At 49.0% G+C, this 141835-nt stretch overlaps 3 protein-coding genes across 5 annotated transcripts in view; 2 read left to right on the top strand and 1 right to left on the bottom strand.

Annotated features, from left to right (window-relative positions):
* Positions 1 to 40577: 40577 nt before the first annotated feature.
* On the top strand, positions 40578 to 118203 carry USP7 (ubiquitin specific peptidase 7). Of its 3 annotated transcripts, none has more exons than XM_087449609.1 (31): positions 40578 to 40752; positions 83847 to 83951; positions 89463 to 89661; positions 91562 to 91700; positions 92635 to 92723; positions 94977 to 95085; positions 95986 to 96116; positions 96609 to 96663; positions 97686 to 97766; positions 97865 to 97955; positions 100714 to 100796; positions 102919 to 103028; positions 104635 to 104791; positions 105828 to 105972; positions 106294 to 106424; positions 108050 to 108184; positions 108635 to 108736; positions 108890 to 108995; positions 109828 to 109920; positions 110005 to 110072; positions 110420 to 110520; positions 111409 to 111562; positions 112406 to 112473; positions 112962 to 113070; positions 113163 to 113240; positions 114206 to 114306; positions 114937 to 115036; positions 115793 to 115912; positions 116108 to 116179; positions 116322 to 116412; positions 116870 to 118203. In XM_087449609.1, exons 1-31 carry the CDS (start codon positions 40599 to 40601, stop codon positions 116974 to 116976), a joined length of 3384 nt encoding a protein of 1127 aa, XP_087305735.1. In that variant the 5' UTR covers positions 40578 to 40598; the 3' UTR covers positions 116977 to 118203. The 3 variants fall into 3 exon arrangements, with proteins under 3 accessions (XP_087305735.1, XP_087305736.1, XP_014648941.1); XM_087449610.1 differs by lacking the exon at positions 40578 to 40752 and adding an exon at positions 53201 to 53449; XM_014793455.2 differs by lacking the exon at positions 40578 to 40752 and adding an exon at positions 84703 to 84877 and having other exon boundaries at positions 83846 to 83951.
* Positions 118204 to 124838: 6635 nt separating this feature from the next.
* LITAFD (LITAF domain containing) lies at positions 124839 to 126488 on the bottom strand. Its single transcript, XM_014793457.2, has 3 exons — positions 126417 to 126488; positions 125274 to 125418; positions 124839 to 124973 (listed from the first exon to the last, which is right to left on the bottom strand). Exons 2-3 carry the CDS (start codon positions 125393 to 125395, stop codon positions 124865 to 124867), a joined length of 231 nt encoding a protein of 76 aa, XP_014648943.1. The 5' UTR covers positions 125396 to 125418; positions 126417 to 126488; the 3' UTR covers positions 124839 to 124864.
* A 12402-nt stretch (positions 126489 to 138890) lies between these two features.
* The window catches only part of CARHSP1 (calcium regulated heat stable protein 1), an 11965-nt gene continuing 9020 nt past the window's right edge, over positions 138891 to 141835 (top strand). The window contains exon 1 of the mRNA XM_004438081.3: positions 138891 to 138964. The gene's annotated coding sequence lies outside the window, so the exon portion shown is untranslated. The remainder of the gene's footprint in view (positions 138965 to 141835) is intronic.

Below are 141835 nucleotides of genomic sequence, written 5' to 3'. Positions count from 1 at the left end.
AAACAGAGCAGAGGCCGGCTCCGTGGCTTAGCGGTTAAGTGCGCGCGCTCTGATGCTGGCGGCCCGGGTTCGGATCCCGGGCGCGCCCCAGGGCACCACTTCTCCGTCCAGCGCGAGGCCGAGTCCCATGTACAGCAACTAGAAGGATGTGAACTTATGACATACAACTATCTGCTGGGGCTTTGGGGGGAAAAAAATGAATAAATAAAATCTTTAAAAAAAAAAATAATAAACAGAGCAGAGTGTAGAGCAGCAGAGAATTCTAGAACCTTAGAGGCCACGTAAACCAAGATGGCGGGTGTCTCCATGGCAACCTGTGTGGATCAATGACAGAGGGACATGTTGGCACAATGCAAGACTCCAGGACCACAGCACAACCATGCAGAGAGATGGGTGGGAATCCTGGGAAGGACTGGGGTTTGGATGAATCTGAATTCTAGAAAACTAAGAAAGTGATTTTTTTGCACACCGGCATTTGTGGCCTATATATTGTAGTAATGGGCCTTGGAATCAGACTAGCCTAGGAGCCCATCTCTCTGTGGCTCCATTTCCTCGTCTGTAAAATAGGATTAATGTGGATCCACTTCCTAAGATTACTGAGAAAATTCAAAGATATATTGTACATAAAATATTTAGCACACTGTATGAAGGTGTGGGTATAAAGGGGAACCTATATTGGATAGGGCGATGTTAGAGAAGATTTTTTTGAGGAAGTGATATTTGTATTGACACTTCAAGAGTAAGTGGGTATTAGCCAGGGAATGAATGGTGTGTTAGTTAGGATACTGGTTTGGATGCTGTAACAAAGGTCAAACTAATGGGATAAAACAAGATAGACGTTTATTTTCCCTTATTTAAGTCATCTCAGTCCAGGGCTGATAGGGCAGCCCCTCAGTGTCGGGGATCCAGATTGTCACCTCATAGTCCAAAATGGCTGCTTAAACACCTACCATCACACTAACATGCTAGCCAGCAGGAAGGAAAAAGGGAGTGCCTGCTTCTTTCCTTTAAGCCTATGACCTAGAAGTTGGCCACATCACACGGCTCACATTCCATTAGCCAGAATTTAATCAAGTGAGAAATATAGTCTTCCTTTGAGTGGCTGTGTGCTCAGTTAACACACACAGATCTAGCACTAAAGGAAGAAGAGGAGAATGGGTACCAGGGGACAGTTAGTGGTCTCTGCCACCAGCAAGAGGAAGAACGTCTCAGGCAGAGGGAACTGCTTGTGCACACAACTGCCTGTGCCAGTGCACTTTCAGAGCAAATGATACTTGAGCTGGGTGGTAAAGACTGATTAGGAATGAGCCAGTCAGAGGGGCAGCCTGGGTGGAAGCATGGAGACCTGCGAGATGCCAGCCTCTGGGGACACGGAGTCCAGCGTGGCTGGAGAATCAAGAGGAGGGGTCTCTGGAGATGATACCGGGCCCCCACCCTCCCTGGGTTACAGGTAATAAAGATCAGGGAGGTTGAGACTTGCCCAGGGTCACAGTGCAGAGTCTGTGAACCCCAGGTGAAGTCAGGACTGAAACTCAGATTTACAGGATGCTCACAGGCTCAACGTTTCCATCCGCTCAGGACGATTTTTGTCTGTTCTTGTTTTCTTCTCTGTATTAAATCCACCCCCAGACCCCCAGCATGGAGCCCAGGCATCAGCATTTTTTTAAGCTCCCAGGTAATTCCAACGTGCAGTGGGATTGAGAACAACCGGGTGGGATGAGCCTCCTGTGTCCCAAAGCACGTTCTGGTGACCCAAAATTGCCTGTTCCTACTGTCCAGAGGGGTGCGATTTCCTCGTACCTGCTTAACGCAGAAGCCGAAGCAGAACAGCTCGGGCTCGTTCCTCAGCAGAAGGAGACCCGGGTGATGGATTCCCACGTCTGTGCAGCCCATATGCAAGAAAAGGAGCCGAGCCTGTCCTCCCCGCTCTGTTTTTTTTCACTGCGACTCCCACCAGGTGAGAAACAGGAGACCGGCTTGGCTGGGCGGGCAGGCGGGCAGCTGCGGGGGCGCCTTCTCCCCGGAGCCAGCTGGGAATCCTCACTCCCAAAGTGGTCCAGCCCCCTCCCACGCGCCCCCGGGGGGCGGCTGGCGCAGCGCACATGGAGCACCCCCGGCTCAGCTCCTCCGCCCGGTCGCCCCCGGCCCGCCCCGTGGGGGGGAGAGGCGAGGAGGAGAGGGGGCAGAGCCACGGAACCAGCTCTCCGGCCGCCGTGTGCGTGTGCGTGTGCGTGAAGCCCGCATCCAGGGGCTCTCCCCTTCTGGAGCGACCCTTTCCCTTCAACGTCCAGGGAAGGATGTCCCAGTCTCGGGCAGTATGGGCCTCCGACCTCCAATTGAAGGTTTAACAGAATGCAGCCTGCTTCCTCAGGAGCTGGTGGCTGCCGCGCCTGACGCCCCTTCTCACCTACCCCGGGACCCCTTCCCTCTTTCCTCATTCCTATATCACACCATAGACACAGGAAAATTGTGTGGAGCAGAGTGTTACCGCGGCTTTGAGAGTCATCAAAGAGAATGGCAACCGAGGGCAGGAAACTTGGTATTCAACGTTAGAGAGCACAACAGTCGGCAGTCACTCACTTTGCTGTTAGCTAGGAGTCTTTTGGCTACAAGTGAGTGAGACCAATCCGACATGGGCTTAAGATAAAAAGGAAAGCAATTGAGTCACATAATGGAAAATCCAAGGGGAGATTTCAGGTCTGGCTGGATCCAGCACCTGTGTAAGGCTTGGTGCCTTTTCTCTCCAGTCTCTTCTCACTTCTCTTGTTTCATTTTGTGTCTCTTCTCTTTTCTAACTACCCTCCTCCTCCTTCTCCTTCTCCCTCTTCCCCTCTGCTCCCTCGATGCCAGTAGCACACACCTACACCCCAGTTGTGACAACCCAAAATGTATCTAAACATTGCCAAAACGATGTGTGTGAGAATCACCCCTCCTTCCCGCCACCCCTATTTGAGAGCCACTGGCCTAAAGGCAGAGACCTTTAGCTGTGAGATAATTATGGGCTGGAGCAGCGGGGAAAGGAAGCCTATGGATCCTGAATCCAGATTCCTCTGAGGACCAGATTCCCACTGCCATGCCTTAGCTGATTTGGCGAGAGCAGCGTGAAATCACCCCTTATCAGTCCCTGAAACTTTCTGGGTCTTTGTTTGTTTGTTCATATTTTAATGCTGTGACAATAAAAGAGACATTTATTTGAAAATTTATAGCTTAGCAGAAAAATGACAAGATTTTTTTTAAGGTCAAGCAAACCAGTCATGGGAGCAGTATTTGACTGTCACCTCTGCATCAAATCAGTGGCTTTTAAAGATGCATTAAATTGTCCCTTTGATCTAACAATTGCCTTTTGCTGTGGTGGTGCCTCCGCTGGAACTGAAAGCCGCTGTTAACTCCTCCAGCTTCAAGAAAAACACGATTTTCTTGGAGCTGAAGTTTAGCAGATGACGACTCGCCCAGACTTGGATTCTAGCTTGCCTATTTTTTTCCTAGATTTGGGCTGAGGAAAACGTCGGGCTCCCTTCTGTACTCAGCTCCTTTATCTGACAGCAAAAGCCTGCACTCTCTGTCTTTCCCTTTTCACCCTGGATTCCTGGAAACAACTAAACTTAAGCGCAGTGACCGTCTAGTCCCGGGCTCCTGGTGCAATCGTCCTGTCTTCCTTTTAAGTGGTTAGAGGTGACTCTTTTTTCTTTATTTTTACCTTTGTGCTTGCTCTGGATCATAATATTTTAGGAAGGAATCTCTGTGGATCTTTTTGGGGAAGTGAATAAGTAAATATGTGAATTGCTAGATTTTCAGCTGAATCATGTGAAATTGACTTGTGGGTCAAAAATAGCTGAATACTGGCAATTTCATATGTTACAATCTAGTGTTTATGGGGGCCTGGAAAAGCTACGGAAAGAACAATGCTCCCGGGCCAGCTCCGTGGCTTAGCGGTTAAGTGTGCGCTCTGCTGCTGGCGGCCCCGGTTCGGATCCTGGGCGCGCACTGACACACCGCTTCTCCGGCCATGCTGAGGCCGCGTCCCACATACAGCAACTAGAAGGATGTGCAGCTATGACATACGACTATCTACTGGGGCTTTGGGGGAAAAAATAAATAAATAAAGAACAATGCTCCCAACTTATGGACACAGGCGGTCAGAAGTGTCATTGGGTTAGAAATGGTCCCCACACCCCAGCGGCCCCTGGAAGGGCGTGTGGTGGTGTAGACCGGCAGCCACCAGTAGCAACGAATTCAGGTGTGTTTCACTTTCTTCCTTACTGGACCTAGGTGTCAGTGGCTGCTTGGAGACAGGAAGTGAGGGGAGAGGAAAAGTGGGGGAGGGATGACAAAGGGACGTGAGAAAACGTTTGAGGGTGATGGAGATGTTCACATCTTGATTGTGGTGATGGTTTTATGGGTATATATATATGTCAAAACTCAAAATCAAAATGTATATTTAAACTATATTTGCCATTTATTATGTCAATTGTTCTTCAAAATTATGACACATTCTACACTGTTTCAATCAAAGAATATATATAATTTTTTTGAAATTATAAAATGATCTTGTCACACCCTCAGGATGGCCACTATCAAAAGAACAGAAAATAACAAGTGTTGGCTAGGATGCAGAGAAGTTGGAACTCTTGTGTGCTGTTGGTGGGAATGTAAAATGGTGCAGCCACTATGGAAAATAGTATGGAGGTTCCTTAAAAAATTAAAAATAGAACTACCACGGCCGGCCTGGTGGCGCAGCAGTTAAGTGTGCACGCTCCGATGCAGCGGCCCGGGGTTCAGAGGTTCAGATCCCGAGCACACACCAATGCACCGCTTGTCAAGCCACGCTGTGGAGGAAGATGGGCACGGATGTTAGCTCAGGGCCAGTCTTCCTCAGCAAAAAGAGGAGGATTAGCAGATGTTAGCACAGGGCTAATCTTCCTCACACACAAAAAAATAGAACTACCATAACATCCAGCAACCCCACTTCGGGGTACATACTCAAAAGAACTCAGAGCAGGAATTCGAAGAGATATTTGCACACTCATGTTCATCACAGCTTGATTCACAGTAGCGAAGAGATGGAAGCAGCACAAATGTTCATTGGCAGATGAATGGATAAAGAAAATGTGGTAAATTCGTACAATGCAATATTATGCAACCTTTAAAAAGAAGGAAATCTTGTCACATACTTGAGGACATTATGCTAAGCTAAATAAGCCAGTCACAAAAGGACAAATACTGCATGATTCCACTCATATGAAGTATCTAAAGTAGTCAAAATCATAGAAACAGAAAGTAGAAAGGTGGTTGCCAAGGGCTAAAGAAAGGGGAGAAGGGGAAATTAGTGTTTAGTGGGTATAGAGTCTCAGTGTTGGGAGGTGAAAAAGTTCTGAAGATCTGTTGCCCAACAATGTGAATATACTTAATACCACTGAAGTGTACACTTTTAAAAATGATTAAGATGGTAAATTTAATGTTATGTGTTTTTTACCACAATAAACAAAAATGATTTTTTAATAACCCCAAACTAGAAACAACCCAAATGTTCATCCTCAGGAGAATGGATAAATAAATTGTGGCCCATCCATACAGAGGTATACTACTCAGCCATAAAAAGGAATGAACCACAGTTATGTGTCACTTAACGACGGGGATACGTCCTGAGAAACGTTAGGTGATTTCACTGTTGTGCGAACATCATAGAGTGACTTACACAAACCTACACGGTACAGCCTACTACACACCTAGGCTACAGGGTACTAATCTTATGGGACCACCGTCATATATGTGGTCCATCATTGATGTAAATGTCGTTATGAGGTGCATGACTGTATTGAGACACGCAACTACAGTGATGAATCTCAGAGTCGTTATGCTGAGTGCAAGAAGCCAGACTTCCAAAAAATAGAGTACATACTGTATGATTCCTCTTGTAGAAAACTCTAGAAAATGCAAACTAATCTATAGTGACAGAAAGCAGATCAGTGGTTGCCTGGAGATGGGGGGGGAAGAAGGGAAGAGAGGGAGGGAGTGTCACGAAGGACACAAGGAAACGTTTGGAGCGTTGGGGACGTTCACGCTCTTGATCGTGGTGATGGAGTTACAGGTGTATGTGTACGTCAAACTCATCAAAATGGACACTTAAAATATGTGCCATTTATGAGATGTCAACTATCCTTCAAAAAGAGCTTTATCAAAGCAACTACCACATTTTGAATGCACACCAAGCACTGTTCTCATTGCCTTATATACGTTATCTCAATTAACTCGTACCCCAGGTCCACTTTACAGATAAAGAAACTGAGGCTCAGAAAAGTGAAGGGGCTGTCCTAGGCCACACAGTTGATAATAGATCCGTCTGATTGCCAAGCCCATTCTCTTCCTACTCTCAATCAAAGCAGCGTCCCCTGCCACACTCATTGCAGCTCATCTCCATTATCCCTGCCCAGGAGCTAAGTCCTTGGCGCACACCACCTCATTTACTCCTCACAGGATTGAGGCTTGGGGAGGTTGAAGTTGCCCAAGGCCACACAGCAAGTGGAGTTGGGATTTGAACCCAGGGAATCAGAGGCCAGAATCACATGCCGAAGGCAAGCACTACCCGCGGGACACCCTTACCAGTCTCTGCTGGGAGCCCTCCTTGAATAAAATACTTATCCATGAATCTTTGCGCAGGGTCTGCTTCCGGGGAACAGGACCTAAGACAGTGTGAGGCTAAGAGGCTTTCTCCTGAGCACAGGTATTCTAACCGGCAAGAGGAGGGGGTACCCCTTTAGGGCTCGGAGTCACTGGTCTAACAACAGAAATTAAAAATACAGCGTTTCGAGGCCAGAGGATGCTCCAAGACACGGGGAGTCCTGGGGCAGGAGGAGGGGCTGCAAAGCCCACCGTGGATCCCCAGAGGAGGGGCTTTGCCTAGTTCCTCTGAAGAGTATGCCTCCTCAAGAGGCTTGCTCTGCTGCTGACCAGTTTGGCAATTTCAAGTTGTCCCCCAACACAGTGTGGCTCAGCTGGGGGGCTGGGAGGGGGAACCTCAATTACAAAGGAAGAGAGATTCATCCCCTCATTCGCTCAACGCCATTCCCTGGGCTCCTGCTCTGGGCTGGGCATCGTGTTTGGCACTGGAGGGGTCCAACTGTCTCATGGAGCCAGGGAGACAGCCCCAGAAATGAGCCAGCTCCACAACACGGCAACATGATGGAGGGCAGCACAGGGCGCCGTGGAGATGAGATGAGAGGCAGCTACTCCAAGTGTGGTCCACGGACCTGCAGCATCGGCATCCTCTGGGAGCTTGTCAGAAATGCAGAATCCCAGGCCCCACCCCAAACCTGCTGAATCAGACTCTGCATTTTAACAAAGGCCCGTGGTGATGTGAATGCACATTAAGGTTTGAGGAGCATTAATCTAAGCGAACACGGGCAAGGCAGGTGGAGGCGTAGTGGGGGTCAGAGAAGGCTGCCCGGAGGAGAGGACACCTGAGCCGGACAAAGGAGTAGGAGTCAGCAGGTGTGCAGAGATTGGTTGACTGCTCTCCACACCTTCCTGTGGGGCTGGACCGCATTCCCAGCTTCCCTTACAGGCCCGTGTTCAGGCCACGTGACTGGGTTCAGGCTGCTGGAATGTGAAGGAAAGCCTTGGGCACCATTTGCAAGCCTGGCCCAGGAAAACCTCCAATGTTCGATCCTCTTTGCTCTTTTCCTGTTCGCCAACCAAAGGGAGAGGACACTGAGGGGGCCACAGCCGCAGGAAGGACGGAGCCTGTGTCCCTGACTGATCGTGCAGAAGCTGCCCGCTAACCAGGAGCACCCGCCTGGACAACGAGCTGAAATAAAGTTCTACTGCAGTAAGCCCCTGAGATGGGGGGCTGATTCACAGCAGTTGGCCTGTCCCCGCTAATCCAGCAGGCCACAAAGGAGGGTACCTTTCTGTTTGTTTGTTTGTTTGTTTGTGTTTTTATTTTTATTTTTGGAAGGTGACCAGAGGTAGGAATGGGCTAGATCATGAAGGCAGCAGTGGCCATGCTAAGAAACAAGGACTTTCAGTGATTCGTAAGCTTTTGGGGGGTTTGGAGTCAGAGACCCCCTTCTGGCAGCTGATGAAAGTTGTATACCCTCTTCGTCCCCAAATGCACGTACTCAAACAACTTAACATATACTTTCTGAAGATTCTCTCTCTGAAGCCCACGTGTGGAGACTCACGTGGTCCATGGGCTCCAGATTAAGAAGTGCTTTGGGTGATGGGGAACCTCTTTTAAAAGGGAAAGTCGGCCCAGTGGGGTAGTGGTTGGGTTCACACGCTCCACTTTGGCAGCCCGGGGTTCGCAGGTCAAGTCCCAGGTGCAAACCAGTGCACGGCTCATGGGGCCATGCTACAGCAGTGTCCCACATGCAAGGTGGAGGAGGATGGGCACAGATGTTAGCTCAGAGCCAATCTTCCTCAGCAAAAGGAGGAGGATTGGCAATAGATGTTGGCTCAGGGCCGATCTTCCTCACCAACCTCCCCCCACCAAAAAAAGGGAAAGTCATGTCAGATGTGTCTAGAGAAAGTTTTCCTAGCAGTCAACTAAGGGTATTTTTTTAACTCATGATAATCCATCTTCAATTATATAGTGAAAAACAATGAGAAAAAAAACAGTCACATACCACTACACACCTGTTAGAACGGTCAAAATCCAGAACACTGACAACACCAAATGCTGGTGAGGATGCGGAGCAACAGGAACTCTCACACACTGCTGATGGGGATGCACAATGGAACAGCCCCTTTGGAAGACAGTTTGGTGGTTTCTTACAAAACCAAACATACTCTCGCTATACCATTCAGCAATCTCGCTCCTTGGTATTTACCCAAATGAGTCGAAAATTTATGTCTGCACACAAACCTGCACACAGATGTTTATAGCAGCTTTATTCATAACTGTCAAAATTTGGAAGCAACCCAAATGTCCTCCAGTAGGTGAATGGATAAATAAACTGTGGTTCATCCAGACTATGGAATATTATTCAGCACTAAAAAGAAATGAGCTATCAAGCCATGAAAAGACATGGAGGAAACTTAAATGCATATTACTAAGTGAAAAAAGCCAGTCTGAAAAGGCTACAGACTGTATGATTCCAACTGTATGAAATTCTGGAAAAGGCACAACTATGGAGACAGTAAAAGGATGAGTGGTTGCCAGGGGTCGGAGGGGAGGAGGGATAAATAGAGGATTTTTAGGGCAGGGAAAATACTCTGTGTGATACCATAATGATGGATACATGTCATTATATATTTGTCCAAACCCATAGAATGTACAACACCAAGATGAACCCTACTGTAAACTATGGACTCTGGGTGATAATGACGTGTCAATGTAGGTTCATCGATTGTAACAAATGCACCACTCTGGTGGGGTGTTGATAACGGGGAGACTGTGCACATATGGGGGCAGGGGGTATATGGGAATTCTCTGTACCTTCTCTTGAATTTTGCTGTGAATCTAAAACTGCTCTAAAAAAATATAGAGTCCAAAAAAAACAACAATGAGAAAACAAGAGTCCTGTCACAGCTAACGTGACTGGCACGTCTATTTGATAAGACCGTGGACACCCGCATTTATTCAGTGCCACTGTTCTTTAGGAAAGAGATGTCTGGCTGGGACCGCCCCTTCTTCTTTGCTGTCTCTTCTCTCTAGCTGGTAGTGCAAAGGCGGGAGAGCCTGGCTCTTCAGTGCCAGCGGGACCCAGCTTCCAAATCTCCAGAGATGCTAAGTGGCTCTTTTCTCCCCGTGGCCGCTAGAGGGTGCAAGGACCCCGAGCAGCTGCTGAACCCTGCGCAGCCCAGGCCGCTGGGGTCGGGGCTGAGGCTGGTGATTCAGCACTGGAAGGCTCTCCGGGCCCTCCTGAAGAAGGAACAGCAGGCTCTCCAAAGCCCCAGGACCGCAGGTAAACACTCCGGCTCAGAGCATCTGTTGGCGTCTGATCCGGCCACGCTGAAGACGGCCTGGGGTGGCGGTTCCAGGCGGCCCGGAGGAACACCCTCTGGGGTCTTTACTCCTCCTCAGTTCTGTATTCCTGAGCCTTGACCCCACGGAGCAGCCACAGGGCAGCTTGAAACCCTCCCAGGCCCTCTCCAGACAGGCAGGCTGTGTCCAGGGCACACAGGTACATTACAGGCTAGAATAACCCTGTAACGGATCAGGCTGCGCTTCCTGTACAAGTCTTGGTTTTCATTTACTGTAAGTAATCCTGCTTCTCCACTGGGACTTGAGAGCAGGAGGAGGAAAAGGGTAGGAGCGTCGCTATGAGTTTCCTTAAACCAACATGGCAGCCAAAACTGTGACTGGGACCAACCTAGGCCTCTGAGTATAATCTAATGAGCCTTAAAGACAGGTGGTGCTGGGAAGTGCAAAGGGCCTGGGGCTCTGGAGTTGGACAGACTTGGGTTCAAACCCAGCTCCGCCATCCAACAGCAGCTCTAGTTACCTTCCCTCTCAGGGCCTCAGTTTCTTCGTCTTGAAAGTGGGGGTGATATTCAGGACAGGGATATGAGCACCCACCACAGTAGGGACCCAACTCACGGTAGCTAAAATTAGACTGTGGCTTGAAGCAGCCGTGTTAGTATCCCTCTGGTTCTGTGGGTGGACTGAGCTCACTGGGCTCTTCCTCGCTGGGCTAGTCTGTAGCTGATCTTGCATGGGGTCTCTCATGCTGTTGCACTTTGACGGGCTGGGGCTGTCTGGAAGCTAAACTGGGATGTTGGGAAGACTGGGCCCCTCTCCACGCCACACTGCCTCAGGGTCTCTCTTCTCCATGTGGCCCCCTCCAGCAGCACTGCCGGGCTTCATTTACCGCATCTTGGGACTCCCGAAAGTGGAGCTGCCCAGTCCTCCCGAAGCTTGGGTGTGGAGCTGACACAGCATCTCATCTGTCATCGTCCATTGGTAAGTCCCAGGCAGCACCGACTCCGTGTGGGAGGGAACTACCCCAGAGAGTGAATACCAGAAATGCAGCTCACGGGGGAGCACTGCTGGGGACTAGACACCAGAGATGGCGTATTAGTGTCCCATTGCTGCCGTAACAAACGGAATGGCAGAAAACAACGCACATGTGTTATCTGACAGTCTTGGAGGTCAGAAATCCAAATAGTCCTCCCTGGGCTAAACCCAGGCTGCGCCGAGGCTGCATTCCTTTCCGGTGGCTCTGGAAGAGGATCCTTTTTCTTGCCTTTTCCAGCTTCTAGACATTCCTTGGTTTGTGGCTCCTCCCACAGCTTCAAAGCACATTACTCCAGCCTCTGCTTCCGTCATCACATCGGTTTTCTTCTGTGATTCTCCTGCCTCCTCTTATAAGGACCCCTGTGATTACATTGGATCGACCTGGATAATCCGGCATAATCTCCCCACCTGATTAGCGACCCTAATTCCATCTGCCCCCAACTCCCCCTTGCTGTGTAACGTAACGTCTTCACAGGTTCCAGGCATTAGGACGTGGACCACTTTGGGGGACATTATTCCGCCTACCGCAGGTAGGAAGAAAGACACTTTATTGATTCTACTACCTCTCTTCCCAAAACATTTTTAGAGATTAGATTTATCACGAATCATATGTCAGGAAAAATGTTCCTCAAGCCCTTACAAAAACACTCCATTTGGTTTTTTTCGTTCAACAAACCTTGCCTGAGCTGCAAGCCCCTTGCTAGGGACTGGCCAAAACCAGATGTGCAAAACACCATCCCCGCCTTCTAGAAGTTCTCGACTGTGGCTCCCCCAGAAACCATTTCCCTTTCTTCCTCCTCCTAGAATCCCAATTTTGTGCAGACTGAAATGGGCCCAACTCCAGGCATGAGTCATGATTGGTTTGAGCTATGGTCTGAAAACTGTGGCCCACAGGCCAAACCCGGCCTGCCTCCTGTCTTTGTAAATAAAGTTTTATTGGAACACGGCCACGCCCATTCAGTTGCGTATTGTCTGTGGCTGCCTTTGCACTGCAGTGGCAATGTTGAGTAGTTGCAGGAAAGACTGTGGCCCACAAAGCCCAAAATACTTGCTATCTGGCCCTTTGTAGAAAAATTTGCTGAGCCCTGGTTTAAGTCAATGGCTCTTAACCCTGGCTGTATATTAGAATCATTTGGGGAAACTATCTTTTAAAAAATGACAAAACTCTGGGCCCCACTCCCAGAGCTTGTAATTTAATTGATCTGGTGGTGACCTTGGACGTCAGTATTTCTTAAAAGCTACCCAGGTGATTCTATCGGACAGTTAGGATCGAGAACCACTGGTCTAAGCCAGTCATGGCAATTTTGTTCCCCTTTAACAGGAATTGACTTGGGAGTCGGGTGGGGATGAGAACCAGCTCTGGCCAATGAACCATAATGGGAAGTTCACTGGGTGGGGGGGGATTCTAGGAAAGCTTTCTCATCCTGATATAAAGACAAGCATGAGGTGGAAGTGGCTCTATCTGCTGCCTTCTTTCCCTTTCTGCTCTGGACGGTGTTGTGTAAGATTTTGATGGTTGGAGCTGTGGCAGCCATCTTATGACCACGAGGGGATGAGCTCGAGTTTGAAAAGCCACAATACTGAGGATGGTGGAGAAGAAGCATAGCAAGAGCCTGGGTCTTTGATGACATCATTGAGCTGCCAAACCAACCCTGGAGGGCCTCCCTCTGCACTTCCTGTTAAGTAACAATAAACATTCTTATAGGGGCCGGCCCGGTGGCACAAGCGGTTAAGTGCGCGTGCTCTGCTGTGGTGGCCCGGGGTTTGCCAGTTCGGATCCCGGGCGCGCACCGACACGCCGTTTGGCAAGCCACGCTGTGGCGGCGTCCCATATAAAGCAGAGGAAGATGGGCATGGATGTTAGCCCAGGGCCAGTCTTCCTCAGCAAAAAGAGGAGGATTGGCAGATGTTAGCACAGGGCTGGTCTCCTCACAAAATAAATAAATAAATAAAATAAACATTCTTATGATTTGAGCCCTGCTGGGGGGGTTTTCTATGACTTGCAGCCAAATATATTCCTAAATGACACAACATTCTGGTGGGGAGACAAAGGAAGAGCAACAATTACAATAGAGTGGGTGTAGAGAGTTGAATGGTGGCCTCCCAACAGCTGTGTTCACATCCTAATGTCCAGAATCTGTGAATGTGGCTTTATTTTGAAACGCGGTCTTGGCAGATGTCATTAAGTTAAAGATCTTGAGAGGAGATCATCATGGATTATCCCAGTGGGCCCTAAATCCAATGACAAGTGTCCTTATAGGAGATGTAGAGAGACACACGGGAAGAGGCACAGGCCGTGTGAGGACAGAGGCAGAGGCAGAGATCACAGTGATGCAGCCACAAGTCACCAGATGCTGGAAGGGCAGGGAACAGACTCTCCCCTAGAGCACACAGCTCTGCTGGATCTCAGACTTCTGGCCCCCAGAACTCTAAGAGTATAAATTTCTATTGCTTTAAAACACGTGGTTTGTGGTTATTTGTTACAGCAGCCACAGGAAACTAATACAGTGGGTGAGGATTACAAGGAAGCTATGAAGGCGGCGAGGCATAGAACTCAACCAGGAAGCAATCAGGCTGCATTTTCATGAACAATTGACCCTTAAATTCATCCATTTCTCCAACAAATATTTAGTGGACCACTGCTCTGGCCTAACAATGGGATAGACACAGGGGATGTGACATTGAACAAGAGAGACCTCGTTCCTGAATTCACAGGGGAAGACAGAATGTTAAACAGCAGTCGTGACACCATGGTGAGTGCTGTGATAAGAGGCTGTGGGAGTACACAGGGATGTTCCGTTTTTGGTGGTCAGGGAAGGCCTCCTGGAGGAGGTGGCATCTGAGCTGAGAAATGGACAAGTAGAAGTCAATTAGTGAGTGGAAGGAAAGGGGCACAGAATAGGCCCTCAGATGGCAGCTCCTTTTCTTCCTTCGTATTGTGTCTATGTCCGGCCTCTGATATGTAGAAAAGAATGCAACAGGTGGACCAGACCGCAAACCCAAACCATACCAAGCACAGACTCCTCCCAAGGCACACAGCAAGCGCTGGGTGCATCCTGAGTGCTCAGGCTTCCCTGGGACCAGCCTGGGACTCAGGGAAACCTGAATTCAAGTCCCAGCCCTGCCTGACACTGCCAGCCGGGACGCTGGAAATGTCATTCACCTCTCTGAACCAAGTCCCTTCTTTGATTATTCCTTCTTGGGCCTACTGTGCCCCAAGGTCATGTCCTCCAGGGTCTAGATACAGACACTGGATTTCATTTGACCTGGACCAAGGTCACCAAGGCCAATGGCCTGGTTTTACAGGGGCGGAAACAGGGCTGGAGAGAGACGGCTTCCAGCTAGTGGTGAGGCTGGGAACGTCAGCATCCTGCCTTCTGGTCCTGGGCTCGTCCACTGCTAGTTGCTGCCTCCCCACCAACGGGCAGCCCAGCGGGCTCGGGATCTGATGGAGGGGAGGCACGTTGTCAGACGTTTCTAACAAGCTACCGAAGCTACCTCTCTGGACATACATCTGCCTACAAAGACACTGGCAAATATTGAGAACAGCAAAACGGTGGAACAGCCATACTGGGAACACCATGCAGTCATTTCAAAAACTGACGTGGCACAAGATGTCCCTAAGGTATTTTTTTAATAAAATTTATTTAGATATGCAGAACAATTGCGTACACCTGCACTCGGTTTCTTCTGTCATTATCTTGCATTTGTGCGCTACATTTGTTAGAATTCAGGAACCAATATTGAAACATTCTTATTAACTAAAATCCATACTCGATTCAGTTTTCTCAGTTTTTACCTAGTGTCTTCATTCTGTTCCAGAGTCCCATCCGGAATACCGCTTTACATCTATTCATCACGTCTCCTTAGGCTCCTCTTGGCTGTGACCCTTTCTCAGACTTGCCTGGTTTTTGATGACAGTTCTGAGGAGTACAGGACAGGTATTTCTAGAATGTCCTTCCATTGGGATTTGTCTGATGCTTCTCTCGTGATGAGCCTGGGGTGTGGGTTTGGGGAGGAAGACCACGCAGATGAAGTGCCCTTCTCATCACGTCAGATCGAGGATGTATGTTACCAGCGTGACTTCTCGCTGCTGATGTGACCTTGGTGATGTTGACCCGGATGATGACCTGGAGGAGGTCATGTCCCAGGTGTCTCTGCTGTCCAGGATTTTGGTTTTGTCCATGATAATTTCTTTGTCCAGTTTTATTGAGATATAATTATCCACGATATTTTGATGAATGAAAAACGCTAGTTTCAAAAAAGGGTCTGAAGTATAGGCGGTTAAAAAATATGTGTAGCAAACATGTCATTTTTACCTGCCCAGCACAGATTGTGCTTTCTTCTGATAACACCCGCCCAAATTTCCTTTGGGGAATGACTGTTCCCTCATTCTTAGCTCCTGCGGTTTATGTGGGGCTGATCCCATTCCTAGATTCCTGGGGTGGGCACATGACCCAGCTTAACCAATCAGAGAATCCCATCCTTCTGCTCATAACTGGTTCACGGGTGAACATGTGTCCCACGTGTGTCCAGTGAGCATCCACCCTGGAACTTCTTCTAGAGCTAGTGGGAAAGAAACACTGTCTATCTGCTGGCATTGCTAAGCTGGTAGGATATGAGCTTGGAAAACCAACTGGAGGAAAGCAGAGATGAGAGAGGGAGAGAGACAGATTCCTGAGACATTATTTGAGCAACTGGATCCAACCGTGCCTGAAGCTGGTGTTTTCCTTTTCAGTTGTCTACGCAATTATTTTGCTCCTATTTTTAAAAAATCATTTTTACTAAATTTTCTTTAGTTCTCTACCTATCACTATCTATCATCTATCTATTTGTCTATTATCTATGAGTGTGTATTCCTGAATCATATCATCTGAGAGTTACTTACTCTTATCAAACACTTCACCCCTAAATACTTCAGTATTTATCTCTTAAGACCGAGGACATTATCCTATATGACTGCACTTCAATCCTCATAGTTAAGAAATTTCACGTTAGCACCTATTTTGTGACACATAGTCCATGTGCAATTGGCCCCAGTTGTCCCAATAATGTCCTTCTTGGCTCCAGTTCAGGATCATGCACTGCCCTCAGCTGTTGGCTTTCTTCAGTATCCTTTAACCGAGAACTTTCTCCAACTTTTTTTGCCTTTCATGACATGGATGCTTCTGTCCAGACAGTTATTTTGCAGAGCATCTCAATCTGGATTTGTAAAGTTGCTTCCTCCTGATTAGATTCTGGTTTAATATTTTTGGTGAGAATACTTCCTATGAAGTGATGCTGTGTCCCTCTCCGTTCCTCACCAACAGAAGGCACTTGATGTTGATTTTTCTTATTGGAGATGTTAAATTTGGTCATTTATTTATATTATATTATTTATAGGTGGCATCTTCCAGATTTATCCATTGTAAAGGCACCTTCTATCACTTGTAATTAATAAGTAAGCTGTGGGGTGACACTTTGAGGCTGCGTACACCCCCACCCCTATACACACACACACACAGCTTTTTTAAAAAGCAAGTCTGAATTGGATATCTGTCACTTGCAACCAGAGGCATCCTAATCATTATAGTGTGTGCCAGTTGTCAACATTCACCCTCTTTACCTGCTCTGTGAAAATGGATCTGGGCCCTTTAAATGTTTTTCCTGTGCAGCTGGCACTGAAGCTTTGTCAGTAGAGGGCGCTGGGGAGACATTTCAGGAGGAAAGGGTTTTACTTCCTGGGTCCGTGTGCACCCTTGGCAGGCTCTTGGAGTGTGCCTGAACATTTCTCCAGGGGCTGGTTCCTCCAGTGTGTGGCGGCTAGCCAGCAGCTTTGCCCAGCACCCTCCTCGGGGGGTCTTGTAGTAAGGGGCCTCTAGCGCCTGCAGCACTTGTGGCCTCCCCAGTGCCCGGCTCCTGCACCGCTCCATGCCAGCAGCTCCCCTCAGCACCCCTCCCTGTGCAGTTGTGCAGCAGAATTGTCTCCAGCTCCTGCACTGCCCCCAGTTTCTCGGTGCCTCCTGAGCTCATGTGGCTTTCCCCGAGTCCAGCTCCTCTGGTGCGGGCCGTTTCTCCAGTACTAGGCCCCTGCCGTGCAGACCAGCGGCACCCAGTGGCCACACCTTCCCCCTGACACTCCCCTTGGATGGTTTTGTAGTGGGGAGCCTCCAGAGAGACACCTCCCTGTGAGCAGCCATCCCCAGCACCCTAGGGAGTGGATTTCCAGCAAGTTCCAGAAGGCAGATTTCCAGAAGGGTCTACCGCCTCACCAACAAGGTCTGGATCTCAGCCCTGGGGTCAGAGGGGCTCAGCCCTGGGTGTTCTATCTCATCCCTAGGGGCCAACCTCTCCTTACTCCAATCCCCTATTATAGTTAATAATTCTTTGTACTAAACTCTCCCTATTCTAATTGCCATATGCTTTCCCTCTCCTGGTTGGACCCAGACTTATACATCCTGCATATGTGTGTGTGTGTGTGTGTGTGTGTGTACACACACACATAAAGTGGCATAGGAGAGGGATTGTTTTTCACTTCTAATTTAAACACTCCTATAATGGTTGAGGTTTTCTCAAATCAATCATGTATCCCCTTTGTAATTTTAAAGGCAGTCAGGTAGTAAGGCCCAGTGGTTAAGAGAGCAGGCTCTGGAGCTGGATGCAATGTGGTTAATCCCAGCTCTGCCACTTACTACCTGTGTGATCAGGGACAAGTCACTTAACCTCTTGGTGTCACAGTTCCTTCTTCTGCAAAATGAGGGTAATAATAGTCCCCGTTTCCTTGGGGTGTTGTTTATGCATGCAAAGCCCTCAAAAAATGTTAGCTGCTGTTATATGTTTTAATGCAAATTGGGAGTGAGAGGGAGGAGGGAGACCAAACCAGAGAAAGAAGAAGGAAGGTGGTGCTGGTGGGGAGGGTTGTGGGGAGCATGGAGGTGCTAACAGCTCCAGGTGGGTGATGTGAATCACAAGTAACCAGTCCTGGGACAAGAGGAGAGCAGAGAAAGGGGGCCCTCTGTGGGCAGAGGGGGTTAGGAAAGGCAGCATGGAGGAGGGGGCGTTCAAGCTGGGCCTCAAGAAAGGAGTGGGGAGAACGGGAGATAGCTCACCAGGGTAGGGAGAAAGGTGTGAGCAAAGACTCAGAGAGCAGTGGCGACATGATGTGGCTGAGATCTTGAGCTCTGCAATCGAACAGTCCTGGGTAACTTCTGTAGTCCCGACTCTAAAATGGGTGTAACAATATAGTACAGTCATGCACTGCATAACAACATTTCGGTCAATGATGGACTGCATATACAACAGTGGTCTCATAAGATTAGTACCATAAAGCCTAGGTATGTAGCAGGCTGTACCATCTAGGTTTGTGTGAGTACACTCTATGATGTTCACACAATGATGAAATCACCTAATGACACATTTCCCAGGATGTGTTTCCATTGTTAAGTGACACATGGCTGTACCGTTTGATTTTTGTGACTTTGAAATAGCATGATAGACAAAATATTAGTGAAGCTTGCTTGGTGCACCCAACTTGCAATAATTTGGAACCCCTTCCCCCCAAATTTTAAATGCATCAGGAATCATAAAATTTCCAAAATTACTAGGAATGTGAGGCTTAGGATATTGAATATGATTTGATGGCTCCTGATACATGCATGTCTTTGAGAAATACAAACATTTGCCAATTTGGGTCAGGCCTGGTGGTGAATTATATAAATGTAAAATTATGCCAAGTCTTTAGGAACAAATCCTAGCTATAAAAGGTGCTCCATCCTGTCCCTGCTCCGTGGTGCTGTTGTGACAGTTAAAGGAGACTGTGTTTAGGACACTGTCCAGGGCTAAGTCCGCCGTTAAGGATAACAGGAAAAGGGCCTAGGTGCCCCGATACTTTTAGGGGCCCGTGTAAATATTTTATTTTAACCTCAGAAGAAAAAATTGAATTGTCTTTGTACCAATACACACATAAAATGTAATGTTTTCTTATGGAGGAAGGGCCCATGAAAGTCATAATGTGGCCTGGACAGTGCCTGGCACAGAATAAATGTGAGTTGTTATGTGGTCCTCATCTTTGTTGCTATTATTGACAAGGATGACCACTCCTCCTTAGGACATGGTCATCAGACCAGCCCTGTCAGATGGAAGGGTAAACACAGCCAAAAAAATAATATGGACTAACAGTGGTGAGTGCTGAAGGGTGCACGTTCACATCTTGCTTTGTGCTAAAAACACTTGTCTCGTCTTATCCTCCCAACATCCCTACGAGGTGGGCATATTATCCCCATTCTGCAGGTGAGAACCTGGAGGCCAGAGCAGTTAATTCATTTGCCCCAGATCACATAGCTGGTAAGAGGGGGAGGCAGGATTTGCTTCCAGGTCTCTGGGACACCCCTGCTGTGTCCTCTACGGGCTAAGAGAAGTGATGCTAATCAGAAAAGAGAAAAAGTCCCCGGTGACAGTGATGGGAATTTGGATTCCATAATACTGTTGACAACGCTGGGACGTTTGGGGCAAGGAGCTAAGTGGCATTTAGGGAGATGAATTTGGTAGCAGTGCTTGGAGTCTCAGTGAGTTGTCATAATAATTCCAGAACATTCCAAGAGGTGTCTAAGATTGTTGAAGAGCCCTAGCCGCACAAAGGTAGGATTCCTTCTCTCTGGAAACGGCTCATGTCGGGCACACTCTGGTTCAGTATTAAAGGGAAGTTAAAGGCACTGCCAGCCCACCTGCCCACCCCACCCCCGCCCCCCGCCCAGCGATCATCTGGAAAACTGTCTCTTGGAATACTCTGACTTTGTGGTGGGCAAAATTCTATAAACCCCACTTATTACTTGCATGATGGCTCAGCTGAAAATGATGTGGTTCTAACAAACATTGATCTATTCAACAAACATTTACTACATGCCTACTTTGTGCCGGGTCACGCATCGGGGCTAGGGATGCAGAATTGCAAAGACTGTCAAGTCTCTGCCTTCTCAGAACTTATGTTCGAAGAAGGGAGCGTGTTCCAAAGGAAACAGATAAGCAACTGAAATAATAGACTGTGACGGGTGCTGGGAAATAAAGAGGAGGCTGTTTATTGGAGATGGAACAGAGATGACTGGTTGTCCCCCCATATCTCTTCTTCCTTTTAAAGTCATAGATTCCCCCAATTTTTAGCTGGGCACATGGCCATGCAGCATTTCCCAGGCTCCCTTGCAGCAGGCATGGCCATGTGACCGAGTCCTGGCCAATGGGATGGAAGCTGAATTGTTGTGTGCACCTTACAGGAACTGTCCTGAAAGGGGGGTGGGTCCTTCCTTCTCTGGCTGGAAAGAGTGCTGGAGCACCCATCTTAACCACGAGGTGACCTAGGGACGAAGGCCATGCCTGGCACGGTAACAAGATAGAAGCAGCCTGGGTTCCAGACACCGTGAAGCCCCATCCCAGCCCCACACTGCCCACTTTCAGCCTTTTAGATGACAGAGAAATAAATACCTGTGACTGGAATCCATCTAAGGGGAGAAGGCTTACTCTAGGTGGGGTAGTCCAGGAAGGCTTCCTAGAAGAGGGGGCATCAGAACAGCACCATGCAATAGAACTATAATGCAAGTCATACATGTAATTTCTAGTAGCCGCATTTACAAAGTAAGAAGAAAGAGGGGAAAATAATTTTAGCAATATATTTTGTTTAACCCAATATGTGCAAAATATCATTCCAACTTGTAATCAATACAAAAACTATTGATGAGATATTTTCCTTTTTTTTTCCATGCTAAGTCTTCAAAATCTGGTGTGCATTTGATGCTCACGGCACATCTCAATTCAGACTAGCCACATGTGGCTGGTGGCTTCCGTGTTAGCACACCTTTAGAGATGACAGAGCCAAAGAGGAAGGCTGCAGAGAGCATTTTAAGCTGAGGAGGTCAGGCTGAGTGCAAAGGGTCAGGGTCGGGTCTGAGTACCATAAGTCCTCGCTTGATACAATCTTCAGCAAACACAGGATCCACCCAGCAGGAGACCGGCATGCTCTAACTAATATTTTGAAAGCTCTCTGAATATCATAAAGTTTCCTTTCTTCCCCTAGTAAGTGTAATGCCATGGTCCACCATAATGAGTTATGAGTCAGACTTTCTAGGTTCAAATCTTCACTCTGTTTTGTACTGCTCTGTGACCTTTGGCAAATTACTTAATCTCTCTGTGCCTCAGTTTCTTTTGAAGGGTGGATGATAATAATAGAACTTAGCAGGCTGGCCTGGTGGCATAGTGGTTAAATTGGTTCACAGGTTCACATCCCGGGCGTGGACCTACGCACCGCTTATCAAGCCGTGGTGCGACGGCATCCCACATATAAAGTAGAGGAAGATGGGCACAGATGTTAGCCCAGGGCTAATCTTCCTCAGCAAAATAATAATAATAATAATAATGATAGAACTTAGCTCAGAGGTTGTTGCAAGGAGTGTATGTTGAGCACTTAGAACAGTGCTGGGCCTGTAGTGAGCATCCTTTAGATGTTGGCTATAGACCTGGAATTGTCTTCAGCTCCCAAGTTAATGACGTGCAAGAAGAAACGAGTAGGAGATGAGCCTATTGCCAGCTGGGTTTACTGAGCTTCAGACAGGAGAGGGAAGAAGGGAGGTTAATGCTCCAAGAATATAATTCATTTAAAGTCATAACATAAGGAAGTGGGTGGTGGTGCAGATACAAAAGCAGACTGGAAAAACAGCCACCCAGAAAAATAAACCAGAAAATAAATGGACACAGAAAAATAATGGCCACTATTTTTTGCCTCCCTGCTATGCCCCAAGGTTTGGAAACTCTAACGCCTATAGGAGCGAGGCTGGTTTTGCAAATAAATGAAGCAGCCTGAGTGTAAGATGATAGAGTGTGGTGGGGTCTGTGGCAACAAGTTTCTGGGCTCAGCCTACTGAAGTCGGTACTAAAGTGCATTTCTCTGTTTAGCACAGTGAGTAAGAGTATTTCCTGTTAGAACCTCATTAGCTGTGTGACCTTGGACAAGTTGCTTAAACCTGTGCCTCAGTTTCCCCATGTGTTAAATGGAGATAACAGTAACTATTTAAAAGAATGAATGCAGGTGAACTACTTAGCACAGTACCTGACACACAGTAAACATTCAACAAGTATTAGTTACCATTATTGTTCTTGTTATTAGTTGCATTGCAGAAAGGGGGCTGTGGGACATGACGATCAAGCTGATCCTCGTACAGACGTGATTAAAAGCGTTAGCATGGAAGTCAGGCAGACCCAGATCTGCCACTTACTAGCTGAATGACTCATTTACATTACATAACATCCTTGCATTCAGTTTTCTCACAGGTAAAATGAAAGTAAACATCTACATGCATCAGCCAGACGTTTTTGGCTGTAAGGAGAAGAAATTTGTATCAAACGTAAAAAAATGTATCATCTAACATAGCAAACAGCCCAGAGGTAGGGTGGCCTTCAGGAATGGCTACTCCAGAAGCTGAATCTGGCCATCAAGGCCCCAGAAAGTTCCCATCTCTCTATCCAGGATTCACTTTCAAACTAAGGTTGAGTTTCTTTTGTGGTTATTAGAGGGCTTCTGGCTTCTCGAGGTAATTGAGGTCACATGCCTTGTTGTTCCTATCCAATGAGCAATAGGGAATCCTCTCCGATCGTGGAATACAATTCCTTCCTTTGAGTGTAATTGGTCCAATTTAAATCTCATACCCACAGGTGGACTGAGAACCCACTCACTTGAGAAGCTTGAAGCTGATTGGCTTAGGCCTGGACTCCTGAACCAATCACAGGCAGGGAAATGGGATTGTCACGTTTAGACCAATCAGAGCCCACACTGGGGCTGGGGTTGGCCTGCCCTCAGTCACGTGGGCTACATGCATTTCTGCATTTCAAGAAAATCCAGACTGAATGTGGAGGAGAGATCTACAGTGCCCCCACACTGCCTCCCAAGGTTATCAAGACGATGAAATAAGAAAATGTCTTTAAAGCACTTAGCACAGGGCCTCACACCTATTATTAAGCTTATCTGTGTTGTTAGTGGGAGCTGTATTGAGTGCACAAAACTGCTAAATTGGTTTCCAAAGGCGAGAACAGAGAGTACTAGCTGGATGGATTTTTTTTTTTTTTGGATACAGTTAAAAGAGAAAGAGTATCAATATTCTTAACCATTTGCCAGCTTTTGGGTGCCCTGCAGACTAGTACACTCATGCGGTAGTGTTTGAGGTTACTCTGATATAATATCCAGAAAAAAAGTAATAGATGCAAACAAATGAGATGACTGATCCGAAGTGGGTACAAACAGAGGTGCCTTAATGTGAGGGTCTTGAAGCTGGAATTGGGGGCCCTTATTTATCCCTTCCTAAGCCCTTGCAGGGGCCGTGGTAATTTTTCTGCTTTAGATGTTGTGTTTATAAGTCACAATGATGCATTAGGTCAGGGGTCAGCAAACTATCACTCTTGGGGCAAATCTGGCCAGCTGTTTGTTTCCTACTGATTTTATAATCACAATTAATTTTTTTTTCTTAAGAAGAGCTCTCCAAAATCACAGAAACTAGAGGCTCCATAAAATGTGACTTTCTCCTTTGAATGCAAACCCAAACCCGAAGAGCTTAGCCAGAGGTAATTGATGGGTAGAAGTCACTGGGAACTTCAGGGGTGAGTAAGAGCTGTCTCTCTCTTTCCGTTTCTCTCTCTCGTCCTCTGCTCTGCAAGTTGCTGCCTGGCTCTATTTGCATGGATAGTCTCTCTGTGGGGCAGAAACAATGACCTCTGGCGGCGTCAGATGCCTAGTTGAGCAGCCGCATTAGAATGAGAGCTTTTGCCTCCCAGTATCTATCTATGGATCCTAGAGAAGACTCTGATGGGCCCAGCATGGGTCATATGCCTATCTCATGAGCCAATCCATGGCCAGGCGGGTGGGCTACTCTGGCCAGCCTGAGCCACATGGAGAGAAGAAAGAGAGGACAGCCTGGGACCACAGGAAGTTCTCCCAAAGGAACTTGGAGAAGGGGAGGTGCAAAAATACAGTGGTTAACTACACAGTGTGTTCACCCAGGGAGCGCACCCACTTACTCCATCCCTGTCAGGTTATCACTGAGGATACTGTGACCCAGAGAGGGGACATTTCGATTTACACATTTACCCTGGATTTGCACAGTAGATCAATCAGTATTATGAAGTCACGGACCTGATATAAAATAATCGTATCCTCACATGCCTTGTGTTTTACGGGAGAGGGAGAAAGCCCCACATTTACCGTGACACTGGATCTGGACTCATCATCCCAGGCCTTGTGACCCAGAAAAACCGGAAAGGCCTGGAGTCAGGCTGTCTCCCAGGACTCTTTTAGGGCTCATCAAAGGGATTTCTTTTAATATCCCCACAGAGGTTTCTCCTTATGGAAGCTTCTCTCTTTGCTGCCAGAGCTGCTTTCCTAGAATAGCTACCGTTCAGGGGGGTGGAGGTGGGTATTTTCTCATCCATCAACCGCAGAGAATCCAGCGTCATTTTTCATCACTTACTCCGGGGACACTGGCACCACCACTCCCCTTTGTAAACTGCATATAATCCAAATCTCATCTCCCCAGGGTGTTTGGCAAAAGCATCTCCCACTCGACCGAGGAGAATGATAGCTGTAACCAAATGTTTCCTCCGTTGTTAGGAGTCGTTAGGAGTCTGCTGGGGCAGGAATGCGGCGAGCTTAAGCAAAAGGGAGGGCTTGCTGTAAGGATACAGAGCATCTCACAGAACCTCAAGGCCTCAGGAGGGTCAGAAATGGAAAGCAGTCAGAAACGCAGACCGGATTTGCATTTCAAGAGCCACTTGTCTCTGTTTCTCTCTTCAGGTGGATTCCTTCTCCTTTCTGTCTCTAGCCTGACTTCCTCTGATCCTGAACCACTCCAAGGACTGTGGCAGCTCCAGAGCTCAGTCCCAGCCACACGGTGTCTTTCTCTCAATCTCTGTCTGTGTGGCCTGGTAGAGGATATAGGGTGGTCATGGACGGTTAAGCACGTTGCACACTGTACAAGGGCCCTGAGCAAGGAGGCACCTGGAGGGTGAACCCCAGTTCCTCCTGTGCTCATCAAGCCATGCGCCCAGCTCAGGATCACATCCATGAGGAAGGTCTTCCTCTAATTCAACAAAGCTGTCGGATGGGTTAGTGGCGCCCAGGGTGAACTGTTATCTGGACACATCCTCCAACCACAGCCCCTGATTTCCCTTCAAGGAACTGCTCTTTCCCAGCGACTTGCAGCTTGGCTGGGGCTGTGGATCGAGGTGTCAAAGGGTAAGGTCGTGCTGGAGCTAGACCTGTCTCAGGATCTGAATCTTGAGCCTACCGGCCCAGCAGCGGTGCCTGGAGAGACTGTAGGATCCTGCCTCCGGGATCCCAAGGCTGCTCTCGTTCCTTGCTGAGGTCTGGGTTGTTCAGCTTTTCCTTTGATTCTCAGATCTATCTTCTCTCCTTCCAACAAATGCCTATTTTTTGCTTAAGGTGAGTAAAGTTGCATGTTGCTTATAACTAAAGAACCCTAAATTACAACAGCAACAACAACCACCTATACTGACCACTTACCACGTGCCAGGCACTGTTCAAAGCGCTTAACGTGTAAACTCACTGATTCCTTACAACAACCCTACAAGGGAGGTACTATTGTCATTATCTCCATTTCACAGATGTGAAAACTGAGGCCCAGGGAGGTGAAGTCACTTGCTCAGGATCACCCAGGTGTTGGAAGTGGAGCTGGGACTCGGATTCAGGCAGCCTGGCTGCAGAGTCCACATTCTTATTCAGTCCCAATTCCAAATTCCCAGGCAGAAGATTCCCCTTTGCCAAAAATGAGCCAGACGTACAACCCTAGTCCAATAAGTGGTGCGGGGGTGCGGGGGGCGCGTTCTGAACAGACATGGCTGCCAAGACTCTACGCTAAGAGTGAGGAGGGCAGCGTGATGGTCGTAGTGATGTTCTCCAAGTATTATTCCTGGTTCCCCTTCCTGACTGCCTGCCCCCTAGCGGATGTGTGGGGCTCTGCGATTAGTCCGGCCAGTGAGTCCGGAGTGGAAGTGACCGTGTACAACTTTTAGCAGCTCCCTTTCCCCCGGCACTGCATCCGGCCATGTTAGCCTGCGTCCCCGAGTCACCACTAGGAGCAGAGCCTTCACCACCTGGCAGTGGACGTGCAGCACGGGCAGGAAGTAAATCTCTGTCGTTTTAGGCCACTGGAGTCACTGGGCACCGGGGGTCATTTGTTACTGCAGCGGAACCCAACTCATCCTGACTGATACAGTTAGAGCAGTCACCTTCAAAAGGTGCTTACCTGCATGAGCCATCATGCCCAGCACCAATGCTCTGCACCACTGTTAGCTTCCTATGGCTGCTATAACAAATGACCAAGAGCTTAGTGGCTTCCACAACACACATGTATTCTCTTATAGCTCTGGGGGTCAGAAGTCTGACGTGGGTCTCACTGAGCTCAAATGAAGTTGTCAGCAGGGCTGTGTGCCTTTCTGCACGCTCTAGAGGAGAATGTTTTCTTGCCTTTTCCAGCTTCTCTAAGAGGCTGCCCACATTCCTTGGCTCATGGCCCCTTTCCATCTTCAAAGCCAGCCATGGCCAATCAAGTATTTCTCACCCTGTTATATCCCTGGTTCTGACTCTTCTGCCTCCCTCTTCCTTCTCTGAAGAACGGTGATTGCATTGGTCTCACCTGGATCATTCCAGGACACTAATCCCAATTTTAAAGTCAGCTGTTTAGCAACCTCAATGCCGCCTTGCTGTGTAAGGTAACACATTCACAGATTCCGGGGATTAGGATATGGACACCTTTGAGGGCTCATGAGGTGAGCCCCCCACAGCACCCCTCTGAGGAATTCACTAACCACGGCAGCCACACATCAGATCTCATTTCTGTCAGTTTCAGAGAGAGATCAGGCTCTGCTGACTGCCATGAGCCGCCCTGCCACACAGAGTGCAGGTGGCCGTCACAAACTGGAAGAGACAAAAATAAGTCTGATCTCTGAAACGTCTCTGACCTCTGCAGAGGAGAGAGAGGCACCAGGTCGCCATCCTGCTGCCCACATCATCTTTTCACTCAGGCCAACTGGATCCGTACATGTGAACATTTTTAGCAATAAAATCTACCCGCTCCTGGGGGACACCATGCTGAAAACAAACCTAGTACTTTTTGGATCCAGACTGTGGTCCTGCCCACCCCTGCCCCATGCATCAAATTCCCAACCAGTTCCCCTCACTACTGTCAACAGCATCCTTGGAATTGAAGGGACGTCTGATAGAGGTCTCTGTCACCGCTGGAGGAAAAGACAAATGTGGTCTCATCGCCAACTCTGTCCCCTGGGAAATGTCTCCCCCAGGGGGTGCCCGCACATCCTGTTTGTGGTGCGTACCGAACCTGCCACCTGTCCAGGATGTCTGGTGTGTGAAGGCAGCATGGTGTGGTGGTTAAACACTCAGATGGCCTTGAGTTCAAATCCCAGCTCTGCCTCTTACTAGCGGGGTCACTTTGGATGGGTTATTTTGTTTCCTTCTCTGAAAAATAGAGATGATAATTATAGTGCTGTCTCCTGGGAGTGTTGTGAGGGAAAAATGCAAATATCATGCAAATTTGCCTAGTAGGTCCTAAATAAATGTTTGCCCTTGCTTTCCTAGTATCCCAATAGGAGTGGCAGGAAATTAAGAGCTCATACATTTTCTAGACCCAGGCAATCCTATCAGCTGGTACAAGCATGAATAAAGAGAGAGAAAAAGTCACACCTAGTTGAGCTATTTAAGATAAAAATACCATATTGTATTCCCACGATTTGCCTAGGTGGTCCAAAAACCACCTCTATCAGAGTCATTGTGTGTCTGTGTGTGTGTGTGCGTGCGTGTGTGTGGCTGAGAGGGGGCTGGTGGAAACTGCAGGTACCCAGGCCCCAGCCCAGCCTGACTGAAGGTGTGAGCTAGGAATCTGCATTTATAAAAACTGCCTGGGGAGCCTTGTGCTTATTAATTTGAAAACTGCTCTCTTTGTAGAGAATCGCAGCAGGAGAAGAAATTACCATTGTTTCGGATGTCATGAGCATCTCGGCAGAAGGCAGGCCGGGGGCACCAGGCATGCTGGCTCTTTTTCCCTTCTTGGGACGCGGCTGCCTGGCGTCCCTCTGACGGCAGAGGTGTTGAGAGGAAGTTGCACGCTGGGTCTGAATCAGCTCCCGGCCTGCCCACCTCAGGAGTAAGTGGGTGCTTCGTGGTTTCTCCTCGGGCAGCTCAGCCCATCAAAGTCACAGCCGGTCCCCAGGCCCCCAGGGAAAAGGCGACCCAGAGGCTCTGTGACCTGTTGCCAGCCTAACAAAGTGACGGCTATGGTAGAAGAGGCCAGGCATCAAAGAGAAGGCGGGCAGAAGGAGCAGCAGGCTTGTGTCACCTACAGGTGGCTCCTGGAGTGAGCAGAAACCCTGCCCCAGGTTTTCCTTGGGAAACTTGAATTCCTTGCCCTGCCCCTCTTCTGGGAAAACACCCACTACTCTGGCTTCCCCGGAGCTTGGCACTGCACAGACGTCAACAGTGTAGATTCTGGAGCCAGATTCCATCCCTGGCTCTGCTGTGTGACGTTAGGCAAGTTACTGAACCGCTCTGTTGCCTCAGTTTCCTTATCTGTAAAATGGGGATCATAGAGCCTACACCTCAGTGGGCCGGGATGAGGACTGAATGAGTCAATATTTATCAGGGGCCCAGGGCATGCGCTGCCTGTGATACAGCAAGTGCGACCTAAGTGTTTCTTGGTACCATTGTCGATACTACTATTAATTAAAAATGTATCTCCAAGTGCTTCTCCAACCCCTGAGCCTGTGCTGAAAGCTCTAGGCGCACGATATAATCCTTATAAAAACCCAGTAGGTTCTGGAACTATTGGATAGTGGTGATGGTTGCACAGCATTGTTAGTGCCACACTAACATTGTTAGTGCCACTGAATTGTGAACTGTGCACTTGAAAATAGTTAAAATGGTCAATTTTATGTTACGTATATTTGACCACACACACACGCACAACCCAATAGGGTAGGAGCTTTTGTGATCCCTCCTATATTACAAATTAGAGAAACTGAGGCTCAGAGAGGCCATGTGCTCGCCCGGGGTCACAGAGCTGGGAGTGGCTCAGCCTGGGTTTCATCCTCGTGTGCCTGACACAGTCGTGAGCACACAGACCCGCTGGGCTGTGCCATTTCTGCCCCCTCGTCCACATCCTTTTGTTCTTTCATTCCACAAACATGAGTTGTACCCCTAACTACGTGCCAGGCCCTGTACCAGACGCTGGGAATCCAGTGGACGGCAAGGGAGGTGGTCATTAAACACTCACCCAGATGAACATGCATTTACAACAGGACAAGTTCAGAGAAGGAAGGACCCTGGAGAGGGGTAATAACGGGTTTGAACTAGTCAGGGGAGTTCGGGGATGGCATCCCGGAGGAAGTGACAGAGTCAGGAACTGAGAGATGAGGAGGAGTCCCTGAGGGGAGATGGGAAGAGAAGAACATTCTAGGGGTCGGCCCGGTGGCGTAGTCGTTCAGTTTGCATGCTCTGCTTTGGCAGCTCAGGATTCATGGGTTTGGATCCTGGGCATGGACCTACACACTACTCGTCAAGCCATCCTGTGGCGGCATCCCACATACAGAATGGAGGAAGATGGGCACAGGTGTTAGCTCAGGGCCACTCTTCCTCAGCAAAAAAAAAAAGAAGAAGAAGAAGAAGAAGAACATTCTGGGCAGAGGAAGCAGCCACTCATGCAAAGGCCCTGTGGCCCATGTAGCTGGCGAGGAGAGGGTGGGGGAGATGGAAGAAGCCAAGGTGGACCACAGGGGCCTGGCGACGCAGGCTGCCCCCTGGGAAGCTTTGGCTTTGTCCTAAGAGTAACAGGGGCTCTTGAGAGTTCGAAGCCAAGGAATGACACAATCTAATGCACCGCCCCCAGGAACCTTCACAACCTCCCCGACCTGCAGCCCTCTACCTCTGCCCTCCCCCAGCCTGCCTTCCTCCTCCATTACTCCTCTGCAGAGGCCCCCTGTGACCCTGTGTATTTCACTTCTCCGCTTGTCTCTCCCGCCTACTAAAATAGAAGCTCCTCAAGACCAAAGACTTTTCTCTCCACGGTGCCCCCAGCACCCAAAACAGGGCCTGGCCTCTGGTGGGCGCTCAGTGAACAGAGCCTCAGCTGTTGAACGGAGTCCCGGTGCCGCCTCCAGACGGGAAGGGCGCGAGAGGGGCCGCGGGAGGCCGGGGCCTCTACCGCAGGAGCGGGCGGGGCGCGTGGGCGCGGGGCTGCAGAGAAGCCGACTCTTGCAGGCGTGGTCGGGAGCGGCCCTGGAAAGGCTCCGAAAGATCATCTTGGCCCGGGCGAGGGGGACACGGTTCCTTCTTGAGGAGAGATGGGCCGAGGTCAAGCTGGGTGTGCGAGCGGAAGCGAGATCAGGCGAGTGTGCGCCGACCCCGGAGAGCCCTCCGAGCCCTCTCCGCGCGCGGGGCGGCCGGGAGCCGCCTCCAGGTCGAGCGCATCCTGCCGCCTCTTCCACAAAAAAGGGGGGGGAGGAGGAAACGAGAACAGGAGGGAGGCTTTGCATAGATTCCCGTGTTGTGCCACGAACCGAGGAGTAACGCCGACTCTCCTCTGTACCTAACGCCCAAAATAATAATGGTCGTTACGATTAGCATGCGTGCGGGCATGCGACTGTGCTTTGACCCTAGAAGCAAAATGGGATGGGACTCCGGTCCTCCAAGGACCAGGCAGGTCGTCCACGCATTCATTCAGCGTCCATTTATTGAGCCCCTGCTGTATGCTGGGGTATGGAGATGGAGAAAGGTGGAGCAAACACACGTGTCCCCCGTCCCCCGCCTCCGTCTCCTCCCCCGCCCCCCCCCCCCCCGCCGGGCTGCCTGGTCCTGACCTGGAGGGAAGGAGCCAATGCCAATTCGCTTCTAAGGTAAAAACCCACCGCACAGGCGTTTCCTCACGTCTTGCCTTTAGATTCATTCATTCATTCATTCATTCATTTGTTCATTCTCCAAATTGTTTTTGAGCCCCAATTATGTGGCAGGCCCTGGGGAGACCAAGGAAGCAGAGGGAGCTCTTCCTGTTCTGTAGAGCTGACAGTCAAGTGGGGGAGATGGACATTTAGCTGAATATCTGAACAGAGTGTTGTAATTATTATTATTTTGGACATTCTGTACACAGGTGAGTTGACCTTACTCCTCAGTCGAGGTCAGAATCTGAAGACAGCGTCCTAGAAACACGGGGCTCCCTGCCCGGCCTGCGTACTCATGACAGTGACAGCCAGCGCTCGGGTTGTCTGTGCATTGCTTTGTCCTATGGACGGAGTAACCCCGGCATCAGCATCTCCATTTTTCAGACTCCAAACACCGAGGCCCAGAGGGCCGCCCCCTGACAAGGCGCAGGGCTGGTGGTCAGCAAACCCAGGGTGGTCTGACGCTCACTTTCCGCGGGGCCTCCTTAGGTGGCGCTCCTGGACCTCCGTCTCCCACAGGCCCCTTCCCACCCCTCACCCTCAGCCTGCCTTGCCTTCCGTCCCATCAGTTAGAGATGTGTTCATTTCTCATCTGTCTGCTCCACAAGAACTCGAAGCCAAAGGAAGGCTTCTAGATGAATCATCCCCTGCTGGTGGCATCGTGCACACAGCCGAAAATAATGGGATTTAGAAAGAAATGAGTTCAATTGACTTTGATTAGCCCTTTAAAATGGGATCACTTCCCGGAGCTCTGCTATTTACAGAAATGGTCACTAGACTTCTTGGGGTCACACCCTCGGTCCCAGGGCCCAGCACCATGCCAGGCACATAGTTGGGCTCAGTAAAATTTGTGGAGATTGGCGAATGAGTGAAACTACTTTGGTCTTTCCTTTCACTTCTTAATTATATCCACATTGTGTTCCTTCTCTTCCTCCCTCCGTGCCTCCTTCCTTCCTTCCTGTGCCCACACCATCTGAGCCCTACTAAGATGTCATGCGCTTTTATAGAGCCTTGGATAACTAAAAGTGACATGAAGCTCACAATAGTGGGTTTGACAGATATTTTTAAAAATTCCCTTTAAAGTAATGTGCAAAGCGCAGTTCGATTTTATTTATTATTTTTTATTTTTTATTTTTTTTGAGGAAGATCAGCCCTGAGCTAACATCCGTGCTAATCCTCCTCTTTTTGCTGAGGAAGACCGGCTCTGAGCTAACATCTATTGCCAATCCTCCTCTTTTTTTTCCTCCCCCCAAAGCTGCAGTAGATAGTTGTATGTCATAGCTGCACATCCTTCTAGTTGCTGCATGTGGGATGCGGCCTCAGCATGGCAGGAGAAGTGGTGCGTGGGTGCGCGCCCGGGATCTGAACCCGGGCTGCCCGTATCTGAGCACACGCACTCAACCGCTAAGCCACTGGGCCGACCCCTAATTCTTTATTTTTTTATCAATTGCTTTTGTTTCAGCGTCATTGAAATCTACTTAATATACAAAAATTACACATATTTAAGGTATACTTTCTAGTGAGGTTGGACACATGCATTGGTCCATGATACCATCGCCACAATCAAGGTAGTAAACGTATCCATCATTCCCCAAGGATTTCTTTGGTTCTTTTTTCAGTGAGGAAGAGTTGCCCTGAGCTAACATCTGTTGCCAATCTTCCACTTTTTTGCTTGAGGAAGATTAGCCCTGAGCTAACCTCCGTGCCAGTCTTCCTCTATTTTGTATGTGGGTCACCGCCACAGCATGGCTGATGAGTGGTGTAGGTCTGTGCCCAGGATCCAAACCAGTGAACCTGGGTCACTGAAACAGAGTACGCCGAACTTAACCACTATGCCACAGGGCTGGCCCTCCCCAAAGATTTCTTGTGTCTCCTTGCTTTTTCTTGTTTTTTTTTTTTTTGTGTGTGAGGAAGATCAGCCCTGAACTAACATCCATGCCAATCCTCCTCTTTTTTTTTGCTGAGGAAGACTGGCCCTGGGCTAACATCCATGCCCGTCTTCCTCTACTTTATGTGGGACGCCGCCACAGCATGGCCTGACAAGCAGTGCATCAGTGCGTGCCCGGGATCCGAACCCCGGGCCGCCAGCAGCGAAGCATGCGCACGCACTTAACCGCTACACCACGGGGCTGGCCCCTCTTGTTTTTTTGGGGGGGCAAGCACACTTAACCTCAGATCTACTCTCTTAACGAGTTTTTAAGTGCACAACAGCTGTGTTGTTAACTACAGGCCCTGTGCCCTCCAGGAGATCTCTAGAACTTTCTTATCTTGGAGTTGGAACAAAGTGAGAGGTGGGAATAATCAATTCACTGGGGGGTGGGGGTGGGGGCAGGGTATAGGCAGTGAGGAAGGTCACTGGGGAAGGCTTGAAGTTTGAGCAAGACCCCGAAACATGACCAGGATTTCACCTCATGTGCCCGTGGGAAGTGCGGGAACAAAGGTGTAGGTGTGCGACTGCCCGCAGAGGAACTGCCAGGGCCTGGGGAGCTGGGCTGAGGGGTTTTGTAGGGAGCAGCAGTTCCTCAGGCCAGCAAGTTCTTTTGTAAGCAATTACTCGAGCAGCTGCATGTTTAACAAATGGTTCTATCTGCAGCAGATTTTACACAGCAATATTAGAAGAGTTTTATTTTTTCACTTTATTGCAGTATACTCTATGTATCATAAAATTAACCCCCTCATAGTGTACAATTCAATGATTTTTAGTGAGTTTACCGAGTTGAGCAACCTTCACTCTAATCTAATTTTAGAACCTTTCCATCACTCACAATGATCCCTTGGGTCCATTTACAGTTAATCCTGTTCACTCCACCGGCCCCAGGCAGCCACTAATCCACTTTTTGTCTCTATGCATTTGCTTATTCTGGACGTTTCATATAAATGGAATCCTACAATACGTGGCCTTTTACATTGGTTTCTCTCACTAAGCGTAATGTTTTCAAGGCTCAGCCATGTTGTACCATGTATTGGTACTTTGTTCCTTTTTATGGCTGAATAATATTCCGTTGTATGGACAGACCGTGTTTTATTTACCCCTTTATCACCAGCTGGATGGATTCAATTGCTTCCAGTTTTGGCTGTGGTGAACAATGCTGCTATCACTGTCCCTGAGCAAGTCTGCACGGCTGTATGTTTTCATTTCTTTGAGGTGGATACCCAGGAGTGGAATAGCCAGTTGCATGGTAAATTTACACTTGTTAAGAAACTGCCAATGGGCCGGCCCCATGGCTTAGTGGTTAAGTGCACGTGCTCCGCTGCTGGCGGCCTGGGTTCGGATCCCAGGCTCACACCGATGCACCGCTTCTCTGGCCACGCTGAGGCTGCGTCCCACATACAGCAATTAGAAGGATGTGCACTATGACATACAACTATCTACTGGGGCTTTGGGGGAAAAAAATAAATAAATGAAAATTATAAAAAATAAAAGGAACTGCCAATACTGTTTTAGAAGCGTTTCTTTTTAAAAATGATACAGAGGGTGGCTTGTCCAGGCCTCAAGACCTCACAACCAGATGGTGGTGGAATTGGGGCTCAACCAAAGCTGCCGGCCTGTAGAGGCCACACCCTTAACCACACACTCACTCTCAGAAGCCCTCTGTACATTTAGAAACTAGAAATCTACCCTCACTCACATCCTTCTGGAAAGACCCTGGGCAACCCCATGGGAGTCTTTTCCCATGAGGCAGAGTCTCTCTCTTTTAAAAGAATAGCCTCAGGAAGCCTTGAGAGAAAGGATCCAAGTTTGCAAAAGCCTTCTTTGTTGTGTTATCTAGTCCTAAAACTAAGGTTACTGGAGTTGTGAGAAAGAGTTGATCAGCCTGTAAATTTGCTGTTTAATGTTTTCAAGCATTTTTAGTTTCGTGTAGAATATGTAATTTGGTCAGGAGAGACTTTTTTAAAAAATGGTATCAGATTGGTAGTTTGAACTAAGATGGTGTCATCATGACAATGGTCTCTCTGCTCACCACCTGTCCCTCTCTATTAGCAGAACCATTGACAATAGTCACTGGGTGACACCTACGTGTATAAAATTAGACTGGAAGCTAAGCAAGGGCAGGAACTGAGAACTTTCCATCTCTGTATTCTTTGTACTTATTGCAGTGTCTTGCATATAACAGGTGCTCAGTAAATGCTTGTAGAATGAATACATGAATTCGTGAATAAATGAATGTGTGAATATATGAATGCGTGAATAAATAATGATGATCTTCAGCATTTGCTGAGGCCACACTTTGTATCAGGCATTGTGCCAGGAACCGGCTATAAACACAATCAGGGCATTGTCCTGGCCCCCGTGGGGCCCTCGGGCCAGGGGGGAGCAGGCCTGTCACAGACAATGACGGTCAGGGTGGCAGGTGCTATGGTAGGGGTGAGTAGAGGGGTCTTAGAAGCCCAGAGGAGGGCCATCCACCCAGCCTAGGGGTTCTGAGATGTCTCTGCCCAGATCTGAAGGATGGGTCAGAGTTGCCCCATAAATCTGGGAGAAAAGAAGGGACGGAGGGCATGTCAGACCGAGCCAGCATCACATGCAGGAGGCAGGAGAGCAAGCAGGTCACATTCAGGGACCCTCAGAAAGTCCAGTGGGACTCAAGTGAGAAGAAGTAGCTGGAGGGCAAGTGGGAGGTGTGAAAAAAGGGCCTGAGGAGGCCCAAGACTGGGAGGAACCCATGATCACACCACAACTGGTACACAGGGGGTCTTTGTGCCAATGACCTAACGGCATCCGTCCAGGTGCAAAAATTGCAAAGAGGCACCCCTTCCCCAGAGGAGGATGCAGGGGACCCAAGGCTTGGCAAGCTGGTCCGTGAGCGGCAGGCTGCATTTATGTATTATTTATATACTGCAAGCAAAGACATTCCCACCAACCAAAGCATAACCAGAAATTAATATGTCATCGACTCTGATAACTAAGGAACTGGAAATGGCCTAGATGGCCATTGATATGTAGATGTATATGTTCTGAAATGGAAAGATGTCCAAGATATATTTAAAAAACCAAAACCTACAAAGTAAAGCATCGTGAGTGTAGGATGAGATGATATACATTTGTGTGTATGTGAGTTTTAAGAACACGAAGGCAGGACTAGCTATATAATTTGCAAGGCCCAGTACAAATGAAAATGCAGGGCCTCTTGTTCAAAAATTATTAAGAATTTCCAGATGAGGGGCCAGTCTGGTGGCGCAAGCAGTTAAGTGCTCGCACTCTGCTGCGGCGGCCCAGGGTTCGCCGGTTTGGATCCCGGGCGCGCACCGACACACCGCTTGTCAAGCCGTGCTGTGGCAGCGTCCCATATAAAGTGGAAGATGGGCACGGATGTTAGCCCAGGGCCAGTCTTCCTCAGCAAAAAAAAAAAAAAAAAAAAAAGAGGAGGAGGATTGGCAGATGTTAGCTCAGGGCTGATCTTCCTCACACACGAAAAAAAGAATTTCCAGATGACAACATCAGAGCATTAACCAGCACAGAGACCTTCTATGCAAACTTTCTGAAAGGACATACCAGAAATTGTTAATATCGTGTGACGGGGGTCAGATAATATCACTTCTGTGTCAAAAATTCTTTGTTGATACCCCATGTCACTCAGAATAATAGTCAGCGTCCTGTACCTCACCCCCACTCCTACCTCTTGGCTCTCATCTGCTGTCCTCCCCCTTGCTTTCTCCACTCATGCCTCCTTGCACCTTTTCTCCAATAAACCTTTCAAGTCCTGCCTCAGGGCCTTTGCACGTGCCATTCTTCTCCCCATAGCCTCTTGGCTAACTCCGTTTGTGCAGAGGTCACCTCCCAAGAAAGCGTTTCCTACCTGGTCTGGTTAAAGCTGCCACTCCCTCCAATGCTTTATGCCCACCAACCCAAACTCCCTCTTACCTTTTTTTTGCTGAGGAATATTGTTGCTGAGCTAACATCTGTACCAATCTTCCTCTATTTTGTATGTGAGACACCTCCACAGCATGCTTGATGAGCGGTGTGTAGGTCTGCGTCCGGGATCTGAACCTGCGAATCCCGGGCCACCAAAGCGGAGTGCATGAACTTAACTACTACGCCACTGGGACAGCCCCTCCCCGTTGCCTTCTAATGGACTTAATAACTGACTTGCTTTGTTTTGTTGCCTCCCCACTAAATGTAAGCTTCGTGAGGGCAGGGACTTGTGTGTGTATGTGTCTTTTTTTTTTTTAATTTTATTTATTTATTTTTTCCCCCAAAGCCCCAGTAGATAGTTGTTTGTCATAGCTGCACATCCTTCTAGTTGCTGCATGTGGGACGTGGCCTCAGCACGGCCGGAGAAGCGGTGCGTCGGTGCACGCCCAGGATCCGAACCCAGGCCTCCAGCAGCGGAGCGCACGCACTTAACCACTAAGCCACGGGGCCAGCCCTGTATGTGTCTTTTTTGGTCTCCACTATAGCCCCAGTGTCTGCAACAGCACCTGGCCTATGATAGGTGCTCAATAACAGCTTGTTGAGGGAAGGAAGACAGACTTCCCTTGTACAGGCAGGTGCAGATTACGTCTTTGAGTTAAATACTATGATTAGTCCCTATTTTATATACAGTCTTGTGTCGCTGAACGATGGGGACATGTTCTGAGAAATTCGTCGTTAGGCAATTTTGTAGTTGTGCGAACATCACAGAGTGTGCTTCCATGAACCTAGATGGTACAGCCTACTACATACCTAGACTCCATGGTACTAATCTTATGGGACCACCGTCATCTACACGGTCCATCATTGACCCAAACGTCATTATGCAGTGCATGACTGTATGAAGAAACTGAGGCATATTAGAGAGTCCCACTGTCGAGCCACATATGCAACCTTGGAATTGTGGGGGAAGCTTTTGCTTTTCTTTCTATGCCTTTCTATATCACTAGAATTCTAATTTTTCACCATGTGTCCATATTCTTTCTATATAAGAAAAACTCTGCTATAATTTGTAGGGAAGTTATCTCAAGAGCCTGTTTTTAATTTCTGAGAATTCTGTCATTGATTTTACAGGGCAGTGTCTTGGCATACAGTAGGTACTCAATAAATGTTTGTGTGTGAATGGAGACACATTATACACTCAGCAGAGGGAGAAAATGAGAAACAGAGAGATTTAAGAACAGCGCTGCCCGGCCGGCCCCGTGGCTTGGCGGTTAAATGCTCGCACTCCGCTACTGGTGGCCCGGGGTTCGGATCCCGGGCGCGCACTGACGCACTGCTTCTCCGGCCATGCTGAGGCCACGTCCCACATACAGCAACTAGAAGGATGTGCAACTATGACATACAACTATCTACTGGGGCTTTGGGGGAAAAAAAAAGGAGGAGGATTGGAAATAGATGTTAGCTCAGAGCCGGTCTTCCTCAGCAAAAAGAGGAGGATTGGCATGGATGTTAGCTCAGGGCTGATCTTCCTCACAAAAAAAAAAAAAAAAAACAGTGCTGCTAATCAAGCCTGTTTCAGAAAATGTACTGGATAGCAAATTTTCTGATGGTGAGAGCTACACTCTATTTTCTTAAAACTTTTTTCATTGAGTTATAAAGTACTTTATCCTCATTATTCGTGGATTCTGTATTTGTGAATTCACTTACTCACTAAAATTTGTCACCCCCAAATCAACGCTCTCGGTGCTACCATGGTGCTACCGAGGTCATTCCCGGAGCAAAAGATGAGTCACCAACAGGTATGTTCCCAGCTGAAGTCGAGTAAGGCGACCAACGCTCTACTTGTGTTTCACCTCTCATAACCTGAACGAGTGTCCTTTTAGTGACTCATTTTTTGCATTTTTGTGCTTTTTGTTGATTTTGCTGTTTAAAATGGTCCCTAAGCAGAATGCTGAAGCGCTGTCCAATGTTCCTAAGCACAAGAAGGCTGTAATGTGCCTTCCAGAGAAAATACGTGTGCTAGATGAGCTCCGTGCAGGTGTGAGTTGTAGTGCTCCTGGCCGTGAGTTCAACGTTCATGACTCAACAATATATATGAAATAAGGTGTCTTTAAACAGAGACACACATTAAACAAGGTTATGTATGGATTGGTTGATGAAAATGTCACCAGAGGCTGGCAAGAACCTAGCCCTATATCTTCCCCAGGAGCAAGGGCTCAGTGACCGCTAATTCAGTGTTTGTGGCGACTTCATAGAACACAACTACTGTGAACCAGAATCAACTTACACACAGAACAGTTCGCTAATCGTAAGTGTACTGCTTGATGACTTTGTATGTATTACACACAACCTCCATGTAGACTGACACCAACTAATAGAACACATCCAGCACCCCAAAGGTTCCCTCAAGCCCCTTCCCAGGCAGCACCCACTCCCCATCCAATGGGATGGAACCCCATCATCCCCATGATGCCAAGTTCTAGCACCATCCATTAGTTTTGCCTCTTCTTGTATTTCATATAAATAGAATGATACACGTTTGTGAGAGTCATGTCTCAATAATTTGTTCTTTTTTATTGCTGTAGAGTACTGTATTGCATTATACAATTATCCTAAAAATAATTTAGCCATTCTCCTGCTGATGGCCACTTGGGTTGTTTCTAGGTTTTTTTTCGCTTATTAGTATGTCCCATTATTTAAAAAAAGAATAATGTGTTCCCAGCTCATATGTTCCCACAACATATTATTAAAACATTCCTAAACAACCATATAACTACTACTAAGGCTTTCTGCAAAATATAAAGCATCTAAAAATTACCTGATTATTTCCCATTAATGAACTCATTAGTGGGGGCAGTGTGAAGTACGCATCAATATTGTATAGTATGGCATGTGATCATGTTATGTGAAATTATGTTTCCTTTAACCATGCAAAGAGCCTGTACCATAATGTAATTAAACAATGAAATAATGTTAAGCATTATAAGGCTATTATCTAAAGTGGGCCTGGGGCCAGCCCCGTGGTGTAGTGGTTAAGTGCACACGCTCAACTGCCAGCGGCCCGGGTTCGGATCCTGGGCACGCACCGATGCACCGCTTGTCAGGTCATGCTGTGGCGGAGTCCCATATAAAGTGGAGGAAGGTGGGCACGGATGTTAGCCCAGGGCCAGTCTTCCTCAGCAAAAAAGAGGAGGATTGGCATGGATGTTAGCTCAAGGCTGATCTTCCTCACAAAAAAATAAGTAAATAAATAAAATAAAATAAAGTGGGCCTGATTTGGTAGCCGCCAAGGTGCCTGGCAGAAGCCAACACCGGGACTGGTTAAGGGCTAAGTCTTCAAGGAAAGAATGGGTAAGATGAAACATACAATGTTCAAATGGCAGACACTTATCTGGATCATTGGTAAATTTATTCTATCTATCTATCATCTATCTATCTATCTATCTATCTATCATCTCTTTTTAGTTGAAGTGTCATAGTGAATATTTGGAGTGAAAGTCCGAATATAAGAGGTTTTTGCGCTGTACTTCAAAAAAGGTAGAGGGTTCAAAATTACTTTAGAGTAGCCCATTCTTTTATTTTGGAACCGCCCCTTAAGTAAACATTTAAGTTATGCAAATGAAACAAAGATCCAGACCCTGCCTTTGGACCTGCCCAGGGATGGGGTGGGTGGGACGGGGCCTATAAAAGGCGAGGGTTCAGAAGGCTAGCACCATGTCTCTCAACCTTCTCTGCCAGGCGCAGGATGCTCTGTGAGGCCCCAGAGAACTTGATTTCATGCGATTCACCAAGCAGCCAAGGCCACCTCAAAAACAGATGTCTGTGCCTCCATTGAAGCCTAGCCACAGGCGCAGAGGGCGGCCTCTCTCCAAAATCCTGATGGAGCTTCCCCCTGGCGTCCCGAGCACCAGCCTCCAATCCAGGTGTTTACTGGCTAGCTTCTTCTGGAGGGACAGCCGCAAAACACAAGGTATGCTTTTTAGAATCATATTTTCCGACTCCATCGCTGGTTCATAAGAAAGCTGTTGATTTCAAGGACATCGAGTAGATTTTGTCCTTGGCTGCCTTATGGAAATCTTGCACTGCCTTCGATAGGTGGTTTGTTTCTTCTCTGGAAGGTTTTAGTGATTTGCAAATAAGTGTTTGGCCTCTTCTTTTGCAGTTGAAACTGTTTCATTCTCTTGCCTTTGGCGTTGGTCCTTTGGAAATTGATTGGATTGACAAAATGGAGTTGGGTCTTTGAGTAACTGGTGGACTGATGGATGTGGGGACAGAGGTGAGGCAGAGTGGAGAGCAGAGAAGGGTGAGTTGTTATCAGGTCTGACCAGAATAATGGCTAAAGGGCTCCTACACAGAACCCAGACCCCAAGATGGTACAAATGCCGGTGTGGTCGCCATTACCCTTGAAAATCCCTTAAATCACCTTTGTAATGTTTTTTAATCCAGTTCTCTTTCCAGGTAGAAACAGATCACCTTAAAACAGACCACCTGATTGAGTACTGCGAACTGACTATTGTATTTAGAAATGTCATTTCATCCTCCAAAAAAAAAGTTCTTTTTTTAATCCGGGTGTCACACCGGTCCGGAGCTGAAATCATATTAAGTTAACATTAAAATCCTGAACATCTGTTCTAGCTGCGTAAACTTGCAAGGTGCTCGCCCTCCACGATTTCATCTGAAGCTCCTGGGCCCTTATTCTCACACCTCTGTAACTGACATTCTGGTGGACGTTTGAACACCATCTTCTTCCTCCTGCACATTTTCTTGCCGGTTCCCGGCGCAGGGGACGCCCTTCCTTGCTTTGCCTACTCAGAGAATTCATCCTTCGGAATCCCACAGTCGGGGAGAGGGCTGTGTGCCGTGCGTAGGGGTGGAGTGGGAGCGCTGGAGGAGGGTGTGGGCTTTCCTCATTGTGATGGGGCAGCTACCAAGCTCAGGTTACTCCTCACAGCTGCCTCAGACATTCTGGCTCCCAGAAACCTACAAATGAATCTGTTTGTTCCGTCAGGCGCTATTTGAGTCTTTCCTATGGATTCTACCTTGAAGGAGAGAAGGGGAGTTCCGATCTCGTGGAGGCTACATGCCAAAGAAAGAGACACTTGTTTTTTTAATGAAATCTACACTAAAAAAATTTCAACTCACGTATATTTTTTGAGCACCTATGTGTGCCTAGCCATGGGGACAGGGGATAAACGAGGCAGATACGGCCCCCTTTTCATTCAAGAAACTCCCATCTAGTAGGAGGAAGGCAATAAACACTTATTAACTTATGTAAACTCATCAACGCTGTTAATCAAAAGTCACACGCAGGTGGCTACCAACTGCACCAGCTGCTATGAAGCGGGGGTATAAAGTCCAGTGACGGTGACCCTGAGAAAGTGACTGGAGTCACCGGGGCCAAGGTGGTTGGAGGGAAGAGGATGGGGCATCTCGGGAAAGGCTCTGAGGCTGGAGGCACTTCCAGATTCAAGGTGGGGCAGAAAGGCAGGCAGGGAGAGGCCAGATCAAGCAAGGCCAGATCTAGGAGGTTTTTAAGAGAGGGAGTTACTGAGTTACTCCATCAAATTGCATTTTGAAAGGATGACTCTGGCTGCTGTGTGGAGGAATGGCTGAGAGGTGGAGAACGCCTGGATAGGCCTGGGAATGCCCCTAGGATATTGCACTTGGTCCATGGAGGGTGGAGGGGGAAAGAGTCAAAGCACAGGAGGGTGAGAAAGAATGGTGGCCTGAACTTGGGCAAGCAGAGATGGACAGAGGCGAGGGACTCATTTAGGAGCTATTAGGAGGCAGAATAGAGGTACAGGTGGGAAGAGAAAGGGACAGGTATGATGGACAGGCTTGGGACTTGCCTGGCCAGGAAGACTGGGCTACCTGGAGGATGCAGCGATGAAGGAACCACATGGAATTGAGTACTATATTGAGAACTGGACCGGCATGGTGCTAAGCACTGAAGTCCATCGATTCAGTTAATCCTCACCATGCCCTCTAAGACAGCATTGCCAACTGAACATTCTGCAATGATGGGAATGTTCTATATCTGGGCTTTTCAGTGCGGGAGCCACCAGCCCCACGTGGCAATTGAGCCTTTGAAATATGACAAGTGCCACTGAGGAGCTGAACTTCTAATTGAATTTAATTTTAATTAATTTAAGTTTAAAAACTGATGCTTGATTCTGTTACTGGAAAACTTTTAAGTGTGTTTGGAACAACCTGGGTATGTGGTTCTAGTTTTTTTTTTTAATTAATATATTATCTTCAAAGGAAATTTGAAAAATACTTTAAAATACCGTTTAAACAGCTCCTGATAACATTTTGACTCTATTTTTTAAGGGTAAATGTTATGAAATCTAAATGCAGATCAAGTATTTCCAATGCAATTTTAGCATCTAAATGAGATAAGCTGTGTGAAATATATATCAGATTTAGAAGACTTAGTAAAAAAAATAATGTAAAATGTCTCAATAACTTGTCAGTTACCTATCAAAGTGATAATTTTTCAATATAATTGGGCTAAATGAAGTATATTATCAAAATTAATATCACCAGTTTCCTTTTTATTTTTATATCTATTTTCAATTGATATATAACTCACATACCCAATATTCACCCTTTTAAGGCACACAATTTGGTGGATTTTAGTATATTTACAAAGTTGTGCAACCATTGCCACAATTCTAATCTCAGAATATTTTCATTGCCCCCAAAAGAAACCTGTGCTCATTAGCAGTCACTTCCCGTTCCCCACCCCCAGCCCCTGGCAACCACTAATCTACCTTCTGTCTATGGATTTGCCTATTCTGGATATTTCATATAAATGGGAGCCTACAATATGTGGTCCTTTGTAACTGGCTTCTTTCACTTAACGTAAGTAAAAGTCTCTCTCTTGTTCACAATTGCCAAAGCCTGTTAACTGGTCTCCCTGCCCCAGGGCCCAATCTCCACCCAGCAGCGAAAGAGATATTTTTAAAAGTGTAAATCTGATCATGCCATTTGCTACTTAAAACCCTTCAATGGCTTCCCACCACAATTATATCAAATGTCAATTCTTCCCCATGGCCTGGCACTCTGACGCTCATGAAATATTTGTTGAATAAATAACGGAAAATATTTTGTCTTTTTGTTCCAAACCTATATGTGTTTTAAATTTAAAGACATTTTAAATTTAAAAAGGTAAAACACTTTAAATTATCATTTAGGGAAACATCCCATGTGCAATGTATGTCCGTTTCCCTGCATCTTCTCCATCACTGGGTATTCATCTTTTAAATTTTTTTTTTTTTGAGGAAGATTGGCCCTGAGCTAACATCTGTTGCCAATCTTCCTCTTTTACTTTTTCCTTTTTTCTCCCCAAAGCCCCAGGAGACTGTTGTATGTCATAGCTGTACATCCTTCCAGTAGCTCCATATGGGCTCCGCCTCAGCATGGCCCAGTGAGTGGTGTGTATGTCTGCGCCCATGATCCAAACTAGCGAACCCCGGGCCGCAGAAGCAGAACACATGAACTCAACCACTACGCCACCGGGCCAGCCCCTTATCTTTTAAATTTTCAACCATGGCCAATCTGCTGGGTGAAAAAGTGTCTTATATTTAATTTAGGTTTCTTTGTCACTAACTAGGTTGAGCGTTGTTTGCTCAATATTTGTTATTTGGTTTTATGACCAAATTAATGATTATAAGCTTAGTTTGTCTTTATCTAAAAGTATTCTTTTCACATCAAGGATCTCTGTCCTTTGTCTATCCATGAGTATTTTTTCCCTATTTGTCATTTGTTGGGTTAACGTCTTGAAAAATATCTTATAGAAGAAAATGCATGCTCACAAATAAACCTTAGTTCAAAAATATAGGAAGTTAAAAAAAGTTTGTCTATATTAGGAACATTGTTAATAAGGAGAATAAATAATCGCTGAAATGTATGTGGCAGATGGTATTTTACCAAGAGCATCCTTTATTCCGGAGGCCAGCAGGCTTTTTCTATAAAGGCCCAGATAGTAAACAGTTTGGACTTTCCCGGCCATACAGTCTGTCGCAACTACTCCACTTTGTCACTATATCAGCCACAGACAATAAGTAAATGAATGGGTGTGGCCATATTCCAATAAAAACTTATTAATGGACATGGAAATGTAAAATTTACATAATTTTCAGGTGTCACGAAATATTCCTCTTCGATTTTTTTTTCAACCGTTGAAAAAAGAAGTAAAAACCATTCTTAGTTCCTGGGCTATACCACAATAGGAAGTAAGCCAGACACATGTGGCCCATGGGCTGCAGTTTGCCACCCCTGCTTTATCCCATTTGAACTTGACCATATCTTGGTGAGGTGGACAAGGAGGCACGATTTTCCACTTTCCGTACATGCAGAAGCAGGTTCAGAGAGGTGAGGGCCTGCTATCCATTATGCACAGATGCTCAAAATGAAAACAAATGAGAGCCAACGATTCGATGGAAGCCAAAAGCTTCTATTCAAATCCAAACTGTTAGAGGTTTTAGAAACTTAAAAGTTCCTAAACTCGAGGTTTTTAATGAATCTAAGGTTTTAATGATTCCATCTTAGACCAAATACTTTGTGTGTGTGTGTGCGTGTTCATAGACCAAATACTTTTCGAAAGGGATACTATGGGGGGCCGGCCCAGTGGCGTAGTGGTTAATTTCATGTGCTCCACTTCGGTGGCCCACTGTTCTCGTGTTCAGATCCCAGGCGCAGACCTACACACCGCTCATCAAGCCATGCTGTGGCGGTGTTCCATATACAAAATGGAGGAAGATTGGCACAGATGTTAGTTCAGGGCAAATCTTCCTCACTCCCCCCCCCAAAAAAGGAATACTATATGGAGCCCTAGGAGGTCGGGACACGTGAGCCCCAGCTTGGAGTTAGACTTACTTAGCATCCTGGTTCCATCTCTTATTTGCTCTGTGACTTTGGACAAGTTGCCAACTTCTCCATAAAAGAAAGATAACCATATAGGGTTGTTATTTTCAGTGTAAATTTGAATCAATGCAATAAATAAAGGGGAAAGTCTCACTTTTTGTCTTAAAGTGAGATAATGCAAATTCCTTACACCCCACATTAATTTAAAGATCCAGTAACCTCAAGGCAGGTAGGTCCAAGAGGCCCGCAGCATCCTGTGTCTATACTCTCATCACTACGGTAACCCCACTGAGCTGGTAAACAGAAATACCCACCCTTCGTTGTCAAGGTTAGTCTTGAATGATTCGCTTTAAATGTTGCCAGGTCTTCAAGAACACAACCCTCCCAGAAAATATGGGAGCCTAGAACCCAACCTGCCCGGCTGGTGTGAAAAGTGGAGTTAATGTAAGAGAAGTGGCTGGCACAGAGTGGTCCAGGCAAAACAATGGCTATTTTGTATTAATTCAGTGGCAGAGCATTAATTTAGGAATTCCTCGGCTGTGGGTTTTGAAATACTGACAGGCCTGCCTGGGTGAAGGCAACCTGGTGTGACTGTTAACAGCTCCTGTGGAGTGACGTTCAGGCTGCCAGAGTTGAAATTTTTGTTTGTTTGTTTAAATAACAGCTTTATCAAGATAAAATTCACATACTACACAATGCACCTGTTTCAAGTATATAATTAATCCAGTGGTTTGTAGTGTATTCAGAGAGTTGTGCAACCATCACCACAGTCAATTTTGAATATTTTCCCTCCTTCCCTAAAATCCAGTACCTTTTAGCAGTCACTCCCCATTCTCCCCTCCCCCTGGCCACTGGCAACTACGAATCTATTTTCTGCCTGTATGGATCTGTCCACTCGGGATATTTCATGTAAATGGAATCATACAACATGTGGCCTTTTGTGTCTGGCTTCTTTCATTTACCAGAATGTTTTCAAGGTTCATCCATGTTGTTGCATATTTCAGTACTTCATTCTTTTTAATGGCTGAATAATATTCCGCTGTATGGATATGTACCACATTTTTTAATCCATTCATCTGTCCATGGACATTTGGGTTGTTTCCAGCTTTTGGTGATTGTGAATAGTGCTGCTATGAACATTCAGGTACAGGTTTTTGTTGGAGGCCCCTTTTCGATTCTGTTGGTATATACCTGGGAGTGGAATAGCTGGGTCACTCTTGTGCTAATTATTCTGTGTTTAACTTATATTAAGAAACCTTTCCCTTGCTATTTATTACCTTTGAGACCCTGAGCATCTCCCTTCTCTGTCCCTTGGTTTCCTTACCTATGAAGAGGGGTGTATGACAGTTTTATTGCACAGGGTGGTTGAGAGGATTAAATGAATGAGTTAACTTAAAGCCCTTGGAACATTGCCTAGGCATGGGGAAGCACTCGCTAAACACTAGCAATTATTATTGCTCTTACCTGGTGGTGAGGATTAAGCAAGATACCACGTAAAGCGTATTCCCTGCTCTGTGAGTAGTTACTTATTATCTGGTTTACAATTCGTGCTGAGAAAATTCTGCCAAGAATGTACTTAATGTGATAAACTTCTAGGCTAATCTTGGCCAAATGAAAATACAGAGTGGTTGCCTTTTAAGCAAAGGACGGTTCCTGGAGAAGATTTTGCATGATTCGGGAGCAGTGCTGCTCAGAGATGGCCTGTATCTGTTTTCCAACCAATGTGGATGAGAAAATAGTGTAAACACAGTTGTGAAATGATAGGATTCCTGATTCATGCTTTGAGTGGGGGAGGGGCATTTCACATTTGGGGTAGAAAATGAGTCTCTCATTCATATTTTTCTATTGTGGCATATGGAGCCAGATTGGCTGCGTTCAAATTGGGGCTTCTTCTCTTTTACTGCCTGTGTGACCTTGAGCCAGTTCCTTAACCTGTAGACTGTGCCTCAGTGACCTCATCCGTCAAATGGGGATAATCGTACCTGCCTCATAGGTTGTTGTGAGACTCGAATGAGTTAATGCCTATGAAGTGCTTTAAGAAGTCCCTGGCTTACAGTAAGCGCTATTTAACTGAGTGCTTAAATTGTTTTCTTCAAAATCGCATAATTGAAAATATCCCATTGTTCCATATTCTTACCCTTTTGAGAGAGTCTGGCCAAGAGACATGGTAATACTTTGACTAATTTTCCTTAAAAAATGAAGGAAAAAAAACAGATGGAAAAGAAATCTCCTTTGGCTGCCCGTGTTCTCACTGCCTCTTATTACTGCAACTTTGTTTTTAAACTTCTAGTTGACCGGTCACACTACCAAAGCATCTTTTGTGAGCGGTTTCTTTTTTTGAAGAAATAAACGGGACCCCAACATCTCCATGCACACCTGGCTACCCATGAGCAGTCGTTCCAGCAAAGAGCTTGTTGCAATAACAGCATTGGCATTTTGCCATCTCACAGCCCAGAAGAATGCTGGTCACATGACTTTTAATTAGTCACCCTGTGGTCATTTTTGCCATTTACTTAAATTCAGGCAGCCCAGTCCTTGGCACATAGTAGGTACTCAACCTATGACCCGTTTGGAGGGAAAGGATGGTGGGCCAGGAACTGGGGGCTGGGGTCTCATTCCCCCTTGTTCTTCCAATGACCATCTCACAGCCTCTGGATTGTGAAGCATTCGAGAAAAGTTTTATCTTTTCACTTGGTTTCCACAACAGCTCCTTTGGGTAGAAACCGTCGTCCTCATTTCCCTGATAAGAACCTTAATCAAAGAGGTTAAGTCAACTTCCCAAGGTTGAGTTTACAGAACCCCCAATGGAACCTAGATCATCGGTTCTGAATCCTGAAGCCTCTTACCCTCCCAAACCGCATCCAGCTGCGTGGCTTTGGCTAAATGCCTCATTTCTAAGCCCAAATCATCCTCACTAAACTTGTGGTTGGGGGGGGGTGGGGGTTAGGTCATCTTCCCAGGTATGGATTATAACTTAATTATACTGGAAAAAAAAGCTTCTGTTATTCCCATTTCTTCTCTGACACTTCTGCTAAATTATTTTGACCCTGACCAATATAGCTTCCAGGTAGATAAATATTTTGTTTCTCAAGAAGAAAAACCAACCGGCTATTTATGCCAAGTCATGGCACGAGCCCCGGGAGCAGCAAAATATGTTTTGCTCAGAGTAATGATAGGGTGGCCCCTCCCTTACCCTTGACCGGCTCTGCCTAATGACAAGTCAGGCTCTCCAGCGGTTCCTGTCTCCCCGGTTCTCCGGCTTTTCCTTAGGTCCCCAGTTTCTGAACCAGGATAGGGGTTATGAAATTCTAAAAACATGGCAATGATGAGAAATGGCGCCCTGAGTTCTGTCGCCCCTTGGAGCCTCCAGGTCCTTTGTGTCTTGGCATTAAACCTCTAGGAAGCTGGCATTACTCAGCTGATTCGCCTCTTCTGCGGAGTCCTTCCACACACACTCCTGCGTGCAAATGGGCTTTACAGCTAATGCAGACATAATTCCACCAGGGGAAGATGAGAACAGGCTAGCAGAGCCCTCTGGAATAATCGAGCCTGGGCCTTCTTGGTACGCCTCAAAGGTCACTGCTACTGCTTTTCTAGTGGCTGTGGTGGCCTCGAAATGAACTCTCCACCAACCATCCACTCCTCCATGAAAGATAGGGGCAAGGTGGGAAAGAGCAAAGAATTTGTACTTTTTCTTTGTCAGATTTGCAACAACATGGATGGACCTTGTGGGTATTGTGCCTGAAATCAGTCAGAGGGAGAAAGTCAAATACCGTATGATTTCACTCACAAGTGGAAGATAAAAACAACAACAAACACATAGAGACAGAGATTAGATTGGTGGTTACCAGAGGGGCCCGGGGGAGCAGGGAGGGCAAAAGGGGTGACAGGGCACATGTGTTCCGTGACCGATGGTAATTAGTCTTTGGGTGGTGAACATGATGTAGTCTACACAGAAACTGAAATATAATGATGTGCACCTGAAATTTATATAATGTTATGAACCAATGTTACCTCAATAAAATAAAATATCAAATGAGGTTAAGATATCGTAATGGCAGGACAATGAGCTTGGCAGTGCCAACCTTGTGAAACCTAAACCAACAAAGAAAAAAAGGAAGTACTACCTTTTCCTTCTTTGTATCCCAGGCAGCCCCGGGCTCCTAGCAAGCAGTTAGTACACATTAGCTGAAATGAAATCGTTCATTCAATCTTTATTGAGCATCTACTGTGTACCAGGCACGGTGCTAGGCACCAAGGATAGAGCTGTGAAAAAGACAGCGTCTCCCCTCAAGGTGCTTCTAGGAGGGGAGACGGATTATTTATGTGTATTCATTTCTTTATTGCTGCACAATAAGCTACCACAAACTTAGAAGTGTAAAATGACACCCATGTATGATCTCACAGTTCTGTAGATCGGAAGTCCAGGCCAGCTCCAGTGGGTTCTCTTCTTAGGGTTTCACAAGGCCAAAGCCAAGGGTGGGGATCTCTTCTGACGACTGTGGAGGACCACCTCATTCATGCTGTTTGCAGAATTCAGTTCCAAGGTCCCTGTTTTCAGGCTGGTGGCTGGGTCCTCTCCCTCAGCCTACAGAGGCCACTCTCAGGTCCTTCCACATGGCCCCCCTCCATCTCACTAATGGACAATCTCCCTTATGTTATGCAAACAAATAATTGCGGTCATTGCAAATACTGGTTAAGAGTATGAGAAAGTAAACCAGGTACTGGGATGGAGTGACTAGGTGGATGGGCAAGGGGCCTACTTGAGACAGTCTACTTTGCTGGTCCCTCCTTTTATCAGTCTCTGAATATGGCCTATATCTGCTCTGTCACCATCTCCCTAGGTGGCCTCCAGGCTCCCAGACCACCTCCACACACCTCTACCTTCAGCCCAGACTCCTGTTGACCTAACTCCCTGCCCCATCCATATGGATGGATAACAGGCATCTCAAACATAATACGGCCAAAAAAAAAAAAAAAAACCGCAAGCAAATGAACAAATAAGGACAACAGAAAACAAAGCCAAAGAACCTTACTCTTAATTTTCCTTCCAAACCTGTGTCTCTCCCAGACTTCTTCCCCGGGTTAGCAATTGGCACCGTCATCCACCCAGTTGCTCAAGCCAAGAATCTGAGCGATGCTCGATTCTTCTCTTTCTCTCCCACCGGACTCCAGTCTCTATCAGCAAGTCCAGCCAATTCCACCTGCCCACATACCTCACACCTAAACCTGTCCTCTCCCCTCCATCTCCACCACCACCCTGGTCCCATCCATCGCCATCTCTTGCCCAGACTATGAACACTGTCCACTGTGGTCTTCCTCACTCCTCACGTGTCCTTTGCAAAAGGCTCTTTTAAAAAAATTAGTTTTATTGAGATATGATTCATGTACCATACAATTCACCCATTTAAAGGGTACAATTCAATAGTTTTTAGTATATGCACAGAGTCGTGCAACCATACCCAGAATCAAATTTTAGGATATTTTCATCACCCCCAAAAGAAATCCTGTACCTAGTAGCAGTCACTTGCCAAACCTTCAATCACTCAGTCTCTAATCCACTTTCTGTTTCTATAGACTGATGCGCCTGCTCTTGACATTTCATGTAATTGGAACCATACACTATGTGTCTGGCTTCTTTCACTTGGCATAATGTTTTCAAGGCTCAGGTAGCATGTACCAGTGTCTCATTCTTTTTTATTGTCAAATAGTATTTCATTGGATGGGTATACCACATTTAATTTATCCATCATGCACGTATTGTTTTTACTTCTGATAGTTCCCTGGTTGGTTTTGAACCCAGCCATGAAGATAAGGTTGGCCCATGTGCAACTTGATAGGCACGCATATCACTCCGTCCCACCCCTTCCTCTGCCAGAAGGTCTTTCTGCCCTCCCCCAAGACTCTGCGAGCTGGAGAGGTTCCTTTGCATCTGAGAACTGTTGATTAGCATTTGTGAGAATTTGTGTGAATGACAACACCTCTTCAGAATCTGGGGTGACCCAGGGGCTGGGATTGATTCCTGCTGAAGTGATTCCATCCCTCTTGCTTGCTCACTTCTTTGGTCTAGAAGGAAATTCACGGGAGGGAAACCTTCAAGTGTACGCAATGTTTGGGGAACCCAGTCGCATTTGAATCGTACATTCATTCAACAAATATTTATTGAGTACTTGCGGTGTCTCAGGCATTTGGGATACCACAGTGAACAAAACATTCTTTTGTGCGAGGGGAAATGGACACTAAATAAACTGGAGAAAAAGGCAGAGTAAGGAGATGAGATGAAAAGTGAGACAAGAATCATAGTCTCCTGGCCATTTTAGGGCAAATTTATATTCTCCCTTGAGACGGTCAGTTAGACGTACACATGCGCAGAAATGTATATCCTTTTTCTCAGTCCTTATTCACCCACGCTGCCTTGGTTACCATAGAAGAGTTGCGACCCTAATCACCAGTCTCTCAAGGATGGGAGGAGACAGAACGGGACATATCTTCGCCGAATCCTTCCAGGAATGAGAGGGGCCCTGGGTGAATAATCTTAGCCAGACTGGGCTGAAAGGGAGTAAATTAACGCCAAAGGAAAAGCTATTTGGGTTGGTTTTGAGGGACTAAACTTTTCTGGGTTGGGCTACGGTGAGAAAATAAGTTCTCCCACGCTGGGTATGGGGTGAATGAATCACAGATCGGTTAAGGGGGGTCAATAATAATAAAAACAGCTCCTGCTCTGTTCCGGGCCCTCTCCTAAGCGTCTGCGGGCAGTATCAGCGACTCGCCGGGTCACGGGCGGGGGCAGGCTTTCGGCCCCCACCCCCGGCCGCCACTGGGTCCTTCTGGCGACCCAGTCGCCGGGCTGGGGCAGATTGCGGGGCTCTCAGCACCTCGGGCCGGGGGCAGGCGCCGCGGCCGGGTAGGGCCGGGGCGCGCGGGGGGCGCGGCGGCGGCGGCGGGCGGGCCGCTCCCCGCTCCGCCTCCCGGCTCCGCCCTCCGCTCCCGCTCCGCCCTTCGCCCGGCGCCCGCCCGCCCGCTCTCCTCGCCCGCTCGCTCGCTCGCTCGCTCCCGGCCCCCCATGCGGATGTGACATTTCACGCCGCCGCCATTTTGAGAGCGAGCCGAGCCGAGCCGCCGGCCGCCGCGTCCGCTGCCCGAGCCCCGACGACGACGCCGAGGAGGCGGAGGCCGCAGCGCCCCGAGCGCGGCCGGCCCGTCGCCCGCCCGCGCCGCCGCAAGCCCGCCGGCCCCCGGCCCCGCAAGCCCGCCGCGCCCCGCCAGGCCTCCCGCGCGCCGCCGCGCCCGGCCCGAGGCGGGGCTGACTCCGCGGCCCCCGCCCGGCCGCCCTCCGCCCCGGCCGGCCCGCGGCCCGCGGCCCCGCGGCCCCGGCCTCGGCCCCGGCGGCGGGAGGCGGGCCCCGCGGCGGCGGCGGCTGCGGCGGCGGCGGCCGCGGCGAGCGAGGAGGCCGCCCGGCCCGGCCCGCCGGCCGCCCGCCCGCCTCGGCGCCGAGATTGGGCGAATCGCGAGCAAGTACGTGCGCGCCTCCCTGCCGCCGCCGCCGCCGCCGCCGCCCGCCGCGGGTCGCCCCGGGGCCGCCGCCGCCGCCGACGACGCGCGGGAGGAGGAGGAGGAGGCCGCCCCGCCGCCGCCGCCGCCGCCGCCCCGGCTCGCCGCCCGCCCGCCGGGCCCGCAGCCCCGGCCCCCGGCCGCAGGCGAGGCCCAGGCCGCGGCCGACATGAACCACCAGCAGCAGCAGCAGCAGCAGAAAGCGGGCGAGCAGCAGCTGAGCGAGCCCGAGGACATGGAGATGGAAGGTGAGGCCCGCGGCCGGCGCGGCGCGGCGGGGCCGGCGCGCCTCCATTGTGGCCGGGGCGCCGCGGCAGCCGCGCGCGGGGCTCGCCATCTTTAAGCAGGCCCCGGGCGGCCGCCGGGCCTCGGCCGGGCCGCCCGGCGAGGCTGCACCGTCATGCCGGGCTCCCGGCCGGCTCGCTGTCTGCTCCCGGGCCCCCCGGCCTCCCGGCACCGAGCGCCCGCAGCTGTAAACGGGGGCGCCGGGCCGCGCGGGGACGTTGCTCGCGGCCGGCGGCCGCCCCGCCGCCTGGGTGGGGATCCGGGCTCCGGGGACCGGCCCCTTCCCGGGCGTCTCCGGGGCCTGCCCCGACCGGCCCGCGCCTGGCCGGTAAGCTCGGGACTGCGAGGCCCCGTTGGCCTCGGGGCTCGCGCGCACCTGCTCCCGTGCGCTCCCCCGAAGCGTCCCCGCAGAGCACTTCATGGCAGCGCTTCTGGCGCCGGCCTTCGTTTTGCAACACCTGCAAGGAACGCAGGTGTTCTCAGCCTTTGCACCGGCCCAGAGTTTTGAGCCAGGCGCCCTTCGTCTCTAAGTTACCTGTGTTTCGGGGAGTTGGGTATCTTACTGTGTGCGGTGCAGTCAGCATGCAGCCAGGTGTGTGTTTGAAACTACCTGAGAGCCCCGCCACACGTGGCTCCCTACATCCGAATCAACCCTGACGCCAAAGGTAACTTTGTTCTCTGCTCAGGTGGCAGCAGTTTTGCAAGGCGCTGAATAAAGTCCTGGTTATCAAGACTTGATGTAAAGGCAGGGAAGAGAGAGGGTCTTGGACTTAGCTAGCTCAAGCAGAGTTGGTCGTTGGAAGGCATCTTTTACTTCTCAACGGCCTGAAGGGCAAAGTTGAAGTAGTCTTAAAAGACAGTTTCCTTACCTAGATTGAGGGCTCAGACTGGCAGGAGTCAAAAGGGGGCACCTGAATGAACGGGGCATTGAATGTTTTGTTCTTGTTTTGCCTTTAGCAAGAGCTCTTGGGTTGCATAAAATGAATGGAGGCGCTAAGGAAGCGCAGGTAAAGCCGCATTTGTCCTGGGGGGTGGCTACACATGTGGGGCACTGCACACTTGGTGGGAATGCTTACGGTGACCGGTATTCCCCTGTGAATAACTTACTGCTAACAATTGGACGTTCCGTGAAAAAATGGCTTGCCGGATTGCAAAAGACCAAGTAGCAGAGATGCCTGCAGAACCAGCCCAGTGGTACTTAGGGTAGCAGTAATGGGGGACAGGAGAGCCAAGTCCAGCCATGGACCTGGCTGTCTGTTTCGCTCAGCCCCTGCAAGGCAATAACTTCGCAGAGCGCTTGGCTTGTGTGATTAAATCAGATAGCTGAAGGAATACATCGCTGAGAGAATTTTATGTATGCTTTTTATGCCACATAACAAAAAGGGTTGCTTTTCAGTTTTTTTCGAATATCTCCCAGTCAAGATAAAAATTCAAATAGTGCTAGCATATAGATTTTCCACATACACTGTCTTACCACTTTCCAAGTGTTTTTGAACACTAGTGAGAATTAATAAACACCGATATCACTGAAGAGCGTATTTCTGGTGCAGAACTGTGTCGTTGGGGAAATACTCATGTCCACAAGTTCCAAAGACTTTTCTATAAGACTAGAGTGTTGAAGAGCCGTGGAAGAATTTTCAGAAGTTGGAGCATGCTTTCAAGCCAACTTTCTTTTCTCATGGAGTTTTATTTTCATATCAAAGTTTGCATCGGAAAGGTCACTCCTAAAATCATTAATCTGCAAATTTGCTAGAATCTCAAATTGGATGGCAAAGGTTGCAGTTCTTAATGCTGATTCCTTAAACTTAAGAAACTTGTTTCTTTTGAGTGGGACTCTGTCCCAGATTCATTATCCGGAAGGTACCTTTGTAAGGCTTATGGCTGTGGAGCACCCACAGGTGTGTGGTTTAAAAAACTGCCTATGTCTTAGGCAATCAATCTTAGCCATTCTTAGCCTTTATACTCCTAAGATGTGGTGCTAGGTTTGTATACATTGTAGTTTAGGAGAAGTGAAAGAATGCTTCCTATTAAAAAGTCAGAAGGGTGGGATTACTGAATATCAATTCTGGTTGGCTTCATATGCCAGGCTATGATAGTGACATGCACCTGTTTAGTGTCTTTGCCTTGATTCCAATAGAATGAGCAGCTGGAAACTGTCCGAGTTCTGATCAGCTTGAGGAAGGGAAGGTTTTGTCAGTGAGGAGCATCCTGCCTGCCCCTCCTGGGAAGGGTGGTTTCGAAGGAGCCTGGGAGACTGGTTTGATTGGTTGTGTTTTCCTATCAATAGGTCAATGTTTGTTTCCCTCCTCCTGCTCCACTTTATTGGGGTTGCATTTACTTTTGACTGAACTCTGCACTGTCCTTGCGTATCTGCTGGAGAATGGTAATGCTCAGGATTAGTTATTTTTAAAAAGGCCTCTTCTGAGCATTAGGAAAGTTGTGAAGGACCAAGGGCAGAGAGGGAAAAGATGGGGGCATCTTGGCAGTTCATTGGGATTGGGACCACATGTTTCCTGTAAGGCCTGAAGCAGCACATTTCAAGTTGGGAGGCAAATAGAACTGTGGAGGTGGTGGCATTATTAGGTCTGGCCAGGAATGAATTTGCTTGGCGGTTTATTTGTTCACTGTCTAACTCAGAGGCAGTGCAGGCCGAGGGGCTGAAGGGGTGACTTGCACAGGCCTCTGCCCTCTGAGTACTTGGAGAGGTGATAATCTGGTCTGTGTTAATGCCCTGTGGAATCAACAGGAAGTTTTCCCAAGGTCTCGCTTCTGCTGCACTGCCTGGCCAGCACAAACGTAAATACCCTGATGTTTGTTCCCTGGTGTGGTTCTTCTGCCCGTGTGAGTAGTCTCTGTTTCAGAGTGTAATCTCTGGAGCTCATGGGACAGACAGTTTTGTCTGATTTTGTACAACGCTCAGACCACTCTGTCAGGACACCAGGCTGGGAGCAGATCAGTGAGTCAGCTGCAGTTTCCGAAAGGAATTGGTCACTGACTTCTGTGTTTTTTGGTTTGGGGGGCAGCAGCAGTGGATTTCTTTTTCTTCCAAACTTGTGTGGGTGGGTGGAATTTCAGGTTACTTTTCGGCTAAAGCAGGTTTGGGAGTGGGAAGTGGGTTCTCTTGCACACATGCACCAGGTAAACCAAACTTGAACATTTTATTGTGTCTAAAATGTAAGTTTCCTTTTCAAATAGCAGCACTGTAACAAGACAAAAATAATAGAGAATATTGATTTTCCTCTCACATTAGCTTTGGTTGGTAAAAGAACTCTTTGTGAAGCTGCAAAGTGAACATCAACTCGGAGAACCCAGAAGAAATATAGAAGAAATTAGGCCCAACTTGGAAACATCTGAGCCTGTCAGGTTTGGGAGGATTGGAAGTTACTCCCCACAGGCATCAGCACTCCTGGTTCTGATTCTGATTATCTGTAAACAAATAAAAGATTGATAACAGCAAATATGGGAAGAAAGTGTATCCTTTCCTCCTTGGTTTTATTTTTTTGGAATCAGTTTTGTGGAAAGGGAGAGAGAGGAGTTAAAACTTATGGTGGGCCAGTACGGTGGCAGAGAGGACGGGCGTAGGGCCAGGCCTAAGTTTGAATGTGGACTTTGCCATTTAATTGTTGTGTGACCTCATGCACATTGCTTAAGCTCTTGGTGCCTCGGTTTCTGCATCCTACAAAAGGAGGTTGGTCACGAGCCGGGTTGTGAGGGTGAAGGCACGAGGCGTACATGAACTGCCAGGCCCAGAGTTGGGAGCATGGGAGATGTTCAGTCAGTGATGTTGCTGTGGTGGTCGCACCTTTGCACCTGAGGAAGGGGTAGACTTAGGAATAACGCATGGCCAACACCACAGGTGGAGCGAGTTGATTTTCAGCACTATGCAAAAATGTCCTGTGGTAACTATATTCTAATGTGACTGGGGAAGAAAACATAACCAGCCTCAATCTAAGCAACATTATTTATGAAATCCTAGGCTTGATGTGCCTAAATAAATAGTATTTAGGTTAGTGGTATAATATTTTAAGAAAAATTTAATGGGTGATAGGGGAGATGAGTGGATTTGGTGCGTTGTGACACTGGTGCTGAAGTTGGGTCAGCTCGATAGCCTTCTCTGGTGAGAGTGTTCTAGTTCTTGCGGTGGAGTTGGAGCATCTAGTGATGCACTTGATGGGGTTAACCAGGTTGTAGCAGTGCAGCCAGGTCACCGAGCTTCCAGACTTTGGGAGTTGGCCTTGAATTCTTCGCTCTGATCCCCACATCCTGTTACCAAGCCCTTTTGGTTTTCCAGCCGCCACCCTAAAGGAGGCCCCTGTTGCCTCATGCTGGGGCTGTGCAATAGCCTTCCTACTGGTCTCGCGTCCATCCTTCCTGAACCCCACACAGCTACGAAAACAGACTGCCCACAGGACGGCTTTGTCGTGTCCCCGCCCTGCAGAAGAGGACTCAGGTGTGCTGCCTTCCCTCCATGGGGGAAGTCTACAGCCCAGTCTAGGCCCTCGGGGTCCTCGGGATGGCCTCAGCCTCCTTTGTGCTTCAGGCTCCCAGCACACACGTGCTCTGCAGCATGGGGTCCCACTGTGGCTTTGGGCCCACACTTGCGTAGATGGCGACGGCTTCTTCTGGAATGCAGGCAGGACAGGTAACCCAGGAAAGTGGTTTGGAGCCCCTGCAGATGCCACCTTTTCCCTAACCTTTTTGCGTGGCCGCAGCCACTTGCCTTGCCGAGCCGCAAGGCCGCAGCCACTAAGAGCCGAGTAAACCTTTTGTCCTGTGTGCTACCTGTGGCACCGCCACTTGTGTACCCGTCTTCCTCACTGCTGGATCATTTGTGCTGGAGATGACCATCTTAGGTTCCTTTTTTGTTCCGTGTACTTGTGGGAGATACTCGTTCAGGAAACAGCAATTCTAAGGCTAAACAGTAGTGCAGGAGATGGCTGGCTGGCAAGCTGGCGTGTGAAAGAGAGTGCCGAAGCCATAAACCCGTATTGCTTTGATAGCTGCTAATTCAGTTTTATTGCTTTTAACGTAAGTTGCTTGAAATGGCATTCTTGATCCTCTTGGAAGGAAAAGCTTGTGTTCCAGACAACGGCTTTGATGGGCCTTCATAAATTACTGCAGGTTTCTTGTGAGTATTTAAAATGTTTTTGTTATTGTTTCTGGGTTTTTGGATGAGCAGTGTGTACCTGGGTGCTTCTGCTTGCCTTCCCAGGCAAGGAAGTTTTACTCTGGAGACCAAGAGTTGTAACAAGGTATTTCTTGACGTGTACTGTGACAGAGTTAAATGTTAAATGTCACCTGCTTCATAAACTTCTTGTTCTGAACTAATTTGGACTTATGAAAGTTGGAGGAAGCAGGATTTTAAGTGTCATGCGTAGGCAAGAAAGTCAGTTATGCCATTTTTCTGGTAAGTTAACACATGCCTTGGCTAATGAGAAGTCAGACGTGTTGAAATCCTCTTGAAGAGGTGCAGGCCTACTTCTGAGGGTTGGTGATTTAAACTTGGAAGTTGGGAGTGGAGGTAATTGGAAAGGTTCTTATGTAGGGAAATGCACCGACCTGGGCAAGAGCCAGATGCTTCTGGAACTTAATGACGACACTGCTGAGTGTGAGACTAGCGAGAACTGCAGCGTGGAGAGGGAAGAGGGGCCTCCGGGAAGGTGCACTGAGAAGTCGTGCCATTGTCCACGTTGTTGGGTTGACAGGAGCTGGGAGTGGAAGACCACATAGGGTTGCAGTGATTGGATGGCTTGTAGCCTGGTGCAGGCCGAGCCCTCCCTGGGCTGTGCGTCTGCTGCGCTGTAGCCAGTTCAGTTCTCAGGTCACCCCTTGAGGTGTGGGGACCACTGTTGTGAGGTCACAGCTGTTAATATTCACAGAGGTGCCCAGGTGTCCTTTAAGGAGCCCAATTGACAGGAGCTTTATCACACTAAACGGCTGAGCTGTGAGTGTTGTGTCTGAGTCTCAGGGTGGTGGTCCTTCCTTCGTTTTGGGTCACTGAACGTCTCCTCCCTTATGGAGAAGGAGGTTCCTGTGTCTGACCACAACAGTTCTATGTGACGTTCCCGCCTGGCATAGAAGATTCAAAACCCAGCCACTCCCTCCGTTTTGATCCCATGCTAGTGACTGAATTGGTTTTTCTGACATCCTTATCCTGGGAGGGCAGTGTCCTGTGTTAGGTACCAGCCCCAGAATATCGACCAGGGAAGGTCTAGCTCTTGCAGTGCCTGGTTAAACTGGCCTCTGGTGTGGAAAGCGCTTGTGTGAGTTTGTCAGGGTGACCTGTGTTGCAGAGTGGGGTCACACCCTGGGGTGTAGCCACAGGTGTCTGGGGGTAGTCTGGCTTCTCTTGGCTGTCCCCACCACCCCAGCTGTGGTACTTGCAGAAAGAGCTGAGGGGGCCTCTCCAAGGGACACCACGTGGTGTTGCTCCACCGTGTAGGCTGAGCAAACCCTGCCACTCTAGGCCCCTTACAGAAAGGCTGACAGCCGTTCACCTTGAGTTGCAAGTACATTTCATCAATGTGACTTTGGGGAATAAATTATATTTCAAGGCTCTTAATTGACCCTGTGCAGGTGGTGTTTTAAAACAAGCACATGTAACACTTTAACGTGTTTACAGGGTCACACAGTCCAGCTCCTCTTGAAATAAGGGTGGGGTGGGTAGTTTCTGAAGTGCTTGCTGCTTCCAGTTGACAGTGTACATCATTTTGGAGGAGCAGTTAATTCAGTCAAGTAAACTATGTGTGGTTAAAAACATTCCCTCACATTCTTGTTTTGTAGCCATCATAGACACTTAGAAGAATTCTCCCCACATATTCTCTGCCTTTTCTCTTCTGTCTTCAGCTTGTCAGGACTAAGAGGGTGAACAGACAGGGGCTGGGATGCCTGCCCTGCCCTGCAGAATGCCCTCAGAAGGGGCTGGTGCAGTGAGGGTGGCTGCGGCCTCTTTGTGCGCCCCAGCCTGGGGGCTGTCCCTGCCTCAAGTCTGTGGGGCAGTGGTGGCCGAGGGGCTGCTGCTCCTGGCTGGCGTGGTGTCCTCCCTGCCCTCGCTGGAAGGAGCCTCCGTTTCTCTGAAGCACTCACGTCATCTATGGGTACTGATGGGAATAGACAGCTTGTTTTCCGACTTAGACCCATCTTATCTCCAGAAAGCCACTCGTTTTCCTCTGGGGGCCGGGGGACATGACGTGCGGGGTAAGAAGACTGAGGGTCTAACTCTGTGTGTGCAACACGGTAGCCACCAGCCACGTCTGGCGATTTCAACTGTAAAATTAAAAATCCCATTCCTCAGCTGACTAGTCACATTTCAGGTGTTCAGTAGCCACACCTGCTGGTGACCACCATTGTCCAGTGCAGGACACGTCCATCAGCACAGGAAGGATTAGTGGCTAGCGCTGGCCTGAGCAATCTAGTTGGATCCTTGGCTAGAAGATGTTTCTGGTAGCATTAGTGTCAGATTGAATGTTGGAAAGATACAGTGTGTCCTGGAAGAGCAAAATTAAAATGAATAGAAGCATTAGAAACTTGTGGATAAATAATTCTTGGGCAAATCCTATAGAGCAGGGCTTCTCCAGTTATTTGTGGTGAAGAAGCAGGGTTTTTTTTTTTTTATTTCTAGTCCATCATAGACAGTTTCTCAATTGTATTTTGTAGAAATACAGTGCAAACAAATTATTTAAGAAGTGAAATAAAGTAGACATACAAAATAAAGCGCAAGTTTATCATTAAATTCAACAAATGTAAAGTTACATCTCAACAGTTATACTTAGAATGAACATACATAGGAAGAAAGAAAAGAATGGCAGAAACCGTACACGTTCATTCAAGTGTGTGTATAGGCCATTAATATAAAGAAACACTATTACACTACGGTGTCAGTCCACATGGTAACTGAACAAAATCTTGAGTGAAACAGCAATTCCCATATGAAAAGTCTATTTGCACGCTTACAGTGTTTAAAGGAACAGTCTTGCATCCTGCTTGGATGGGTGGCATTCCTGCTACTCAGAGAGGATGGTGTTTATCCCAGTGGTTCCTGTGTTACCAGTACTTACGAGAATCCAGTGCCCCAGAGGTGTCCCAATGAGAATGGAAATTTTTTTTTTTTTTTTAGTTTTTTGTTTATTGCAGTAACATTGGTTTATAACATTGTAAAAGTTTCAGGTGTACATCATTGTACTTCTATTTCTGCATAGATTACATCATGTTCACCACCAAAATACTAATTACAACCCATCAACACAAAGCTGGAGGTATCACACTCCCTGATTTCAAAATATACTACAAAGCTATAGTAACCAAAACAGCATGGTACTGGCACAAAAACAGACACACAGATCAATGGAATAGAATCGAAAGCCCAGAAATAAACCCACACGTCTATGGACAGCTAATGTTTGAGAATGGAAATTTTTAAAGCGATTTTCCAGAATTTATCTGTAGACAGCTTCAACTATATCCTATAAACTTACAGCTAAACTATCTTTCATTGAAGGAAACGGATTCTGGGTGATATCTACTTTGGGGTTGCAGTTAACAAGCTAACACTAAAATCTCAGAAGCTGTGACGTGGTCCTCTGTGACGTGTGACGCACCGCACCAATTTGCCAGCACCCACACCAGCCCCTGCTTAGATTGCTGGAAAGTTTCTACGCTTGTTTTTTTTTTTCTTTTTTTTTCTTTTTTTTTTTTGCTTGAGGAAGATTGGCCCTGAGCTAACACCTGTGCCCATCTTCCTCTATTTTGTGTGTGGGACACCGCCACAGCATGGCTCGATGAGTGGTGTGTAGGTCCGTGCCTGGGATCTGAACCTGCAAACCCCCGGCTGCTGCAGCAGAGTGCGCAAACTTAACTGCTAGGCCACTGGGCGGCCCTCTTCCCTTGCTCTTCATTGTACATAAGTCCGCAGGGGCAGCTGTTGGCAGATTCTGCCCAGGCATCTGTTTTCAGCCCCGCTCCTTTGCTTTCCTGTCTTGACTTCTGCGTGGGCCAGGAGCCGTGGCCGGCTCCGGACTCTGTTGCACCCCAGCAGCAGCAGAGCTGTCCTTGCCGTGACGCTCGCAGAGCCTGGTGCAGTGCAGGGCTTCTGGTGACAGACAGACGTTTATGCAGCCCCTCCTGACTGTGGCAGGGACAGTGCTGGCCACCCCGCTGGACTTGACAGCCTCGGGGTGAAGGCGCCTGGCAAGCATGTGCAGGGGAGGGCCCCAGTGACGGGCCCTGATGGGGTGGTGAGGAGGACGTGGCTGTGCCACCAAGGAAGGGCAGGACTGGCCTGCGATGGGGAAGGGGTGCGTCAGCTGGGGCTTCACAGAGGAGGTGACACAGCTGAGTTTGAAAAGAGGATGGGGCTGGAGTGGTGAGAGGCAGGAGGTGTGGAATGGCACGATGGGATCGGGATCTGCAAGTCTCGGTGACGAGGGGTTTAGGATCCAGGCAGAATAATGGTCCCTAAAGACGGTTGTGTCCTAATCCTCGGAGCCTGTGACTGTGTGACGTGATGTGACCAGGGGACTTCACTGGTGGGAATAAGTTAAGGATCCCTGGATGGGGAGATTATGCAGGCGGGCCCAGTGTAATCACCAGGGTCTTTACAACCTGAAAGGATGGAGGAGTGTCCGAGTGGCGTGGTGTGAGAAGACCGTGGCTGGCTCTGAGGGTGGAAGGGGAGCCAAGGCGTGTGGGCAGCCTCTAGAAGCTGGACAAGGCAGGAAAACATTCTCCCCTCGAGCCTCCAAAAGGGACACAAGCCTTCTGACACCTCAGTTTTAGCCCAGTGAGCCCCATTTTCAGACTTCTAACCTCCAAATCTGTAAAAGGATAAGTGTGTGTTGTTTAAACCACTAAGTTTATGGTAATTTGTTCAGCAGCAATCAGAAACTAATACAGGATCCAAGGAGGTGGGTAAGAAGCCGCACACGGGTGCCCAGGAAGTGTAGCTGGCCTTGAACCCTGGAGAGCTGCGAAGAGCTTGACGACTGTGGCCCCTGAGCCTCACTGAGGACTCCTCACTGTGGCCAGGCCCTGTGATGTGAGGCTGTGCCCGTATTAACTCATTCGCTCCTACTGCAGCGCTGAAGTAGACGTGTCATCACCCATGTTAGAGCAGAGGGAAGCCAGGCTCTGAGCAGTGAAGTAACTGACCCCGGGTCAGAGATGGCATTGAACCCAGGCAGTCAGGCTTAACAGCTAGTAGCGATTCATTATGGCCAGTAGGTACCATTGGTCATAAAAGTAGTGGTTACTGCTTTTTCATTTAAACTCCCTTGCTGCCTTCTCCCACGTTTCTTACCTCACCACCCCAAAGTGTAAGCTGCAGTGGGGCTTCCAAGTCAGAACGTTTTTGTGTGGTTCACCACATGCTTTGAATATAGAGTGTAGCTCACTGCCAGAGTCAGCAGGGGCCACCTGGACTGTTCAGCTAGTGGAATATGGTGGCATGAGAAGCCAACTAGTATGTATTTTTAAAAGTAGATGCCCCCCTCCTTCAAGAATCCAAGTCACTGAATCAGGCATTCAGTAACATATTATAATAAGATTCTGAGCTGTAATGAATCATCTGTAAAGCACACCATTTGGGGCTCTGGGTATAGGGAGAGATTTAAATGTGAGAAGGCTCAAGCCTTGTCAGCTGGGGCTCAGGTACCAGCATACTGCATTTCAGAGTGCCCCGTTCTGCAGCCTGCAGGGTTAGCTCTTAAGGCCCCTTCAACCAAACTACAGACCTCGTCCACGCAGGCCCCTGCTCATCCCGGCCCCACGACACTGTGTTACCGAGGAGCGGACCGGGGCTCCTCCAGGCCCACACAGATGGCCTGGACGTGGCGGCCCCCGCTGCTTCCCGGGCCGTGTTCTGTTTTGAAGCCCTGACCAGCTGTGTTTGTGTCCTCCTTGTCATCTGAATCACCTGATTTCTTTCTGAAGTCAGCAGCTTTCACAAGGTGGGCGGAAAACTGGGTCAGAGGTACCTAGCCCCGGGATCCCTTCCCTGGGCAGGGATTGAAAGAAACGAGGTGACTTAAGAGGCCAGTCTCCTTGCTTTGTTAGCTTCCAGCTAGCTATGGGGTATTGTTTTTGTGGCATATTTTGAATATTTTCCTTTTGGGTCTCTTCCCTGACAGTATATTTTAAAATACAATCTATATTTTCATAGGCAACTTTGGGAAGTATAGTTAGTTTGTAAAGTGATTGTAGCAGTCAAAACCTGTGACAACTATAGCAAACAGTTGTAAATACAGAAGTCCTTACTTGGTTTGACATCCGTCTTTGCCTGTTAATTCACTGATTGAAGAAAGCTTAAGTGAGTGTGGCTTTTTGGTCTTAGTTGTTTTTCTTTCTTTTTTTTTAAGGGTTTTCCCCCCCTGCCCCCCAAAGCCCCAGTAGATAGTTGTATGTCATAGCTGCACATCCTTCTAGTTGCTGTATGTGGGACGTGGCCTCAGCATGGCAGGAGAAGCGGTGCGTCAGTGCGCGCCCGGGATCCGAACCCGGGCTGCCAGTAGTGGAGCGCGCACTTAACCGCTTAGCCATGGGGCCGGGCCTTAGTTGTTTTCCTGAATGTCCTCTCTGCTCACACAGCGCAACTTGAGACTCAGCTCGTGTGCATTGATTCTTTGATTTCCTCTGAAGGCATACCTTTTTGGACCTCGCATCAGAGGGGTGATTTCAGTCATTGTACAGATAGATTTAGGGTATTTATTGGTCATCAGTTGTGCTTCAGTTTCGGCAGGTAAAAATATGAAGATGGGAGACATAAGTTTTGGCCTCAAGGAACTTGTTCAGGACTGAAGGTGTCCATAGAACGAATGATAACACACAGCTGTGCACAGATAACTGCTAATGCGTTGAGCAGTGGGCTGGCAGAATTGAGACCTGCAAGCGAGTTGATTTGGGGGTGTCTGGAGAAGATGCAAATAAGTGAGGTGACCCATTGTGGGGGGACTGCAGATGATCCTTGAGATGAGTAGCTCAGCTTCAAGATGCATGGCACCAGTCACACAGCTTCTGCATCTTGGACACAGCAGTGCGAGTTAGCGACTGGGGGCCTGGTGGTGGTTTTGGTTGGGTGTAGTCTCCCTCAGCACTCTCAGTTTGTGGGAATTGTGGTGTTAAAAGCGTGGTCCCTCTGAGCTGTTTAAAATCTTGGGGATTATTCTAAAGTTGGTTATTAATTACCTTTGGGGGGAACATGGGGAGAGGAAGAATTAGTCCTAGAAATCTAAATGTTTTCTGTTATGGCCAGTATTTCCTTGGAAATCAGAGGCTGTTATTTAAAATCTACTTTCTATTTTGGTGTAGCTAAGTCCTATAATTTTTTTAAGGCCTTTTATTTTTCTTAAAATACTGTTTTCATTTTGGGTGAGTTGATATCAGCGGGCACTTGGTCATGTAATTTGGTTTTAGAGCAGAAAGTGTCTGTTATGCCCCCTACTCTACAGGTGGAGAGACCGGGGCTCCGAGGGATGAAGTGATCTCTAGACCCGCACTGTCCAGTATTGTAGCTGCTAGCCGCTCATGGCTGATGAAATGTAAATTAATTACTCAGTTCCTCGATCTCGCTAGCTGTTTTCCGGGGGCTCAGTAGCCACATGTGGCTCGTGGCTTCCGTATTGGATGGCGAAGCTACAGAACATCTTCATTGTCACAGAAAGTGGTGCTGGCCATGGCTGCTCCCGACCCAGCCTGTGACCTGGGTTAGCTTTGCCTTTCTGTCGGCCTCTGCCTTGAACAGGATTGTTTAGAGTAATAGAAAACCAAGCATTTTTTTCCGTAATAACCTAGGGAGAAGATTGTCCATACCTGCTCAGTATAGTGCATACTTGCTGATAATCTTGCAGTCACTGCTGCAGGCAACTGAGGGGGTGGAGTGGGGGAGTTAAAAAGATGAAGAAATGATGCGATGTCTTCGCTTAAGGAAAGTCAGCAGGATGTAGATAGGTCATGTGAACGCAGAATTAATGCAGGTTAGAAAGTGATGACTGCCACCAGAGGTGAAGAGAGGGCTGGGGAAGTTGAGGAGAGCGAGATTACGCAGGGCTGTGGGGAAGCAGGAAGGTTTGGGGTGGGACTTGCAGAGGGCTGTAAGGGACTGTCAGGATTTGAGTTTGGAGGAGTTCAAGGTGGGAGTACCAGAGGCAAGGCTTCTGGGTAGATGAAGATAGAGGACCATCCTTGTGTTTCCTGGGCACGTCCATTGTGTTGCCGTTAACACTGTGTGTTGTGTTGCTTTGCTTTTCCCCCCAGTGGACTTAAAGGTTGGAAGAGCAGGGCGAGCCCAAGTCACTTTCTGCACCTTCAACAGTAGTTTCTCCCCACATAGTACCAAATAATCAAGTGCATTGCATTTTTATATTTTAGTTTCAATTAGACTAGAACATGCTGCAATGTTAAATACCAATTAACCTTAGTTTTGCCTGCTTTGGTAACAATTATAAAGGGTTAGATTTGCATCTGCCCTTCTGTAAGTCTTTTTGATTTAACATGTGTTAGCAATCACCATGATTTTTACAATACCAATTTATATTGAGATATAATTCACATACATCACAATTCACCCATTGAAAGTGTACAATTCACTGGGTTTTAGTATATTCACAGTTGTGTAAACCATCAACACAATCAAAATTGGACATTTTCATTACCCTAAAAAGAAATCCCGTATTCATTAGGGTACTCTCTATCTCCCCCCAGCCCTAGGCAACCACCAGTCTACTCTGTCTTCACATTTGCCTGTTCTGGACATTTTATATAAATGGAATCATACAATCTGTGGCCTTTTACACCTGGCTTTTTTAACTTGGCATGCTGTCCTGCAGGTTTATCCATGTTATAGTGGGTATCAGTGCTTCATTCCTTTTTATTGCAAAATAGTGTTCCTTCGTATGGGACCTTACCATCATTTTTATTGGATCAGAAAGATGTGCAGGTCCTCATGATTCTGTCATCTGTAATAGGTTTTGTTCAGTATTTTTTAAAGGGACTTGGAATGCTCTTGTGCTTATGAATGTGCTTCACTACTGAATTGAATTAACTGGGCGTCGTGGGGTGGGGGTAGCAGTGTCAGTCAGGGTTCAAACAGCAGCAGTAGCGAGAAACACATATACAGGGATTCGTTAGATTTTGACCGTGCGCAGCTGTGGGAGCTGCTTACCGTCACTTGATTCTGAGTCTGGTGCTGGAGCTGAAGTCCGTCAGCATGCAGTCTGCCAGGGAAGGTGAGTGGGAAGTGGGATAAGGCTGAGCTGGAACCACTTCCAGGTGCCCATTGGGCTCAGAAGGCAGAGAAACCCCCCAGGCATAAAGGAATGTGGGACTCCTTTATCCCAGCCCTCCAGATTGCTGGCTGAGTGTTCCTAAGAGGGAAGTCTGCAGGGACGGCATGTCATTCCCACTTAGCTAAGACAGCACACCAAATCCACCATCATTCTGGTCTTTGGAGTATCAGACTTGTTCTTGTCAGGATTCTGTTATAGGTTTAAAATCTATGAGAACCTCAAAGAGCTTTTGGGAGATGGGTTATATCTATCATTATTTGCCATATTAAAAGTTAAAACTAAGACAAATCTTAATTATTCGTTTAAAAATAGAAAACCAGTACATGGTAACACAAATAACATACTTTTTATAGAAAATAGTTTTTTCCAAAACAAAAAAATTTAATGAGGAATGGCATTGTTTTTATATTTCTGCAGATTTCTTATTGTTTGCCTTAATGGAAGACAACTGGATTCTCATATCTGCTGCTGCTGTCAATTGCAGTGTAATTTTAGTGGAAATATAAAGAAAACCCAGCCTAGGGCCGGCCCCATGGCGTAATGGTTATGTTTTCATGCTCTGCATCAGCAGCCCAAAGTTCTCGTGTTTGGATCCTGGCTGTGGACCTACACACCACTCATCAAGCCATGCTATGGCGGCGTCCCATATACAAAGTAGAGGAAGATGGGCACAGATGTTAGCTCAGGGCTGATCTTCCTCACAAAAAAAAGAAAAAGAAAACCCAGCCTTACAGAGGTGTATACTTAGAAAAGTCTTTTTAGGTGATAGTGGCAGTTCTTTGATACTACACCAGAATTTGGTAGCTTCTTAAGGTTAATGGCAATGTGCAGTTTGAAACCCTATGAATTAACTTTTCATGCTCTATTACATTACAATTCATTGGTCTGTCTTGTACTTTGAATGGATCTCTTCTAGTACCATTCATTGGTCATTTGGAAAATATTGATTCGCTGAGTTATTCAGATCTTCTAACTGTTGTCATATTTCATTATACAGTTATATTTAAAAAATCGAGTGTAGGGGCTGGCCCGGTGGCACAGCAGTTAAGTGCGCCCCCTCTGCTGCAGTGGCCCGGGGTTCCCAGGTTCGGATCCCAGGCACACACCGACGCACCGCTTGTCAGGCCATGCTGTGGTGGTGTCCCATATAGAGTGGAGCAAGATGGGCACGGATGTTAGCCCAGGGCCAGTCTTCCTCAGAAAAAAAGAGGAGGATTGGCAGATGTTAGCACAGGGCTGATCTTCCTCACAAAATAAATAAATAAATAAATAAATCGAGTGTAAGTGCCTAAAACCTCACATTCATGTATGTAGCTGCCTTGTGCTGTTACCTAATTGGGCACAGGGTTGTAGTTAGAACTCCAGAAAGCTCATTGGGACCAAGACAGCGGTGACTTTTGTTCTGTCTGTAAGAGCCTTAATGCTTTCTTGGCAGAGGGGGTGAAGATGGTCAGATGGTAGTTAGCGACAGCCTCGTCACCCACAGCAGTGGCGTGGCCACTTCGCATCAGCCAGTGCAGTGGGGTTGGGGAACCGGCAGCGCTAGTTGGTCCCCAGCAGTGGAGAAGTGCTGTGGAGTAGAAAGTGGACACTGGAGCTGTCCCGTGGTTTGTTTTGTTTTGTTTTCCTCTTCACGTTGTCTGTAAGATGGTCCTGTGAAGAGGAAAACAGATATTTCATGAAAATTCAAGGAGAGAGCAATTAAACCGGAAGTAATTGGCGATTTTGATTATTTTGCTTTCTAATCTTTCAAAATGCCCAGCAAACATTTCACTAATATTTATTCTGTTGGTATCTTTTGCCCTGTTTCCTCCATTTTCCAGGAGCTTATGTGGAACAGTTGGAACTCTGGCCATCGGTCTGAGTTTAAACGTTACTTATAAAACAGCACACCTCGTTTATGTCCTTGCATTTATTGGAGCAGAGCATGTGTGTGTTACTAACCCAGTGTTTTAGCAGGTCTTTTCTTTCAGTTCTATCGTGACCTCCCATTTTTCTGTCTCTTTAACATTTGCCACTCCCTCTCCCCACAAAATAAAACGAGTTTTGATGCGAACATTTGTGTACTCCTTGGTATGAGACTACCTGAAGGTCTTGGGGCAAAAAGATTCAGACCCTACATCTTTTATAATATTTCAGTTCTCTTTTCCCAAGTAGCTAAAAGGTCTGAAACCATTTACCAAGGGAGTGTTTATTGAAAGTCAGTAAATCATTTCTCCTCCTGCCTGGCCTGCAGATGGTTTTTTCCTTTTGTTGTTTATATTACTTATGGTAAAATTGACTTTGGGAGGCTTATGGTTCTGTGAGTTTTAAAACATGTATAGATTTGTGTGACCACTACCACAGTCAGGATACAGAACTGTTCCCTCACCCCGAAAAGCTCCCTCACGCTGTCCTTGTGTAATGACATCTTCCTCCTAACGGTCACAACCCCTGGCAACCACCTGATTCACTCTCTGTCCCTTACAGTTTTGTCATTTTTGCAGGTGTCATGTAAATGGAATCACACAGCATGTAATCTTTTTAGACTGGTTTCCTTCATTCAGAGTCATGCCTTTGAGGTTCATCGAAGTTGGGGGTATCAGTAGTTCCTTCCTGTTTGTTGCTGAGCAGTACAGTCGGCCCTCTGTAGCCGAGGGTTCAACCAACTGCCCGTTAGATCTTAGGGAGGGCCCGCTAAGGTACTTGAGCATTCATGTGGATTTTGGTATCCGCGGTGGGGTCCTGGAACCAATCCTCTGCGGGTACCGAGAGGTGACTGTATGCCATTGTATGGACATATCACCATTTATTTATCCGTTCTGCCACTGAAGAACATCCGGGTTGTCTCCAGTTTTCGACAGTTATGTATAAAGCCACTGTAAATATTCGTGTACAGGTTTTTGTGTGAACATCAGTTTCCATTTCCCCAGAGTAAGATGTAGAATTGTTGGGTCATGTGGTAAGGTGTGCTTAACTTGATAAGAAACCACTCAGCTGTTTTCCAGGTGCCTGTGCCATCTCGCATTGCCACCATCAATGTGTGAGTGTTGGACCACTTTGTCAGCACTTGATACTGTCAGTGTTTTTAATTTTAGTCATCCTAATAGGTGGAGAGTGATATCTTATTGTGGCTTTAATTCGCATATATCTAATAGCTAATGGTCAAACATCTTTTCATGTGTTTATTTGCCATCCCTATATCCTCTTTGAAGTATCTGTTCAAGTATTGTGTTGTTTCTGTTAACTATCAAGTTTTGAGAGCTCTTTATGTTTGGGAAGTAAGCCCTTTGTCAGGTGATTTGCAAATATTTTCTCCCAGTCTGTTTGTAGCTTGTCTGGTTATTCTCTTTTGTCTTCCTGGAGCAAGACTTTTTATTTCTAACGAAGTCCAGTTTATCAAAAAAAATTTTTTTATGGGTATTGCTTTTGGTGTTATGTCCAAGAATTCTTCGCCTTGCCCCACGTGTTTTCTTATAAAACTCTTATAGTTTTAAAATTTATACTTACATCTCTGACCCATTTTGAATTAAGTTTTGTATAAGATGTGAGGTGGGGTTCTTTTTTTTGACCTGGACGTCCAGTTGTGTCTTTAGGACTATCCTTTTTCCATTGAATTGCTTATACCTTTGTCAGATCAAATAGTAATGCTGATGTGGGTCTGTTTCTGGACTCTCCTATTCCATCAATATACGTCTGTCCTTTTGCTAATACAGCATTGTCTTGATTACTGAAGCCTTATAGTGCGTCTTAAAGTCAGATATGTAATCCCTCAAACTCTGTTCTTCTCAAAATTGTTTTACTTACTCTGTTTCCTTTACCTTTCCATATAAACTTTAGAATCAGCTTATCTATAGGTATAAAAACATCCAGCTGGGATTTTGATTGGAACCGTGTTCAGACATACAGATTAATTTGGGAAAACTGACAGCTTTACTATGTTGAGTCTTGCAGTCCATGAACATGGTATGTCTCCTGTTCCAATGACTTGACCTCTTGAATGTCCAGTTTTCCCAGGGGACATGGCTAGTGCACAGCAGATGTTCAAGGTCTCCACTGATTTGCAAACTGAACTGTCTCCTCCCCCCACCCCCCCCACCTTTTTTTCTTTTAAAATAAAACCAGATTTCCTTTGCCTACTCCTTGGGAAACTCGTCTTCCTCCCAGGAACTTTTAAACAATTTCTTTGACCACTAGTTTTTCAGAAGGTCTTGAATGTGGATGTTCCTTGATAGCCCAAGTGGGTCCCCTCAAAGGGAGGGTAAAATCTGAGTGGTGGTCTGTCTGCACCATGTGGAAAAAACCAGAAACAACTTAGTCTTCTGTCCTAGGTTATTCGTTTGTGGTTTATTCAAATAAAGGAACCCATTTGAAATTGGTTGTGTTTGATTAGTTTTTAAAAGTTTTAATTAGCACAATCAAGAGTTTAAAATCTCTCCTGTACCTCTGACCCCATGCCCAGCCCCCAAACTGCTTTTTAAATAGTTCTTAAGGAAGATCCAGGCATTTAAGAGAGGATGCTGCCGTTTGCCAAGGTGTAAACAGACCCTCCAGGCCACAGACAGTTTAGGTGATCCTTTTGTTCTGGGGCTGTTGTGGGGTGCCCACCCCTCCTGACTCCGTACAGGCAGCTGGGGCACCCTCCTTCCCCTTCTCTGGTTCCAGTGCTAAGGGCTGCTCAGGTGATGTCAGGCCTTAGGCAGTATTTCCCTTGTGTCTTTTTGTACTGTGATTTCCTTTGCTTTGTGTGTGTGTGTTTACTTTTGTCATAAAGGTAATACGTATTCGTGGAAACATTCAAACAACGTGGAAGCAAGAAGGCAAGAAAGAAGGACTCCATTCCTCAGAAGTAAACACTGTGTACTTAATATATTGTGGATATTGTCCCAGGTCCATACAGCAGCTTCCTTCGTTCTGTAAGGGCAACCTGGTCCTTTACTCAGCAATTCCTCCATTGGTGGACGTTCCCCCTTATTATGGCTTTACTTTCTTTAAAGCTTACGTGAATGTAGAGTGAACTTATAAGTAGATTTTATGGATAAAGAAATTTTTAAAACACCAAAATGTTTAATATTTTTAAACAAATAGTGCAGAAAATGGAACATTTATACATGACTCAGTTGTTGAGTATGCACATCATTTACTTTGCAGAGCCTTCAGCAACAGTTGTGATTTGTGGAATTATTTGTTCTTATGTGAAACGGGCCCTGTTTCTATTAAATTTTTGTCCCCCCCTCCTTTTTAAATACAGCTTTATTGAGATATAATTCACATACCTTGCAAATCACTCAAAGTGTACAACTCAGTACCGGCCCGGTGGCGCAAGTGGTTAAGTGAGCAGTTCGGATCCTGGGCGCACACCAGCGCACTGCTTGACAAGCCATGCTGTGGCGGCGTCCCGTATAAAGTGGAGGAAGATGGGCACAGATGTTAGCCCAGGGCCAGTCTTCCTCAGCAAAAAGGGGAGGATTGGCAGAGGTTAGCACAGAGCTGATCTTCTTCACACACACACACAAAAAAGTGTACAACTCAGTGGCTTTTAGTATACTCACAAAGTTGTGCAGCCATCACCACAGTCAATTTTGGAAGATTCTTATCTTGCCAAAAAGAAACTCCTGCGCTCCTAAGCCATCACCCCTCCAGTCTCCACCCAGTCCTAGGCAACCACTGATCTGCCACTTTTCTGTGTCTATAGATTTGCCTGTCCTGGACGCTTCATATAAATGGAATAAATGGCCCTTAGTGTTTATGGGCATTTTTCTTGTTAACTTTTCTTGGTAAAAAAAAAAATGGTGCTTCAATGTAAGAAATATGCTTGTGTATATCTTTGGGCATGTATGCTAGTTTTCTTTGGAATGGATTCCTAGAAATGGCATTTTGAGTGGAAGGGTGTTTGACTTTTTTGTTTTGTTTTTTTTTGTTGTTTTTTTGTTTTGTTTTGTGAGGAAGATTAGCCCTGAGCTAACATCTGTTGCCAATATTCCTCTTTTTGCTGAGGAAGATTGGCCCTGGGCTAACATCCGTGCCCATCTTCCTCTATTTTTTATATGAGACACCACCACAGCATGGCTTGACAAGCGGTGCGTCAGTGCGCGCCCAGGATCTGAGCCTATGAACCCTGGGCCGCCAAAGCGGAATGTGCGTTTAACTGCTTTGCCACCAGGCTGGCCCCCAACTTTTTGGTTTTAATACTGCCTTTGGGGACAATCATTTGACTCGGGAAATTTATGCTCCAGCCAGCCATCTGACACCACCCATTTCGTGAGACCCTCAGTATCAGTGGGCATATTTTTCACTGTTAATCTGATAGATGAAAAATAGTATCATGTTAATTGAGGGAGTTAAGCATATTTGTTAGTCGTTTGTATTTCTTATGGATTTCTCCTTTGTAGTTGGGTTGTTTCTTCTTGATTTTTAGGAACTCTGTGTATTCTGGATGTTAACACTTGGGCTATTATGTGTGTTGCAATACTTTCTGCCCTCGTCCTGTGGCTTCCATGAAGCTCCATCTCTGCTGGGCACACTGAGACTTCTTTTCTTTTCTTTCCCTCGAATGGACTGTGCTACACAGCGTAGCAGATAATGCTGTTTCTCTTTCTCTGTGGAGTAAGACTGTAAGAAAGTGATACAGACATAATTACAAGCTCTTCAGTTGTGCAGGAGCGGACGTTCCTCTCCATGCCCAGCGAGCGTTGACACTGGTCATCAGTCAGGGCCACTGGGACAGACAGGACTGGCAGTTAGGATGGTTCTCTAGGGAACAGATGATTTTTACATAATCGAGCCAAACTGAAAGCCCCAAACGGTTTTATTTAAGGAATACCCATTTATATGTGGCCCTCTTGGGGGCTTTATTTTCCTATAACTAATGTAAATCAGGATTATTTCAGACTGTAGAGCTAGCGGTCAGCTTTCACTACAGTGGGTCTACCTTGAACCTTCAGGCTCCACTACTTAGGAGCTGGTGGGCTCTGACCTCAGGCCCTGCGGGGACCACTGAAGGCAGAGGACCAGAGAAGTCCTGGTTCAGTAGGACAGGACTGCCGCCTGGAAGCGGGCTCCCAGGCAGCCTCGGAGGGAGTGCATGTGGCCAAATCTTGTAAAAATCATAAAAGTAATAAAACCAGAACACCTGAGAGTTGTGCTATTGATTAAGCCACGGTTTCATTGTTGATAAGAACAAAGGAATTCCTAGTTCCTGGAGGCTGCACTGCTGTCCTTGGCAGGCTAGCCCCGAGGAGCAAGACACAACCAAACCACGCCTCACCCTCGTCCTGGCAGAACAGCAAAGGAGCTTCTGCAGAGACGCCCTCCTGCCTGTGAGGATTAGGACAGGCTTGACCAGATGGGGCTGTGGGGGTGGCAGCCAACGTCCAGACACTGGGCCATCTCCGCTCTGACCGACCAGAGCACTGTGCTTTCAGCGTCGCAGTGCTGTCAAGGCCTTGGGTGGCTTCCTCTTCATTCGGTGGGGCACGTGCTCAGCAGGAACATTGGGGAATGAAATTCAGAGTCCTTCTCATGGCCCTCGAGGCCCTGCCACCTTCTCAACTTGCCCACTGCCCTTGTTCCTGTTCACTCTCTAGAATGTGCTTCTCCAGGATCTCTGCCCGGCTGGTTTTCATTCTGTGGGCTCGACCCAGATGTCGCCTCTTCCTTCATGGCTAATGGTGCGTGTCCACACCCTGTGGCTCTGTCACTGTACTGATGTCCCCTCCACTGAAATTATCCCCTCTTGTCTCCTCCCACAAGCAAGTAAGCGCCAGGAGACTGGGGAGCTTATCTGCCTCTTCCCTCCTGAACCTCAGGGCCCAGCCCAGCCCTTGGCACATACCACGCTTGATAAGTAGGTTGACTAACTTCTGAGAGAAGTAAGAGGCTGTGGGCTCCAGTGGGCTCTGCCTAGCGATGACCAGAAATGCCTGCCTTTACCTCCCAAGTTATTCCTGCCTGGGAAAGACATGTGTTAGGAAAGAGGTAATTAGAATGTCTTCTTTGTTAATAGAGTTGTTACCATAATTGCAGGCAAATAGGACATGCCCTCCTTTTGGGGGGGTGTCTGAAATCGTTGGTAGTGTGATGACAATGGATTAGAAACGGTCTTTTTGAAGCACGGTTGAAGTTTTCCCCTTAGGACCACATTCAGAGTTTGACTGCTTCTGAGAGGTTTCACTTTCCTCGTCAGGCACAGGGAGCAGGGACTGGAAAGCGTGTGGGTGTTTCCTCATGGCTGCGGGAGATGTGGTCTTTGTGATGGGAACGGGAGCTAGTTGGCAAACGGGCCATGTTGCCTGGTCAGACCTACTTCTTTCCACCCAGTGGCTGTAAGGGGTGGTCAACTTTGGGAGCCACTGAGTCCTGGAAGGGAGAAGAGACCAATTGTTAGACCTGGGTGAGAGCAGAGGTAATTCAGACCTGCGATCCCTCACCATACTGTATCCTTTTGAGAACTTCACCCCTTGGTTATTACCTCCAGGTTCTGTCCAAGGACTGGATATGTTCTGCAGTCCCATCTGAGGCCCTGCTTTGCCTTGGAAGAATCCCCTAAAGGGGACTGGAGTTTTCCCACAGAATCGTATGTTTTCTAGGAGTGTCCAGAAGTCGATTCCCAGCTCTCAGGACATTCTGCTTTCTTAGGGAGTGTGACAGCTCACTGCCTGTGGGTCCCTGATTCTGTGGATGCCTGCAGTGTTCCCCACCCCACCCTCCTGCCTTTGCCCCGGGTCCCTTGGTCCCAGAGGTCACCACAGCCCTGGCTTCTGGACCCCTCCCTTTATAACCAGCCCCTATTGTTGTGCTCAACTTCTCAGTCGTGCTGAGTACATCTTCTGTCTCTTACTGTGGGGTTATCGGCGGTCTTTGCTCCTCTCTGTGAGCGTGGAGCTAGGTTCCATACACTGAGGATTTGTTGTGGACCACAACATCAGGAAATCAGTTGTATTTGAATTCTTCCAAATAAAAGTAACAGAGCTCTGCATAAGAGCTGGAAGAGTTCTCCTCAGCAGTGTGTGAATTTTGTGCAGGAGGTGGGTCGTGTGATCTAGCTGTTCAGAGCCATTGGTGGTGTCTGGTTCTTGGATGCATTGTTGATAATTGCCATTGGGAAGAGAACAGCTAAATACTTAGGGGGGCCAGATTTTTAAGAAAAATGACCTGGTTATAAAATATGCAGCAGGATAAAAATCATAGCACAGAGTTATTTGCTGTAGCATCATTCAGGTGGCAAAAAACAACAAAAAAGCTGGAAACGGCCATCTGTAGGGGAATGGTTGAATAAATCATGACATAATGTTAAGGTGCTATTCAGAATTAAATCCACGTACATATTTGTGCATGTGTATGTGTATGCCAACTTGGGATAGCTGGGATTACCCACGTAAGGTGAATAGTGTGCCATTTCTTGTCCATGAGAAAGAGTGGGTGCACATTGTGCCTGTGTGTACATATACACGAGCACTGAGAAATCCTGGAAGGCGACACGTCCTTCGGTGGCTTCCTTCACGATAGGCTCAGACGGGAGAAGGTCATCATTTCCCCTATTCATTTCTGCACCCCTCATTTTGTTACTGTGAGCATTTCATTCTTTAACATCCAAACATAAAAGTAAATATGAAGCCAAGACCTGTACAAAAATGTTTATAGCAGCTTTATTCATTGTATCGCAAGACTGGAAACAGCCCAGATGTCAGCAGGTGAGTGGTCAGATATAGGATGTCCTTGCCATGAAACCTCCCCAGCAACATAAAGAAACCAGTTGTTAACTGAGTCTCAGGAGAATCATGCTGCGTGTCAGAGGGCGCTCAGAAGGTTACCTCCTGTATGTCCATTTACATAACATTCCTGGAATGCGGAAGTATGGAGAAGATGAGTTGTGGCGGGGGGGGGGGGGGGGTTATGGGAGGGGCTGCACACAGGGGAGGAGGTGGGTGTGGCCTTAACAGGGCAGGGTGAGAACCTTGGGTCGAAGTGCTCAGTATCTTGACTCTGGTGGAGGCAAACCTGCACATGGCATCAAGCCCATGAGAGTCAGTAGGACCAGGATTAGTGTGTGGCAGCAACGTCAGAGCCCTGGTTGTGGTCTTGTACTAGAAGTTTGCAAGATGGTGCTGTTGGGGCAGTTGGGTAAGGGACATGGATCTCTGTTATTTCTATAATAATTGTCAGTCTACAATTATCACAAAATGAGTTTAATGAAATTGGGGTGATTTAGTAGAAATTGTGCATGGGTACAGGTATGTGCAGGGTAGGCATTTAAAAGGAATATTTATAGTTAGAGAACTTCAGCCCTCTCACTGCATTGTGCCTCTTTTCTCAGGACTTTTTTCTTTCTTAATTGCTTCCCGACTAGAGCCTCTGGATTCTTGGGGGAGCTCAGTGTAACTTGTCCTTTATCTCAGGAGTGAGCACTCCTCCTTGAGGAAAGGGCCGGATGGGCAGATCCTGTCTTTCGGAGGAAAAGGAGAGAGAGTAGAGAGAGCAGCTGCTCCGCAGCCTGACAGCCCTGGGTCCTCGTGTGGCAGTGCCCTGCACCGTCCAGCTGTGACCCTGGGTTGCTGACGGGACCTCATCCCCCCGGGTGCAGCCTCCCACTCTGCCTTCCCCCGGGGCTGTGACCATCACCTGAGGGTGTCGGGGGTGTGTGTGCATGTAACAGGGCTGGTCAACGGAGTTCCAGGTTCACGAGATCCTGAAGCCAACTGTAGGTCCTCCTCACGCTCACAATGTTCCCTCTGCTGCTCCTGCCCCAGCATAGACACAACCCTCCCCCCGCCCTCCTGAGGGGCTCTGCTCTGTGCTTGGGCCCCGGGTCTGCGTGGGAGGCTTCTCACCTCTGGGCTCTCAAGCTGCCCTGTCTTTCTACCTTTAATGACGTGAGAATTTCAGACTTGCTTCTTTGGATGTTTCATGCTGAAAATGTTCACATGTAAGTTTCACATCAGTTATATTCCTTGCTTCTTAGGCTTGAGGGTTTTCTGTGTTGTCTTTTTTAGAATAAACTTTGAATTTTGGGTTAATTTTAGATGTGCAGGAAAGTGGCAGTTCGTGCCATGTGTCCCCATGTGCCCCTTGCCTGGTTTCCCCCGTTGTTAGCCACTTGCAGCAACAACTAAGGAGCTAGTGACCACACTCCATACTTCCTTTTTTTTTGTTTGTTTTTTTTTTTTTGTTTTTGCCTATTAACGTCCTCTTTCTGTTTCTGGACCACTTTGCCTTTTGAAGGTGATCATCTAAATTGATGAGGTCGTTTGAATGTTTCTGGTCCTAATTTTGTGGGGAGCTTTTAAAGAAAAGAATGCTGAGGTGGAGCTCCTGGAGATTCTATGTGGTCACTCCGATGTGGGCGGGAGAACCCCTGCCCCAGCCCCAGTACATTCTGCCGCAGAGCCCTGCAGACATGGCGGGCAACCGCAGGCTGGGACCAGAAGGTGACTCTGGAGTTCAGATTGGGGTCCTTAAGCTGCTGGTGGATTTCCAGGACCAGTACCGACATTTCTGAACTGTCCTTCTGAAGTATACTTGGGATTGCCAGTTAAGAAATGAATACCCAGAAAGATACCAGTGTTGTAATTTGCGTTGATAACCTCTGTTTTATGTAATATTCTTTAAAATGGGTTCAGTGCCAGGAGAGGAGAGGAGAGGAGGAGGACCAAGCAGAAGCCTGGGGGCTTTTGACTTGGAATTCAGGGTGAACTGGTCGAGTTGGGATCACGAGGTGCTGTTCAGGCTCTGCCTGACCAATCCAAGGACTAACCCTTGGCCGTGTGCTCTGTGTGGCACTCGTGCCTGCTGCCCTTTTAACCGAGCCCTGGCTCTGCTCACTGGGTCATATCACTGCTTGGAAAACTGGAGGAGGAACCTGGGGCTGAATGGAGAGTGAGTCTGAGGTGTGACTGGATCTTTGTGGGCCGGGCACCACTGGTGAGCAGTCCATGGACTCTTGGGTGAAAGGCCCTGAGGTTTCACTGTGGTGTTTGGTCCCCCCACCCTGGCCCTTTTGGGAGAGGTTTGAGAAATCTTTGCAAAGTGACAGAAAAGGCCAAAGCCAACAAATTGGAATTCTGTTCTTCGTCTATTACCTCATCTAGGAGTGAGATGCAGGTGTTAATTAGGGCTATGTCATTTCCATAGCAACTGGCAAGTGTTCTTGGGGTGAGTAGTTCTGTGTTATGACATCACACATGGAAGTCAGTGGGGAGAAAAGCTGAGTATAAGCGTGGGCATCCTCAACGACAGAGGAGGAAATATAGGTTTTGTAACTAGCCAATGGAGCTTTTTGTGTGTTTCTAAAGTCACTCTTTAAAAGAAGGTATTTTGTGCCTTTTTATATATATTAAAATTATGCCTGTGATACTTATCACAAGGTTCATTGTCAAAATGCTTACCAGTCACGAGTAATGGAAACGATCTTCTGTTGTGTTTCTGGGTGTCATGTGTCTATTTTGGAATGATAATTGTTTTTTTTCCCCTACAAACATTTGGCATATCAGGGACTTTTTGTCTTTTTATTTGAGGCATTCCATCTTGTCATTGGTGTTAACCAAACGTATCCCCAATCTTATTATTTGAGATGGTTGTGTCAAAAAGTTAGTATTGTAGGTCATATTTGGCCAAGTGAGAGTTAACACATCTGGGAAAATTCCAAGTAGGCAAGACATAAAATTCAGGAGTGGGATGACTTTATATATCGCGATAAATATGTGTACATGCCAATCTTGCACTTCCTCTGACGATAAAGAAGGTAGTCCTGTCATTTAGGATATTTCTGGAAGCCTACTACACACTTGTGGATATCAGGGGCTTTCATCATTTAATTCTGGTCCAGAGATGTACCGTGTCTTAATTAAATTTTTAATCCTCGTGTTGAACTAACTCACTTATGAGGAGATTTCTAAACTGGATGTTCAGTCCCTTGGGAGCTGGGCTTGAGTTGCCAGCTTTTTGGACAGAGGTCCCCTGGCGGTCGGTTGGCAGCTTCATGGACCGTCGCTGGCCAGGTTCCTCACGGACATGGTGAAGCGACCAGGGACTTGTTGCGTCTCACGGCCGCTGGTCTTGACCACCATCTCCATGCTCATGAAGGGTGGAGAAGAGCGAATTGGCCAGCACAGCAGGCATGTGCACCTCGGCGTGTAAAAGAGGGGGTATTGCTCAGGAGAGCCGGTTCAACTGTAGAACTTGACCTGCCTTGCCTTTTAGGGGCCAACTGCAGAAAACCTTCTGTCTCAACACTAGAACGGAATCCTTCATTTTATGAAATATTAGGCTTTCTTCAGTCACCACACTGCAGTTAATCCTACTGCTGAAAAACTGTGCTCCAGTTTATTCATTTTCCCACCCCACACAGTACGGTGTTGTGGATGGTGAGCCATAGATCTCTTGAATCAATCTTGATTTTTATTATTACCGTAACTTCTCGTGAAAAAGTACTCCCATCTCAAGTCACCAAAACAAGCCCTTTCAGCCATAATCTGAATTCACTTTGATCTCAGAATCTTCAGAGTCTAGGGTCAATTGTAGAATTCTATGACTTGCCACAGTTCAGACAGCTTACGTTTATATATCATCCTAGTTTTAGGAGCAATGCTTTGTTTCGTGTACAGAGAATTATCTATTTGTCATTTTTGCATTTGTGCACTATAAACCATATTTTAAAGCAATTGTAGTATAGATTTGAACCGAGGAGCTAAGTTAAATGTATCAGGCATACATCAAGGAGATTACTGTAAGATTTATAGAGCATTCATGTGATGTGAGTGTGTGCACGTATACAGCAAAGAATCACCCTACTGCCGCTTCTGTAGACTCTCTTCATAGTTTATGTAGCTTGCCAGTGTTGGCTTATTCATGTAAAGGGGAATAAGAATTTATGTATCTTTATTCCAACATACTCTATGTCTTTTGTAATAGAGGTTGCATGAGATGGTATTTATTGCTTGGTATCTTAATTTTTTTAACTTAATATAACTTTGAGAATTTTCCATATAGGTATATTGAGAACCTTTGCAAAAAAATTGCTGCATAATATTTCATTGGTGGAATGTGCCATTTATTTCATAGGCCTTCATAGGATTTTTTCCTCATAAAATATTTTTATGATGGTTTGATGTAGTTAATTTAGGAGGGTAATTGTGGATGAAAGACATTTCAGTCAAAGTACCTGATTTTTCATTTTGCTTTTTATTTTTTTATTTTATTTTTTGTGAGGAGATCAGCCCTGTGCTAACATCTGCCAGTCCTCCTCTTTTTTTTTTTTTTGCTGAGGAAGACTGGCCCTGGGCTAACATCCGTGCCCATCTTCCTCCACTTTATATGGGACGCCGCCACAGCATGGCTTGCCAAGCAGTGCGTGGTGCGCGCCCGGGATCCGAACCGGCGAACCCCGGGCTACCGCAGTGGAGCGCACGCACTTAACTGCTTGCGCCACTGGGCCAGCCCCTTTCATTTTGCTTTTTAGGTGCATATGTTTTAGAGTTTGAGCTAGTTAAGCATCAGCAAAGGGGATTTCTCCTTTCTCTACTCCCCTCCAGTTTTTCTCTGAGGGCGCGGTGGTAGAAGGACCAGTTAAAAAATGTATATATGTTTGTTTTTAAAAATAACTTTTAACACAATTGTTAATTGTATATATTGATATTTAATAAAACAACTTAAGAATATTAAGATTGGAAGGGGTCTATCTAAATTCAGGTGGTCATACTTGTTTCTTGGCTTCCAAGGATTTATAAGGTGTGTTTTGAGCTGATTAAGATGGAAAAAAGTGCGGTTTATATTCATAAATTATCTGAGAGCTGTAACCTGATAGTTGGGGTTTTGGAGTGTCTAGAGTGGGCAGAGGAGGGGTGCTCTCCGTGGTGCTGAATCAGACTGATTGCTGGCCTGAATGGTGGAGAGGCTGTGAACTACTGGCGGCCAAGGGCACACCTATGGAGTGGATTTCAAAAACCACATCTCCTGTTTGTAACCAAGACTCTTAATTTCTGTCGGAGTGTCTGATGCACCAGGGAAAGCTGACTGGACAGGCAACACATGGGGCCAGCATTAAACGCACCGCACTGTCCTGACATGTGGAAGGAGAGGATATAAATATGAGGTGTGGCCCTTTGGGCCAGTAAAGGCTATTTATAAATCCTAAGCCTTGGCCGGCCCGGTGGCTTAGCGGTGAAGTGCGTGCGCTCCGCTGCTGGCGGCCCGGGTTCGGATCCCGGGTGCGCACCGACGCACCACTTCTCCGGCCACGCTGAGGCCGCATCCCACATACAGCAACTAGAAGGATGTGCAACTATGACATACAACTATCTACTGGGGCTTTGGGGAAAAAAATAAATAAAATCTTAAAAAAAAAAAAAAATCCTAAGTCTTGCCATAGTTTTTTTCCTTTTAAATTATGGACGTATGTCAGTGTAAAAGGATTGTTTTGAAATTAGTGAATGAAAATAGTGATGAGAATGTGACAGTTGGAGTTTACACCTTGTATTTGCCAGTCATGCTTAAAAGTTTTGAATCCATGTTTCTGATTATATGCAAATGTTTTTTAAGCCAGATTTCAGCAAACATTTAGAATGAAAAAAACGTTTTATTAGTTTATCAACTCTTTCCAGGTTCTTTATACATGCCAGTCCTCCCAAGGACCCCCTTTCCTCATTCTCTGCACCCCCAAAACTCCAGTCCTGGCTTTGCATGGGTTTATACTTTAATTGTACAGTAATTGACCAGCAACGCTTTGGGAATGACAATTTGATATTTTAAGGCACTGACGTATATCCATGGTAGAAAGTTCTAATGTACACTGTTTTGTATATATTTAGTAAACCCTCGACAATGTTTTCTCTAGGATTGAGTTTTAGTGAGTAGGAAACCTATTTCAAAATAAATATTGCAAGTGGAGCAGATTATTGTGTTGCATGGTGTGTCTTCGTATCCCATTTAGCATTTTGAAAGTGAACAAAAGCTCCTATTTAGTAAACACCTTTTGGGTTAGAATGTGTTTATTTTGGCACAGTTGGAACTTACTAGTGACTGAAAATCATCAAAAGTACAGCTGTGTTTTTGTTTATTTAATCCAAGCCATGAAGGTAAAAACCATGGAATTTCTTTGTTTTCTTTAAAGCTGGAGATACAGATGACCCACCCAGAATTACTCAGAACCCTGTCATCAACGGGAATGTGGCCATGAGTGATGGACACAACACCACCGAGGAAGACATGGAGGATGGTAAGTGTGTGTGTTTTGCTTCGTTGCGTTGGCGGAAAACAGTCAGCAGCACAGACACATGCGATGTGTATTTCTTCCTTGAGTACTTCTGAGTTGCTTAAGAGTAGCTAGTTTTCAGGAGGCTGTATCTGAGGAAAATTTAGGAACCTGTTTTGGTTTTGAATTTCAAGATTGGTTACAAATTTCAAGGTAAGTTGATTCTCCCCAACCTAGGCAAGAAGGCTTAAAATCAGAAGTTGTAATAGATGGGTATTTGCTCGGGCCTGCATTTTCCAGCCACGGCTGGTATTGAGAACAGCAGGTATATCTTACTCTCCTTTTCTTTTTGTTTGCAGCAGGATACTTCTAGACATTGGAACTTGGCTTTCCATTGCATTCTTATTGTAGTGTGTGTATCAGTTGTCTGTAGTTGATAATCCCTCCCTGCTCCTGTTAGGTGTGAAATCAGAATCGAGCTTTGGGCTTCCTTCTCCCACGCTAACTTTTGGTCTGTATCTTCTATGCAGAAAGTGTATGCATATGTACATGCATGGACATTTTGTGCCTAGGAAATCACTCCCTTCGAGGCTATTTCTTCTTTATAATTTTGTTAGTCTGTGTGACCTGTACATTTATTTGCAAGGTCAAAATCGTGAGAAGGTAGCAGCCAGTAATCACTTTAGGCAGCCCCTGGAATCTAGCAGTGTAATATGAAACCGTGTTCTGTCAAAAGCATGTCCATCAATCCTCATGAGGGTTGTGTCCTTCCCAGGGGTGTAACGGGGCAGTTGAAAGAAACCGTCAGTCACGGGCTGCACCACCAGAAGGACTCCTGTTCAGACCTCCTGCCAAAAGTTCAGCCTCCATGAGAAACTGCAGCCGTAGTTGAGAGTTCTCTCACAGTGCGGTTTACCCCTGGCAGCTGGCTGAGGCAATATCTGAGGAAGGTAAAGAGGCGTGGTCTAAACCCCGCTGCTTTGTTCCCATGGAGTGCGCTTTCCACTGTAGACGAGGGCAGCGGTGTGGGTGTGGTCCCTGTGGTCGCTGGGCTCTCGGTTTCACTGCAGACATCGGAGATGCCAAAAGTAGTTCCGAGAACACAGTTGGGAAGGCATGGCCAGGTCTGACACGCCAGGTGTGCGTTAGCGATCGATTCTGGAACGTGTGGAGCAGTAACTGGCCCAGCCCATTAATGAGAGCACTCCCAGTCTAATATTTCCGCACGTGTTTTCATCGGGGAGGGCTTGGGAGGAGGCACAAATGTAGATAACGGGCAGGGTTTGTCAGCCTCGGCACTGTTGCCTTTTTTGGGTGGATCCTTCTTTGTTGTAGGGGGCTGTCCTGTGCATTCTGTAATGCCAGTGTCATCCTGCCCTTATGACCCCTAGTCGTGACAACCAAAATGTCTCTAGACACTGCCAGATGTCTCCTGGGGGCCCGAGAGCCTCATCTGAGCACCACTGTCATGAGATCATAATGTACATAAAATCCCTTTCCTCTTGAGACAGATTTTACTAAATTATTAGTAGTAAAGAATGGTGCTAAACCATAGAACCTAAAAGTGGAAATCCTCCTGTTGTGAATTGCCGAACGGGAAAAGTGTATTATAGGAGAAAGTAGATGGGCTTCAGTAGACTTTCTTCCTGGTTTGGAATTTCGGTGCTTTTCGAAAGGCTCGGGGGTAACAGAGTGAAAAGATCACGTCGATTTGATGGCGAAGGGGGCGGGAGGGAGATGGTTCTGGTTCTAGGGTAGAAGCCTTAGTTTTGGGCCGCGTGGTTTTGGGCCGCGTCCTCCCGGCTGTGATGTGTATGTTGAAACACTCCTGCAGGATATAAGTGTGTTGTGAAAAGTGTGGAGAAATCGAGGGAGTTTGAGGAGTCCTAACTGAGCTTCTGAACTGCAGTGCGCCTCCGAGCCGGCAGCGTCCTGACACCTTGCTCCCAAAGTCTTTAATGATTCCCCAAGACTCTGGCCTTCAGAGCTCCTGTCTGCTGAATCCCCTTTTAGCACATTAAAGTCGGGCACACAGTCTGGGAAACACTGGATGAGAATTATCGATGCATCAGCAGTTCAGAGAGGCCTTCTTAGTAAGGGAAGTTTCTCATAGAAAAGTTATAAAGAGCTGACAGCACAGACTGGAAGAATGTTTAGTTGAGGCGGAGAGCATTTAAAAATCCTGTTAACTTAGAATTATGGGCAAGTATCAGAATCATTTTCTAGTTGTATCTACTTACTCTGCTTTGATTTTAGTTTCTTACTCAGTATTTCCTTAGATGACCAGGAGAAGTTTTAGAGCAAATGCAGCCTCTGCAGATCTGGATGGATCTAGATCTAGACTTTTGGTACCCATGAAACAAACATAATTCTCGGGATTAGCTAGGAATTGCAAAGACTTGTATTAGAGTGAATAATTGGGGTTTGATAAAATTACTGCCAGGGGGCCATTTGGGAAAACTTCTGGCTAACTTTTCTGATTGAAAAACCTAAAGTGTTATATCTTCTGTACTTTTTCGTGCAACTGAACCCCAGGCTTGGTCCATTGGCCTTTCCCTGAGAAGATAAGATTGGTGTAGGAATGGGCACGGTGGTAGCTTTGGACTATGTGAGAGCTGACACCACCCTCCGGGGGCCGGATTTGAAGGTAGTGGGTTATCTAGTTTTTTGAATGAGGCTGTGTGAGCACCGCGGTCAGCACAGGCTCCTCATCCTGTCATTCACGATGGGAGGATGCAGGAAGTGATGAAATCAATGCTCTGTGCCATCCAGGCAGGTTAGTCTCTATTCGGATGAATTACCGATTCTGCAGGATATGGGGTATCCTTCATAATCCCAAGTGTACCACCTTAAAAATTTTTTTTTTACTTTTGAAGTAATTATAGACACACAGAAAGTTGCAAAAATAGTACATAGAATCCTGAGTACCTTTCACCCATTTTCTTGGGCAGAGATGTTTATCAGTCTCATGTAATTCCTCACAGGAGGATAATCAGGGCAGCCCAGTCTGCCAAAGGCGGGTTTCAAGTCTGCTGCTCTTTTTTGTAGACATTCTGTCTTGATCTTTTGGTATTTAATATAATTGTTCAGTTATTCGCTTGGTATGAAGAGTTTAGAGCCATCGGTGACATTTTTATTCACATGAAATCTCGTGTTAAGCTTCCTTATTAGCATATTTCTGAAGATAAGTCTGTTCTAAGAATGTGCCTTAAATGTGGGGCAGAATCTCCCATCTGGTTTATAATTCGAGTGTGACCTGAGCCCTGAGAGCAGGGTAGTGCCAGGCGAGGGCCACTGAAGGGCTTGCCATCTCGTGGACTCAGTGCCACGCTGAGTTCAATGTTGGGACCTACCTTATTTTTAAAGATTAATTCAGAAATTTGACTAAAGTGTGCGGTGGAAGAACAAAAGAGCATTTATAATAATTATATCAGTGTTTGTCTATATAAAAGTCTAATGCTACAAAGAGCTGAATTGTATCTGAAAACAAAATAGATGCATTAGAAGAAAGATGGGCTCTTGCAACTCTGAACTCTTGAGGCCCCAGGAGTGAGTGTCCAGCGGTGACTTACGTTCGTTGTTCTCCTGCTCACTGTAATGCAGGCCAGCTTTGTTGGGGTCTGCGGTGGTGTGGCCCTAAGTTCAGCTTGAGAACGGCGTCTTACAAACCAAAGGCGGAGTCACTGTGCTTAGTGTCCACAAAATCTTGGGTGTTGAAACCCCCCGTGGTCACTTTGTAAAACACTCTGGATAAGATAAGCCACGTAACCGCAGCGAGCCTTGGTTTCCTCATCCGTAAAGTGAGGAAGAACATCTGCCCTTGCCCGCCTCACAGGATTTACGTGCTGCTCAAATGTGATTTGTCCGGCTATGAAAAAGTGGCCCACTTTTCTCCTGAGCCATTCTAGACGTCATTCTCTTGAACAGGTTTCTTGCCTTTTTGGTGGACTTCTGTCCCTCAAAGGGATTAGGGCAATACCTGCCACCTGAAGAGGCTTGAATACGTGATGCCCCCTCAGACGGGACTCACCCTGTCCAGCTGTGCTTCCTCCCGGAGGCCCTCTCTGTCAACTGCGGAGACGGGTTATGTGTAGTGAAAAAGTGGGGGATGAAGAGTGTTGAAAAGAAGGTAAAACGCTAACTGTCATGTATACTTTTGGTTTTTTCCTTTGGTGAAGAAGACTACCCTCTCGTGAGGACTGATGGACATGTTTTCTAAAGAACAAATTGAATTAGTCGCAAACGAAGCAGTCTGTGCACTGAGAAGTCTGCGTCCTGAGTGCTTGCTTGTGTTAGTGAAGTTTGGAGACTGAAGGATGAAACAAGGGAGTGTGTTCTTAACATGCTCTTCTTCCCCCAAGCCTGTGAGTCTCACTTTGTGCTTCAGGAGCCTGGGCGTCAAAATAGTGCCTGATTCTAAACCAGAAAAAACCTTCCAGGCATCTTCGATTCTAGAGACCAATTGTGGTTCCTCAAAGTGTGGCCCTCGGCCCCCTGCCGGTCTATGACCTGTTGCCAATCTGCAGCGAGATAGGTGCAGAAAGTGAGAGAGAGCGTTAAGGAACTTGTATAGCAATTTGGCCTTGCTGCAGCGGTTCTAGGATGTGTTATAAGGTGCCGGCCAGTGACAGATGGGCGAGGTGGCCGTGGGGGCTGCTCCTCCTCATGGTGTGGGCACTGCTGGGCTTGTCCAAGCTGTCGGCAGGCTGTGTCACTTGTACACGGTCACCATCAGTAAAAGGTAGCATTCTGAATTTTGGCTTTTAGTTGCAAGTCTGCTAAGAGGCACTGTATCAAGACTTTGCTTTTTATTGGAGGAAACCTTAATTCATTAAATTGGCCTTCAGTCTTGTTGAGTAAATTTAACAATTTATACTATTCATGTTGAAAAGAATACCAATTTCTTTTTTTTTTTTTTTTTTTTGATTATTCTCCTTAGGGAGTCTAGGCTGGTATTTCACAAAAGTTGTGAACTAATGAAGTTAACATTTATTTTTAGGCTAACTTCTTAGGAATCTTGTCTCTAAACAGTGCTGCGCTTCTGCAGGAATGGCTGTTTCCCACTCCCTCCGAAGGCCGTACGTGCCTACATATTCAGCGCCCCTTCATCTCTCTTCTCCAGGCTCGCCCAAGTCCAAGCCTTTTTCCTTTCCTCCACGAGTCCTGTGCTTGGACAGATGGTACATGAGCCGTTTCATTGCTTCTCTCCAAAGTCTCTCCACTCACTAAGGATTACTTGGGAATTAATGATAGAGCAGCGTGGACATCTTATGACACCGAGCTTTGAACCTAGGAGGGAAGGCAGTGTGTGTTGTTAGCACTCTGAGTTTTCTATTTCGTTTACACAGAAGCTGTATGTCGTCTTGCTGTTTTAGGTTATTAATAAATTGGAAATGACACTCTCATTTTTCCAACGACTTAGGTTTTAGCAGTCAGATTGCAGTTGTGTAGAGTAGTTTATGCTAAGTTTTTTGGTGCTTTCAGTGTTGTTTCCCAGTGCCCGGGCTCTGTGACTGACAAAGCGTTTTCTTGCAGACACGAGTTGGCGCTCCGAGGCAACCTTTCAGTTCACTGTCGAGCGCTTCAGCAGACTGAGTGAGTCGGTCCTTAGCCCTCCGTGTTTTGTGCGAAATCTGCCATGGAAGATTATGGTGATGCCACGCTTTTATCCAGACAGACCACACCAAAAAAGCGTAGGATTCTTTCTCCAGTGCAATGCTGAATCTGATTCCACGTAAGACGGTTTAAATGATGCAATTACAAATCCACAAATAGTTATAATACATTATTGGAAGCCAAATTTGATCGGCCTCTTTTTGAATTTCCTTGCTGCCTCTACATAGCCCTTTGATTTTAAATTAAATACATTTCCCTATTTAAAACTCGACTGGTAGGTATTATGTCCAAACTAGAAATGGTGTATATTTTTCTTGCAAATAAAACACTAAAGTTCACGTGTTAGAATCTACCAGCCCATGGAACATGGAATCAGCCCATCTGGACCAGCTGACTCCTGGATTACCAGGCTTAATTCTTAACTCTACCAGTAACTGCCTGAGGGGGAAATTCTGGTTAAGGAAATTCCTCAGGCCCGACATCCTCCTCATGGTGTGTTAACCAATTCCTGTGGGTTACTCAGAAAGTTCAAATTAAAACATTCTTTCAGGGTTTTACAAGATGGGCCTCTCTGGCTTATTTTGGAAAAAAAAAAGTTTATTCATGTAATTTCTGAAAAAAGGTACATTATAAAATGTCTTAAAATTGAGAAGAGTCTTGGTGGTTGCTCTATTCAGATGAAACCAAAGATTAGGGCTTCACATTTTCTATCTATTGATTCAATGTCAAAAGTTTGACTCTTCCCCTAAAAACTGTCACTGCCCAGCATTCCTCAGAAGCTCGTTGTTAGAAGACAGTGTTTGAGGGGATCCGGATCACTGTCACCCTGTCTTTCTCATTCCACGTCGAGGAGTCAGAGAAGGCTGCTTCCTCGGACCCATCCTTCCAGTCTCCCCGCCACCCCCAGGTTGGGGCCCTCAATGAAGATTGTTCCCCAAAAGCGCTGGCTCTAGCTATGCTGTCAAAGCTCCAAGGAACACAGTTCATTTCATTTTTCTTTGTACTTGAACGTTTAAGAAGTGCCCAGCCAATTTTATGGTGCGGCCAGAGCCTGTATATAGGTTAAGTTTCTTCTTCCTGTGTTTCCTGTGTTCTCGTTATGACCTGATCTGCTATTTGGGTTAGATTTTAGTCTAACAGACAATTGTACCTGAATGGTAGTTTGGAAGAACAGTGAGCTGTCCACGTCCCGCGGAAGCATCTGAGCAGGCAGAAGTGCTGCCATGAACACACTGCTCTCCGCTTGTGGTAGTGAGTCTGCAGCCAGGTCAGAGTTCAGCTCCAGCAGTCCTTTATAAAGCTCAACCGTGATTGTAAACCTTTAGTGAACTTTTCAAGTGGTGTGTCTTTTTGGCTTTTAAACATTTTAAGCATTGATTGTGAGGCCCTTCTGTGGTCTGCCCCAAACTTGACTGCACCTGCAGTCATTTCTCTCGTGGTTGTGATTTGTCCCAGGCTCAGGGTTCTTCGGGAGCCCCCGCACAGCCCTGCCTACGGGCTGTGTGAGAGGTGTTCTTGGAGGACCAGAGCCACAGGACCCGCGAGCTTCAGGGGCAGGAAGGACGCTCAGAGTGACACCTTTATCAGGAGAACCTAGAGCTTGAAGTCTGTTCATCTGAAAGATAGCATTATCATCATTTTCTTCTTTTTCTGTTCTTTTCAAATCATATCCGTAATAGATACTAGAACCAAAAAGCTATAGTCTCTTACAAAACCTAGGACCAGTATTTAAAGTTTGAAACTTGTATTTTATAGATACCAATAAAAAAACTTGGCATAAAACTTCTCAGAAATTAAAAAATGAATAAAACCATGCATTAGGTCACTGCACCACAGACTGCTTCAGGGGCACGCTTCTTTCTCCCTTAGAGGTGAACCCGTCTCCCCACCCCGATCCCTCCAAATACAATAGAAGAGAAAAAAGAACAGAAATATGGGAATTTTTTTGTGTGTTTTAAAAAATGTATAAACATCAGTTAAATTTCTCAACTAAGGCGTAGATTATTTTCTTTAAACAGGTCGTGGTCTTGCCATGCACAGGCAGTGCTGAAGATCATAAATTACAGAGATGATGAGAAGTCCTTCAGTCGTCGTATTAGTCATTTGTTCTTCCATAAAGAAAACGATTGGGGATTTTCCAATTTTATGGCCTGGAGTGTAAGTAACAGTGTATTTAGACTGAATAATCTGAGCATTATTCCTTGTTCCGCTTATTCTGTATTTCTTCAAGTCCTTGTGTTCGTTTTAGAGTCCAAATGTTTGTGCCATGAGTTGGACAGGTATCTGTGAACATGTGTTTAGCAGCCAACAGGACTCAAGTCTCGGCTTTTTGTCAGACATTGTGAGGTAGTCACAAGCTTTCCTGATAGGCCAGGTTTCCTTTAAAAGAAATACCGATTGGGGCTCTTTCCTGAGTCAGGCATAGTGTGGGGTGATTTGCCCTAACTTCATTAATTCTCAAGTCCAGGGGCCGGCCCGCTGGCGCAAGCGGTTAAGTGCGCACGCTCCGCTGTGGCCGCCCGGGGTTCGCCAGTTCGGATCCCGGGCGCACACCGACGCAGCGCTTGTCAGGCCATGCTGTGGTGGCATCCCGTATAAAGTAGAGGAAGATGGGCACGGATGTTAGCCCAGGGCCAGTCTTCCTCAGCAAAAAAAGAGGAGGATTGGCAGATGTTAGCTCAGGGCTGATCTCCTAGCAAAAATAAATAAATAAATAAATATTTGTATCTTTATAAAAAAAAAAAAAATTCTCAAGTCTGTTCATTTTGGCTGCTTTTTACAGAGGTAGAAACCAGTAGAGCGTCCCCGAACCTCCCCGAGCCTGGCTCCTTGGAGCAGGTGCCGATTCCTCCAGTCCATGCTGTGGCACTGAGCCCCCAGTGCCTCTGGCTGCCGCCTCGAGGAGCCAGGCTTTTCTGTTTTTGTTCAGAGAACAGTTTAGAACAAATCAAAACGCTGCAGAACTAGAAGCACCATTTGGGTGTTTGAAAAAGTAGTATTTTAATCTATGCAGTACACGGTGGCTGCCTCTGTGGAATGATATGAGCATTTGGATGTTCTCACACAAGTTGGATATTCTCATTTTTTATAGGAAGTGACTGATCCTGAGAAAGGATTTATAGATGATGACAAAGTTACTTTTGAAGTCTTTGTACAGGCCGATGCTCCCCATGGAGTTGCGTAAGTTTTCCTTTAATTGGGTGCTATTAACAAACGTCTTTTGTGCTGTGGTGAGAGAAGCATTAGCATATTAACAGAGATGCATATATTCAACAGAGGAGCGCCCTCCCCCTGCGCGCCCCTTGGCACACATGTACAGAATACACAGATGTGTGTGCTAGCTTCACATTCATTCCTTTATTGAGCAGATTTATTGAGCGGTTCCTGTGTGTCAGACACTGCTGTGCACTGGGCATGTAATTATGGTCAACGAGACAGCCATGGGTTTCTGTCCTCAAAGAACGTACAGACTGGTTGGGTAGAGGAGTTAAGACCAGTACGTAAATGACGACAGCAGGAGCTGCTCTGTTTTTATTTTGTAGAGGGCAGGGATGTGAAAATCTGAGTGTCCTCAGTGTGTGATGATGGGTAAGCAGGGGCGGAGTTGAGCACCACTGGCCGGTTGAAGTGGGAAGTGAGGCAGGACAGAAATTGGAGGAGGACCTGCAAGGAGATGCTTCTGTCGCTCAGTCCAGGGGAGTCTGGTGTAAGAGGAAGTTTTGGGCCTTAAAAAATGTATGGCATTGGGTCATTTGTTGATAAGGAGAGATGTCAACAGAATTTGGGGGTGGGAAGAACAACATGAAAGACACCAGCAGGGCAGTGCATCAGGGCAGCGCATCAGGGCAGCGTGTCGGGACAGCGTGAAGAGGGGACTAAAGGCTGAGGGCATGTTGGGATCAGGTTGTAGAAGACCAGTGAAGTTTTTAAGGCCCAAGCATGAAACCACACAACGCTGGCGGAGAGGAGGTTGAGTGGCAGGCACCAGTCTGTTGCTCACGTTATTTTCTGCATTGCATAAGGCCGTGTCCTTTGGCGAGAGTGCATAGGTGAGCTAGACGGAATGGGGCCAAGAACAGGAGGGCAGCCAAGAAGGAGCTGTCACTTGGTCCAGGTCCTGGCTAACGTGGCCGGGGCGTGGGGGTGTGCTGGGAATTTTTTAAAAAGCAAATAAGATTTATTAGTTTTTATATTGATTGGATTGGTACAGGAGGAATCAGGCTTTTATTAAGTAGCCTTTTCAAAACATACACTTAAGTTGTATTCAGGTATCAGGAGTATGGGGCAAAAACAAGGTTTTTTAATTGTTTTTTTTTTCTCGTTTTAAAAACTTTTCCCTTATGCTTATGATAACGTCTTTTGGCTTAAAAAAGTAGACCAAATTTTTCAGCTTTACCAATCAAAACAGATTTCTTGGTTTGCTCTCACTTGTCAAAATCTACTCAACCATTATCACCTAAATCTTTGATTGTAAAATAACCATCTGTAATTCAGGATTCTTGTGTTTTCTTGCCAATTTTAAGATGCTTTGCCCACATGTGCATTTTAACCAGGGCCATTTGGTACACCTGAGCGTGTTTGCAAGGCCGTGGACTAACCCCTGGAATCACAGGGCACTGCTGACCCTGACCCCACAGTAAATGTCCCCTCTAGAGTTGGTCACGCCTGGTGGAGAGCGTGTTTGTTCATGTCTTTGTATTATGTACAGAGGGAGGTGGGGGTGGAGTGGGTGGGTGGTTCTGCTTTCAAGTGGCATTCTCTTTAGCTTCCTATTAGTACTGGGGGGAGGGAAGGAGGGCAGAGGGGACTGTTAACTCTGGGAAGACTACCTTGCTCCTACCCAACCACCAGAATAGCAGACTAAGGAGGAAGAATGTCTAGGAGTTTAGAAGTCTGAACTAAAATTTGCCAGTGTACATGCCTGTCTTTTCCTTTGTATGCGATTCTACAGAAAAGAGGAGTTTCAGCTGTTTCTATGTCTTGCTGACTACGCACGTGACTTAATATGCATGTAATAGAACTACATTGGGGGTCATTTGATACAAATATATAATTAGTGTCTGTGACTGCTGATCTTGGTAAACGATGGCAGTGCTGCTGCCAGCAGACAGTGCTTACGCTGCTTCTCGAATGCTGGGGTTGCATTTGCACTGCTCCACGCACTTGGGGGAACAGAATCAGTGACCATGGAAGGGAGTGTGCAATGAGAACTCGTGGCTCTGTTGTCCCTAGTGCCCTGGGCCTGGTGATGAGGCATTAACTTGGAGGGGCACTTGGACTTCGTCCTGTGTCAGGATGGTGGCAAAGAGGAGACGGTGCATTAGCAGTGAAATGTTGGCCACCACGCTGACATCTGGTCGAATCCTCCACACACATTGCAGAAGCAAGGAGGTGTCGGTGCAGTTTTCCCTCAACCTCACACTGATCTTGTAGGTGGGATTCAAAGAAGCACACGGGCTATGTCGGTTTAAAGAATCAGGGAGCGACTTGTTACATGAACAGCCTGCTGCAGACTTTATTTTTCACAAATCAACTACGAAAGGTAAATGGATGGTATTTCTCTCCCTCAACCTTCCACCTCCCCTTTTCTCTCAAGTATTAGGGGCGAGCAAAATCCTCTCACCAAGCTTGGCAGTGTCTCCTCGTACCACAGTGCTGTCTCCTGAGAGGGACCCCAATTTTATGCTTATACATGTCTATTCCTCAGTGTTCAGACACCTGTAAAGCTAACTTGGGTGATCAAAAGTTTACTACAGCTAATAGACTAACTTTAATTGTGCTAGAAATAAGATTTTTTTTTTAAATGTGAGAGCCATTAGCAGCAGCATTTGAGAAGTTTTATATCAAAATTGATTTGTTGAAAAACCACTGGCTTCGAAGTCCGATTTTCACTGATTGTAGATAAAACTTATTTTTATAAGTATTAATAAAAAGAGTAGACGTCCCTTGAATCTAATGTAGGATAGGCGTTTGTACTTTGGGCATGTCATATGCACAGTGTTAAGTGGTACAGACAACACGTGCTCCTGGTCGTGGGGGACCACTGGCTGGTCTGCTGGCCTTTCATGTTATATTTGAGCTATTTCTGGACAGCACCAATTACTGTGATAGTATACCATGGGAATAGCTGAGTGTGGATGATTCAGTAACATTTAAGTTTCATCAAATCTATTGTTCACAAGTAATGTTAAGTTAAAAAATGTTGCTCTAAGAAGTACAAAATAAGTGGTTCTGTTTGGATGGTGAGCTATAGATAATTTTTCTTATTCGTTTTACTTGTGTTTTCTAGATTGTCTCTAAAGACTTTGATGATTTTTTTTTTAAACTTTCTGACCTCTTTGGGGGATAGTTAAAAGCCCTAGCAGCTGTCTAAGCCATTGTGATATTAGAAATGATACTTTCACATAAAGTTCCATTTTTATTTCTGATTCACTTCTTTTAGGCTGTGTACATGATGCCGACAGAGGGCGACGACTCATCTAAAAGCGTTCCTTTAGCATTACAAAGAGTGTTCTACGAACTGCAGCACAGTGACAAGCCCGTAGGAACCAAAAAGCTGACGAAGTCCTTTGGGTGTGTATGCAAGAGCTGCCCCGTCCGTTTGGCTGCTTTCTTTAAGGATGAATGAAGGGAGAGGGGAAGCATTGAGAGCATAGTGTGTGAGCGCTAATTATGCCAGTGTTTTTATCACTGTGTTGTTTCACCTCTTTGGAAATAGAGGTTTTGTTTTAGAATTTTGCTTGAGGAATAATTCACTGAAAGTTTTACTTTTCAAGAAAAGGGCGTGTATAGTTTTCAAATGTATGTACATTTCCTTGCAAACACGACCTTCCCTTGCAGTAAGATTGTCAGAACAAGATAAAAAACTTCTGAACATTTTGGTGTCCTGATAAACTTCAATTTATCTTTGAATTATAACCTCCAAAAATAGTTTCCTCAAAAAATGAATTTAAGAGTAATGGCTGATGATACAGTTTAGATTTTTTAATCTACTTTGCTTGTTAATTTATTCTTATTTGAAATTTGGAAGTTTTAAGTATAAATGTTTCATTTTATCTTTCTAAGGTGGGAAACTTTAGATAGCTTCATGCAACATGATGTTCAAGAGCTGTGTCGAGTGGTAAGTTTTAAGCTGTAATTGTGTACTCCTTACATTTAATCTTCTGAAGCACCATCAGGAGCTGTTACCAAGTGAAACCTCAAGCCGCCTTCATGTCAGTATCACTCAGATGTGCCCCTCTTTGCTCAGGACCAGAGCGAGGCTAGAGAGAAAAGGCAGCATTTGTCACGTTTACAAGCTAGAAAGAATGAAAAAAAGAATGATTATTTGAAAGTGAAGTATGAGGGGAATTAAATTTCAGTAGTAGTAGGTAGTATACTTTTAATGTGTTACGTTGGTCTGTCTACCTGAGTTATCAATCAGAGAAACAACGGGTTGGCTTACGTAGCTGTCCTGCTTATCCTCCCTCACTTTAGAGCAGTGACTTGTGTTGTTCCTCTGTAGCGTCCAGACCCCTCCTTCACACAGAAGTTCTCACTGAGGCCGCCCTCTGTGTGGGTGATTCTCCCTAGAACCATCTTTAGTCACTAACCAATTCCCATTCTTCCAGTTGTGATGAAAGAAAGACACACACACATGCACACACACACACACACATACACACACACAACATGAAATGGCTATTCAAGGTGATTGGCTGGGCAAGGTGTGTTTTCTTTTTTGCAGCACTAGCTGGATTGAATCCAGTTCATTAAATATCCATGGACAAACCAGTCAATCCTGTTGACAGGCTCAACCTCATTAATCTCTTGGTGTGGACCAATACGAGTTAAGTTTAGTGCTCAATTTACATGCTTTTCCACGGAGGTAAAACGAATATAAAAAATGCTTCTAAAGGCACTACAGATTACTAATTCATTCCAAAGGCTGTGTAAAGGGTTAATCTCAACTGTTGCATGTAGATATTTTTGTAAATATCCAACCAAGGAAGATTTTATATGTTTTTGATAAATTGCATGCCAAAGGTCATAATATTTATAGTCTAGATTTTCTTTGACCATTGAAATTTCCTAGTCAAGTTTCAAATTACTGTATATTAATTAAGCATAACATTTTCTTAAAGCTAAAATTTTCTTTTCCAGTTGCTTGATAATGTGGAAAATAAGATGAAAGGCACGTGTGTAGAAGGCACCATACCTAAATTATTCAGAGGCAAAATGGTGGTATGTGATTCCAGTTTAAAAGAATGACTTTAGAAGATTTAAAATGTGAATATTTTGACAATTAATACTGAAGCCATCTTATTTTTCTTAACTTGTAGTCCTATATCCAGTGTAAAGAAGTAGACTACCGATCTGATAGGAGAGAAGATTATTATGATATCCAGCTAAGTATAAAAGGAAAGAAGAATAGTAAGTTCTGTGTCCATAATGGCACGACCTCTTGATCATTTCTGTTTTGTTTAATGCTTCATTTACACCAGTGATTTTCATTGAAATGTAGCATAGATAGAGAAAATTGCCCAAATCGTGAGTGTACAGCTCCCGGAGGGAACACAGGCTCGTGACCATCCCCTCACCCCCACCCCCGGTCAAGAAACAGAACATTTGCTAGCACCACTGTTGGTCCTTCCTGGTCGCTACCTCCCCCTTCTCAGAGGAAACCAATATTTGGGCATCTAACATCCTACGCTAGTTATTACTTTTTGCATGGTTTAAATATTGATGTAAATGGAATCATGTGGGATGTAGTGTCTGTTTCTCATTTCGTTTGCTCAACATTATATCTGTGTGGTTCATCCATGTTGTGAGTAAGCAGTAGTGTGATCATTTTCATTGCTGTATAGTTTTCCACTTTTTGAATATATCAAAATTTTTTGAAACTATTTTTCTCTTCATAGATATTTTTGTTTGCACTGTGAGGCTATCAGGCATAAGGCCACTTTTGTGCCTGTCTCTGGTGCACCTGTATTTTGCACTTAGGCAAGTGGAATTGCTGGCTGATAGGGTATGCTTAATATTCAGCTTAATAGGTAAAGCTAGCAAGTCTCCCAAATCGGTTTATCGATTTCACCCCCAGCAGCAGTGTGTGAGAGTTTGCATTGTCCACATCCACGCCGGAACTGTCAGTCAGACTGGGAACATTTTGGTGGGACTGTGGTGCTACCTCGGTTTTAATTTGTATTTCCCTGAAGATGAGTGAGGTGGTCGCCTTTTCCAGTATGCTTATTGGCAGTTTGGATATCTTATTAAATACATGAAATATAGTAACTTAATGTCCGTCTCCTGATTGTGTTGTTTGGTTTCTGGGTCTGTTTCTGTTGACTGGCCTCTGTCCTCCTCCTGGGCTGGTGCTCTTGCTGGCTGACGGCCATTGTGGTCTGTCTCGTGTTGGGTGTTGGATGTCCTTCCCCGTTTTCCGGGGCCCGGTCCAGCTCCTTGGAGACAGCGTGGCTCTTGGGAAGCTTGTTTGCAGGCTTCGTTGGGTGTGAGTGCAGCAGCGTTTAGTTGAGGGCTCGTTTGTCCCCAGATCTGAGGCAGCACCTTGCTGAGTTTTCAGCCTGAAGTCCATATGATCTGAGGCTTTTCCACCGTGGCTGGAGGGCATACAGACTGTTCCCAGGCCGCTGTGAGCTCTGAGGCCCATTCACCGGTCCTTTCAGTGGCTCTTCCCCGGCCCCAGATAATTTCCTCTCTGCTCGCTGACCAGCACTCACTGACAGCTCCGAGAGAACCCTCTGCAAACTGCTGAGCTCTCCTCTTGGGCCGCTCGCCCCTCCTGGGCTCTCTGTCCCACGGATTGCAGCTGCCGTGGACCCTCAGATTCTCACTGTTGTCTCCTCAGTGCCTCAGAGAGCCTCTGGGCCCTGTTCAGGGTTCCCTGCCGTGCATTGCAGCCTGGAGACTCGACACAGTGACCGGAACAGCTGAAGGGCTCTCTCAGGGGTCGCTGTCCTGCACTGCCTGTCGTCCAGTGTGTGGAAGTGGTGGTTTTCCACAGGTCCACTGTTCTGCTAGTTCCCTGCAGGAGAGGAAGCCCGATCCCTGTTGTCCCTTTACGACCAGAGCAGGAGTCGTTCTGTGTGTCTGCACGCCACTTCTGGGTTGGATTCTGAGATCTTCCCCCGGTGCGGGGCTCCCCTTTTCGGTCTGTTAATGTTTCCATTGGCTTACCAGAACTTAATAGGTTTAGTGAAACCCAGTGTATCAGTCTTTGCTTTTTGTGTCCTAAGAACACCAGCCCTGAAGTCATAAGATATTCTCTTACCTGTTATTGTTTTATCTTTTCTGTATTTGCAATCCCCCTGGAATAGCATTTTTGCGTATGGTAGGATGTCAGCATTGATTTCCACTCACCCCTTTGTGGACATCAGGGGACCCCACATGTTCCTCATTGCTCTGTGCCTTTGTCCACCGTCAGCCATTCGTATTTGTGTAGATCTGTTCTAGACTCTCTCTTCTGGTCCACTGGTTATCTTGGATAGATGCTCCATTCTTTCTTATTTTCAGCTTTATTGTAGTTGAATAGACAAAATTGTAAGATATTTAAAGTGTACATCGTGATTATTTGATATACGTATACTTGTGAAAGGATTGTCCCATCTAGTTAATGAACACGTCCATCACCTCACGTATTTCTTTTTTGGGGGCTGAGAACATTTACGTTCTACTCTTTTAGCACATTTTAATTGTACGATACGGTGGTGTTAACTGTAGTCACTGTGTTTGACATTAGATCTTCAGTCCTTATTCATCTTATAGCTGAAAGCTTGTGCCCTTTGACCAACCTCTCCTTATTCCCCCCCTCGGCCCCCACATTCCTGCTATCTTTCTACATTATCTTAATAATTGTAGGTTTTTAATGACTATTTTGGTCAAAATTTGTACTTTACAGTAACTTGATTTTGTTATTAAAACATTGTCTCTGTGTTATCGTTTGTAACACCTTTAAGAAACCATATCAGTGTCGTTGGAGTTTTCGCCTTTTGTGGGTGGGGCAGGTGGTCATGGCACATTTATCTTGTCTCCCATGGAGGCTGAGCCCTCCTGCTCGTGGCTGCCCTTACTCACAGCCTCTTCCCTGGCGTTCCCCAACGTGCTGGCTTGGCTGTATTGTCATCGAAGCTTTCCTGATAACTTTGGCTGACTCTGTTCTCTTTCTCTCTTGAAGTATTTGAATCATTTGTGGATTACGTGGCAGTAGAACAACTCGATGGTGACAATAAGTACGACGCTGGGGAGCACGGCTTGCAGGTAACGTGGAAACTGTGTACTCATGTCCTGTTTTGGCCTTTCACTTTATTTTCAAATTTTTTTTGCTTAATTGTGAACTAAAAATTCACTTGTGCCTTTGCATATGCTGCTAGGATTTAGAGAGCTCTGAGTGTGTGCTGGTGGAGTTGGGCAGGAACGGGTGGAAAGGTGCCAGCAGGAAATTCACATGCAGCGTGTTTGCACCTCTGTCCCGGTGCATGAAGATGTTTTCTCCATTTCATCCATTATTCCGTTCCTGCCCATACTGGTTCAGTGCAGGGGTTTTCCTCCGTTTCTCCTGGGCATCACTGGACTCAGTAACTTGGACTCTGTTTTGGCTAGTGGTGTTTTGCTTTTTTTGTGTGATGGAGTTACAGTTTTCTGAGGATCACGATTTCTAGAATGAAGAGTACATTGTCTGTTACTTGCTCCACGTATACTTGGTTGTCCCTGTTTGTTTCCCACGTGGCCCCACGGGGACTCTGGGCTTCTGGCAGAGCAGCAAGCCTCGTGAACAAGCGACCAGTCCATGGTCAGTAGAGGGATGTGGACGGTGGCTAGCTCCAGGCTGTTGGTCAGGCTGGTCGGTGGATCTGCAGCATCCTCACGGATCCAGCCATCCGGGGTCTCTGTTGCAGCCGCATAACCTTGACTCATTGGCTTAACTAATTTATAGTTTTTCAGACTGTCCTGTTTTTACCAAGCCTGCTAATTTATAATGCATGGTGCCAATGTACCTGTTTTGCAGTGGGCCACACATCTGCTATTCTCCTGCTTGGTCAGGCCACTCGGTGCTGGGTTGTGGATCAGGAAGTCACTTTGCAAACATGCAGCTGGATGTGCTTAGGAAACACTTGAGTCAGCTCACAGGAATTGCCCGATGTTTTAGAGTCTGGGTGAACAATACGTATTTTATTTTATTTTTATTTTATTTATTTTTTTTGTAGCAGGTGAAAATAATACCAAGTTTAGTAACATGTATACATGAGAGAAACCAGGGACACTGCGTTTCTCCAATACGTATTTTAGACTCCCAGTCTCAATGACAGCCATGGAGAAACAGAATTCTTTTATTATTCTTTCAAGTTGTATTAAAACCATGCTATTTCTTTGTGTGGCAATAGTTTCTTGGGTTTTTCTTTCTCTTTCCAGAGATAACCCTGTCCTCTTAAATACGCTAGTGTACGTCAGAGAACACGGCCAGATAGGTGTGCTTTGTCACAGCCACCAGTTCCTCCAGGTGGACTTCTCTAGCAAGTGTTGGAAATAAGGGCTACAGCCCAGAAGGACGGTCTGAACTGGACGTACAGCCTGGGGAGGGCCCCTGAGGCCTGGGAGTTTGCATATGCTGAGTTTGAGTTTGACAAAGGCTGATTTTAGTGAGGAAAGCAGAGTTGGCTGAGGTGCAGCGGAGGGAGGTGAGGTGTGAGCTGTTGAGTCTCGGGTCCCCCAGGGAAGGCCGTGTTGAGGAGCCGGGGCTGTCCTGTAGCCCGAGGTAGGCAGTGGCTGAGCAGCGGCTGTGTTGGTGGTCAGAGGGCCTTGCTGATAATGAAACAGAACGTGTCTAGAAGTGGGATCGAACAGTAAGCCCTGAGTGTGTGCTCCATAACGTGTCTCCCTATGTAAGCATCACGGAAGTCGAGGGAAAGGCAGCCGGTCACTGGCGGTCCTCCCCACCCGTGACTGTTCGTCTGTGCTTGTTCAGGTCAGGCCTCCTGTAAGGACACCTCATCTGGCATAATTATAATCAGAGGTTTCTGCTTTTCCATTTAATGATTTTTCTGTGTTTCTCCATATTTTTCGTAGTGTGTAGTGACCATATAATATGGCAGCAAGTGACTAAGATTTAGTTTATTTAACCGTTCCTCAGTTGCCAGGCCTCAAGATAGAGTATAATCCACACTGAGAGGGAATCGCACACACAGGCTACGGCAGCGTTATTTTAATAGCAAGCCGGACATGGATCTCACAGAACACTTGAAAGGCATCCTGGAGGGAAGCTAGGCCCCTGCCTCTCCCCACCAGAGGCCTGCATGTTCCAGTCTCCTGAGACGCTGTTGCTTCACTGCTTCAGGAAACAGGCAGAGGTGAACTACATGTGTGTTTCTTTTTCCATGTTCAGGAAGCAGAGAAAGGAGTGAAATTCCTAACATTGCCACCAGTGTTACATCTACAACTGATGAGATTTATGTATGACCCTCAGACGGACCAAAACATCAAGATCAACGACAGGTAACCTGGAGCGGGGCGTGACAGGAAGATGTTGTCACCTGATTTAGGGCTCATCTCAGTGCTTTGTTTACTCGTCATGTTTCGGTCTCATCCCTGGTTTATTTAGGTTTCCCGTGTACCTAGGTGTCCAGGAACTGTCATTCTAAAGGGACAGTTGCTCTGAGGAGATTTAGAGGCTACTCTTCTGTGTCCTCCTCTCAGAGCCCTGGCCCCTCCATGCTGGGCCAGGTCAAAGTCCACGAGGAGAGGCTGCTTCCTGCATGCCCCTCGAAGTGGAATTTGACGACATTGTGTTTGTTTTTAAATAGGATTCTCCAATATTCTGTAATCTCCCAGTTGGTGTTGACTTTTAGAATACAGAGTTTTTGTCCTGAGTAGTGTGAGTACCAACTTTGTATGGAGTAGAGGTTGGTCAGTTACCCTTCAGACTCGAGGGAAAATGTGACCCAGTCAGATGACCTGCCAGTGGCAGGGCCTTTGCTCGTGCTTTCTTTACTGTGGACCAGAGAAGAGGCCGTCCACCAGGCCTCCTGTGGGTGGCCTGCAGACCAAGTCCAGCCTGCAGGTGTGTTTTGTTGGGTCTTCACCTTAGTTTTGTTTGTTTTTATTGGAATTAGTTGCCAACATTTAAAAAATCATGAGATTTCCCATAAAAGTCCAGATTTCTGGCATCTTTTAGGAATTCAGAACATTTGGCAACGCTGAGCCGGAATTCCCGAGGGCAGGGTGTCTGGTGCTGTGCGGGCGGCTGCCCCTTTAGGCCCTGCCCCTCCGTCCTCACCTCCCGCCCCCTTCCTGCCTCAGGGGCTCCTGATGATAGATTTTGACTGTGTCATCAAAAGTTTATGGAGGGCCGGCCCTGTGGCTTGGTGGTTAAGTGCACACACTGCAATGCTGGTGGCCCGGGTTCGGATCCCGGGTGCGCATCGAGGCACCACTTCTCCGTCCATCCTGAGGCCGAGTCCCACATACAGCAACTAGAAGGATGTGCAGCTGTGACATACAACTATCTACTGGGGCTTTGGGGGGAAAAAATTAAATAAATAAAATCTTTAAAAAAAAAAAAAAAAAAAAAAAGTTTATGGAGCCAGTAATGTAAAAACAAGTTGAGTTCAGCATGTCTTTAGAGATCACAGGGTGGGGATTCTTTTTTACGTTTCTTCCCTCTCCAAATCTGATTTTTCCACGTTTCTCAAACCTGCAGGATATCCTTAGTGGTCTGAGTCCTGGACCATCAGGATCATTCATTAATACACTGGGAACTCGCTACGCCCTAGGACAGTCAGTGTATGTTTACCACAAGACTGACTGTGCTGTAATATCTTTGAATTTAAATTGAAAATCTGTTAGGTATCTCAATGATGTATAGGCATTTTCCTCATATCTAGCTTCACGTTTTGTATCGACGTAAGAATAACCAATCTGTTCTAATGAGGGGGAGCTGCCTCAGAAGTCGTTCACGGGGCCTCCCAAGTCAGGTTCATCGCTTGCTTTCTGGATACAGAGGAGCCAGTAGGTTAGAGGGTCTAGCAATAAGTAAAGCCTAAAGGTGAAATATTTTACGTGTAAATGAAATCTGGATTTCTTTAAAAATGTTTTTTAATAGGTTTGAGTTCCCCGAACAGTTACCACTCGATGAATTTTTGCAAAAAACAGATCCTAAGGACCCTGCAAATTACATTCTTCATGCAGTCCTGGTTCACAGTGGAGATAACCATGGTGGACATTACGTGGTCTATCTAAACCCCAAAGGGGACGGCAAAGTAAGTGCTGGGCAGGGCTGGTGGCTGTGATGCCGCATGGGGAATTCACACTGCCGTGAGGCTCCAGCTTTTCCTGTTCCCGCCTGACGGCCAGAGAGCGAGGGATTCCTTCCTCGCCTCTGATGTATCTATAGGTTTCTGACACAGATTAAGTCACTGATCCTTTAAAGGTGAATAGTAAATGAGTGATCGTGCTTTGTGTATACGTCTCTTCATTAGTAGTAATGTTGGACTTTATCTTTAATTTGAAGCACTTTATTTTCCACTTATGAGTAACAACGGAACAGTGACCCTCGGCCTGGGCAGGGGCGGCGGCATGGGTTGCACGTTATTCTGCGTGTCCCATTGTCCTGTGTAATGTGCCATCTCTTCCTGGTTCACGGGGGTCTCCTCACGTAGTCTTCACTGGGGGCGGGGGAGCAGATGCGGGCCTCGGGGTCTGCATCCAGGAGCCCAGGGCCAGGGAGGAACAGAGCAAAGGCTGAGCTCACCCAGCTCGTGCTAAGGGCATTTGCTGGAGAGACCCCCCGCACCAGACCTGTGTGCACCTTCACCCGTGGACTGAGTACCGTTTAAAATGACTCAGTCCACGACGGAGAGATTGGAAGACAACTGTTAGGTGCCAGCTGGCTGTCTTTATTCCGGTCAGGCCCGTGCTTGCTGTGCTAGTGTGTCATGAGACCAGGTGAGATGTCCTGTTTAGTTTTATGACCCCACCATCACCTTTCACTTCTACTGCCCGAGCTCAGTGCGCTCTCTGTGGCTTTCTCAGTTCTCTGAAGAGTTGTAGTGTTGGTAGATTGAACGGAAGTTGAAAATGGGCTGTTTGAGTAGGTTACAAAAGTTGGCAGTGGGTGAATGTCAGCAGTTCCCCCTGAGTCTTGGGTGAGGAAGGGGGAAGCAGTGCTGGCCTGTGTAGGCGGTGAGCCCGTCGGGCACAGCGTCAGATTGTGTGTGTTAGACAAACGCCGCCTTGTAGTTCGTGTGCTTGCCCAGGCGCCTTCTCTGCCTCTGACGTCTCGCTGGCCCTTTCCAGTGGTGTAAATTTGACGACGACGTGGTGTCGAGGTGTACGAAGGAGGAAGCCATCGAGCACAACTACGGGGGGCACGACGACGACCTGTCTGTGCGGCACTGCACCAATGCCTACATGCTGGTGTACATCAGGGAGTCGCGGCTGAGTGAGTAGGGTGCTCGCATGCACTCCACTGTGGGGAGCATGACAGTTGTTCCCTGAACCTTCAACTGCCGGGGTAGTTGAGGCCACGTTACGGTGGACCTAAGCCGTGTCGCCTGTCCACACGCGTTCTCCACTGCTTCTGCCTTCTTCACAACATTGAGGAGCTGGCTGGAGTGGGCTCCTGGGTTTTGGTCTAGACTCTCGGTACCAAATAATTTCCCTTTATTAAATTCCCTCATTAATGATGACGTAGAATCGGGACCTCCTAAGGAGGGTAAGGCAGACCTGCACAGAGATGAACGAAGGTGCGTTTGTCCTGCAGGTGAGGTTTTACAAGCTGTCACCGACCATGATATTCCTCAGCAGTTGGTGGAACGATTACAGGAAGAGAAGAGGATCGAGGCTCAGAAGCGGAAGGAGCGTCAGGAAGCCCATCTCTACATGCAAGTCCAGGTCAGCCTGGGGGCTGCCGTGACACTCCGGTCCACGGGCGGGGGCCCCCTGCTGAGGGAGAGCCGCTCTGAGGGCTTGGAGGAAGTCGGGCTCCTTCCAGAGTGATTGTCGACAGGTCGGGGCTCGTGCCCTGAGCTGCTCTGGTGGCTCCTTGAGCATTTTTGTGTGTGAGGAGATCGGCCCTGAGCTAACATCTGTTGCCAATCGTCCTGTTTTTTTTGCCGAGGTAGACTGGCCCTGGGCTAGCATCCATGCCCATCTTCCTCCACTCTATATGGGACGCCCCCCCAGCAGGGCTTGACAAGCAGTGCGTCAGTGCATGCCTGGGATCCGAACTGGCGAACCCTGGGCCACCACAGCGGAGCGCGCACACTTAACTGCTGCGCCACCAGGCCGGCCCCTCCTTGAGCATTTTTTTTTTTTTAAACAACTTTTTTATTTATTTTTTTTTTTTTGTGAGGAAGATCAGCCCTGAGCTAACATCCATGCTAATCCTCCTCTTTTTGCTGAGGAAGACCGGCTCTGAGCTAACATCTATTGCCAATCCTTCTTTTTCTCCCCAAAGCCCCAGTAGATAGTTGTATGTCATAGCTGCACACCCTTCTAGTTGCTGTACGTGGGACGCGGCCTCAGCATGGCCGGAGAAGCGGTGCGTCGGTGTGCGCCCGGGATCCGAACCCGGGCCGCCAGTAGCGGAGCACGTGCACTTAACCGCTAGGCCACAGGGCTGGGCCCTCCTTGAGCATTTTTAACTGAGTGACTGCTCAGGCCGGCCCCCTGACGGTTTGGAATATACTGAATATTGGTGGAGAAGTGAGGACGTGGTGTGAGAGGTACTCAGGCATCACACAGAGCAACGATATGTTGGAGTGTTTATAAAAAGTGAGAGGGGCGCTGGCTGGGTGGCATAGTGGTTAAGTTCACATGCTCCACTTTGGCGGCCTGGGTTCACAGGTTCAGATCCCGGGCACAGACCTACGCACCACTCATCAAGCCTTGCTGTGGCAGCGTCCCACATACAAAATAGAGGAAGATAGGCACAGATGTTAGCTCAGGGCCAATCTTCCTCAGCAAAAATAAAGTGAGAGGGATCAGAGGAGCCAAGGCCTCAGTGGAAGGATGCCTGAGAAAGGAGAGCTCAAGCTGGGAGGAGGAGCAGGACCTTGAGGGGCACGGGGAGGGGGCCCTGGAAAAGCGTGGCAGAGACGCAGAGCAGGAAGGAGAGCTCCCGCAGGGAGGTGAATTTCCAGATGGTGTTGGTTCAGGATTCAGCTGCCATGTTAGGAAACAAAGAGGCACTCGTTTTAACACGTTCACTGCCGGGGGAATAAAGGAACACAGTACATCCTGGCTTTATAATCCTGGGAGATCACCACACACGTGGATTTCCAGCTAATGCTTCTGGCTGAGTTGAGTGGCCACATGGATGTGAAGGTTTGTCTCTTCCAAACCCTGATGTGGCTCCTGGTCCTTGTGGTCCTTCTCTCCTTGGGTCTCCAGAGAAGGTCCACTGAAGCAAAAGACTGGGTGTTCTAGCATTTTCCTGTTGGAACTCAGCCTTGACAAGCGTTTCATTTTGTATGTCGGTTGTAAACTCGGTTCTCTGTTTTCGTGCGTGTTTTCAGATAGTTGCAGAGGACCAGTTCTGTGGCCACCAGGGAAATGATATGTACGATGAAGAAAAAGTGAAATACACTGTGTTCAAAGTATTGAAAAACTCCTCACTGGCTGAATTTGTCCAGAACCTCTCTCAGACCATGGTGAGTGCCACCCGTTCTGCTGATGGTTCATTTTGACTTCCAAGTCCCACCTTCCTTCTTTCTAACCTTTTGGGGTAGGCGCTGTGTCCACACACCGCCTAACAAGTGGGGTGAGTGACCCGAGCTCATTGCCTTCATTGTCCCTGTTTCTGCCCTTTGACCTCATCTTTCAATAGAATCTACAGCGAAGGAAGTTGAGTGTGAACGTGAATCTTCTCCTTTGCACGGATATCTCCCCTCACACTCCCTTTTTTTTTTTGGTAAACTGGGCGCTTGGCCCTGGAATGCTAATGATCCTGAAGGCAGGTCACTGTTGTCCGAATCAGCGGGGAGTTGTAATTATGATTCTTTTCTTATAATCCTAGAATCATTACATTGATACAGAATTACAATATTGAGATCAAGAGCTGATTTTGTTTTGATTAATTTAACTGTAATCCTCCCCCCCAGGGATTTCCACAAGATCAAATTCGATTATGGCCCATGCAGGCCAGGAGCAACGGAACCAAACGACCAGCCATGTTAGACAACGAGGCAGACGGCAGCAAGACAGTAAGTGGGCCGAGCTGTCCCCGTGTTCTGCTGTGGGCGCAGCTCACCCCGGCTGGTCCATACATACAAGTGAACATTTTCGTCAGTACTCGAATGTAGTTGTCCACTCTCAGCTGTTAAAATCCTCTAAAATCAGCATCTCTTTGGAACTAGATGATTGAACTCAGCGATAATGAAAACCCCTGGACGATATTCCTGGAAACAGTCGACCCGGAGCTGGCCGCTAGCGGAGCCACATTACCCAAGTTTGATAAAGATCGTAAGTGCCCACCGCACGTGCAGCCACCTTCAGAGCAGTGGGGCTGGGTTCCTGGACCATCGTCCTGAACACACAGGGTTAAGCGTTCTTTCCTTGCAGAGAAATCTTGTTAATTCCACGGGTGCTCGTTAACCCTGCACCGTGATCAGGGCTCCTTGATGAATCTGAGGAGGGAGGACTGACTGGTTGTGTCCTGGGAGTGGGGGAAGGTGGCAGCTGTGCTGAGTCCCCGTGTTCCATCCTTAATCTCGGCCCCTCTTCTTTGCTGGTCACACTCCTCTTCTGTGTATTTGACAGCACATAGAGAAGGCATTGTAAACCTTTTCTGTCAAGGGCCAGATAGTACATATTTCATGCTTTGTGGGACACACGGCCTCTGCCCACTATTGCAGCACAAAAGTGGCCACAGAGAATATAGTGACAGGTGGCTGGAGTCTAGCACTACTCGTTTACAAAACAGGTGGGTCGGAGTGTGCTGGCGCCTGCTATAAAAGGAGAGATTTTTATTGCTACAAGCGGTGACCTCTGTGGCAGAGACACGCACGAACGTGTATTCCCATGGCAACACTCAGCTAGCTAGTTAGTCCTAGGATTCCCAAATTCACTGCGCTTATCCTGTCTACTGCCTCAGATGCAGTGTTTCCCATGGTGTGATGTTTGGAACGAGGCTGCAGGCGTAGCATCAGCCTCTTGAATAGAGCTCATCTGACCTAGTAACTTCTAGGTGCTGGAAGCTGTCATTTCAGTTGTTCATTAAGCTTACTATTAATATGTCTTTTAACATTGTAGTGAGTGTTAAGATCCTAACAAAACCTGTTTATTAACCTTGTAGATGATGTGATGTTATTTTTGAAGATGTATGATCCCAAAACACGGAGCTTGAATTACTGTGGGCATATCTATACGCCCATATCCTGTAAAATACGTAAGTCCTCACCACTCTCGCCTTTTCAGTCTGTTTTGCTCAAGTCTCCGTGATTACAGCATTGGACTCTTTTCTTTCACCCAGGTGACTTGCTCCCAGTTATGTGTGACAGAGCAGGATTTAGCCAAGATACTAGCCTTATCCTCTATGAGGTTCGGATGGTTTATTTTTCCATAATATGTGTATTGTTGGTGGTTTGCAGAGGGGTTTTTGTTGTTTTGCTGGCCCTGAATTTGTTATTGTTTGTCTACATCTAAGTGGGGGCCTCAGGTGATCTTAAGGACCATAATTGTAGGTTTGTGATTTTTACCAATTTAGGAACAGTGATTATTACATCTTTATGGGTATTAATATTTCCCATTAGCATTTTAACTTACTAAAAATATAGGGCTGGTAGAATGGGGTGATGGAATGGGGTGTAGAGAAGATACGTACAGTTATGGCCATATTAAACACCGGGCAAATGCTGCATTGTAACATTTCATGTCTTTTACTCTAGGAAGTTAAACCGAATTTAACAGAGAGAATTCAGGACTACGACGTGTCTCTTGATAAAGCCCTCGATGAACTAATGGATGGTGACATTATAGTGTTTCAGAAGTACGTACTTTTTGAAGGGTTTTACAACTTTGTACTAATAGGAGAAGCTTTTTTCCTAAGTCCTAGAACCAGGAAACAATCATGTCTCAACCCTGAGTCCCGCTGAGGCTACAGTGTCCCAGGACGCTGCTAGAAGTTGGCTGCCCCTGGGTTTTGGAATTGGGGCCAGTGTCACTTAATGCTCTTTATTTCCTAGATATGTCTGCAGTGAGCAGGGTGGCAAAAGTCTTTATGGAATACCAAAATGGTTTTCCTTCCCTTAAAACATACAATTTCTTAGAAGAGCACCTACTTAAGTATTTCAGTGAAATCTGTCTGCATGTGAAACCAGCAGGTCCGTGGTCTCAGACACATCATGTCTGAAGGCAGCCTGACGCTGCTCTCGGCTGCTTGCAGCCGTCTGGCCAAGGCAGTCCCGAGCACGGGTTATTGGACGGCTGCACAGGGCGCTGCCAAGAGCAGAGCCAGGCAGTAGACAGTTTAGACTTAGCGACTACTCAGTCCTGCTGCCTTCGCGTGATGGTGATAGTCTGCCGACTCCTGGCAGAGAAGAGGCTGCCGAGAGCCAGCTGCGTGGGCCATGCTTCGTCCTCAGTTCTTGCTCGTGTGTGCGGCAGGGGAGAGGGCACCGTTCTATCTTTGTGTTGAGATCAAGAATGGGAAGCAGTCGGCGCTGTGCAGGCTCAGAGCATGCCTGCCGTACGGGGTTGCCCTGGCTTGTCCTCCGGCGTGCGTGGTGGCTGGGGCGGGCTCCGGGCTGCCTGCACTGTGCCTGCCGTCCCACCTGCACCTGTCGGGGCCCCTGCTGCCTGCAAGAGAATGCTGTCGTCTGCCGGCGAGCCCTGGTGTGGACTCTGATTCAGGCTGCAAACTGTTCTTTTCCCCCAGGGATGACCCTGAAAATGATAACACTGAACTGCCCACCGCAAAAGAGTACTTCAGGGACCTCTACCACCGTGTGGATGTCACTTTCTGTGATAAAACCATCCCGAACGACCCTGGATTCGTGGTCACATTATCGAATAGAATGAATTATTTTCAGGTATTTGATAAAGGCTCTTTTCCCTTCAGATTCCACACCAGAAGGACCAAGTTCCTGTTAGAAATGCTTGCTCAGAGGGGCCGGCCCAGTGGCGCAAGTGGTTAAGTGCACGCACTCCGCTGTGGCGGCCCGGGCCTTGCAGGTTCGGATCCCAGGCGTGCACCAATGCACAGCTTGTCAAGCCGTGCTGTGGCAGCGTCCCATATAAAGTGGAGGGAAATGGGCACGGGCCAGTCTTCCTCAGCAAAAAAAGGAGGATTGGCAGATGTTAGCTCAGGGCTGATCTCACAAAAAAAAAAAAAAATGCTCAGGAGGCTGTCTGGTGTGTTTGGTTCAGGAGGAGGAGTTTGGAGGGGGCTGGTGCTCATCGCCATGGGGTCAGAACCCATTCTTTCCTCAGCAGCCCCTGTCACTACCATGTCTGGGTGCCCTCTCGTCCCTTGAAGTCCTCTCTACCCCTGGCACAATTTGGTTTCAGAGAAAGTAGTTGTGACAGCTCCTTTGCTTCAATTATAACATGCAAAGTGTGAGCCATTAAAAAAACAATTGTCAGAGAATAATTCTAGAATAAATGTAGATTCAATTGTCTAGAATAAATCTCACCATTAAAAGTGAAAACGCTTTAAATGTTACCGTCATCAGATATGCTACTTCCGTGGTGATCTACCAAGGAATATAGATCATTCCTGTTGGTAAATTTCTAGGGCATTTAAATTCAAGCTGTTCACATCACATCTCTTTAAGAACTTAAGCAAATAATTAATGGTCAAGTTAATCGGCAAATTTCAGTTCATTCCCCGACGTGTGACCCTTCCCTCTGACTCCTGGTCTGCTCCCTTCCAGGTTGCAAAGACCGTTGCACAGAGGCTCAACACTGACCCCATGTTGCTCCAGTTTTTCAAGTCTCAAGGGTAAGCCTTGCTCATGGGCACTCGGTCTCTGGCCTACTGCATGCTCTCCATAGTTCATCCAAACATCTTGGAACTAATTTTAATAATAGCCAGCCACTTCACCTGACATGCCATTTCTTGCTTAGTTTCAGATATAGACTTGTCACCACTCACATCTTGACCACACTACTCCAAGATGTCAAAATAATTGACAGCCTCATCTAAGCCAGACTTACTGTAGTTACATCATCAGTATGTCTCCCATGTGTCCAGCTGGGTCCGTCTCAGCCAGGGTTGTGTGTGCTGTGTCACCACTGCAGCGAGCGTTCAGGTGTGACAGCCAGAGGGACTTAGGACTCGGGGACCAGGAGCATTAGAGAGAAATCCTGTGCCAGGTCCACATCGCAAGTCTAGGTGTCAGGCCAGAGGTTTGCTTTGATGCTCACTCGTGGGTATTTGTTTTAGGCCAATAAACAAGTCATTTATTTATATGCTGTTTTCTTGTGTAGTTATAGGGATGGCCCAGGTAATCCTCTTAGACATAATTATGAAGGTACTTTAAGAGATCTTCTACAGTTCTTCAAGCCTAGACAACCTAAGAAACTTTACTATCAGCAGGTATGAGTCCAAATTCATGTAACCTGGGGAATAAAGAGAAGGCGTGGGGTTTGAGGAAGCACATCTAAAACGAATCTCTCTTTTTTTAATAGCTTAAGATGAAAATCACAGACTTTGAAAACAGGCGGAGTTTTAAGTGTATATGGTTAAACAGCCAATTTAGGGAAGAGGTAAGTTTTTTTTCATGGTACGGATTTTTATTTTTATTGGAGCTCGTTTATTATTTCTCCTTCCCTAGACCTTGAAAACTACAACAGCCAAAGAAAGCCTAATAAGTGACAGCGTGTTAGTGGCCCCCTGGCCCCCGAGTTTGAGAACAAGGGCAGGGTGGCTGTGCTGGGCTCTGTCTCCCCTCCTGCCGCCACCTCTGAGGCTGGGGGCTGACGAGCACGTCAGGCTGCCTGAGCCCCCCAGGAGCTCTCTCCTTACTGGTCGGCAGATCTTCAAGGTGCTGCATTGCTCCTTGGCCCGGGCAGTGTGTTTTTCAGACCCTCCTGCCTTGGCCGGGCCTCAGTGAGGGCAGCGGCCTGTGAGCAGAGCGGACTCGGGCTCCACTGGGCACTCAGTTCTAAAGTTACTACCCTAGGCTGCTCCAACGTCTCGTGCTTGCTCCACACAGAAGACGTGTCCAGCTACACTTTTGGGTGGTTCTTCTAGAAAGTCTATACCTGTTTGGACCTTTCTAGCTCTACCACTTTTGAGGGGGAATTTGCGCCACGTGTCATGAACATTCTCCCCTGGGTCGAATTGGTCAGGCTGAAACACAGTCCGCCTCTGGTCATGGTCTAGGTCAGCCTTCTGTCTCCCTGTGATGAGAATTGGGGAGGGCCATGGATAAGCATTCAGGGGCTTATTTCTGGAGAACCTGTCCTGTAAATGGCAAGGTTTTTGCCTTTTGCAAAGTGGCATTTCTTACACTCCCCCGGTGCCAGGTGGGTCCCAGGGTGGGCAGACAGAGTGAATTCATACGTCAGGAGCGGTCAGGGAAGGAAGGGAAAGGGGCAAGTGCTGGGCTAGCTGGACACCACTGAGAACGTTGATTGCAGGGGTTTTCTCTCCTCAAGTAAAATTGGTTCGTTACAGCAGACCCTTTATGTTTTCTTTAAAGCATTTATTTCTTCTTGTCCTGTCTTAGGAAATAACACTATATCCAGACAAGCACGGGTGTGTCCGGGACCTGCTAGAAGAATGTAAAAAGGCCGTAGAGCTCGGCGAGAAGGCGTCAGGGAAACTCAGGCAAGTATTGCTGGAAGCTGCCGGCTGGAAGGAGGGCCGGCACTGCTCGGCGTGTGCAGCTGCGTCCACAGGAACTGGACCAGCCGGAACCGCGTGCGTCGTTGCCGGGCTTTCAGCCTGCCCTTTGCAGCGCTTTATAAATATTTCACAGTGGAGCCGTTTTTCCTCCTCCTCTCCTGATATTAATTACTTGCAGTAAAAAGGCGTGATTTAAGCCAAGCAGAGGAAGAATGGGACTGAAACAGATTGATAACCGAAACTGGAAAAAAGCTAGTCCTGTTTGAGAAATGGGGCCACTTCTGCCCAGTGTGGCCAGCACTGAGGTGTGGACAGAAGCCTCAGGTGTGCTGATGAGCTTGTATTTCAGGGTCGGGCTCTCGTGTCCCGTTGCCGCACGGTCAGCCTGCAGGATGAGGCGGCCTTGGGGTGTTTGGTTCCCAGAATGTTTTCTTTGTATGATTAATAAAAGAACGAGACCTTTATCTGTTCTCTAAGGAGTCAGTGAGAAAAACATGCCAAGTCCTGCCTAGGAAGAATTTTATAATAAAGACTTTCTTTCTAGAAAACTATTTGTCAATCATTTTTTTCTCATGAATTTATATCATTCACCTCCTCTCTTGTTTTGTACAGGCTGCTAGAAATTGTAAGCTACAAAATTATTGGTGTGCACCAAGAAGATGAGCTGTTAGAATGTTTATCTCCCGCAACGAGTCGAACGTTTCGAATAGAGGTAACTGTCCTCTGTTGGCACCAGGAGAGGGCGTGAGCCCTCGTGGGTGGGGCAGCCCATCCGCGCCTTGTTTAAATACCGTGGCGACTCTCGGAAGTGGCTTTAGTTTTGTTTTTATGTACCAGTAGTTGAAGTGATCCTTGAGGTTAATTTTATTATTCCAGATTTTGAAACATAGTAAATGTTTTATTGTGATAAAATATACGTAATATAAAATTTACCATTTTCACCATTTTTGAGTGCACAGTTCAGTGGCATTAAGTACATGACACTGATAAGCAACCATCACCACCATCCATCGCCACAGCCTTTTCATCTTCCCCGACCGAAACTCCATACCTGTTGAACATTCCCCATCTGCCAGCCCCTGGCAAACACCATTCTACTTTCTCTGAGTTTGACTGCTCTAGATAGCTCATAGAAGTAGAATTACACAGAATTTGTCCTTAGAAATTAGTGTTGAATATAGGCCAGCAAGCAAATCTAGTCAGAAACTGTGGGTCCCTCTTGACTTTCGAGTTGCTGAAATTTCCATAGTTACTGGAATAATCCATCATTTGATCTCTGAAAAACCAGAGTGTTAAACACGTAGATATCTTCTGGCTCTGAACTCTTATCATTCTAACAGGACCTGAACATGGCATTTTGGCAAATATATGAGCTAGCTTCCTTGGTGGAGTAGCAAGTCAGAATTGAGACGTGGTGTTTTGTCTGCATTAACTGCGTTATGTAACTCTGTTTAAAATGTGTACTCAGGAAATACCTCTGGACCAGGTAGACATAGATAAGGAAAACGAGATGCTGATCACAGTGGCCCATTTCCACAAAGAGGTGTTTGGAACATTTGGAATTCCATTTTTGCTGAGGATACACCAGGTGAGGGTTTTGGTGGTAGGTTGAGGATCTCGTGTCAGAACATGAAGTCTCATATAGTTTTGGATTAGCATGGCTAAATTTGGTTTTCTGCCTTGGCGGGCTGATAATGGGCTTTGGTGGCATCCACGTGGGCCACGGGGGGCTGCCACAGTGTGGCACAGATGAGTGAGCACACGTGTTCTTTACCATTCGTAGGGCGAGCATTTCAGAGAAGTAATGAAGCGGATTCAGAGTCTGCTCGACATCCAAGAAAAGGAGTTTGAAAAGGTATGGGCTTGGACACCGGGAGTGGCTGAAGGGGCAGCTTGCTCAAATCTGACTAGTAACACGGCCTCAACGTTTGTTGCCATTGTTCTGAGTTTTGCTTACATCCAGAATTAATGGAGGAGTTTTAATTTTTGTCTTTTAGTTTAAATTTGCCATTGTGATGATGGGCCGACACCAGTACATAAATGAAGATGAGTATGAAGTAAACTTGAAAGATTTTGAGCCTCAGCCTGGTAAGAGCCCTCCCTCGGCTTCCTTGAGCATGAGTTAGGCTGAGCAGCGAGTGGTAAGTGGCCGGAGCCCGATGGCCTGGGTTCGAGTGCCAGCTCCTCTATTTCCACAGCCGGGCGACCGGGCTTGCTTTCGTTATCTGTCAGACGGGGGCAGCAGCAGCCTGTAGCCTGTGAATTCTTTTAAGGATGAAGGCACTTGACGTGCATTAAACGGTGACTGAAAAGCTCAGATTCAGGGTCAGGATGTTGGTGGCGCTGGGTAACGTGCAGGCTGTCTGGCGGAGCCGATGAGGTGCTAAGTGAGGGGTGAGTGCCCTCAGCTCTGCGTGAGCGTGCCGCTCAGACGTCCTGGCTTCACCGTGAATCCGCACCTCGGTTTTGAGCATCCGCGTTGGCCACCCCCGGCCCCAGGGCACTAGGGCAGCTCTGTGGTCTTACTGCTTCTCTCTCCTTCCAGGTAACATGTCTCACCCTCGGCCCTGGCTCGGGCTCGACCACTTCAACAAAGCCCCAAAGAGGAGTCGCTACACTTACCTGGAAAAGGCCATTAAAATCCATAACTGACTTCCTGACCCGGTGTGTGCAAGGCGAGGGCCCTGCGTGGGTGTGTGCCCCTTTTTAACTGCCGAGAACTTTGGTACAAGTGCACTCGATCCGTATCCGGAGTCTTCAGCAAGAGGATTTGCTGCTGATCTTAATTTTATTTTGTTGAGGGTTCAGTTTGGCTTCTCTGTATCTATTGACTGCCCTTTTTGAGCAAAATGAAGGTGTTTTTATAAAGCTTGGATGCCAATGAGAGTTATTTTATGGTAACCACAATGCAAGGCGACTGTCTGCATCCCGGGAGAAGAGGTTAGGGACGCGTGGCACTGCAGAAGGGCTCTAGTCTGTTCCCCGTTGGCATAAGCTGCCCGGCTGCCTCGCTGGGGTCCCGGCCACCAGCCCTGCAGCCGTGAGTCTTATGTTTAGGCTCGTCCGACGTCTTTCCTCTAGTTACACTTCCCATGACCTTTTGTGCATCTGTAAAGGCGAAACAGAGAAACTCACAGCCTAATAAATAGCTCTGTCCTCCACTGCGTGTACGTCCCCCTTCCTCGGTCCTCCTCTCCTCTGCTGCCTGGGTCTTTTCATAACTCGTCTGCTCCCGTCAGCCACTGCTGCTCTGCAGCCCCTGTGCAAAGCGGACGCACTGAATACAGTCCTGACAGACGTTCTGGGGTCTTTTTATTCAATTGAAAACACTGTTAAATACAATTAAGGTGTACTGTGCTGCCTCTCAGCAAACTTAATGATCTCAACAGTTCACACGAGCAGGTGAAAAAATTATAAATAGAATTTCCTTAAGATGGAACAGACGGAACAAAAAAAGGGAGAGCCTTTTAGCAAAGAGGGCATGCTCACTAGTGGTTAGTAAGCTGTTGACTTTGTAAAAAAGTTAAAATAAAAAAGAAAAAAAAAGGAGAAATGAAATTGTATATTTAATGAATGGACATGTACAATTTACCCCGGGAGGAGGCGACTTGGTTGGGCGGGTCTGCAGGTGACTCTCACTGATGTGGATACTCATTGTGTGTGGTTTTACTTCCGCCCGACCTTTCATTCTGGAGCTAATGCCAGCCGCGTGTCTAGTTCTGAGTGCAGTAAAATAGAATCAGCAAAATCACACTTATTTTTCACCCTTTTCCCGTATTTTTTTGTTTCTGTAGCAGCAGTGTACACCAACTCTTCCTGTATATTGCCTTTTTGCTGGAAAATGTTGTATGTTGAATAAAATTTTCTATAAAATCATAATTCAGTGAGTGACGTGGAAGTTGCGGAAGATTTCCGCTCTCCCTGCACATAGGCTTGGGGAGCCCTTTCCTTCATAACAAGAGTTCTACTGAGATTTTTCCCTATTTCAGCACTGCTGAGATACAATCCTGGATTTGGGGGGTTTTGTTTTTGCCTCTTACTAGTCAGGTTTAAGAAAGACAAGGTCTTCCAAGAGGGAACCCTGTACAAGTAAGATGACTGGGAATATTAAAAATGTGGAAGGCACAGTCCAGGGGAGGCCCCCTCAGTGGACGTGACCCTCTGTGGTTCACCTCATGGCCTCGAACCCACGCCCAGTGTACTGTTCCTGGTCCCTGGGCAGGTCTGTACCTCTGAGTGACTGCATTTCGAGGTCTCCACTGCAGTGTGTGCCTTCACGCCCCGAGGTCTGCTTCCTGACGGTGTGTAGATAGCACCCCCTCCACCCACAGACTCCCCGACCCTTCCTCCTGCAGAAAGTAGTTACGGGCAGGCCAGCGAGAATCATTCACCACGGGTTTTGTCTTTCAATGAACATTGAAGTGTTGGGGTTTTTAGTTTTAGGTTTTGGCTAAGGGTAGGTTATAGTCTTAGGTAACTGGAATTTGGTATTTTCTCTCATTAAATGACTTTTTACAAAGAACTTTTTACAGTGTGGATGGCGTGTGCTGCGTTTACTTCTCCGTTCACTCCCGGGTACCGTATTGCGAGTCAGATCATGAAACTGACTTGGGGGGCGGATGGAACTTTAAAGGGAGAAAATGACTGCCTTTCAAAGGCTTCTTCCAGACCCCTGGGGATGTTCCATCCTCCCATCTAAGATGTGTCCGTGTGCCTATTGAGTCCCTAGCACCGTGGGCCCCTGGAAACCACGGTGTCACAGTAACAAGGGGCTCGTGGTCGCCGTGGCACATCCCTGTGGCTTGTACACAGAAGCGGTGTGCTGGAAGACACGGTCTTATAAACTTGAGAGCATGGGGCGGAGGGCGGCATTTCCATCTTTGACAACAGGCTACGTGCAGGCTGTCATCCCTGTAGCATTAAGCACCTTCCCGATGTCCCCTGCTCATTCAGCTTGGGGACTGCCTTTGAAAGGAATTGCTGGGCTTTCTCAAAGACCTTCAAGTCAACTGTCGTGGGGATCACCGCCACCATCCAGCAAGAAGGCACGTGTCTCCAGTGGTGGTGGCTGGTATTACTCTGTTAGGAAATACATAATTACGTTCAAGAGTCTCTGCATGCCCCACTGGGAGGTGTGGCCTTGGCGGACAACGAAGCTCGAGGGTGTCGCATCCGCCTGCAGAGGCGCTCTGGGACGCGGCCCCTCGGTGACCCTGGGCCAGAGTTCTGTGCCTGGCGAAACCGGCTGCTTCCAGGGCCATCTCTCCCTCAGCAAGGCCCCCCCGGGGCTTCGCTCACCCACACCTCCTCTCCTTCCTGTCCTGAGGCTGTGTTCGTGCTTTGGTTGGAGTCTGGGGTTGAGGTCTCTGAGTGGTTGACTGAAATCTTTAGTTTGAAACTGCCTCTGCGGTTGAAGAGCACGCGATTCAAGGTTTTGGCTCCACCAGCCCCCTGGTGGTCTCCGTGGTGACTGCTCAGCACTGCCGCTGGGGTGGGGAGGCAGCCACATCCAGTGGGTGGGGGAGGCCGGGTTCCAGGAACCCGTCGTTTGTAAGAACAGGCAGAAGTCGTCAAGGTTCACTGGCCCCTGAATTCGAGGGGAAAGCAGCCTTTCGGGCGACTCAGGCTTTGCTGGAGCAGTCTAATAGCAGGTGCGCCCACTGGGGAGAACGGAGGCACATCTGTGGCCCCGGAGCCAGGCCTGGCCCCTCACTGAAGACATTTCAAATGTCACCGAGTTAGAACCGCACGGCCCCGTCTTTATTGTGGGTAACTGCAGCATTTCCTGCCAGTCTTGCCATTTCGCTCTCAGCCAGCGCTGTCCGATGGAACCCTCGCTGTGGCGCTGTCCTGTCTGCACTGCCCGGCGCGGGAGCCGCTGGCTGCAGGCACTCCCGCCTCGGTGCTGTGAGCTGAGCCGCAGCCTGCCTTGTGCTGACTTGTCCTGCCTGCCTGCAGCTTCCAGTGAGGAAGCTGGCCACCGGGGCCTCTGGGAGCGTCTGAGCCAGACTGGGCCTGCAGGTTCCGGAGGAGGGGCCCCGACCGTCAGAGGCTGAGCTGTCAGTGGGTGGATCTGGGGGTGGGCACTCGGGCGTTCAGAGTGAGATCTTTTCGAATTTGATGACTGTTGAAGTTTTTTATAATGAAATGTTGGGAGAGGAAAACTCGTGGAGCCCTACCCTCTATGAAGCCCACTCCTGTAGCAAGAGCGATGCTCGCCCACCCCCGCCCCACCAGTGAAGAGTCAGTACCGTCAGCCCCTCCTGACTCATTTCTGCGAAGCTGGGGTTGCAGTGGGGCAGGCCTACCGCAGGGAAGGGTTCAGGGTCGGCGGCGTCTGCGGCTGCTGCTCGTGATGGCTCATTCCACGCCCTCTCGGGCGGTGTGGTGGGGGGGTGCAACAGTCTGCATGACCATGGCCCCTCCGTGCCCCCCACCCTACCAGGCCTTTCTGCCCCTCTGGCCTCTGTTACACGGCGCAGGCAGGCTCGAGGTGAGGGCCACCGGGCATACCCCTGCCCAGAGCTACTTGAGGCAGCCCGCCCGCCCCCCGGCCTCCACGAGAGCTCCAGGCTGGAGACAGGTGTGAGGTGTCCCTTGTGACAGAGACTCACTGTGCTGTTAGTGCCCTGCCAGGGGCCGCGCCACACCCTCTAGGATGCCCCCCTGATCAGGGGTGGGGCGTGTTCTGTCTCGGCTCTGGCTCTCTGCAGGGAGAGAGTAGCTGAGAAAACTGTCAGCAGTCCTCGTAACACCCGTCCCCCTGAGCATGCCGTGCAGCGGTTCTCAGTGAGGCCCCTGGGCCGCCCAGAGTGACCCGGACACGGACGGGGAGGTTGAGCATCTGGCCGGGCTCTCGGGTTGGCTAAGTGCAGAGCTGGCCTTGAGACCAGACTCACTGCCGCCTCCCTTCCCAGGCGCCCCCAGCCGGCCTCCCTGGGTGGAAGGAGGGGACTGTCCCCACTTCCGGATGGGGAGCTGCAGGAGCCGAGGACAGGACTCCGTCTCTCTCTGAGCCCTGGGCCCTCCTGCTCACACCACCAGACCACACTCCTGGCAGGAACCAGAAGCTGGTGCAGAGACAGACCGTGAGCATGGAGGACCAGAAGCCAGGTCGACCCTTAGGGAAAGGTGTGCCGGAGAAGGAGGCCGCGTCCCCCACGAACCCCAGCCTGGTTCTACAGCCAGGTCTTGGGACAGAAACCAAGGTTGCCCTGGGACGAGGCCTCGGACATTAAGACTAAGAAATAGGAACAGTGGCTTAAGTATCAGTTGTCCAGGGCAGTGAGTGAGGAGGCCCTGGGATGATGGCGATGATGGGGACAATGGGACTGGTGGGGCTCGGCCAAGGGGACAGCCATTGTTCAGCCCGATGGTTGCTGAACATCCATCTTGTTCAGCTGGGCCTTCAGAGTTTTTTTAAAAGAAGCCAAAAAGTCTGGATTTTCCATGTGAATAAATCTCCCGGTTTTTAAAAGCTGGCAAATGGCTTTTTCTTTCTTCACACTGGGCGGTCTAAGTCGGAAAGGCCTGGGGGTGGACCCGTGGGCTCACCGAAGGGTGCTGGTTGGAGCTGGGCGGGACCTCGTTGAAGGTGTGGCGGTGGCCGAGTCAAGCCGGTGAAGGACCTGGACCACCACCCAGAGCCCTCTCGGCTGCCACCCACTCAGCATTTGCCTCAGGAAGTCGCTGTCACGGGCCCCAAGGCCCGTGTCTGTGCACCTATCTGGGAACCTGAGTCAAAACCAGGAAGTTGCTTGGCGAGCGTGGAGTCAGAACACGGCCCTGACCTCTGCAGTTGTGTCCGGCTCCGGCCAAAGGCCGACCAGGGGCCACGCCCCTGACTGTCACCACCCGGCCTGGGCGCCTCTGCAGAGCTGTGACCTCCTCCACACCAGAGATCGGCCACGTCCCAGGCTGGGACCTCCTCCTCTGGATAGTGGGGGCTGGTGGCCCGCCCTGGGCTTGGTGACTCACTCTCCCTTTCAGTGATTGACCCTCGCACAGTCTCTCCTTCAGACACGATCCCAGATGGGTGGCCACGTGTTGACCTGGGGTCTTTCTCTCTCCCTGGGTTCGCTTGGCCCGCGCCGCCATCCTGATTTATTAAGATTGGTTCCCAGGTGCTGGTGCCTCGTTTGTGTCAGATGCCTCACGTTCTAATCCTAAAAATCTTGTTAAGATGGGTCCCGTTTGGATGTGGAAATTGAGGCTCCCAGTCCTGCAGCTAATGCTGACTCGGAAGTTGGTGCCCTCCCGACTCTCCAGGGCATCTCCGGGGGGAGATGGCAGAGGGGCAGCTGCTGGGGCACCTTCGAGGGGCTGACATTCAGGTCTGGAGACCTCTGAGCTCGTCCCTCCTCCTGGCTGGCATGACATGAGGACCTGCCAGCGCTGTCACAGCAGGCCACAGGCAGAGTGGCTCTCACCTGACACACACACACACACACGCACACGTACACGCACACACCCCTTCCCTGCACAAGCCATCGCTCCAGCCTCAGCTTCCGCATCTGTAGGATGGGGGACCTCTGCCCCCCCGGGGTGCTGGTGAGCATTACAGAACCGCCGGCCATGTTATAGTGAGTAAAATGTACTTCACGTGTCTTCCTGTTATGCTTTCTCCTCTGCCCCCTAATTCCCCTCTCACTTCCCTTTTCCCTCCTCTAGGAAATCTAATTGAAAAGATGGGTGAATAATATTTTTCATATTTTGCAAAATAAAAAATCCCTTAGTTGTGCCCCTGGGTTTCCCTCTGGCCCATCCCTCCTCCTGCTCTCGTCCCCAGGCAGACCCCGCTTAACCAGAAGGGACCTCGTTCATGACCAGCTCAGGGCCTTTTAACCTCCCTAGCATTTGCCGGGTTCCTTGCCCAGCAGCCTCTGCAGTCCAGGAAAGCCGCTGTGCTGCAGCGTGAAGGAATCATAAGGATTAAACCTCTTCTGGGAGGGCAGGGGGCGGGGGGCGGGGGACGGCCCCATGGCGTAGCGGTTAAGTGCGTGCCCTCTGCTGCTGGCGGCCCGGGTTCAGATCCCAGGCGCGCCGCACCGACGCACCGCTTGTCAGGCCATGCTGTGGCGGCGTCCCACATAAAGTGGAGGAAGATGGGCATGGATGTTAGCCCAGGGCCAGTCTTCCTCAGCAAAAACAAAACAAAACAAAACAAAACAATCTCTTGCTGGGGGGCAAGGACAGAGATTTGGGAGGATTCCCAGCTCCCATAAACCCACCCGTCCCCGCCAGGCCCTAGGGGCACCAAGGCCTGAGGAGAGTGACAGAGACCTGAGAATGAGTGGTGACACTGTGCCGGCTGGGCCTGGAAGGAGTAAGCGAAGAGAGGAGGGGCTGGAGGGCATTCCAGAAGAGGCAAGAGGAAGTCTGGACGCATGGGTGATGGGCAGCTCTTGCCCAGCTGGCTGCAGCCAGCTCACAGACGGCCTCAAATGACCCCAGGTTAAAAGTCTGGACTCAGTCCTGAGGGTGGCGAGTTCTAGGCAGGTGTCTGGCCTCATCAGACCCGAAGTTACTAATTCTTGCCCGTGTTAATTGAGCCTTTCTGTGCCAGCCACTGGCTGCTGGTGAAGACGGGAAGAAGCAGGCAAGACCCAGAGCAGGGAGACCCCTCGGGGGTGGCGGCTTTCTTCAAGGAAGGTCTTCAGGGAAGACCACGTGGGATAATGAGAGGAAGAAATCGTCACGGGGCAAATGGGCCAGGATTGAGGTCGTGCTGCAGGACTGGAGGGCTCTAGAATAAGAGGAGGTGTGGGGAGGGGCCATGCCATCCCCAGCCAATGGGGTCACGCGAGGAGGTGAGAAGAGGCATCACTTAGAGACCTGTGGGGTTTGTGGGGCCCCGGGGGCATCCAAGGGAGGGCTGTGGGATGCCGGAGGTGAGAACAGAAGCCTCAGGAGTCATGTGAGAAGAGGCCCAAGACGGGACCCTGGGGGCATCAGTCTGAGGGCGTGCAGAGAGGGTGCACTGGGTAACAGGGCAGTGCAGGGAAGACCACAGAGTGAGGGGCAGGGGCTGCAGAGAATCCAGGCAGGTGGATGTTGGATGTAGCAACGGGAGGCCATTGGTCAACCAGGCAGGCCGGGGGCCAGGTGTGAACCTGGATGTGTTGGAGGACCGAGTGGCAGGAGAGGTACGGATAACGCCAGAAGCACAGGGTTGCCCCCACTGGAGTTGCAGGAGCCGGTTTCATCAAGATGCAGAAGCTTGAGCTGATGGGAAGGAAGGGGCTGGGAAAGATGGGAGCTGATCAGTGGATTGTGGTTTCTAAGGGGTCAGAAGAGGAGGGAGCCGGAGAAGGGAGGGCGCCCACGCCTGCCAGCACTCGTTCACCCGATGCTGACTGCGCACCCACTGTGTGCCAGGGCCCGTCTAAGCGCCACCCTGACCTGCATTGTGACAGGAGGGCAGAGGGAAGGGTGGGGGGCACCCCCTCAGTGCCTTCACCACTCCCGGCGCCGGGGGCACCCCAGCAGGACAGACGCGGGCAGGAGAAGGTCTCTTAGTCGACATTTATTTCGCAGGGGTTCACAGGCGCTGGTAGCGGAAGAGCTCGCGCTGGCACACGGGGCACGTGTGCTTCACGTCCATCAGGCGGTCCACGCAGAAGGGGATCAAGCAGCAGCCCAGGATACACCTGCAGCCTCGGGAGCAGCGGGCCGTGGGCGGGGGCCCGGGACGCGGGGAGGGCTGTTGTTGGGGGTCCAGGGGTCGTGGGGCGGCGACCCCGCGGGGCCAGCCTGAGGTTCTCGCCCAGATTGTGCCGGACTAGCTGGGGGCGGAGCCAGCCCGGGGCCCCTCTGTCCTCGGTCCTGCGCTGCCCGTCCCCCGGGTGTGCTAGAAACCCCGCCCCTCCGCGCCCTCCAGCTCCCCCAAACCAACAGGCCCCTCCCCGCGGATGCTCGGGCCCCGCGGAGGCCGCGGGCGCGCCGCTCACCCGCACAGGAAGAGGCCGGCGCACAGCAGCCAGGTGAGGATCCCCGCGACCGGGGTGGTCGTCGTGACGATGTAGTTCCCGCAGTAGGGACACGTGGACCGGATGGGCATGGCAGACCCCATCTCGGGCAGGCTGGTGAACAGTGCTGGGGGCAGGGGAGGGGCAGGTCAGCCCCGCCCCCCTCCTTCCCTCCCCAGTGCCCACCCCTGGGCTGGACCCTCTTTCAGGTTCCCCTTCTCCCCTGGGCACCCCAGGCTGTCCAGATGGGCCCCAGTTTCCCGTGCAGTCCCATTTCCCCCCAGCAGCCTTCAGGGCTCAGCGCCCCCTCAGTCAAGACGCTCTGCCTCCTCTGGCCAAGGTGCCCAGGGAATCTGGGAGCTCTCTGCGTTTAAACTGGGTCCCTTCAGCTCAGTGAGTTCCTACCCATACAGTCCCTTTTGGGTTTGTTCAAGTCAGCCAGAGTCAGTTTCTAATCCCAGCACTTAAAAACCTCTGACAGGCCGGCCCCGTGGCTTAGCGGTTAAGTGCGTGTGCTCCGCTGCTGGGGGCCCGGGTTCGGATCCCGGGCGCGCACTGACACACCGCTTCTCCGGCCATGCTGAGGCCGCGTCCCACATACAGCAACTAGAAGGATGTGCAACTATGACATACAACTATCTACTGGGGCTTTGCGGAAGAAAAAGAGGAGGAGGATTGGCAATAGATGTTAGCTCAGAGCCGGTCTTCCTCAGCAAAAAGAGAAGGATTAGCACGGATGTTGGCTCAGGGCTGACCTCCCTCACAAAAAAAAAAAAAAAAAAAAAAAAAAAAATCCCAAAGCCCAGGCCCCCACCCCAGGGGCCAGGTCTGCATTCCCGTCCTCTGTGGTTGGGGGTGGGGGGTGGAGCATTTGCCCAGTAGGGGACAGGATTTCACTCCATCAACATTCCCTGGGCACCTACTGTGTCCAGCCCCCTCCACCAATGATCTCACATGGAGACAAGTGCTCATGGCCATGGGCAATGTGGCCACCAGCCAGCTGTGGCGGTCAGGGGAGGAGGGCTTCCCGGAGAAGGTGCTGAGTGGGCAGTCTTGGCGAGTGGCCGGGGCAGTCCTGAGTGTGACACAGAGAAGCCGGGAGAGGGGGCAGGCAGGAGTACTGACCTGTGTGCACCACATGGGGGCCTCTGACGTACACTGGGGGAGGAGCCTGAGTTCCTGGAGGCTGATGACAGGGCCGAGGACGAGGAGAAGGTGGATAAGGAGGAGGCAGCGGAGGCTCTTTGGGAGAGAGGAAGGAAGACACCCTCAGATCTGAAGGCTTCCGTGAGTTTTCAGCGCTGAGCTGAGAGCGAGGACAGCCAGAGGGAGGAACCCATTTTACAGGAGAAAAAGCCGAGGCCCAGAGCCGTGAGTCAAGCTGCCGGTGGTTGTATAGCTAGTAGATGGAGGAGCTGAGGTTTGAGCCCAGGCGTCTCTGACTGCAGTTGTGCCCTCGTGTCCTCGGATGTAAGATCTTCCTGGAGGCAGTGCTGGAAAGTTGCAGAGGCAGAAGTAGCACAGGGCCCCCTCATCCCCTTTTTTTAATATCCAGCATTCATTACATGCCAAGCTCTGTGCTCAACCCTTTACATACGTCCCTGTGCTCTTGCCAAGGCACCAAAGAGGCAGCTGTGTGGCGTTATTCCAGTCGTGCAGAAGTGGAGCCTGGGCTCAGAGAGGTTAAGTGACTTGCTCCAGGTCACCCAGCACGTGAGTATCAGAGTCAAGGATGGAACTTGAGCACGCCTGCCTCCAGAGCACGTGTTGCTGCACGTTACGCCCCTGCCTCTGGTCAGGAGGCTCCAAAAGGGGCGGGCGTTCGGACCCCAGGCCTGCCTCCCTTCTTCCCAACCTGGCTCCCTCATAACCCGCGAGGGGCCTCCCACAGTGTGTGGACACCCAGCTCTGTCCCCCGCCTCAAGGAGTCAGCCCCTGGGCCTCAAGAAGAGTCCGCGGAAGCCCTGGAAGCAGGCGTAAGGCGCTTTGGACAAGGAATTCTGAGATCCTGGACACCCAGAGTGTGGTCTGGGCGAGGAGCGCACGGGAACCCCATAATGTCAATGACGGGGTGAGTGATGGATGGGGATCCCCTGTGTTTCTATTGGGAACCACATGAGTGATGTGCATGGGGACCTGCTCCTCCTGGGAAAGCCAGCTTGAGGCTTGAGGGGGGCACCTGGGGTCACCCCAACCAGGGCCTCCTCCCAGAGTTGGGGCCAGCAGAGAGCAGGGAGCCACTCCCCACTTCTCACCACACTGTCTAGACTCCGTGGGACAGGAAGAGGTTTCCTGTCCTTCCAGCGCCCCCAGCAGCCCTGCCCAGGGCTGGTTTTTGGACCCATTTTACAGGTGAAGAAACCGAAGGTCAGAAATTAAGTACCTGGCCCCGGGCTGCCAGGTGGAGCGTCATTCTGCTCTCACGCTGAGTCAGCAACTGCCTGGCCCTACACAGTCATCTCTTTTCATCCTCTCAACCATTTTCCAGACGAGAAAACAGATCCCAAGAGATTCGGCAGCTTGCCCACGATCACACGAGCACGGCCAGGAGCCCCACCCACCCCACCCACCTCCAACAGCCTAGGTTGTCTCTGGGGGAGAGGGAGGCAGGCCATACCTGACACGGAGGAGTCATTAGTCTTGTCCTGTGACTTCCTTGGGACACTTTAAGAGAGGGCACAGGATGTGGGAGGCCCCATTTCGTCCCCACTGGGGCACATGGTCCCCGGGTTGGTGGGGACAGCAGGACTTGGGGAGGGGGCTGGGGACTGGAATGAGCCCCAGTTCAGCAAGGCAACCCATAGGCTCCTCGCCTGCTTCCCGAGGGCCACACAGTCACCTTGTCACCTGAATGGGGGACCCTCACCCTGCAGACGGTTCCATCTTGGTACACTGGAGGTCCTTTGTTCCGGCAACTGTATCCGGGCGGCCTCGGGTTCCAAGCTCCGAGCAGCCAAGCGCTTGTCTCGGGTTGGGGGGCGGGCCCATTCTGACAGCAGCGCAGGCCTCCCCCGCGCCTCCTGCTGGGCCCAGCTCAGATGGAATGGCCATTGTGATGTGTGTCCTCACAGCGGCCAAGGGGGTGGGCTTTGTCCCGATTCTCTGCAGGAGGGGGACGGGGCCTCCCACACGCCCAGCTTAGGGACCCCTTGAAGACGCCCCTTCTCTACTTATCCGCTGCCCCGCACCGTGGGGAGGGGGAGGACCGGCGCCGGGCTTCGGAGGGCAGGGCGGGGGAATCATCTGAGCCTTAAAAGTATGAGTCTGATTAGAGCTAGTGAATCTGCTTTGAGGAGTTTATCCTGATGTGTGCAAAGATCTAGTTGTGAGGATCTCCACATCCTCTTCCTTAGAAATGTAGGTGGGTGTGTGTACACAGGTACACGTATACATACGTGTATGCGTACACATGTCTATATACACACAGGCACACGCATGCACACGTGCATATATGCATAGACACACGTGCCCAGGCTGCCTCTGTGCTTCACCTGGGGGCACAGCCAGGAAGGGCACAGCCGGAATTTGTGGACCAAAGGCGCAAAGGGACTTCTGTGCGCGTGACCAGTGAACCATATGGTTTCTCATGGGGCTGCAAAATCCTGGGGCACGTCCAAGACAGTCCGGCCCGTCTACCAGGCTGGCAGAAACCAAGAGCTATGGCGAGTCTAGGGGAGATGGGCCTTCCCATGCGCCTGCCCTGAGGGGGGATTTGGTGATATCTAGCCGAGTTACAGATGTGGGACCCTTTGACCCAGCGATAATATTTCTAGAAATCCACCCCAAAGATAGACCAGCAAAAATATCCAATGACGTAGGCACAAGGCTGTTCAATGCAGCAGAAAAGGCTAGAAATAACCCAAATGTCCATCCATATAGCCACTCTGCAGCTACCAAAAATAAAGGGGGTGAGGGGAAGGAAGGAAAAGAAAAGAGAGAGAGAAAAGAGAAAAGAGGAAAATCTCCATATACTACTATGGGGTATTCTCTCCAGGATACATTGTTTAAAAAAACAAGAAGATAGAGATATATATAGTGCATTATTTTTTGGGTAACGAAATGGGGAGGGAGATATATAATTTCCAAGGAGAAAGAAAGGAGGGATTAATAAAAAACTGAAGTGGTTGATGTTAAGGAGACAGGGACAGAAGTGGGCCCTCTCCAGATATACCTTGCTTTATCGGTTTGACTTTGGAACCATATAATTCTTTTTACTAATTCAAAAGGAAGTACATAAAAAAGAAAAAAGCGACACCGAAAAACGGAAAGCAACCGAAAACAAACAGATGATCGTATATCAAGATTTCTTACACAGCACACAAAGCATAAGCCGTAAAAGAAAGACTTGAAAAACGGCTTCATCAAAGCTGAGAACACCTGCTCTTCAAAAGACACGGGAGATACAAGTAAAAGGCCTGGCCACAGGCTGGGAGAAAATATTTGCAGTACATATTTGTGATAAAGGACAGGTATCCAGAATATAAAAGAACTCCTTCAACTTAATCATCATAATTTTAAAAATGCAGTATTAAAAGTGGGCAAAAGACCAGAACAGACACTTCACAAGAGAAAATAGAAGAATGGTCAATATACACAGGAAAAGATGCTCACAGGGGTCGGCCCCGTGGTATAGTGGTTAAGTGCACGCGCTCCACTGCTGGCGGCCCGGGTTCGGATCCCAGGCGCACACCGATGCACCGCTTGTCAAGCCATGCTGTGGCAGCATCCCATATAAAGTGGAGGAAGATGGGCACGGATGTTAGCCCAGGGCCAGTCTTCCTCAGCAAAAAGAGGAGGATTGGCGTGGTTGTTAGTTAGCTCAGGGCTGATCTGCCTCACAAAAAAAAAAAAAAAAAAGGAGAAAGAAAAGATGCTCACCATCACCAGCCATCTAGGAAATGCAAATTAAGAGCCATAGGAGCCACTGGAAAAATTTTAAAAAACAGACAATCCCAAGTGTTGATGAGCATGTGGAACAACTAGAAGCTTCATTCACTGCTGGTGTGAGTGTAAAATGGTGCCTCACTTTGGAAAACACGGTTTCTTATAAAGACAAACATACACCCACCTGTGACCAGCAGTTCTACCCCCAGGGTTTTGCCCAGGAGAAATAAAAATATATGTCCAAAATAGACCTGCACGAGAAAATTCTTAGTAGCTTTATCCATAATAGCCAAAATTTAGAAACAACCCAAATATCTGTTAACAGGTGAGTGGATAAACAAATTGTGTATATTATACGAGGAATCCTGCTCAGCAATACGACGAAGGCACTATTGATGTACTCAGCAAGATGAACACGTCTCAGAAAATGATTTTGAACCAAAGAAACCTGACCTAGAAGAGTACACATCCTCTGATGCTGTGTAGTTGAGGTTCTAACACGGGCCGGGCTGTGAGGCGTGGCAGCAGGGGAGGTGCCGCCTGCAAAGGGAGGGGATCCGGGCGCGCAGGCAGGTGTCCACGGCAGAGCAGCTGCCACTTACATCCGGGCTCAGGAGAGCTGTGCATCGTGACGACCGTTTTTCGGCTGGTGGGAAAAAAGCATCTTGAGGAAGTTGTTTCCTAACCCCACAAAGGCCTTGTCTTCACGGAAAACAGAAATGCTCCTCTGTGGTCCGGGCCTTCCTCCAGCTCTGCGTCTCTCCTGCTGAGCCTCTGACCCCCTCTCTCCAGCTCCTACCGGTACCCAGGCCGTCCACACCCGACAGTCTGCAAACCGCCGGGTTGGTGTTCCTGCCCCGGTGCCCAGTCTCTTTTGTCCCAGCGTGTTGACGTGTCACCCTCCCCTCTTCTCACTCTGTCCTCTGCACTCCTGTCTCCTTTGGAGCACGTCCACACCCCTGTATATATTGGTGTCTGAGACTTTATGCCTGCTTTGTTTCCTGCTGCCCCCCCAGCGCCTGGCATGGAGGAGATGCTCAATGACTATAGGTTGAATGTGTGAATGAATGAACGAGTGAATGAGGGAATGAATGAATGAGCTGCCTGCTCCGCTCTTTGCAGCCCACCCCATTTGGCTTAAAATGCCCTGGATATCACACCCCAGGGTCTCTGTATAGTCTTGAGGTTACACATCTTGGGATGGGGCTGGGGACTGCCTCCTTCTTGGGGAATTTTGAGGATGACGGTCCCCCTAACCCAGGGTCCGGACCCCGGCTGCCACGTCCAAACAGGGCGCTGGAGGGAGAATGAAGGAGGGAGCTGAGGGGCGCTGGGCTCAGGCGCCAAGCATCCCGGCCCTCGCCACCAGGGGGCAGCACCAGGCCGCGAGAGTCAGCCTCGCTTCCTCCCTCGGGGCTCTGCTGGACAGACTGGTCCCCATCCTGGGCAGGGCCGCCCCTGCCACCCGCTCTTTAGGGCCGGCCTGGGGCTCCCAGGCTGCCCTGGGGCTGAGGACCCCCGTCCCACCCTGTCTCCCTCAGGCCAGGCTGCGAGGAGCGAGGAGGCATGAGAGCAAGGCCACACAGCGAGGCTGCGGCAGAGCCAGGTTAGACCCCGTCCCTCAGCAGCCAGACACAGGGCCCCGGGGGAGCCGGGAGGCCTGGCCGGGCTCCTCCTGGGCCTCTTCCATGGGGATCAGTTCTCTGCGAGGCTCAGGGCTCCTGGAGACTGTTTTGCTTGTTTTTAACCTTTGCATCCCCAAAATAAGGCCTGGCACAGAGGAGGAAGAAGTGTCAAAGTGTGGGCTCCATCACTCACAGCTGTGTGACCCCGGGCAGGCGTCTTCACCTCTCTGAGCCTCAGTTCCCTCCTCTGCAAAATGGCTCTAATAATCATCCTTCCTGCCAAGAGTGTTAGGAAAATTCAATGCCACGTTTGCCTTGCTGGATGATCCTTCACACGTGCCTCCTTTCTCTTCCTTCCATCCCGCCCCCGGGTCTTTGCATTTCCTGCCACCCCGAATGCACTTTTCTGAGATGTCTCTTGGCTCATTTTCGTCACACACTCAGCTCACGTGCCACTCCTCATGGAGCACTGCTGTGGATCCCGGGCCAGAGGAGCCAGCCACCCTCTACCGTCCCACCTGGTTCAATTTTGACAACAGTTCCCTCTGTCTGAATTAACCGGTTCATGTACTAACTTACTTCATCATTGTCTGTTGCTCTAAAACATCAGCAGCGTGAGGGCAGGGACCTCGTTGATTTCGTTCACAGCCTTCTCCCTGGGACCTAGCCCCACGCCTGGGACGTTGCAGATGCTCAATAAAGGTTGTCACATGAATGGCGAAGGAAGGAAATCCGTGCAGAGCCCTTAGCTCTGTATCTGGCACACAGAAAGTTTGCAATGAGTTGGGAATTAGTAATAATAACAACCGTGATGGTCATAAATCATATCAGCAGAGTCACAAAAGTCAGGGCAGGGGCCGGGCCATCCCAGGAATGGAATGAACCTGGAGTTTTGGCAGCTGAGGGTCCCAGGAGGCCCCCCTGGTCCTCTCCTGCTGTGTGACCCTGGGCACCTCACTCACCCTCTCTGGGCTATGCTTTCCTCTCTGGCAATAAGAAAGACTCTGCAGCTGGGTGTGCTTAAGGGAGAAAGGAAATGGGACTTTTTTCCCCCTCCCTGCTCATCCTCTCTTCCCAGCAGGGCCCAGCTACACAGGGAGGCGATGAGACAGGAGGAAGGAATCCGGGGGAATGATTTGTAACCGTAATTATTGTGCAAGGGTGGGGGAGGGGGCTGGGTTGCTGAGTGGCCGGGGAGGGGGCAGCTGGAGAAGCCGCCCGTTCCTGCCTGGGGAGGGGCTGGGTTTTCCCAGAGAGATCCCGTTGCAGGAGCCGGGAGCCCTGGGTGGGGCCCTGCTGGGTCGTATTGGCACGTCCCTAACCTCTCTGGGCTGAATTTCCCGCTCTGGCAGCCACCGTCCTGTGGTGAGCTGGGGGCGGGAGGTGTGGGGCTGTGGGCTACTGCAGGCGCCCCCACCCCCAGCCCCACTGCTGCCTCGGGGAGAGGGGAGGAAAGGAGAACCTGTCCCCTGGGCAGCCGTGGAGGCCCTATCTCTGAGGAGCGGGCACCCCAGATGGGGTGACAGGGTCAATCCTTCCCTGGTGGCTGAATTCTGTCCTCTGCCCTCAGAACTCTCGGACCAAGCCCCCGAGGCCTGCCTGGAGGGGGCGGTGGGTGCTGTTTCTAGACTGAGAAAGCTCTGGGTCTGGAGTTGGGGGGAGAGCCCGGGAAGCCGTGTGATGGGAGAGTGTGTGGTTGTGCACGTTTCCGTCTGCGTGTGTGGGGGCCGGGGGTCCGTGCGTTTGGGAGATGCTGGTGTGGTGTGTGGTGTCGTCTGCTCGGGGTGGGGGCTGTCTGTGAATATCTCATCTGCCTGGGGTGTTGTGTGAGACACAGAGACATTTGTGTCTGTGTGTCCATACGTCCCTGGTGGGCTGTGTCTGTGTCCATGTGGGAGGGGCGTGCGGGGGGTGGGGTCACACAGTGGGCTCCTGGGCCGTGTCTCCCCTCCTTCAGCCAGCAGGCTCCGCCACCTCCCTTGGACCTCGTCCTGGGCAGGTTCCAGCCTCGAGAGCTGCCCGGAGGGAGTCGGCCCATGTGGCGCCGGGCAGAGGGCAGGGGCCCCTCCCCTGGCCTCCCCACCCGGCCCAGGAGGCAGTTTTCAGCTTCCTCTCAACTGTAGGCTCTTCCAGCACCATTTTACAGAAGGGGAAACTGAGTCACCCGCCAGGCCTCTCATCCTCAACAGGTCTTGCCATGTCACATGACACTGCTGCTGCCCTTGGTTCTTCAACATGCATTTATTGAGCACCTACTGTGTGTCGGGCATACAAAACCACAGAAGGCAGACGAGGTGCCTGCCCTGGGGAGCTCACACTTTAGTGGGGGAAGCAGATGCCAGACGTGTTCCTATGGGCAGAAGAGTGAAATGACAATGGGTGATGAGACAGACTGATTGGGGGGCACCACATGGGGTTCAGGGTGGGCAGAGGGTCCCCTCATTTGAGGTGTAATGACCAGAAAGAGTCAGCCTAGGGAGATGTCGGGGAAGCAAGTTCCCAGATGAGGGGACGGCATGTGCAAAGGCCCTGCAGTACCCACTGGGGATGGGGTGGAGTGAGTAGAGGAACGTGAGGTTGGGCTGGGAATGCTGAGACCCCATTTATGTTCTAAGAAGACCCCTCGGGCTGCTGGGCAGAGGGGCAGTGGCTGGAGGCAGACCGAGGACAGGGAGGTGACTGTCCAGAAGGTAGTGGCCCAACAGAGACCAAGAGCATGGGGCAAGAGGAAGCAGGCATTCCCAGGGCCCAAGTTCCCGGCCCTGCTCCACCCAGGGAGGCCCCTCTCTGAGACCCCTGGTGGAGTGACACATCCTGGGACGGGGACTTCAGTCCAAATGGCCTGGGGAGGTGGCACCTTGGGGTGTCACCTGGCCACATTCAAATCCCGGCCTGTCCAGTTATTGCTGTGCGATCTGAGCCTCATTTCCCCATCCGCAGAATGGGACGATGATTCTCCCAGGTCGTGATGGGGATTTAGGAAGTTAAGCTGTGCCGACCTTCACATGTGACACAAACGATGGTGCAAAGTGTGTCTGGCACATTGTAGGGCCCCGAGCTCAGTAACTACTGTTGTTACCAGGGCCACACCCAGATTCAAGCAAGAAGTGATTTAAAAAGCAAATAATAACAACTAATCCTCACGATGTGCCGGGCCGGGTCCCAAGAGTCCTGCACACATTCCGTCCCGTCCGCCCCACGACAGCCTTCCTGACACAGTCCCCTCCTTACAGATGAAGGAACTGAGGCAGAGGCAGACGGCGGCAGGGTCCAGATCCCCCACCATCTGTCCTCAGAGGGGCCCTCCTCACCCCACTCACCAAATGCGTTCCAGAAGATGTAGACGGGCTTCTCAAAACGCTGGAAGAATTAGAGGAAACAGGAAACGCCGCAGAATATCTGTCCGACCTGAGCATCGGGACGGGGACCCTTGAAGCAGCAGGAAAGTAACGGACGGCCAGAGTGGACCCCGCGGAGCAGCGGGCCAGCCTGCGGAAGGGGGTGATGCTGCGGCGGCGGCGAGGGTTCGCTGACCGTGACACCTGTGCCGCTCCGGCGGGGTGTGGACAGTGGGAGGCTGCGCACGTGCGGGGACGGGGGACAATCCTAGGACACGTGTGTGGGGCGCGGTGCTGCAAGCCTGCGGATGTGGTGATTTCTCCCGGAGCGAGGCCGCCCGGCATTCCAGCACCTCCAGCACCATGGCCCTCGCTCTCACACCCGCCGCGCACTACCACACTCCCCAACACCCCCTTGGGGGCGGCGGCACATCTCTGAGCTGGGAGCGGGGGAGGACCAGGGGCGGCCTTCGATTATGCTGATCCCCTGCCTGGAACGCCCTTCCCACCTCTGTCAAGACTCGGCTCAGGCATCTCCTGCGGGAGCCCCTAGTGGAAGCCTGGGGCAGGACTAGGGAAGAGACTCACTCCGGTTCCCCAGGTCAGCATTTCTGTGCTTGGAGATGAATAAACCGGGATCTGCGAGAAATGGCTCATGCACACGTCATTTCATCCACTCATATGCAGTCACTGATGCAAGACCACTTACGGTGACTCTAGTCCGTGCAGGGCTGGGTGTGGGAGGTATGAGCTGAGCCCAAAGGATGATATTTTGTGTTCCCAGACTTATGGTCTACTGGGGAGACAGAAGACTAACTGGCAGACAAGATACCAGAAGGTTTAGAGGAGAAGTCTGAGAGTTGTCTTCTAGACAGGGGTGTCTGAGACTTGAGGGATGAGAAGACACTCTTCTGTCTCCCCCCACTAAATGCACATGCTGATGTATGATGGCTGGAGCTCCAGCAGCCATTTTGGACTATGAGGCAACTTTGAGGCTAGAAGCCAAATGTTAAAGGATGGTGGAGCAAGAAAATAGGAGACACTCAAGTCCTTGAGGACTATAGACCTGCCGCATCAACCCTGGACATACCAACCCCAGTCTTCCTTTTCCTGACAGAGATGTAAACCTCCAACTTGCATAAGCTCCTTATTGGAGTTTTCTTGTATTGGGCTAAATCAAATCTGAAGCGTTATGGCAGAAGAAGAATTTGGATTTTATTTAAAGAGCGTAAGGAGTCACTGAGCAGGGGAGGGACATGGTGACAAAGATTCTCTCCTTGACCAAACTTTAATCAGGCTGCTCCGAGCCCTCCACTCAACTAAGCCCAAAATTGGGCTTCCATCTCCGTCCTTGCTGAGTCCAGTTTTAGCAAGACTCCTGTCTAGTTGGTTTAGCCAGAATCCCCCGCCCTCCATATCTGATCACCCACAATATCTGACCAAATGCCTCCCGCTCCACCATCCCCTGGGGGGCCGCTGATCCCTGGCCTGCCTGCAGCAAGAATCTTGCTAGGATTCCATTGCGATCGTCCTGAATAAACTCTGCCTTCCTGTTTTAACAAGCGTCATGAGTAATTTCTTCTTTAACAAAGGTCGGATTCATGCTTTTGAAAGATCAATCTGGCTGCTGCACAGAAGATTGGCACGTGGGCATGGATACTGGGGGAGGTAGAGGGGACGGGAGCAGGCTGCTGCTCCTGGTGACAGCAGAGGCCCGAGCCACGGTGGGAAGACATGGGGACAGGTGGGTGGACTCCAGTTACACTTTGGAGGGAGGAGTCTCCATTTCATCCCTGCTGTAAGCCCTCACCCGCTGCCATCACTCTTATAGATGAAGCTCCCGTAAATTTAGCCCATTCTGGCTCCTGCCATCTCACCCCACCATCCCTTTTCTCTCTCTCTGTCCTAGCCCCACCAGGCTCCTTCCCACCTCAGGGCCTTTGCACATGTTCTAACCTCTCTCAGGAATGTCCTTTCTTTTGTCTGTTGAATTCTTGATCTTCCAGATCTCAGGTCAATCAGCACTTTCCGGAGAAGCCTCTCCTGGCCTGTCCCTTCTGTGCATCACAGCAGGATTTTATACCATTGAGTGATTATGGGTACATCTGCCCATAACATCTGCCTCCCTATTAGAGTGTTAACACTCCAGAGGGGCAGGGCCAACATGAGTTTTGTTTAGTCCATGGCTTGGAACAGAGCTCATGTGCAACAAATATTTGTCAGGTGGCTGGATGGATGATTGGTCTTTATTGGGCAGAAAATTTAGGCCAGATCCCCTTATCAGCTGTTGGCCCAAGTCTGGCCACTAGGCTAGTGCCATCAGATGGGGCCAAGATGGCGGGCTGATGTCACTGGCTGCAATGTGAGAGAGAAAACTCGTCCCTGGGACCCGTCTTATCTGCCAGGCCCGAGGGAGGAACACTCACTGGGCCAAGGAGGCTTATCCAGCCCACCCACCACCTGACATCCTGGTTATCGTTACCCATCCATCTCTGCCTCGCGAGGCTGTGGCTTCTCTGGGACGGGAACGGGGTGGGCACTTTCTATTTCTGGATGCCCAGTGCCCAACACAGAGCCTGGCATGGAGAACACCAATGATGGGAGACTAGAACTGCACCAAATTCGGGTGTGAAACTCCGACAGGCTTCAATTAGGAGCCTCTAACTGAAGTTGAGAAGTTGAGATGGGCTTTGGGGAGAGAAGGAAGAAAAAGAGATGGCCTTAGCCTGTTCCAACTGCCATAACAAAATACTCTGGACTGGGTGGCTTACACAGCAGAAATTTATTTCTCACAGTTTTGGAAGCTGAGAAGTCCAAGACCGAGGTGCCCGCCAATTCGGTTCCTGGTGGAGGACTCTCTTCCTGGCTTGTAGATGGCTCTCTTCTTGCTGTGTTCTCAATGGTCTCTCTGTGTGTGAGTGGAGGAGGGGAGAAGGGAGAGAGAGGGAGGAAGAGAGAGAGAAGCCGCGAAGACAGAGCTGGTGGGCTCCGGCACGGACCCCACTGCCACCCCGACTCCTGGGCCCAGTTGTCCCTGCACAGTTACAGGATACCTTCCCCTTCCCCGCCCCTCAAATACCCACCTGAACCTCGGTTCAGGGCTGGACTCGCTGTGATGGGGGGGCGGAGGAGGGGGGCGGGAGATCGCCTCTCTCTCCGTTCCTCAGTCTCCTCTCCTGTAAAATGAGAGTCCTGTCATTTACCTGCAGAGACGGAGGACTCGAGGAGGGAGTGGCACTTAAGAACAGAACAAAACAAAACACAAGAAAGAGAACGAAATCAACAGCGTTGCCTGGTCTTTTTATTTTTTCTTTCTTTGCATTTTCTTATTGGTTTCCCTTCCCTCCCCTTTTCCTCCTTCCTTTCTTTGCTTGTCTGTTTCCCTCCTGCCTCTCTTCATTCCTTTTTATTCCTTTATCTCTTCCTTTCTGCTAAACGGAGGCGCCCCGGGCCCATCCGGATTCTGGAGCGGAGGCCCGGAGGGACCGCACGGGCGCAGAGACCGGACTCCCCCACTTCTCCGGGGAGTTTAGCGACCGCGGGTGCAGCCCGGGCGTGCACCCCCCGGCCGCGCGCCCCGCGCTCCCGCCAGCCGCGCGCCCCGCGCTCCCGCCAGCCGCCCGCGCGCGGACACAAAGCGCCGCCGGGGCCTCCCGCTCGCCCCGCTCGCGCCTCCCCGGGCTCCGGGCCGCGGCCCCATTGGCTGGGAGCTCCTGGGGGCGGGGCAGGGGCGGGGCCGCGGCGGACCCGCCCCAGGACCACGCCCCCTCCCCGGCCCTGCTCTCAGTCGGAGCGGAGCGGCTGGCGGAGCGCAGCGGATCGCCAGGTAGGGAGCTTCTCGGGGGCTCCAGGAGGGGTAGGTGGGGCGACCCGCCCCGGGGCCCCGGGAGCCGCCGGGATGGGACCTGGGCCTCCTCTGCCCCCGCTGCCCCCCTCCAGTCCCCTCGCGCAGGGTCCTCCAGCTCGCGGGCAGGGCGCTCCGGGCTGGGTCTCTAGGCCCCTAGGAGATGCCCGGGCCGCCGGGGCCCGTCTGGAGAGCGGGTTACTCATCCCCGGGGAAGGGCTGGGTGTGGCCGCGGCGGGAGGGCTTTGGGGCGGACGTCGGGGAGCACTTCCCGCCCGGCCACCTGTTTTCTGCTTGCGGGGAAGCCTCCCCTCCTCCTCGGCCCCCGCCCCTCGCCCTCCCCTTGGGCTGGAGCATGAATGGGGTGACCGTGGTGCGGCGGGGCGAGGCGCGGGGGGCGCCGCTCGGGGAGGTGGAGCCAGCCCCCCGCCAGGCCCGGCCGCGCCAGCTGTGGGCCGGGTGCTGGGACCTCGGCCAGGCCTGGCGGGGAGGTGGGGGCCGTCCTGGCGCCGAGCGATTGGCCGCATCTGGGGGAGGAGGAGCCGCCGGGCGCTCGCAGAGTGTGTTTGCGCCCGGATGGGGGGCCCTAGGCGGAGCCGAAAAACTTCACCCGCGCCCGCAGGCTCCCGCCCCGCCGGCAGCCCGAGTTTACAGGCCGGAAATGCAACGTTCTTTTTTGATTTTTTAAAAGGAAGCCCCTGACCCCCACAGTTTTTCTGAAGTTGAGTGGATGTGTGTATGGGGGGCATCAGCCCACTCCACGCTGGACCTCGGTTCTCATAGATGTGGGTGTCTCATTCCAAAATAGAGGCCTCTCGGAGCCTCAGTGTCCCCATCTGTAGACTGGGGATACAGCTTTTCCTATCATGAGGGGACGTGTAAGAATAAAAGGTGGTGGTTAACCCAGTGCGGGAGAAAGGTTAGCCACGGTTAGATTTTCTACTTGCTGTTTTGGTATTTCTCGGTCTCTTTTGCTCCCAGTCGTGCCCCTCCCGTCCGTTGGCCACTCCGAAGCCAGAGGGCACTTGTAAAAACAGTCGGTTCCGATCAACCCCCCCAGGCTGAAAATCGTCCACTGATGCCCCCATTGTCTAAGTCCCAAACTTTTCAACAGAGCTTTCCGTTTTCTTCCTCCGAGACCTTCTCCAGCCTCTCTGCTGCCTGTCCTCCCTCCCCCTGGGCCTTTGCCCCTGCAGGTCCCTCTGCCAGGAACGACTTCCCCACCCTTGAAGTGGTCCTGTAAGACTCAATGCAGCTGCCCCCTCCTCTGGGCCAGGGGCCTCCCCACCTTCCCCTGCGCCCTGCTCCTGGGGAGGCCTTGGTGACCGAGGGTTCTCAGTGCTGGCGTGTCTGTCTCCCCCCCCACCCACAGTCCCAGCTGGCCCGGAAGCCCCTCCAGAGCGAGAACAGCTCTGCACCAAGTAGGTGCTCCGGGATGGGTATCGGGGATGGGGATGGGGATGAGCAGAGCTAGGCCCAGCCATGCTGGGAGGTGCTGGGGCGGGGTTTGAGGGGGGTTCCCTTGGGAGGGGAATGGTCTTTGTCCTGCCGAGTGGCAAAGTCAGGGCATTTGATTTGTGTCCCATCAGCAGGACAGGAATGGGAGGGATTATTCTAGATGGCCACATGCCTGACAGTTCCACCATTTATCGCTTAACCATTGTTGACTGAGCCCATTGTAGCTGGCTCCGTCTACACAGCATCCTGGGGCCTGGGAGGCTGCACCATTACTTACTGTCCCATTTGACAGATGAGGAAGCTTAGGCCGGGAGCGGTGAGGTCGCTGGGGGGGGGGGTCACACAGAGGAAGTGAAGAGCTCGGTCAGGCCTGAACCTCAGGTCTGCCGCCAAGGCCCCGGGCCATGGAGGCCGGGGGAGGACAGGAGTGCTTGAAGCGGGGTGATGGGGGTGCAGAGTGGGCTCCCCCGGGAGGCGCTGTCCGGGCCGAGGGCGGGTGGGGGCGCCGGGCGACCGTCTCTCCGCGGGGCGGGCCGCGCCGTCGGGAGGGCCGATGGGGGCAGGCGCAGCCCGGAGCGCCCGCCTGTCCCCGGGAGGCTGGGCCTCGGTGTCCGGCCTCTTCCCGGCGCTCCGGGCCCGGGGGCGGGGAGCAGTTCCCGGCCGCGCTCGGCCAGGCGGGGGCTCCGCGCTGGGTCCCGCCCGTTTGTGCGTCTGCCTCCCGCGGCGGGCGGCCGGCTCGGGCTCAGGGGCTGGTGGGGGGCGCGCTCGGGCAGCCCCCCCTCCCCGCCCCTCCCTCTGACTCCCCTCCCCACTGCTCCCTTTCCCTCCCCTCGCCCCCTGCAGCCCTCCCCGCTCTCTCTCCCTCCCTCCCTCCGCGCGGGAGCCCGGCTCTCTGGGAACAATGGAGGGCAGTGTGGCAGAGGCCCGCCTGGAGGCCCCGGCCCCTCGGGCTCTTTGCGGGCGGCTCTCGCTTCCCGGGATTCCCCCGTCCGGCCTCGGCTCCCCCGCCCCGCCCCCGGGCCCGCGAGCCCTCAAGCTGCCGCGCTGGGGCTCCGCCGGGCTGGAGCTGGGAGGGGGCTCAGTGTCTGCGTCAGTCTACAGGCGAGGCCTCACCCCCTGCCCCGTGTCCCTTCCACCCTCTTACACCGGCCCAGGGAGCGCAGCGACCTGCGCGACTCTGTTCTGTGGACCAGCACTGCCTCCCTGGAGCTCCTTAGAAATGCAGACTCCCAGGCCCCACCCCACCGTCTGAATCAGAATCTGCATTTCATCACCATCCCCCGAGACTCTGGACACGCTGGAAGTGGGAGATGAGCTGGCTTAAACCAGTCTGTGCCCTAGTTTCCTCATCTGTAAAATGGGGATGGTAAAAGTGTCTCCTCTGTTGGGCTGACT

The sequence above is a fragment of the Ceratotherium simum genome, chromosome 26 (genome assembly GCF_057802395.1).
Source record: "Ceratotherium simum simum isolate JZ-2026a chromosome 26, ASM5780239v1, whole genome shotgun sequence".
Classification (NCBI taxonomy): domain Eukaryota; kingdom Metazoa; phylum Chordata; class Mammalia; order Perissodactyla; family Rhinocerotidae; genus Ceratotherium; species Ceratotherium simum.
The sequence above is the reverse complement of the archived record's forward strand: the minus strand, read 5'-3'. Positions and strand labels throughout refer to the sequence as shown.

Coding starts and splice junctions, on each gene's coding strand:
- LITAFD (XM_014793457.2), bottom strand. CDS start 125,395: ATGGGGTCTGCCATGCCCATCCGGTCCACGTGTCCCTACTGCGGGAAC. Junction 124,974..125,273: donor GCCGGCCTCTTCCTGTGCGG/GTGAGCGGCGCG, acceptor CCGAGGCTGCAG/GTGTATCCTGGGCTGCTGCT.
- USP7 (XM_087449609.1), top strand. CDS start 40,599: ATGTCTGTGCCTCCATTGAAGCCTAGCCACAGGCGCAGAGGGCGGCCT. Junction 106,425..108,049: donor ATCTCTACATGCAAGTCCAG/GTCAGCCTGGGG, acceptor GCGTGTTTTCAG/ATAGTTGCAGAGGACCAGTT. Junction 108,185..108,634: donor AGAACCTCTCTCAGACCATG/GTGAGTGCCACC, acceptor CCTCCCCCCCAG/GGATTTCCACAAGATCAAAT.